Source organism: Salminus brasiliensis, chromosome 1 (assembly GCF_030463535.1).
Source record: "Salminus brasiliensis chromosome 1, fSalBra1.hap2, whole genome shotgun sequence".
Lineage (NCBI taxonomy): Eukaryota > Metazoa > Chordata > Actinopteri > Characiformes > Bryconidae > Salminus > Salminus brasiliensis.
The window spans coordinates 84,378,723-84,522,901 of record NC_132878.1 but is presented as its reverse complement, the minus strand read 5'-3'; the positions used below and the strand labels follow the sequence as shown (position 1 = coordinate 84,522,901).

At 40.1% G+C, this 144,179-nt stretch overlaps 1 protein-coding gene across 1 annotated transcript; it reads left to right on the top strand.

The window, feature by feature from the left end:
- The first annotated feature begins 23,746 nt into the window (after window positions 1–23,746).
- Window positions 23,747–136,299, top strand: ofcc1 (orofacial cleft 1 candidate 1). The gene is made up of 19 exons (XM_072679109.1): window positions 23,747–23,918; window positions 27,989–28,093; window positions 28,824–28,913; window positions 33,742–33,923; window positions 35,760–35,846; window positions 36,885–36,949; window positions 38,130–38,256; window positions 44,411–44,637; window positions 52,797–53,010; window positions 56,327–56,462; window positions 67,615–67,691; window positions 71,754–71,872; window positions 92,652–92,882; window positions 96,439–96,691; window positions 97,894–98,057; window positions 107,527–107,686; window positions 128,046–128,225; window positions 135,806–135,932; window positions 136,051–136,299. Exons 1-19 carry the CDS (start codon window positions 23,747–23,749, stop codon window positions 136,122–136,124), a joined length of 2,790 nt encoding a protein of 929 aa, XP_072535210.1. The 3' UTR covers window positions 136,125–136,299.
- The last annotated feature ends 7,880 nt before the right edge of the window (window positions 136,300–144,179 follow it).

Here is a 144,179-nt window from a genome sequence, read left to right as displayed (position 1 = left end):
CATGACTCAAACTCGAAGAACTGATAGAATACATGGTTCTGTACTTGTTTACATGATCACTGCAACTGGTTTCTAGAACCATTTTTAAGAATCATCTACAAAATGGTTGTTCATTGAGAAAAAGCATACAAATAGGCATTAAACAAGTACTATACAGAACCCTTTTTTATTTTCCTATGTCTGTAGGGAACCATACGTTTTACCAAGAAGATATGCATATTTTAAAGGTTTCTTTCAAGGTTCTGTACCATTTTAAAGGGTCTTCCTAGAAGTTTGGCATTATACATTTTTTTTTCTTATTTGGAAAAAAGGTTATTTACACTCATGCATAAAATGTTACATGTATTCACTAAGGACACATCCCAGGAAAGGTTCTTTAGTTTACCGAATGTAGTTCTACATACTGTAATGTGCACCTTTTGGCACCTTTTGGTTGAAGATTGTCTGTACTGGCCCAATTTACACTAAGAAGTCCAGTCCAAAGAAACATGGTTGAATATCTGTTTTTAAAGAGCATGTTTTTACATTGTTTTTACATTGCATTCTACAGCAGGGCACAAGCGTGTGTATTAAACAGTATCTCATGCGTATGACTTATCTCATGTCTTAATAGTCGTTAATATTTGAAAACTCATTGCTGCAGTTCTATTAAGATAATCATCCTTCCACAGCGAACGCGCTACAATCAATTTACCCCGTCCGCATCAGAAGGTGCAACTGACATTCTCGCAGTTGGTAAAAATATGAGGTTTAATAACAGTCAACTCCTGTGCAACGCTGCAGCTTTCAAACTTGAGTAATCTAGACATGAATAATAAATTAGCCTTCACGTTTATATACTTTTTCCCCCCTTCACCAAGAGCTGTGTTATTTATAGTTCCATCTTTCTTACAGGCTTAAATATATGACAAAATATTTTGACATTTTGATGGCAGAGGGAGCCGAGTGCAGGCCAAATAAACATTTGCCTAATCAATCTCTAGAGTTCGGCATCAGCCGTCGCCTCCTACAGCGTTTCTCTGCTGCCCTATAACAACAACAGCTACTACTCATCCATACCAAGGCCTTCATCCCTGCAGACCTTCTTTCTAGCCTTAAAAGATGCCATTTATTATCTGTGCATATATTTGTAGAGAGTGTTTCATATAGGATTTCTGTGTTGTGAGTGACCTTGAATGTATTAATGCGGCACAGAAATCAATTATGCACACTTTTGTACAGAATATATATATACATATATAAACAAAGCGATGGCCTAATTGAACAGCTGTGAAATGGTAAATGTCACTCCATATGCCGGAGCATTTTAGAGCGCTTCAGAAATGCGGAAGGTATAAAAAAAAAAATTAATCAACTAACGTTGGTGCTACTTCTGGCAATTAGAAGCACGCTGATAATGATATGAGTTTTCAGCTGTTTAGAAAGGGGAAAAAAATCTGTGTGCCTCCAGGCCATGCTTTAATTCCACACTCTATCTATAAACAATAATCACACCAGCAGGCAAAAGTTAAGGGTGTTTTTGTGCTCTTGGTTTGTTGCCCGGTTGCAGTTTGGGGAGCAGTGTGCCCATGCCCCTCCCCCGGTGTTGCCCGTGGCACGATTGACCTTCAGGAGCGCAGAACTAGTGAGCGGTGCAGCTAATGCGTAGCGCTATCGATTAGACCGCAGCTCGGCTAAGCCCACTTGGCCCATGGCCTCTACTCCCACTTCAAACAGGCTGACTGTCTGCACGTTTCTGCACCCTGGGAGCAGGGCGGGACGGCCCAGCGGCCCACGGCCCCACGGCCCCGAGGCTTCACGCTGCCGAGAGACAGCGCTAGCAGGCTAGCGTCGGCAACGCCACAGCGCTGTGGCAGCCTGCAAAAACTCGCTAATGAGTGAATTGCACTCAGACCCCACGCGGCTTTGTTTTAATTGTTCAGATGATACACTCTCATGTGCTGCCGCTTAAATGAGGAAACCCCGACCAAGAGGCACAGCCGGCATTTGGGTTTCGTCTAATTGAGCCACATGCGTTTTGAATGCATTAGCAGTTAGCGTCTGGCTCGGGCGCAGCTCGCGAGCGGCTGAAAGTAGCGATTACAGTAGGCGTTGTCATGTCAAAGGAAAATGTTTAAACGCTTCCAAGTGCTGTATCAGCTGGATTCACTGCACTCGCAAATGCACGGCAGCTTCGAAATCAAACGGAATGAAACGGACATTTTCAGAGGCATCAGAAACGTCTGGCAGCCTCATTACACTGTGATTAATTGTGGTAATAGCGGACAACAAATTCACAACTTCTGCTGCTCTCCTCCATCATTAAATCAAGCAGCTAGAGCTCCCATGTCCAAAGACATTGTTGGGCACCGTGGTTCCACGTTTCACTTCCTTGTAATTAAACCACTCGTGAACTTTAAAGAAGCCCATTATGGGTGTGTGTGTGTGTGTGTGTGTTGTTAACTGTTACAGCAGTTCTGGTAGAGCGCTCTGTAGTTTGTAGTTGATTAGAGCAGGAAATCAGTGGATTGCGAGTTTTTACTCGCAGACTGGCACTGGCTTGGGAGAGGGCCAGAGTGAGTAGACTAAGATGAAGAACATAATTAAGGAAACATATGAAAGCCGGCGCTGGGCTCGTGATTAATTAGCCTCCTGTCGATACTCTCATCAATACCTGATTAACAAATGACACATTGCCCAATGAATGCTATTGATCCCCCAGCATTCTGATGCATTAATGCATTGAAGCTGCTTCGTAAACTGGGAAAGCTGGCAAGGAAAGGAGAGAGAGAGAAAGAGAAGTTACTTCTTACATCTTTATCAATGAGAGGCCCTGAAATATTTGCTTATCTAAATAAATACATCATTTTCATATGAAAACTTTACATCCACAAATGTTTTTTATTTGACTTGTATCTTTTTTTATTATTCTTTGTTCGACCATTTTTTTCCTTTTTTCTCCCAGTTTTGAACTGACCATTAACTCATCTGTTTGTAACATTAACTGTGTTCCTAACTGTGGAAGCTGCCGATGTAGCATTGTCGGGCATCCAACACGCCGGGTCCCCAGCTCCGCCACACTAGCTAATAGGCGCCGTGCCAGCCATTATCGCATCAAGAGTGATGAGGGGAGGAAGCGCCATCTACCCACACAGCCAATTGTGCTCTCTCTGACTCTGGCTGCTGATGGCAAAGCGACATGACTCTTACGACCCCCGGACCACTCTGAGCCCCCTCATTGTTGTCTGTAATTTTATTTACATAATAGCAATAATTATGTAGATGTGGACCATAAAAAAGGCTGTTGGCTCAATCTAATAACTATATCACATGGTAACAAGCAATTTAACAGGGTTTACTGAGTTAAAATCAATATTTTGCAATAAAACAATGCAATGCAAAATAAACAATAAACAGTGATTACAACAATTTATACCCCAAAAACTTCTGAGTCACAAATCTGAAAATATATGCCTTATTCCACTTCTCACGGTGTATAATATTATAGTATTATATTAAAGTATTATATATAGTCATTTAAATACATTGATATTTTCATGCACACCAACAAACCCAGTTACATCAGTCTAGTGTGGTGCACTAAACTGCAACAAAGCAAGTGGGATAAACCCGACCAAGTCTGACACAAAGGTCTTAACACAAAGACATGAGGCCTCCTGTAGCCATAAGACAAAAAAAAAAATCCATAACCTGGCCATTCATAAAACGGTTCCTAGTCACTAAACAAACCCTCACTTCACACCAACTTAAATAAACAACCCCGCTTGGCAGCCATTTTGTCCAACCAGTACTTAACGCCAGCGCCATACTGTATAATTTCAGCCTTAACAAATGACTGCAGAGCGCAGCCAAAATGGGGCTCAATCGGAATTAATGGTGCATGGGCAGCCCGACATCAGTGGGGCGGGTTTAGCCCCATTTTACATTAATGATAGTAATGAACACTTCGATGAGGGATGAGCAGGACTGTCCGCCCGTCTGAGCTTTATGCAGGTTAATTAGGTAAGATAACATCATTAACCACTCTCATGCCTACACACGCAATTAATTGGATAAGCTGAGGCTGGAACGTAGATTCAGGTCTATATTTAATCATCTCACCAATCAAGGACAGTTGTGGAGGAAGAGCTGAAGGACCACAGAAGGAGATGTCTTATTTAGATTCTCTTTACAACCAGCCTATTAAGCCCATAGATCCTGATGGCACACTTTATGATATGGATAATGGAACGGCGGCAAAGCACAATGGCGCTGAAGTGGAGCCGGCACCTTTGAGAAAGACATCATGGGCCGGCGTGTCCCATGGGCTGCTTATTATCATCATGTCCAAGTCATTAGTCAAATGCAAAGCCATGATGAAATGCGGTCAAATAAAGGCATATCAGTCAAAATTGTCTTCATAAGTCAAGGGGAAAAAAATTGTAATCTTGCAACAAGAAATATTCTCTGGGGTCGGTGGGTGAGCGTGGAGTGGTGGTGGTGGGATGAAGATAGTTGGTCAGTGAATAGGAGTGTAGAAATACACAGGTTGTGCAATATGGTATGTGTTATTATCCACAACTATACTAAAAACAAAAAGCATAAAATAACACAAAGGTCAGAACAGAGGTTTTAATATGTCAATTACACATTTTAGATGCATTTTGTCCCAGAACACCTGTATTAAATGTACACACAGTATAAATGGTCCCATATCTCCTATATTAAATAATGCCAAATTATTATTTATTTAAAGTTGTGTATGTGACTTAGGTTAGGCCAAAAATAACCCAGTTATTTTGACTCAAAAGGATAAACTCTAATTGTCTGTTTAAAGAGGGCTCACTTAAAAAAAAAAAAAAGGTAAGTTCTGCTTTTATTGTCTATTTTATGGTGCCGTTTTGGGCTCACATAATCTTATCACAGCTTTTAACAACAACAACCAAAAAAACCCACTTCAGTTATTCCTGAGTCTAGCTGGATAGCGCTGTCCTCTCACTGTGTCCTCTCAGAGCGAAATGCTGTTAGTAAGCAGAAGAGGTTGTAGCCAGGTTAGCTTTTAGCCTTGCTCCCACTCACTTGTCCCAGGTTTGATATTCTCAAGTCTTACTGAAAAAAGACTCCAGTTTGGTAGTCAGCTGAGTCCAGTTTGTTTTCTAGGCAGAGAAGCTTTCTCTAGCTTGGTCATGTGCTGTGTTTGAGCTCCCTAGTTGACTCTAGATCTGGTTTGCTCAGTAGTCCATATTCCCTAACGTAACTAGCACAGTGCTTTCCATTTCAAAAACACGGCCCTCTCCTGTCGTTGCAGTCACATTTTACTGTCTCACCAGCTTTGACTTCGGCAGTAGCTGGGGGTGTAATTTTAGGGGTGTAAATATAAGAAGTCAAGACTGTTTTGTAACAGTTTGGGGGTTTTGGAATTTACCCATTTTACAGCTCTTTTGGTTTTGGTTCTGCTGGATCTTTTGAAAGAAGGATACAGCAGTGTTTAAGGTTCATGGTTTGTCATATTCATGTATACTTGAATATTTCATTATTCAAGTATACCAATGAAAAATACAGTTACAGTATGGTATAGTACACTGTAATACATGGGCCCTCTTTAAATAGGCCCTTTTTATGGTATAGTACACTGTAATACATGGGCCCTCTTTAAATAGGCCCCCTTTATGGTATAGTACACTGTAATACATGGGCCCTCTTTAAATAAACCCCCTTTATGGTATAGTACACTGTAATACATGGGCCCTCTTTAAATAGGCCCCCTTTATGGTATAGTACACTGTAATACATGGGCCCTCTTTAAATAGACCCCCTTTATGGTATAGTACACTGTAATACATGGGCCCTCTTTAAATAGGCCCCCTTTATGGTATAGTACACTGTAATACATGGGCCCTCTTTAAATAGGCCCCCTTTATGGTATAGTACACTGTAATACATGGGCCCTCTTTAAATAGACCCCCTTTAAAAAGTCAATATGAATATATCAGCAAAGTTATTGTTGCTAATATGACCATGCACATGCAGTACAACCTATGTTTACAACATAGTCATGCACAGAGTTTCAGTGATTCAGAGATTTAAATGATCAGGCCTGTTTGTGAACAATGTCCATGAAAAACAGTCTGCTAATATTTTATAAGAGAGTAATCACTCTGTCCCCTACGAAAAGGACATGAATAGCCTAGTTACAGGGCAATCAATAACAAAGCAGCGGGTGAAGCGAGGTAGAGAGACTGAGTGAGTGAATGAATGTGTGTGTGTGTGTGTGTGTGTGTGTGTGTGTGTGTGTGTGTGTGTGTGAGTGTGTGTGTGTGTGCGTGTGTGTGTGTGCGTGTTTTCTTAGGCAGACATTAGCTATGCTCTGTGTCTGGTTGGTGTTGTGAGCAATATGCCACGTTTTACACCTATCCTTCATACCAGCTGTTTGATTCCTCTCGCTGCCTTTGTGTTGAAGTATGTTTTTAACCACACTCCGTAAATATTGTATGAGAAACCTTTGTATGAATTGTCACACTGCATAATGAATGGGTACAAAGCTATATGATGGGTTACCTTGAATGGGACCTCATTACAGTAATTGATGTTGAGAAGAAACAAAGCTCTCTTTGGCACATAAAGTAACTTTCGACGAGGGCAGGCAAGAGGCTCTTTGAGCGGCTGTTCCAATGGCAGGCGAGCTGCATCAATAATAAACGCACCTTTAGAATAGGCCTACACTGGATAGGCCATCTGGTAGACGCATGTCACTGTAATATTATCTGTGTGCTCGAACCGAGAGTCTAACTGACAAGACTTACAACAGACTTACAGCTTCTAATGGCTGTAATGATGGTGAAAACCCACCAGAATGTAATAAAGCAAAATTCAATAATACATAAATAAATAATACATAAATACAAATGAATAGAAATAAAAGATCAAATATCACAGCATTTTTTTGTAGAACTTTGTAGAAATTTTGCACAAATAAAAAAAAAACTAGTGAGTGGGAATCTACGGTTTCCCTGGTTTAATAGACTTTTAAAAAGTAAGGTCAGATATGAGCCACAGCACCAACTGCTGGATAAATGAGCAGCTAGAACCCCCCCCCCACTAATGCTGTGATGCTTCAGTGTTCATAAAGTGCTGTTGGAACATTAAAAATGGTACAAATGGTAAAGAAACTGCAACTGCAAGCGACTGCAATTCATGAACACAAGAATTAGGGGGAGTTTTTTAAAACATATGCAAAGAAGCTTCCAGTATGGCTCAGCTTGACTTCCCATCCTTCAAGACGCATGGAAGCGAAGCTTCGAGACTCTTCTTTGTCCTGGCCTCTTGCTGTTTTCAAACACCAACCACCTAACTGAAGCATTTCACTCTTGCACTTCTGCCCCAGCCATCCATGGCCGGGAGTCCAAGAGAGGATAATTGGCCTTGCTCTCTCTGGGAGGGTAGGATGGCCCAGCCTGTCCCCCATCACTCAACGTGTTGATAGGCATCTGCTATCTGACATAATAGAGTTAGCATAGGGTTCTCCTCCAAGCGTGCTGAATTAGTAGTGCTTTGAAAAGATGCGGTAGCTGGCTTCATGTAACAGGGATCCAGACTGAGTGGTCCTTGAAGCATATGTAGATACTGTAAATACATTGACATTATTATTATTATTATTATTATTAATGTTGTTGTTGTTTTTCACCCTGGTAAGGTCACATGGAAAACTTTTATATTAACAATAATAATAATAATAATAATAATAATAATAATAATAATAATAATACCACTATTACTACTACTAATAATAATATGTTTACATTTTTGGTTGTAAGTAAAGTAAACAAGAAACTAAACTGAGTGGTTTCTGAAGCATTTGGAAATACATTAACATTTATATGAATGATGATGATGATGATGATGATGATGATGATGATGATTCTTCTTCTTCTTCTTCTTCTTCTTCTTCTTCTCTTCTTCTTCTTCTTATTATTGTTGTTCTTGTTATTCACCCTGGTAAGGTCAATTGGAAAGCTTTTATAATTACTTCTATAATTATATATATATATATATATATATATATATATATATATATATATATATATATAATGCATTATATAATATATAATATTTTACTTCTTCACTTGTCTGTATGCCTGTGTCTGTATTTACATGTAATTGGATTACATGACAAAATTACCAAGCTAGCTCACTTTGTAGCATATGGACATACTGTAAATACATATTATAATATATATACAATATTATTATTATTATTATTATTATTATTATTATTATTATTATTGTTGTTGTTGTTGCTGTTGTTGTTTTTCAGCTTGGTAAGTTCACATGGAAAACTTTAATAATAATAAATACTATAAAACTATAATTAAATAAACACTTTTTGAATCTAATTCATTTGCACCTCTTCGCTGGTCTGCTCGCCTGCGTCTGTATTAGCTCTGGGTTGGTCGTGGTTACACGGTGTGTGGTGGTGCTGTCCTCCAGCAGGCCACCGTACTTCTGACCTGCAGAAATGCCACAGTTACTATAAGCGACGGCCGCGCAGTGAGGAGCTGCTGAACTCAGGTAAGCTGGTAAAGCTGCTGCAGGACTCGGCTGTATTTAACAGGTGCCTGTTCTGCTGTCTGCTCTGGTGCTGTGAGTGCACACTGCGCAGAGGAGGCCGCGCTGGGCTTGGTTAATGCGGTTCAGTAGCTGCGTTGTGTTTGTCTGTACAGGCAGGCCATCCGTGTGGGGAGGATAGCAATAGCGTTTAGCTGTCATCTACCTGGGGGGCTATTCCACAGCGGGAGCTGAGGCTCATGAAATGCTGGTTTACTGCTCGTATAGTAGCTAAATATATCAGTGTGCATATTTTATGTACATATTCAAAATCATTTGGTAAAAATAAACAACCAAACAAACAGAGTCTTTATTTAAAATATTGCTATTTTTATTCTCTGCTGTTGTCAGTTATTTTGTTATTGTTGTTTTTATTGCACTGTATTTATGTGGTTATTATTGTTATTTTTGTAATGCTTTGGCAATATTGTAATAAGCTTCTTTGAATCTATAAAGTTTTTATACTCTCAGAATCTGCTCAGATCCAGTAGATAACAGATAAAACAGATTTTTGTCTTTTCGGGAATTGCCTGTTCTGTTTAAACACTTTGTGTAAAGCACATTTACATTTACATTTACGGCATTTAGCTGACGCTCTTATCCAGAGCGACTTACAATGTAACTTGTATTACAGAGGTGGGCCAATGTAGTGTTAGGAGTCTTTCCCAAGGACTCTTATTGGTGTAGTGCAGCATAGTCACCCAGACCGGGAATCGAACCCCAGTCTCCCACATGGTGTTGTTGTAACGCAATGGTAGGTGGTGGTGTTATCTGTTGCGCCACACCAACATTTAGTTGCATGTAGGCATAATAGGAGCTAAACACTAAGCATACCATAGCAGCCACCTAGCAATCATACTTAGCAACACCAACAAACTACCTGGGATAACCTAGGCAACCACCTAGCAACACCATAGCAACCAGTTTTGATACTCTATGAGCACCATTACAACCACTTAGCAACTCTGTCGCAACACACCAACTAATCAACTATTTAAAGATCTTGCAACACTATAGGCAACACTTGGCAATACTCTAACAACTACCTAGAATACTATAGCAACTGCCTAGCAATGCCTTTCCAACCACCAGTGATACTACAGCAAACACTTAACAATCAATTAACAACACCATAGAAACACCAGGAATACCAATATGTATATAACTGTGTAGCAACACCATAGCAGCCACCAAGCAACACCATAGCAACAATTTGGCAACACATAGCAACCATTTGGGATACTGTAGCAAAGACTTATACCAACAGCAATACCAACAGACCACCTGGGCTGAACTGGGCAACCACCTAGCAACACCATAGCAACCACTTTTGATACTCTAGCAACACCATAACAACCACTTAGCAATGCCATAGCAATCACTGTTGCAACACAGCAACTAATCAGCTATTTTCAAACACCTTGCTGTCGCAACCAGTGATGCCATAGCAACCACCTAGCAACCAGTTAACAACACCTTAGAAACTACTAGGAATAATGATGTAACCGTGTAGCAGCACCATAACAGCCACCTAGTAATAACAGCTTCACGCTAGTGACCACATAGCAACAGCCTAGCAACTACCAGGAAGTAGGAACAAGTTAAGCTGCATGACTATTCTGCACTGCCTTCAGGATGTGCAGGTTTCTAGTTATTATGGTTATGGATAGTACTGTAAGTCAAAATAGTAGTAAACTAAGAAGCGACCGATGCTGTGTTTTCTTAAGTTTTAATAACAGGTATAAACAGTGTAAGTGATGCACAGTTTCAGGTAGCAGCGTACAGGTGTCCTGAGTATGCCTTCACACGTGCAACACGTTTCCCTCGCAGCGCGCGTGCGCCGGGGCCTGCTGTCCAACATCCTGCCCTCTCGGGTTTCAGAGCTTCTTCTAGATTAACACTGGCCATGCAAACGATATTAAAAAGGCTCTCATGAGAGCTTTCTGCTCGGAGGGCTGTCCAGGTAAACACTGTGCTCCGGAGATAACGGTTCAGCTGTAGGCCCGGGTCATTTCATTTGGCAACAAGTGGAATTGCTCTCTGTTTGGATGGCTCTGAAATTACATCCTTCATCTCTCTGCAGGAGGATGACAAAGGATGTCAAGCAAACATTTCAGCTTAGGACAATAGCTCGGTAAGAGGACGTTCGTGGAGTCGGACAACAAAACGGAGCGCCCAGGAACCAGGATCAGGAGCTGACTGAACCTGAATGCTGTGGCCATTGATTGGGAAAGAGATAATGAACGTTGGTGAGTGAGTGCGGGGACGGGAGGCTCTCAGTGTGAATACATTAGTATATATGTGTCTGATTTAAGAGGATTTGTGTTCTGGAAAGCTGTGTTAAACATGTTAGACGTGTTGATAGTCTTGGCCAGAGCTGACATGGGGGTCATGTGAGTCAGCTGGTTGCTAGCGTAGGTTAGAGCTCTGAACTCATCGTCAATGATTGTTCAAGCAATCCAAATGGAACATTTTTCTTTAAGGATGTTGGGCCTCATTCACCAATATCTTCCAATCTACCAATATCTGCTTATAATGATGGATCTCATATCCTCAAAAATGGAACAAATGCCAAATAAGAAAACAATGGTCAATGCCAGAATGTTCTTGGAAATTGTTGGTTAAGGAATTCCATCCTAACGCAGCATTATTCAGCATGTTTACCTTGCTGATACTCCCCTGATGTGTAATAGTGAGAATGGAGTCTCTAGCGTTGTAAGGGCTTAGCATGCTGCTAACTGCACTATATCAAAGTCCTTATAGGGAAGTCTGTTCACTTAGCTGCCAGGCAGCTATTTCCAGCCACACATGACCCTGCTCCTATCTGTAGGAATAGGGTGAGACCAAAATACACAAATTTAAAACCATATATTAAAATACTGATAAAATCTCACGAATAGCTTGTAGCATTTGGCTCAATAATGCACAAAATAACGTGACCTTTCAGTATATTTATTGCACAGATCTCCACATTGAGGATGAGGTTTTCCCACTAATGCTACAATATTGTCACCCCCGCGTAAATAGCCAGCTGATTGATTCTTTTTCCTTAAGAATGGGACTTTATCTGTAAACAGACGCCATGCTGAGTGTTACGCAAACTCCTGTTCATATTTTAACCAGTGATCGGTCTCCTTGTTTGTACCGTCTTTGACTATGTAATTGAACAGGACAACGCTTGTGAGAACTGCATAATAATGAGTGTCCAGAAATGCATGTGTAAGATGTGACCTTTAGGGGCAGCTCAAAGTGTGAATTTCACTTCCTGCCTGTGGGGGGAGCCCAGGAGCAAGACATACCGATTCTCGCATAATGCTGCTTTAAGAATGGCTGGTGGTGCTCAGAGTGCTCCAGAAGACTAAGGAGTTGTCACTGGTTCAAATCTTGGGTCCATCTGCAGCCGGAGCCTGAGAGAGCATAATAGGCCTTGCTTTATCTGGGTGGGTAGCTGTCTCTCTCTCTCTCTCTCGCTCTCTCTCTCTCTCTACTCTCATCACCTCAGTGTGATGCTGTCCAGCATGGGTGTCTGCTAGCCAGTGCTTTTCTTCAAGAAGTGTTGGTTACCTGGTGATGTTGCATCGTCAGCAGTTAGAAAAGAGCCGGAGGCTGGTTGCGGATGTGTTGGAGGAGGTATGTGTCAGTCCTTACTCTTCCACAGGATCGGAAGCATTACATGTGATAAAGGGAGAATACTTAACTTAATTTAGGTTAATTGTGCTAATTGGTTAATTGGTTGATCTAAAAACTGGGGAGGAAAATTGGGTAGAAGTTTAGAAGAAAAAAGAAGAACGGTTGGTGAATGCTTGGCCCAGTGTTGGTGTGTTTGTGTATACATGCATGTGCTCATGCTGAGCAGACTCAGCTCCTGAAGACCCTGTGACTCAGCCGATCTTGTGGTTGAGAAGAGCTGGCAATCGTGTTATTCTGAGAACAGCATTTGGCATATAGAATGTAACAGCTTTTACAGCCAATTGTCTGGGCCTCTCGCTGTATTGCGTTTTATGGCCTCTATAAAACATTCATCCTCCCATCTCTATTTGTAAGAAAGAAAACAAATCACCAAATGAGAAACATGAATATAAAAAAGAGGCCCAATAAGATGCACATGTCGAGGAAAGGCTGAAATGTAGCACTTAATCAGATAGTCTGTGAGAGTGTTGAGCACCAGACTGTGTTGGAAAAGCAGGCTGTTCATAGAAAGAGGCAAATAGCTTTTTGAACGAGTTACAGTGTCTGTACGGCACATGCAGGTGTGCAGTAGAGCGATATCCTGCGGTCCTCTGGCTTGGAACCGAGAGGCGGCGGATTGTTTTTGTACCGTTATTGCCTAGAATGTAATCTGAAACAATGAGCAGAATTCAGGCCCACTTGTTACAACACACATTACTCCCCATATATACAAAGCGAGGATTCGGTAGCTTAACATGTCTTACAATCACAACTGGCGGAGCTCTGTTTAGTGTGAAAAGTCTAGCGTTTCACCGTAACTCGCATGGTAGGGGATAATCTTTCACATTTTGCCTGGGGTTTGTTTTGCTGTTTCAGCAGAAACTTGAGGAAGCTCTGTGACTTGCCATTGAGAGAGGAGGTGGGTAAAAAAAAAGGCAATGAATAGTCTTCTATCTCGTGGAAAGGAATAAACGGTGGGGGGAATCGTTAAAGAGAAATCATTCGTTACCTGAGATAACAAATAAACGCGTCTTCCATTGTCATGCATCTAGATGCAGCGCTCAGATAATGCCATCATAAATAGTGAAAGTCATAAAGGGCAATAGGAAGAGCTTACTCAACAGTGCTAGTGTGTTGGTGGAATACATGGTTATGTGGTTTACTGCCCATATCTCATCTCATGTAGAGGGTCTGTTGTGGAGTGTGTAGTTGTTTGTTTTCTCTGCCTGTCTGCATGAATTTTCACGTTTTCTGCAATTGCATCATTCTTTAGGTTTCACTATAAATAAATGATAGCCCTACTACCTTTTTTCTCCTACACTCTTAGATATAAAGGTGCATTAGATGGTGCTTTGGGTGAAGAAGCATCAAATCAGATTAAATAATTAAATTAAATTCTTATAGTTCTTTTTAAAACTGCAGTTTTTACAAACCAGCTTTACAGGAAGCAGTAATCAACATAAAGACAAATCATCACAAATCATAGAAACCTTTGGTGAGCAAGACAAAGGTGATCATGGCCAGGGTATACTCCCTCAGAGCAGGAGGAAGAAACCTTGGGTGTTTATCAATATTAAAGGTTCTTCACACTCACACATCTCTACTACAAACACATCTCTTCATGGAAGCAAGAGAGATTCTTCTATGGCATCCCTCAAGGCACCATTTAAAGCACCTTTATGTTTAAGAGTGTAAAGATGTAGACTAAGGTGGTCTTCTCTGAACAGCAGCGCCAGTGTGAGTCATGCTTAAAGCCTGTCAAGGGTTTCATCATGCTTGGAGGAGAACACTAAGCATCTGGCTCTGGTTTCCCATGCTTTGAACAAGGGTGGACGATATGATGATATGATCAAAGCAATGAATTTTATAGAATAGGATTCTCAGGAGCAGATAAACATGAACCTATTGGCACCATGGCTAATGCCAAGCGTGGGCTCGAGGGGTATAAAAGTGGAGCTGTGTTTTCTGAAGTGATGGTGCTCCATCCAATACTTTTGGGATGAGTTGGGGAGTTGGAGATCAGGTGGGGTGGCGATCATCCAACAACCTGATCTCCCTTAATGTTCTTGTCGCTGAATCTAGTAGAAAGCCTTCCATGGACAGTAGAGACTCCAACAAAAGCAGGATAAACTCATTAGTAAGGCTCTTGATTTTAGAAGAAACAATGAATAGGCAGGCATCCCAAAACTTTGCTCTTTTCGTGAAATTCAAAGCCAGTCAGTCCAATAGCAAGAATATAAAAGTTAAAAAGTGAATAATTCCTCAAGGTTTTGTCAGATTATTTTGTGAAAAGTGGACACACACACATACACACTCAAAAAAAAACATTTTTTATTGTCATTTTCTGTTCATGTTTAAGCTGATCAATTGATAATTTGCGGATTGATTTACATGAATAATCTAATATTAAATGTGATTCATACACATATAATCGTATGTATAATGTATTATATTGTTGTTTTATTGTTATAATATATTATATTATGTTGTATAGCATATATCTATTATTTATATTTATATTTATATTTATATTTATATTTATATTTATATTTATTATTATTATTATTGTATTGCATAGTGAAAACTGTCTGACACTTGTATGGCAGAGTATAAATGCTTCTGTTTTGTTCTTGCCTAGACTGTCCTGATACAGAGCTACACTCATGACTAACTGGGTAACCAGAGAAGGAGAAAGCTGTCCCGCTGCTCTTCCCTGCCAATTAGAGTGAGTTGAGTGTTTGCCTCTGTGTACAAGTTCTACTGAGGAATGACAATAAAACCGCTTGACTAGAACGTGGTGTTTGAACTAGTGGAAACAGAGTTCAGTTCTGTGCAGTAGTGCTGTTGGTCTTACAGGGCGTGGATTTTGAGGTTTTGAGTGATTCAGGCGGCCTTTTTTTGAGTGTGTGATGGCCGAGGCATGATGAGAGAGAAAATTGAGGACGAACATGGTAACTTGCTGCCTTTTCTTTTTTTCTTTTTTTTTCTCTTTCTCCAAGGTCACACAGGTCAGTGGTCTCAGTGAAGAGATCTCACACTCTGAAACAATGGACGGATTTGGCAGTGTAAGTATCCTTTTCCCCTACCGGGGTCAGACGTCTACCTCACAGTTTTCTATTAAGGTAGCGAGGCAGGCTGACCACTGACATTTAGCGTTCAGTATGGTGGCCTGTGAGAGGTCAGCAGGGAGCAGAGTGGACGAGAGGCCTCGGCAGTGCAATGCGATGTTCTTCAGCAGACGAACAAAAAGCCTGTTCAACATCCCTGCGATTTTCCCAGGGTTCGGCGACGGCCCCCGTTTGGCCTGGATTAGATTTTCACTTCTTGGATTTAAACACAAAGGAACATAATATTTATGTGTCTCATTAAACCCCTATGTCTGCTGCCCTGTCTGTAGCGGGAGCGCAGTAGAGAAAAAGAGAGAGACAGAGAGAGACAGAGAGAGACAGAGAGAAAGAAAGAAATAAAGAAGACCGACTGTTTCCGGCTCGTGTTTGTGAACTCTCTGTATTTGAACTTGGTGGCTAGCAGTCCTTTTTTTTCCTGCTTCCAAAAACAAGCATCATATCAAACATGTTTGGCTTATGCAAGCAGAACATGCATTTCTTTATGTGTTATTTTTTATTTTTAATGCAGTTCATAGTGGCGTTTTCTTTAAAGCATAAAAAAAGTTCTCATATTTTTTTTCAAGATTCTGTTTTTGCCTCCTTAATCTGTTAGCATCAAAGGGGCACACATGCATAAATAATTGACTAATTCACTTAAAGGGGCCAGTGTAGATTAATTAAGCCTGAATACTAATTATGTTTTCTTGTCTTCGCCAACTGACGCTGTTGTTGTTCAACATAAAGCTATTAGCTTCATAGCAATTACTTGGGCTGATTTGTGAAAATGCATGTTCTAAAAATATGTTGCGAGAAAAAAAAAAGACTCACAGTAAGCATTTGTTTTCTGCACAAAGAAAGCCAACTCTTTCATCAGCGTATCTGTTGTTACAGTTTTACAACAATAAAATGTGGAGTTAAAAGATTAGAACCTTACTTTATGTTTTTTTTTTCTCCAATTTGTAGTGGTGCTACAACAGAACAGTATCCGTTATGTAGCATGGTTTACCATAAATTCATATATAGCAGCTCCAGACTGATGTTAACCCGAAGTTTCAGGCAGAAAAATATGACGTCATGTAAACTATCAGCTTTGTGCTACATTAGGATAAAGGAAAGTTTGGGTCCTGTACGATTGCCTGCTTTAATTTAATGAAAAGAAGCAACTCTGAAACCTGTTAGCTGTTGACCATAGAGCTAGTTTAGCTTTTAGTAGGCTTTTAAAAATAACGGTGCTACAAAAGGCTCTTTGGGTGATAACATAGAAGAACCATTGTTGTTTCCTTAACCTCTTAAACCTTAGGTTTAATGATTCAGATAGTATTTCAAAGCAAGAATTATTGTATTGTGGAGTCCCACAGGGTTCTATTTTAGGGCCTATGAAACTGATGGAAGTTATGACAGTAATGAAGCTTTACAGGCTTTAAGACGTTCCTCACACTCATGCATCTCTTACAAAATTGATTCTTTTATGGCATCGAAAAAAAACTCCTTTGTAGCACCTTTATTTTTAAGAGTGTATGTGGTTCTCTTAGTAGACCAAAGACAGTGTTGCTCTGACAAACTTGAACTGGTCCCTGTGGACCCATAGACCAAATCTAACCATTCTAAATGTTAGTATTTAGTAAAAATTAGGACAACTGTCCTGTATTTAGCAGCTCGGTCTGTATTAACTAATGTTTTACAAAAAAAAAAAAAAATATATATATATATATATATTAACACGTTCATATTATACACATTTTTGGTGTGTGTTCTTGCATGGAGAACACACACAGTCTGTGCATTAGAAGTGCAGGGGATATGAGCGAGCGAGAAAGAGAGAGAGAGAGAGAGAGAGAGAGAGAGAGCGCGCAAGCTCAGAGCAGGGTTTGTTTACTGCAGCCGGGCTGAGGAAAACAGTCAGACGTAAATGAGAGTTGACGGTTTCATGAAGCACAATTGGTTGATGGCAGATTCAATGTGACTCGTCTGAACTGGGCGCTGATCCGTACAGTATGCAAAATTCACTGTGGAGCTGGTCTATGCCCACCAGCCCTGCGCCCTGTCTGCCCCCCTCCACCCCCACCCAACCCAGGCACCACCACCTCTTTGACTAGAACCCGAACTGAACAAGCCGTAGCTGTGCCCAATTCCTTTTGACAACAATCACATTCTTTTAAAAACTTCATACATTTCACTTGTCACCAGTTGGAGATTATTTATATATATATATATATATATATAAAACAATAAATACATATATTATTAAATAATAATCCCTCTCCTCTCCGGCCTGGTTACGGAGTAGCAGCTTCACATTTGTTCTCATTGAAAGAAAGGGCAGGCTTTTCGCTTTTAAATCCACAGACTGGATGCCTCCGGATGTCAGCTGAATCAAGTCTTTTTTTTTGTTTCTTATCCCCCTCCCTCTTTTTTTTATTTCGTTCAAGGCCCGTTGTAGAGCTTGAGTTAGCATTTGCTTGGCACAAGATCCTAGCCCAACACTAGAATTTTAAATGTATTTGATCTGCATTGGAACGGCGCGTCAAGAAGGATCTGGGCCGCTGTGTTTATAAAGGCGTATGATATTTATAGCGTCGCTACAGTTGCACAGCAGTTTTTTTTTCTCTTTTGCTCAAACAGGGGTTTGGCAGCTAGCCCGAACACTTGAATAATGATCGTTACCTTTTTTGTCATAGCCCAGCTTATTTATTCAGATATCAACCAGCTGTGCGCTTTGTACTTAATCGCTTTCTGTTTTGACAAGTACCATACCTAAGAGGCAACTTCTTGTTTGAGAAAAGGACGCTTATTTGGGCAGTCAAAATAAAAGATTATGTGCAGTTCTCTAAATTAGATTCCGCAGCAAGAATGACCGAAAGCACTTGGGAAGCGGACGCCATACTTTTAAGCTCTGGTTCGCTCTTTTTTTTCTCTCTATTTTCTCTGCAATACAGCTTTTATACATAGCTTTTTATTTTTAGCTGATTCTTCCCCCTCTGGTTACCATGTAAATGAATTGCTTTTTAGGTGGCCCCTATTTTGTTATTTTGGCCCGTTTTGGCTTTTTGTAATCTGTTTGATGGCAGTTGTAATGGGACCTTATGTGAGTCTTACTTATTGAAGAAGTCATTTCTAGTCATTGTTGAAATTTCAGTTTCCTCAAATTTAGCCTTTTGAATGTTCAGCGTGATTACTTTGCAATTTTGCACAGATGCATCCCATTAGACTGGAAAAATATGACGTCTCACACGTAGGACGCATGCACATCAGAATGTCCTAACATTATAATATAATTATTTAAAATGTAGTAAAACACATAGATACATATTTAAAGGAGATGGAAAATATTTCCTTTTTTCACACCTTTTTTTCACCACCAGAAATCACCATCAGCATATGGCGGGAAGATGTCTTAAAGAATTCTGCCCATTTTTGGCCCTTTATGAATCTGTTAATATAAAAGTTATATATTTTTTTAATTTTTTTTTTGAAGATTTGAGAGACATTATCCATTAGCTCATATCCCCCCACCCAACCCCTTTGACTATAATTAAAGTATAATTAAGGGTAGAGAAAAGAAGGAAAAGAGTAATATAATAAAAGAGTAATATAAGTTGCCGTTGCCACACAAAATTCCAAATCTCCAAAATGTCGAGTAACTTTCAGTGGAAAAAAAATAAAATTATATTAAGGCATTTTGGAGAATTCTTGCATTTGGTTTCTCTATTCTGAAATTTGGTTTCTCTATTCTATTCGCCAGAGTTACATTATGTCAGAAAATGAAAAAAGGCAAAAATGAAGAGACAAGGTTTTTGCAGTACAGCAGCAATGTATAACGATGCTGTCCAATATGTTTGCCTATTTGTTTAAGAACATTAAACAAGATTAAGAGCATTTTTGCCCTTCATCCCTTCTATTAACTGCAGTTACCACAGCTTCCATTACGGCATATGTATTTGTTTTATCCTTGCATTTGAAAGCTGTAAATAAGTAATTAATAATGTAAACTGATATTTAAGTTATAGTACATTATCATCAACATAATTGAAGAGAGTGGCTGCCAGAGGAAAGCTAGTAACGTCTTGGCATCAGTAAAAACAAGTATGACACTTGCCGTCCTACAGTCCTTCAACAGCAAACTTTACACAGCACAGCTGAAATGTGCACTGGAATGCGTGTCACCGCTTTTATTTATTTATTTATTTATTCCTTGCTGCTTGACGCTTGCGTCTGGTCTGTGATGAAGCATTTTCTGTCATAATTAAAGTTGATGTCTGCTACTATGTTTTTGCCACCCTCTTCAAAGTGCCTGAGTCTCAAGGGCAAAAACAGTGATTTGAGAACTAAAGGCAGGCTATCCGCCCACATTCAGCTAATTTAGGATTAATTACATCAGTGTAACAGAGACCAGCCCCATCGATGTCTCAGCCTGGGTGTGTGTGTGTGTGTGTGTGTGTGTGCATGACAAAAAAAAATTAAGCAATAGACCCATGTGTGTGACGACCATACAACTGGCTGATTTTAAGATCTGCTAGAAGTCATCCTGGCTGACACTCCCAGTTCATACTTAAAACTGCAAAGGGTTCTACATAAGGTTCTTTAAGAATAACCATAGAAGAACCGCTTTTGGTCCTGTAAAAAATGTTGATCTAGAACCTTTAAAAGGTTTAAAGATGACGTGATGGTTCCCCACCAATTGAAACGTTCATCACACTCACATTGCATTTACAAAAAAATATATATATAATAAAAAATTAAAATGTATATATATATATTATTTCGTAAGCAACCAGAAGTGATTCTTCTATGCCGTCACTCAAAGAACCTTTTATAGCACCTTTATTTTTTTCGAGTGCTGCTGTTGTGGAGGAGCTGCTTTTCATTAGGAAATGGAAAACAGAAAAAAATATAAAAGAGATAAAGACCAGTAGCATTATTAAAAGTACATGATATAAAATTGCTTTTTTCCATCTTAGAAAACTTTTTCATTATTCCTGAATGCTGGAATAATAGATTTTAGTTAAATCATCATTCGCTTATTTCTCAAGTGGTGGTCCAATTATCAGTGGTGTGTTTCCTTTTGGAAATATGTGAAATACGCAGCAGATAGGAAGCGCATTTAAAACAGTGCCACACGGCACCTTAAAAAGAAAGGAAATGAAAAACTTAATTGACACAGTTGATTTTTTTTTTTTTCCTTTTTTTCTGGTCAGCATTGCAAAGCTTCCTGTTGGAGAAATTGATTTGAAGGCAGTTGGGAGAGGAAGAAGAAGAAGAAAAAGAAAAAAAAAAAAAAACGAAAATGGTTTTTAAATAAGTTACAATTAGATAAGCATTAATCTCAGTGGTGCAAATGAATGTCTGGCTTTAGGGCTTGTTGGATGTAAAAACAGATTCGCTAAACTCCTCTCTCCAGATTGGAATGTGTCCTCTCCCCACTTTAATTGCTCTGTCATCTGAAATGAAAAACATCCTCCTCTTACACAGCCTGATTCTTCATTTTTAAAATCATGTTTTATATTGTGTACACGCAAGCAGCCTGCCTCCTGCGCTGGCTGTTTTATCATTCTGATCTGTGCAGTCTAGGGTTTCAGTTACGCATACAATGCAGCAGTGTTGTGTACGGCATTTGACAGATTGTCATTCCTATTATTATTATTCAGTGACTTGCAGCTCCAGACGAAAATAGCACGTGATTTGCTGTAGTTGAATTTGGTTTTTTCTTTTTTGTTATTATTATTGTTTCTCTGGTTACCATGTCAATGCATTGCATTTTAAGTGGTCCTTGTTTTGTTACATGGAGCATTTTGTAATCTGTAATTGATGGAAATGGGAACGAGGCCTTACATGAGGCCGACTTATTGAAACTCTTTACTTTCTAGTCATTGTGTAAATTTAGAACAGCATTTTGTTGTTGAATTTTGGTGAATTGTTGTGGCAATTGTAGAGGCCTTAACGTCCCATTTTGTAAATGGAAATTTTGTATTGGAAGTTTGTACAGCTCCAAGGTTTGGAAGCTCCCAATGCATCCAATCACAAATGCATCTTGTTATTTTTTATGAAACATAAACAGGTTTCACTTAATAATGGACGGCAAATGTATAGGCGCTCACTTTCCATGTTGTACATTGTAAGTTTGATAACTGTAGCTCTAATTATATCCAATCACAGATACGTCCAATCACAAATCTATCCAGCATTAAAGAAAAAAAAAAACAAGTTCTGGTTCTGAAGGTGCTTCCATGTATTTTGTAATGGACGGCAAACGTATAGGCCCAAACCTACATTTTGTACATTGAAGTAGGATAAATTTAGCTCTAATCATGACTGCATCCAGTTACATACATGTCCAATCACTACTGATGGCAATATTATTATATTTGATTAAAATTGCTTAAAGATTAGTTGATCACAGCTGCGTCCAATCACAGATGTGTCCCATTATTTTTTCTGAAATATAAACAGATTTTTTAAATATGTTTTTTAATTTAATAATCACAGGCGAATATATAGGCTCTAACTTTCCATTTTGTTTATTTAAAGCTTAATAACTTTAGTTCCAGTCACAAATACGTCCAATCACAGATGCGTCCAATCACAGATGCATTATTTTTCATGAAATATAAACAGATTTTTATAAACAGTTGCTTTTTTAATTTAATAATCACAGGCAAATATATAGGCCCTAACTTTGCATTTTGTTTATTGAACGTTTGATAACTTTAGCTCCAATCACAGATGCGTCCAGTCACAGATATTTCTTTTTATTTGTAAGTAAATATAAACAGGTTTCGGAGATGCTTTATTTCCGTTAATAATATCTGGCAAATGTGGAGGCCTTAACTTTCATTTTGTACATTGAAAGCCTTTAGCTCCGCTCACAGATGTGTCATATTGGTTTTCATAAAATATCACCATGTGTAGTGATGTGGAGTCCGAGTAATGTGTGGCTTCATGTATTGTGCTCGGGGGTGCATGCTTAACTTAACCAATAACTGCATCCCTCCTGTCACTTAGACAGTAGGGCAGTGTTTGGGTGTTTAAGACATTTGAGCAATATACGAGAAACAGCTATGTAGGTTTTTGCCCTGGAAGAGAACACAACTTTTACTTAGACAAGAAACTTTTGTTCTTCTCATGCTCCCATCTTTTCATATCCTCCCTCTGCGAGTTCAAGTTTCAATAAACAGGAGACGACTCAGATGCTCTCATCTAGGTTTTTTAATTTAGTTGGAAGTCTCTCAGCCTCTTTTCTCTCTTTCTCTCAGTGTGTGTGTTTGTGAGAGTATGTGTGTGTGTGTGTGTGTGTGTGAGAGAGAGAGCTTGGTCTTCATGCTGTGTGCAATGTGTTTGTGTTGATTTGCATATTCATATGCGCGACAAATCTCAGCGTTCTCACGTAGCGCATATGAAAGTGCATACATTTTCCATTTTCCAAGAGAAAATGTTGTTCTTTTTGGTTCGAGGTGGCGGCTTGTAGGAAGGGGGTGGGGTGGGGTGGGTTGGTGGGGGGTGGTGGAGGTGGTGTGGCTTGGGTGTGTGTGTGTGTTGGGGGGGGGGGTTGCAGTTGCAGAGCGAAGTAGTATTTTAATGTGACCTTCATTAGGCATTCATGTCAACTTTTCTTATCTATTTATGATTAAATTTTTTCCACCCCTGTTGTTCAATTAGTGCTTGACCCCTTTAGCAGCGATGTAAATTAAATGACATTTCAGTGTCGTCCCATATTTAAAATACTGCGTTAGTTGCGGATCATAAATGATGATCTTCATTCTGCAACTAATTTATTCATTTAACAATTTCCCTCCAGAAGTTGGAGCAGAAGGCTCTGAAGCAACCTAAGCAGAAGAAATCTAAGTCGGCTGAATTTCTGATGGGTGAGCTCCGTATGATGAGTTATTGCTCATAATTTGTGTAAGGATTAATTAACTAATTACAGACAAATGGCTCTGGGCTAAATTTTGCTCTTGCTTGTCAGGGCGCAATTTGTAATTATTTTAATCATTTCTTCTTCTTCATCTTCTTCTTCTTCTTCTTCTTCTTCTTCTTTTTGAGCTTCTTGAGCTTCTTCTTTTTTATCCTCTTCATTTTTTCCCTCCTTTTTCTCCTTCTTCTGCTCTTTTTTTCACCTCCGCAAGCTCCTCTCCTTCATGATTTGGGTTTAATTTGAACCCAATTGTACTACAACGACATTCTAGGAGGCTGCTCTTGAGTGTTTCGACTGGGGAAGAATCACTAGAAGGAATTTTCTGCTATCATTAAATGTACTTTGGGAGAAATGCACCTCCCTGACCCTCTCTCTCTCTCTCTCTCTCTCTCTCTCAATATCTCTCTCTCTCTCTCTACCCCCAGCAGAAGGAGAAAGGGAGGAAGAGGGGGAGGAGGAGGAGGAGAAGGAGAGGAGAATGATGAAGGGCATTGTAAATCCTGGGTTCCTGAGCGGAGAGGAGGAAGACGAGGAGAGCCGTGGTGGGCAGAGGAAGGAGGAGGGGAGAGAAATAGGAGGTGACAGGCAGGATAGCACCCTCGCCGCTCACCAACAACAAACGGAGCTGGAAGCCCCTGCCAACGCAAGAGGTGAAGCTTCAGTCTTGATTAGACTCAAAACGCAGTGACAGAGACTCACCCTGCCTCCACTTCTAACCTGCACACACACACACACACACACACACACACACACACACCACATTCCACTGCTAGCCTGTCTCAACAAGTAGTTGCATCCATGTTTGGATGTTGCTATAAGTTGGGATGCAGTTCGCAGAAGTGTTTTGTGTGTGTGTGAGCATTTAAAATGTCTGAGAGTGTGCGTATCTCTGTGTGTGTGCATGTGTGTATGTGTTTGTATCTGGAGGTCTATGGGAAAGAGCTAGGCTGTGTTTGAAAGCTGTTTTTGTTGAGCCTTTTGTTACACACACACACACACACACACACACACACACACACACACACAATTTAAAAACATGCTCTTTAATGTCCAGCTTACTTTTTATTGACATGTTACGATCTTGGAAGCCACTGCATGTCCACAAAACTTCTCTTTAAAATGGGAACTTTATAGCAGAAGGAAAAACAGTTTTGAGCTTACTGTAGTAACATGTAGTCTGTACTTTCCAAGTTACTTTAGACTATATTGGGTTATATTGGGTCATTCATCATTATTTATTTACAGTATGTATTATACTATGTCCAACTATGTCCAGACACTCAAGATTAAAAGGTGTAAGTTTTGCATTATTTCCTAATTAAAGGTCATCATTTCAGATTATACAGGCACAGAAAATGAAATGGAGCATTTGAATTGAAATTGATGAAATTTCAACATGCATTTGGGGAAAACTGGAGAAATTGAATGTGAATTTCTGATATTTTTTAAGTATTTTGTTATAAACTCATTATTTGTGCATGTGCCTCAAATTCACCAGAGAGTTGGCTTAACACAAGCTTGAGTGGAAGACATAGGACAAAAAAAATAGACCTTCTTGTACAAAAACCTAAATCTGTTATGAGCCAATATGACATACGTGCTTTTATTTTAAAAGGGATCTAAACTAATTCTGAAACCTGAATATTTGGTGTTTATTTGACTTTTTGTTAATTTTCTTAGCTTTCATTTCTTTCAAATTGATGTTTATTTTCACATTTAAATGGCAAAAAAAAAACTTTTAAACTTTGCAGAAGGCCTGAACTTTCTTATATTGTATTACCAACCTAAAAACAGTGCTTCAACCCGAACATTTTCTTATTTCCTGTAGTTTTCATAACCTTTCTTTTGGTTTCATTTTGTTTCAAAACTTCTAAAATCCTTTTCAGGTAGAAATACACTTTTGAACTAAGTCAGCATCTGTCCTGTTACTGTTGCACCGGGGGATCAGCCATTCATGGTTATTGTATAAAAAAATAATAAACAGTTGGTTGTTTAGTTTGGATTTCTATTTTTTAGTCTACATATGTTCAGGGCAGCTTTTAGAGTAGCAGCTGTAAACAGCAGTTGGCCAAAGTGGGCAAACGTAATTCAATGTAATTTCCACTTGTGAGAATCGAGACAGACTGAGTGCAGTCTCTGTAATAAGTCATTCATGAGAGAGTTTGATGAAAAGGTAATTTTCACATTTTTATGTCTGGTTAAGATGTCTCTGTCAAAGACAACAAAAAATATTAACACAAATAAATAAAAAAGTTCTCTCAGCTGGAAATCAATAGACGCCAAGCAAGTTACTACTATTTCCTCAGTCAGTAATGTGTAACATAAAGTAGGCATGACTGAAGCATGACTTACATAAAGTACTTTATTTCTTTATGTATTATTTTTTTACTTCTCTTTCCCATAGTCAGTTTGATGTAACTGTGATATAAAATTTCACCTTCTGGCTCTGATTTACTGAAGTTTCCATGGTTCCAGTGCACTTTAAAAATAAAGGTGCTACAAATTTTAATCCCATGAATGCCATGTGTGTAATAGAGACGTGTGAGTGTGAGGCATTTTGCACTGGTTTTACATAGTTAAAAGAAAAACCTTATAATCATGTGATATTATGTGACATTGAAATTCTCACACATCTCTGTTACAAACATCATTCTGTACGGAATCAAAGTTGGCTCTTCTGTGGCGTCACTCCAAAAATCATTTGTAGCACCCCAGTTTTTTAAGAGTGTAGAGTATACGTTGATCAACACTCAGCAGCTTCTTTATTGATCATGGTTATGGATACCTTACATACTTAAAGACTTCAAACTGTAGAAGCTGTCAATTTTCCAAGAAGATTTTCTGCTAAATAAGATTTGTATTATTCTTCGTCTTATTAACACCACAGACTGAAGCGAAGAGGAAAAGTTACAGACGAAGATCTTTAAGAGCAGAAGATAGATTTCAGATGGTTGCCAGCTCTGTGTCCACTGAGAAACTGCGGGGGGAAGCAAGCCGAGCAGCGAGTGCTTTTCAGCTGCCGAGCATATTCCCACACTTAAATAATTCAAGCGATTATCAAATACAAGCCCAGATCAAAACTCTGCCTTCTTCTATACATTACTTTAAAAGTAGCACTACTGTAGTCAATCCCTTTGATAAATACTGCATTTTATGTCTTACTGTAACAAAAAAAATACATCACTTTTTAAAAAGAAGCTTAAGATGTCTCCTTTTTTCTGTTACTTTGCTTTATCTCAATCGCTGAGCCTCCCTTCATTGGGTTTACTTCTTACTAACATATTGACCTCATATAAAAAACATATCATACACTTAGTTTTATCTATTCTTCCTCATATAAGGAGCTGCGTGACTCCCTGTTGTGAGCTATTGATGGTGTGCATGGGCGTGAAGGCCAGGGAAAAGTACTGTAACACTGCAGACACTGTAATTGATGCCAATCAGAAATAAGATTCTGACTTACTGATTCAGGACAAATTGTCAAAAGTGGAAAAAGGTACATTTCACAGTAATTGGGAAATTCCACTGAAACTCTCTGCATAATTTACTGGTTAAGATGTAAACAAAGTCATTTAGACTGGTTTAGTGTGAAATGCAGCTGAAGAGTTGAATGGCTCTGAACTTTATTACATAAAATATGACTACACCTATGCTGAATGAGGCCATTTATGGTGGAGAGGCACGTGCAAGGCGTTGTTAGGCAAAATAGTCCTGAAAAGGAAACACTGGTGGGTTTATTTTGGAGAGCATATTACATGATAAATGCTTATATTTACATGTGTTGTGGACTCTAGCCTAAGGTTCTCTACAATGTCCTTTATAGAACTTAGAATTAAACCTAAAGTCAGACTGTGTAGATCCATTAATATACAGGACAAAAGAACTGAGCAACTGTAAGGCAGAATTGATAAAGGTGATAAGGTGAAATTTTGTTACCAGGGTTGATTTGGAAAATGGTAGTGTAAATTTTCAGCAGAAAAAAATTCTGAAGCTTTACTAACGTGTAATTTTTTATGTCATAACCGCATCTGTCGACTCCCCATGAATTAGCCAAAATGAGATTGGAAGAAGTTATGACTGTGTAGTTGCTGGAAAGTCAGAGACCATCCACTTGATTTTAGGTGCAGAAAGCAGCACAACAGGGGTCTTCCTGGTTAATAGAATTCCCCCTCAAGCTGCTGGATTCCTATAAAAGTCTGGAAAGCGGCTTTCATGCCCATAGGTCAGTGATTGCTAATAAGAAGGCGATGGTACACGGAGCTTGCTCACTCTCTCTCTCCCTCTCTTCCTTCTTCTTTCTCGTCTTGCTTGCGTTGGCCGTCGACCCCCAGAGTTAGAGCATTGTCTTTGAAATCCTGGCCTCTTTTGCCTTCTACACGTTTCTCATTAGTTCTTTTGAACACAGGTAACATATGGCAGGTTGTGTTTAAGAGATTGCCTGGGCTGACCTTTCCTGGCATGCTAATTAGGCCCCAGAGCAGCGGTGGGCCCTGGTGGGTTCAACGCTGGGAACAGGGCTGAGCGAGGGCCTTATCAGGTAGCAAGCGCTGCCCAGCCGGCCCGGTGTGGGCTTTCAAAATTAACATTTTCGCTTCATATGCTTCTAATAATCACTAACCTTACCCAACCCACCACCTATCAACCCCCTCCACACTCCCCACTTGCTCGCTCGCTCACTCTCTCTCTTTTCTCTTTTGTCGTCCGTCTGTACTTTCCACAGGAAATGAAGGTGCCCGAAATTACTTTGACCCCTCGGCGGCAGTGCAGGGTGACCCAAGGCGGTGCAGGACGGCTGGGGTTGGAGCGGGAGATGAGCTGGAATTAAGTATGCCATTTCTGCTTGTAATGGGCCGTCTCAGTTCATTAAAGCAGGGTGAGCGAGATCACTCTCGGCCAGTCGCCGCGCTCGGTGGGACGGTCTATGTAAATACTTTTTAACCGATGGCCGACGAGATAGGCCCGTTCCGAGGCCGTCATTGCTGAAGGTCACGTCGCATTGGTCGGTTTCATTTTCAGTCTTTGCCTTCATCGCCTCCTTTAACGTAGTCTAAATGACAGCAGGGAATCTCCTCAGTGTAGCAATAGCTTACCCCCCCCCACCTCCACATTTGCCTATTAAAAGCATGCTCTTGGGATCGAGGTAATATGCATGTTATAATGAAACCTGCCTATTAACAGAAAAGCGATTCCAACTGTATCTTTTTGGACATCACTGTTCTGTAATATCCTTGAATCCCACCAAACAGAATCACCTTTGACAATGATATTCCTTAGGTGGGAGCAGAGCAATGTAAAATTCTGCATATATTTCCTCGCCCTAGACGGCCTAACACAAGGACCTACGTGTATGTTATTATTAGCTTTGAGCTATAATGAATGAATGTAAATTAAGGTCGGGAATTAGTGTCAGTTTGGTGGAAAATCATTGCTGCGGTTTTCATTTTGACTTTGCAGTGCAGGTGACATTGATCGATATTCGACATTGATGTCAAAATGAACAGCAAGGCTGTTTTTTTTATGCAATGGCTCTAAAAGCCATGTGTTTTGTGTCCTAGAATTCATGTGCGAGGATGAGCGTGGTCTGTATGAGAAGCTGTCTCAGATGCTGAATGAAGATGATGCTTCAACCATCATAGATTTGCCTGGTAAGATTTCTTCAGTATTTTATGTACATTTTAAAAATATCTGAGTCATTCTATGAAGTGCAGAAGCATTTCCACATTTCAACATTTTCATCAAAAGCAAACAACCTTTATTAATTATATCATTTTTATTTTTATTTTGTCGTATTCACCATAAAAAGTGATGGGGTGATATGTGACCTGCTAAAATGCCCACATTTCCAGGCCTAGCACACATGCCAATCAATTTGAAATATACCTTTTTAACGCTTTCATATCTGTTTTGCGTGACTGGGTGCTTGCATTAAGCTTGAGGGACCCCATGTTTCCAAATGTTTGTGGACATCCCTTCCAATAAATGCATTCGGCTACTGTAAGTTGCACCCATTGCTGACACTGATGAGCAGATGCACACACAAACAGCTTGTCAAGTCCTTGAAGAGAAGTATTGCCAGGTATGATGCCATGCAGGGCTTGAGGGGTCTAAAGCCCCCCAGCATTGAATGATGGTGCTCCATCCACTACTTTTAGGATAAGTTAAGGAATTATGTATGAGATGGGGCGGTGATCATCCAACATCCTGATCTCACTAACGTTCTAGTTGCTAAAAGCAATCAGATTCTCACAGCAATGCTCACAAATCTAGTGGAAAGCCCTTTCCTGGACAGTAGAGAAAGTTTGTTTTTTAATATCATTGATTTAAGAATATATAATAATTAGTATAAAAAATATACTAATGAAACTTATGAATTATGATTATGATTTAAATAGTTTGTTACTTTTTATAAGTAGTATTTTCTCATATATCATGTTAACATGAACAATTTAGTTAAAAGCTTGAAGCTTTGGAAACACAGTTTGGCATATTGTTCATGATTTATGTATCTCCTCTAACGTTGCAAATGCAAATGGCACCTGTACTGCAAGAAAACATACCTGTTTAAGGTATATCAGTCATGTTTTATTAAATTGCCAATGTGTACTATGATATAAATGAATGCTTGAGATGTGTATCGACCCAGTAAAACTGTATATACATTCATATACAATATTCAAGAATTTGATTTGCCTTACAAAATAGGATTCCTGCTAAAACTAATGCATGATTTATCCTCTCAACACTTTTCTGGCAAGACCTTATTCATTACAGAAATTACCAGGGTAGCCCACCTTTCCAAATCTCATAAAAGCCTCACAAAAGACCTCTCTTTCCTCATCAGGAAGCTGGAGACTGCTCAGGTGGACACACACTGATTACACTGCTGTAATAGGCTTTTCCCCTGTGCTAGAGTCTTTGTTGTCCCTGCCTCAATCCTTGTTCCATTAGCAGGGGGACAGGTTTAAGACTCTCTCCAAAACTGGTGGAGAACTGCCAGACTTTTCACTGTCTTTGTTTTAGTGTGGAAGCCGTTCTTGCAGCGATTGGTCGAGGTGGCGCGTGGCTGTTGTAATTCCTCTGCAGGATCGGGTGGTGGGCTTAGGCCAGTCGGAATGCCTGCCTGCGTGCTTGCGTGCGGTGTTAGCCGACTAGCATTTGGGTTCGATTGTTTGGGATTTTTGCTGGAGTCGTGAGATTAGACACTTGGCTATTGTCTTAGAATGTTCATAAAATCCCACAAAGGCACACTAGTAAAGAGGATACCAGGATTAGCGCTCTCACACAGAAAGAGCAGGAGGAGGCACATCCCCTTCGTCTCCTCTCCACTACCTACCATCCTTCCATCCAGCTGTCGAGGACTTGCGATGACAATAGGCACGAGACAATTGCCTCGGTGCATTCTCTCGCTCCTGCCTCCCACTGCTGTGTGTCTTGGGCTTTTCTCCTCAGTCCTTTACACTTCGGAGACCATTGCAGGCCTTTTTCTTCGCTCTCACGCACTCTTGCTCGCTCTCGCACAAAAGCGTGTTAACAATAAACAAGGCATGCGAAACATCATTAGCTAAATGGACGTCGTCCAGTGTGCAGTGTTTAAGGAGAAATCCCTCTCAGGGGAAGCCGTTTGGTGTTGCCGGATTGGAGCGGGTTCTTTAGGTGGCAGACTGCACACGTCGACGGTACATTGAGACCGGCTTACAAGAAAAGCTGTGAAACCCTATTAGGCCCTAACGCAATTCTTCTTCGAAAGTAATCAGAGTTCTGCTCGCTGTACACATGAGGGATAGTAGTCCCATTATAGACATTAGCTATGAGCCAGCACTTCTTCCGCTGATCAGTCTGACGGGTGTGTGTGTGCATGAGTGTGTGTGTGTCAGGGGGTGTGTGGAAGGGTGCTATTACACTAGACCTTCATTAGCAGGACTGCTAATGGATTAACTGAATGTTTTAATTAAATCTCAAAATGTCTTTATGAGGGTTTGGAGGGAAATGCTCACACCCCCTGCATATGCTTTGCCAGGCCTGACTGGGGTGTATGTTTGTGTATGAGTGTATGTTTATGAGTGTGATGAGGAATGAGGGGATATTTATTGCAGTAGTCATTTTAGATTCCCCAGTTAAAAAGGCATGTTTTTTTGTAATTTTTGGTATAATGTATATTTATTTAAGAATGAATTTATTGACAGTATATAAAAATAACATTAAATGCATCATTACTTTCATACAACCCACATAAATAAATAAAAACAATATAAAGCAGATTTATTGTTAGTTTTGTTGAATATGTGAATGTATAATAAGATGTGTCTCTGAAATAAGATGTGTCTCTAGAAAATCAGCAATGCATAATTGTTGTGATTTAACCAGGGGTGCCCAAACTTTTGCATACAGCTGTGAATACAGTACACATAAATCTTCAACTGGACAGTTTCATATTTTTGCTTCTGTAGTCCGTAAGAATGCTGTTCCTTTATATCCATAGTCATCATATTTAAGGAGGCCATAACTTTTATCCCAGTAGTCATATCCAGTTTCCACCCTGTAGCTGGGATTCCCCCAGCACTGGCAGCATCATGTGATGGGGGAATCCTAGCATGTGCTTCCTTTGACCCTAGTCACATGAAGCCACCAACTGCATCATCTCGAACTTTACTGGGCAGCTGAACACGCTTGGAGGGGAGCAACAACTGCCGGATCTGTTACATCAGCTAACAGTAATGGGGAGAGGCCAGTTATGCTCTCTGGGACTCCCAACCACGTATGAGCTGTGGCATCACCAGGAACTGAACCTTCAAATTGAGCTAATTAGTATAACCTTAAAGAAAGGTCAGTTCCTGTTAGTTTCAGGGCCCATCGGTCTTGACTTTGGTAAGTGAAATGCATGTGCAGTGTGTTTGAGGTAAAGGGCAATCCACTTTTTGGCCCCGAATCCTCCACAGTTTCTTTAATAATATGTTTTGGTTGGACGTGCTGCTAGATTAAGTGGCTTTCGAGCAGTGAAGATGTCTCTATACTTTTCCAGATTTGTCCTGCCAAACCCTCTGATGATATGCTGGTAGCTCTTCCTGCTCTTTCAGCTAAATGGTGGTTGGGGTTATAGTCATGTCAAAAATCAATGTCATATGAACATTTCATATTTGATCTTAATGTGAACAATATTGGGAGATTGAGGTAATATAACTAAACACATACATGTAAGGAAATGTCTTTAGTAAAATTAATGAATAGAAAAGACACCTCTACATTTACGTATTAGAACATATACGTAGTAGAACTAGAAAAATTCTGACATCTCAGTTAAAATGGCACAGCGTAAATGTAGAGGTGTCTTTTCTAATAGTAGAAACTTACAGCTGGAATGCCCTCACACGTGGGATTTCCTACTCGGAAAGTTGGGAGAGCCTCACTAACCCTGAGCATACAATCCAAGGAGGCTACACCATACATCAACAGCAGTAAAAGCATTAGTATTATACATAGCTGCCTGTTCATGTCTTATTAAATCAGCCGTACACACAGTACTGCCTAACTTCTGTCTGTGGATGTGTTTCCATGGTGTTTTTATGCAAAATACTGTATAATGTGTTGTTATCAACTAGTATCGCTAAAAATGCTAACCTGGAGCGTAAAAGGTGGGACAGAGGTAAAACCAAAAAAACCCAGCATTATTACTACTTAAAATACCTAAACTAACAATCAGGTAGAACCACGGCCACATCCAAAGAGCTCTTTGAGGCCTTCAGTATGAAGGTTGTACATGCTTATGAGTCTGGAAAGGGAGTGAAAAAGATCTCAGGACAATTAGAAAACATCCATTTTGCTGTCCTCAGCCTCAGTACAAGTGAAACATCTGCCAGCGTGGCCGAGTCAGGCAAGTTCAGCCCGAGTGCAGACCACAAGATGTGTACAGAAGTCTCCAACTTAAATGTCATGATAGCATCTACAAGTGGCTCTTTCCGCATTTGATGTCAAAGTACAGCATCTACCATCAGAAAGAGACTGTACCAGTTAGATTTTCATGGGAGGTCTGCAAGAAGGAAACCCAAATATAATAATATAAAAATAATAAAACGTCAAGGCAAGACTTGGGATTCATCTGTTTAAAGCACATTGCTCTGGAAGTCCTGGTCTTTTTCCCTTTTAAGTTCTCTGGAAAACTTTGGCCTTGCCCTGATGGTTTTTTCTTTTTTTGAGTTTCCTTAGCAGGCAATTTTCTAATTAGCACTGGTCCTCAGAAATGCAGAAAGTAAGTGTTCCTGCTCTCTGAACATAGCTGTAACCACCAGCAGATTACAGGTGACAGTCTGCTCTTTAATCTCCTAGTCCTGTTTCATTTCAAATTGAGCCTGCTGAAGCACTGGGCTACAATAATAAACACTGTCACTGCCCAGTTAGTTATGTATTCTCTCTCTCTCTCTCTCTCTCTCTCTCTCTCTCTCTCTCTCTCTCTCTCTCTCTCTTTCCCTCTCGTTCTAGGTAGTGTAGTGGAGGAGAGGACAGTGGCTGGAGCTCCCAAGCTCCCCCTGGCTGAATGGAGGGATCGGTTGCGGGAGCAGCTGGTGGAGAGGAGAGAAGAGGTTATCCCCCAGTATGTGGAACAGCTGAGAAAACGAGTACAGGATGACATGATCCCAGTGGGCAGGCCTTCACTGGAACAGGTCAGAGTCACACACACACACACACACACACACACACAGACACACGCACAGTTCTTACAAAATAGGTCCATGTAACCTTCCTGTGTGTGTACCTGATAGCTGAAGTACATAATGTGATTAGAGTGCACTGCAGTTGTCCTGTCCTTAGCCATGTGTTCCCTGCGAATTTAAAAGCACATTATATGGACAAAAGTATTGGGACACCTGCACATTAATCGTTTCTTTTGAAATGAAAGGTATTTAAAAACAAGAGTTTATCCTGCTTTTGTTTGAGTGACTGTGTCTACTGTCCAGTGAGGCTTTTCACTAAATTTTGGAGCATTGCTGTGTGGATTTGATTGCATTCAGCAACAAGAGCATTAGTGAGGGTCAGGATGTCGGATGATCGCCACTCCACAGCCCAATGCTGGGAGGCTTTATGCACCTCCAGCCCATGCCTGGCATCAGGTTCATGTTTAGGTTTAGGTAGAGATCTATTCTATTGTCAGCAATGGGTACAACTTTGCAAAAGTAGCTCATACATTGAGTAGAGGGGGTGTCCACAAACATTTGGAAACACAGTGCAGCTGAAGTGATTAGAGCATGTTTCCTGCAAATTTGAAAGTGTAATGTGCTGAGGAAGCCAGTTATCCATTCACTGAGTTCGTGGAACCTTTACTTATTTCTTCACTGCGACGCAGCAAACTGCAGAGAGCACTTTGTAGAGATGTGGCTCAACACGTGTTGACTCAGCCTCTTTCACTGCTAGTTTGTTCAGTTTTGAACTTGTTGTAAATAGAGATTTGCACGATTATATCGTCTCTAGTTGGGAGCAAAAAACTAGTCAGAGCAGTTTCTGTTGTGGATTCCGGAGCGTTTTCTTTCTTCGAATTTGTGGCCTACATTTTGAGTCTTTCAGAAGGAAATAAAAGCCTTCAGAAAGCGGTGACTTGAACTCTTCCTGTACTTGTATTCTTTCACCCTTCAATAGTTTTGTGACTGTGCGCCACTATTCATTTTTTTTTTTGCCTTTTTGGGTTTGTCAACAGACATTTTGCAGAAAACTGGAGCGTGAAAGACTTGAGCGTGGACTAGCGGGAGGATGTGCTGAAGCTTACAGAAGCAGATTTCTGTAACCCAGCACTTCACTCTTTTGGGTTTAATGTAGTTACATGGGGAGGTATTGTCTGACAACCAAAGGAACATCAAACCGTGTTCAGATACTGAAGTAAAAGACGAAGAAAATAGCCAGCATGCATTTGCTCATAATCTGTCTTGGCAGTGACAAGTGCTGGCGTTAAATAGAGAATGCCCAACTTAAAGTGAGAAATTGATCTATAATAAGATAAAGTAACGGTGGCGCTTGACTCATTGCGTTTCTTGGATAATCGTTTCTCGTCTCTGTGCTTCTGCAAACGAGGGGCTTTATTTGCCTATAAACCTCGCCGCTGTTTCCCGACTGCCGCTGCGCCCACTACCCTTTGAAAGGAGCACATTATGCACCACCACAATCCATAGCTATTTTAAAATGCTGCTGTCTGTTTGGAGACTCACAGCAACAAAAGCTTTTATAATACTTCAACCATGGCGCACCGCTGTCAGTCAGCCACTACAATGCCAGTGAAGAAGGGAGACAAATTTGCTGACTGAATGCTATCCCTCGAAATGTGCATCAAACGAACTCGGCCGTATACGTGCACGTGCGTGCGTGCATATCCCGTGTTGTGTGTCTGTAGGGGACTGGCTCACAACAATCGCCTGGAGATTGTATTACTGCGGATCCGGATCCAGAGCTTGTGCTGTATGTGCCGGCCAGTAAACGTATGGCTTTCATTTTTTTCCCTTTTCTTTTGGCAGGATGATCGTGCAGAGAGAGGGTTGATGGAGGAGAGAGAGTGGGCGAGAAAACGGAGAGTGATGGCTGTCTTAAGAGGGAACGCAAAGGTACCGAAGTGTGCTCAGGAACAAATGGCTATTGAGCTGTCAAATGGATCTGATTTCTGTAGCTCATCGTTTATTTATTTATTTGTCTATCTATGTATTTTAATTGGTTGCTTATTTTAAACACTGCTCTATTCTGGCCTCCACATAGCCTCTAGTCACTCCTACTCACATTGTAATTGTGGTAGATGCTTCAGAATGACGCCAGCACGGATTCTCTAATTTCAACTATCCACCTTTGCTAATATCTTAGTGGTTCGCAGGCGTTAATTAGCCTGGATGCTGGAAACTGTATTAAATAATTGTAAAACACACTGAACTTTTTGAATTAAAGCAAGGATTACTATATATATTTAAATATATTTAAAGATTAAAGATTGCTTAAATATATTTAGGATTGTTCTTTATGTTTTTTTACTTCTTGGAGCTTATCGTATTTAATTTTTTTAAGAATAGACATTAATGTTCAGTGAATACATGTATGTATTAAAGACAATTAATATGTGTGTTATATAACAAGATACAACCAATATAGTCACTATCATGCAAACTCTGTATCTCCATTTTTTCAATTTTTACTTTTTGCCATAATGTGAATCTGCCATTTGTTCTTTACGCTGTGTCAGAATTTCATGAAGAGTAGACTTTCATTAAAATGTAAGATTGAGATATGAGAGATATGAGAGCTTTGCATGACAGCAAATACACAGCATATATATATATATATATATTTTTTTTTTTTTTTTTTTTTTTTTTCTGGAATGACCATAAAACCTACTTAATAGCATTTTAGTTGGTCACTGTTTGATACAATGTAAGTATGTGTATATAAATATATAAATTTTTATTTTATTTATTAAATTTTTATTTACTTTATCATTTTTATTTATATTTTATTAACTGTCAGATTCACATTATGTATATATGCATTTTTCCATAACAGTGCTGAAATGTGTATGTGTTTGTGTGTGTGAGGTGTTCTGATATTTATTTTGTTGCTGATTATTTTTACATTTTTTTCTAATTGTATTGGTCTTCAAGGAGTCCAGATACACAGAGCAGGAAGAGGCTGTATTGCAGGACCGTCTCTACGCTGCTTTCCAGCGGTACGCGCATATCTATGCTAGTTTTCATCTGATGTTTTGTGAAATAATCATCAAATTAATCATTATGTTCTGAACAGCATTTACATTTTGCTGACATTTTTTTGCACGAATGTGTAATATACTCCTAATACACTTCGCAATGCATTGTCTCTTCTGGTGCATTGTGGGTACTTTGCCACAGGGTGTAAAAATCTGTCCGTGTCATTGGACGCAAAAAGAGCATCAATTTTGTTCCATGCACATCAGTCTTTCTCTCTTTCCCTTTCAGCCCCCCCTCCCCTCACTCTCACTCTCTCTCTCTCTCTCTCTCTCTCTCTCTCTCTCTCTCTCTCTCTCTCTCTCTCTCTTTCTCCCTCACACCGCTGTAGGCATGAGTGTGTTTAAAGTTTTTAAGAATTGTTCAGCCCCATCCACACTGACATAATAAAATCAAGAGAATATCCTCAGCGTCGGGGCGGCTGGGCTGTGGGTGTTAGTTGGACACTGTAGCTGTCAGCTAGCTGCAGACGAGGATTTTGTATCCGTGACCTTCTCCGAGCATCCTTGGCCCTGTAAATTCCTCCTCATATTATTGGTGGGTGGCTAATAGACAGGAGAGACTTAGCATGCATTAGCCCAAAGCTACATTGCCCAGATTCCACCAGCAATTGCTGGAGATTCAGCAGGAACTAATGCCAGGCTGACTTTTTATATATATATTTTTTACAACTATATTTTTTTTCTCACTGTTTTGCTGTTTTATGTGTTTTGGCTTACAAATACTACGGCTTTGTCCTTGTTTCTGATGAAATAAAACACCTTAAAAAACACCTTTCCTGTCCTGTTAAACATGGTGCAGGTAGCTATTTTAACACAGTGTTCCTCCTTTTAGAGAAACAGGCAGTGTGCTATTACTGTTTCGAGAAATTAAGAGGTTAGGCGAAGAGACGGGACAAAGGAGGGTTTTATTGCTTTGCCCCAATAAGGCAGGGAGGCCGAACGGTGGAAGGAAAGGGGGGGGGGAAGAGAGAGTGAGAGAAAAGCGTTAGACATAGGGTCTGTTTCAGGTTATTAGATTACATTCGGGGCAATGAGAGGGTGGCTGGTAACAGGATTAGTGGATCTGTTGTTTTTGTGTACAGTGTTGGGGTGTGTGTAATTGTGTGTGTGTGTGTGTGTGTGTGTGTGTGTGCGCTTGCAGGGCAGAGAGACGCTTGCTGAATTCCCTGCATCTGCGTCAGGCTGAAGTCATCGCCCAGTATGGAGAAATCACTGAAGCCATGGTCAACAGTGAGCCATTGGCCATTGAATCTGACCTTCCCTGGCAGGTACACACACACACACACAACCAGATGCACACATGCTTGCAGGGATCATCTCATAAGGGGACCCTAAGGGGAATCAAAGGGGACAGTAAGAGAAAGATGAGAATGTGTGTGTGTTATGTATTTGTTTGTTTGTTTGTTTGTTTGTTTTATGCCATGTTGTTTGTGACATGTTCTTCATTTTACTATGAGAGATGCTCTTGAAGATCCTTCTTGGTCAGCTGAGAGTGTTCAGCAGTTGCTACGTGATGTCACGACCATTAATACAACAATGAAAAGAAAACGCAAAAGCCTTGCATCTCCGAAATGCAAATTTCATGCTGATTGCTAACTTCTTAGCTTTCATTCCAAATCATTTGGGATTCTGTTGGTCCATTTATCGTAAAAAAAAATAACAACTGCTTGATTGAAATTATGTAACTGAGCCCAAAATGAGACTGACCAATCAACGAGCGACGGAGCACCGCTGATTTCCTTTGTTCTTTCTGTGCTGAAATGCGTCCCCATGCATACATGCATGCAAACACACATATATACACACCTACACACATACGTTGTGACCCTTCTATCGTTCTCTTTTTTTCACATTACTGTGCTTTTTTTGCTTCTTCCTCTGCTAGTGGAGGTAGCGTGGTCCCTTAAATAAAAAATAGAAAAATTTAAATAAGTAAATTGAATAAATTGAATGTAGGATGTATGTATGCGAAGGGGACATCAGTATTTATATGTATGTATGTGTGAGAGTGTGGGGGTGTGTGCATGTGTATGGTGCGTGGAGTGAGTGCGTTTGTGAACAGGCGTGTGTGTGTGTGTGTGTTTCGCAGTTTAGGATGCTGCTGTTCTGTCATGGTGCAGGCTTAGAGTTGTAATGATTCCTGTCTCAGGCTGCCATGGTTTAAAAGAGAGAGAGGGAGAGGGAGAGGGAGAGGGAGAGAGAGAGGGTGAGAGAGAGAGATCCGGCTTTGAGGACGGCTGTAAATGCAGTGAGATTGTGGTATAATTCCTCACACTGGCATCTCTGCCCCCAAGTCACCATTCCATTATCTCCCAAATTGCTGTGTTTCAGAGAGATAAAGATTTTTTATGGCTTGCTGACTTGAAACAACCAGCGCAGCCAGAAAAGCAATGGCTAACCTGCCATGCATAGTAATTTCATTGGTAAATGACAAAATCTTTGTTTATATGACATTTCCCAAAATTACTGCGGCAGATGAATCTCAAATATAAAATGTCACATTTGGCATGCAAAACTATGAAAATATATTTCTGTGCAAAATTCATGGAGGCATTTAATTTAGAACGTGTTTAATAACTAAGCTTGCCTGCATCAGTAATCCTGCCTTCGGGTCCCAAAAAGATTGTCATATTTATACACCCCCCCCCCCCCCCCCCTTCGCCTCACCATCACCCCCCCCCCAGTCTGAAGCCAAAAATTTTAAGGGTAAATGTTCATTGTTAATTAAGATTTACTAATTAAAATGAAAATAATTAACGAGAAAGCTTAATCTTGGAATATTAGCCTATACTTAGAAAGAAAAGAAGTTTTTTTATTTATATAAATATATAAATACAAATATATATTTAGAGACAAAGTGTATATATATATATATATATATATATATATATATATATATATATATATATATATATATATATAATTATATATATGGTGTTTCCTGTATATTCAGAGTGCGTCTTGTGATCTGTCACAAAATCTGTGTTTGTGTGTGCCTGAAAAGAGGTTTCGACGAACGACTGCCTCTGTGCCAAAGGAGAGAGAAAGAGAGAGAGAGAGAGAGAGAGAGAGAGAGACTGAAACAGACAGACGGAAGGAAGAAAGCGAGGGATGGAAAGAAAGAAAGAGGAGGAGAATGCAGAATGCTTTGATCTTGTCTGGAGGAGTGTTGCTGTATTCTGGCACTTTAAGCAAACCCTGCCACCTCAGAGCTGGCCTCCCGTCACCTTCCTGGTGCTACCTTCCTAGAAATCTCCTCACTTTGCGTGTGTGTGTGTGTGTGTGTGTGTGTTGAGTGTTTGTATGTATGTGCGCGTCCACCTTTATCATTCCTCCTAATAGCTTGATGCTAACTTGAGTCGCAGGCTCGACAAGGTCGGTACAGGCTATGGCACGCAGGCGCATCATGTGCTGATTTGATTCGCCGTCGTGATGGCGGGGGGGGAGCGGTTGGAGGCTTTGCCCCTTCCGGATGGGATGTGTGGGCTAAAGCGCTTTGCCACCAATTACTGTGCGGAAGCGCTGAGGAAATCACGTTTTGTCGTAGCAGGGAGAGGAGGAAGCTCAGTTGAGGAAGCTCAGTTGAGGGGATTGAGGTACTTTCGGGAGGTTCTGGCAGGGGTTTGAAGAGGTTCAGAACACTCTAAGCACAGTGTGGTTACACACGGATAGACAACCAGTCACCATGGCGTAAAAGCTTACCTTTAAGTTGGGGTCTCTCTTTTTAAACCTCTTTCAGTGTGTTTAGGTCCAAAACGGCCTGCTAATTATTTTCTTTGAATCCAGCCAATGCTACAGTAAAACAGTACTGTTGGTGAGTGTTAGGCACCTTAGCACAGTAACCAATACAGATTGCATTAGAAATTATGCAGGTTATCATAAATACAGTAAAAAGTAAGAGAAAATTCTCATTTTGAGGAACGTAGCTGAGATCTTGTGAGCTAGTTTGAAGAACAAAGCTTGGTTCCAGATTTCTCCTGGGTGTTTTTAGCCAGTGCATAGATTTGTTCAAGTCAGCAGCTCACCTGATTTTACTGATTTACCACACCAGCTGTTGGCTAAATTCTAAGTATTATATGTAAGTATTATTATATTTACATATAAATATTATATATATTACATATAAATATATTTACATAGTATTATTATAAGTATTATTATATTCTAAGTATTAAGTCTGAGTGCCCACTTACACTCTTACACTCACGTACTTCTTTTATTGCATACCAAAAAAAAAAAATCATCAATGAGGCCTCTGCAAAAGCTTCTTGGACATCTTACAGAGTCAATACTTACTAAAACCCCCTTTGGCAGAAATCACAGCTTGCAGCTTTTTGTAGACGGCCCAGGTTTTTCCCAAATCTTCTTTGCAGAAGGCCTCTGGTTTTGAGATGTTCTTGGGTCGTCTTGCAGGCACAGCTTGTTCAGGTCTATCTGCAAATTTTCTGCAATGTTTAGGTCATAGAACTGAGAGGGCCAGTCCAAAAGCTTCAGCTTGTTTCTCTGCAGGTAGTCCGTGGTGGGTTTTGAACAGTATTTGGGGTCATTACCCTGTTGTAGACGCCATCCATTTTTTCAGCTTCAGCCTTATTACGGATGTTTTGATATTTGCATCCAGGATTTGACTCTTACCTCCGTACATGCCATACTGCTAATGCCACTGGCTGCAACGCAACCCCAAATCATGCTATGCTCAACCCCTATTTTCCACAGTTGTCACGGTGCTCTTTTCATGAAATGCTGTTCTTTTTGTGGTTCTGATTGTGGCCAGACAGTTCTGTTTGACTTCATCAGTCCACACCAGTTACCAAAGCTCATCTGGCTTTTAAAATTTGTAGCACCTGAAACCTGGAAAAGCATGCAGGACAATTTGGGGATTACTTCACTTTTTTATCTTCAGGCACTCATTGCATTAGTTGATTTTGCAGTAAGTTTATGTGTATTTCAAGTAGAGTGATTTTACCAGTTTGGTTTTATTCTTGAACTTTTTTAGGATTATGATTGTAAATTATGTCTTTACCTCTGTGTAAAGGTTGATGATGATTGTATTTTATGGCTGATTAGCTACAGAACATATTTGCTCTGTCTCAGTTTAAACAAATATATTTTAAAAAAGTGTAATTTACCCATGGATACCCAAGCATTTACATTTATATAATATAATATAAAACAATATAATATATGTATTTTGTAATGTTACTTGATATTATAGCTAAATCAGTATAAATGAATGAAAATTCTATTTTATAGATTTTAGTTTATCAATGAATGATTTTTGTATAGAAATAGATTAGATAGAGATAGAATAGATTATACTATTAGGAGAATTGCCAAATATCCTAAGCCAAATGATTTTACTGTGATTTTTTGTCCTTTTAAGAAGCTGCTTCGTGGATCATTTGCTCACTTTTGTAGTATTAGTATAGTAGACTGAACAGGTAAAGCTGGACACAACATAGATTAGCATGAGGATAATTTGTTATAACACAATAGATTCATATAAAAAGGAAAAACAACAAAATCAGTATGAGTGCTGATCAACTCAGTGTTTTTTTAATAAGCTCTCTTTTAAATGAGAGACATTTGATACTTGAGCTGCTTGAATCATTCTCTGGAGCCGTATTTGTGAATCAGTCATCCATTGATATTTTATGAAAATCCTACAGCAATTTCAGAAAAACACACCTACTGAAAACCAACACTCAACACTTTTCTCCTCTCTAGTTTTTCCTGACAGCCTTAAATAATTCTCACATGACAAACACACTCCTCCAGACTGTATGAATCATGGTATGTGTCTGCGGGAGTGTGTGTATGAGTATGAGTTAAAGAGAGAGAGATAGTGACTCCGTCTCCCTCCTTCATGTGGAACACCAGTCGCTCTCCTCCAGAAATCGGGCGAGACGCAAGCTCTGGGTCAGCTCTGCACTGATTCTGCTAGAGTGGGCCTTAGAGAGCCATCACCCAGCAGCACACAAGCTCACACACACACACACACGTGCATATGTGTATGTTTGTGTTTTCCCTCCCACATCTATTCCATGGAGGCTTACACCCCTTTCCACAAACACACTTATATTTAACGTCCGCCCACCTAAAGTAATCCCTCACTATTGGTGTCCCCATTTTTCTCTCTCTCCCCCTCAGTTTTCTCTGAATATTGCTTACTGTATCACTCTCCGCATCTTCAAAATAGCACTGCGGTGATGTTTGTGCAAGTGGAGTTGATTTATCATTGTTAAATGATGCGGTTGTATTAATCATATGTTATATTCTCAAGGGTGAGACTGAGTGGAGTGTCTGTAAGAGGAGAAGAAATCAATCTCTCATGTGGTTGCAGGCTGTTAAAGTTGATTTCTCTCTCTCTCTCTCTCTCTCTCTCTCTCTCTCGCTCTCTCTCTCGCGTGCGTGCTCTCAATATATTTTCAGTACGTTCTATGTAAATAGAACACACTTTTGGTGTGTGTTTGTTTTTGTATGTGTGTGTGTGTGTGTGTATGTCATGCAAAAAACGCATATGTTCTTAAGTTTCAACAAAAGTCAATGTAAAAAGATTTTATTCCAAGTCATGTTGGAGGATTTCTATTGGTCCATTCAATGGCATTAATAAAGCCACAAACAATTTTAAGATCAGCAATTCTAGTCTAATTCTATTTATTGGAAAAAGCCAACAAGTTAAATAAATTTAGGGTAAAAATTGTGTTATTCACAGTTAAAATAATTAAAAAACACAACATGAAAAAACATTTAAAATAATTGTATTTCACACACATAAAAGATTTCTTTTATGCCACAGTTTAGGACAGGTTAATGGTGCAAAAAAAAGTAATAAATTAATAAATAAGTATTTTCTCAAATATCAGATTTCACACTACACAAAACATTTTCTTCATATTTCTATTATTTCTTTTGCAAAAAGCTTCTTTACTGCATTTTTTGTCTTTCTCTTTTATTAGTTTCATAGATTTTCTGTTTTAGTCTCTAAATTCCTCTCACTTTGTCTCTCTTGCTCACTGCCTTCCACTATGCGCCCTATGCTCTGTTCACTGTGTAAATTATCCAGAATTTATAGACCAGCAGAAATAAACTCTAATAACACTTTTTTTTCCAAAGTTAAGAACAGTTTTGCCTTTTCCTGTAAAGTCACCATTTTGAATATTGTTATAATAATGTTTTTAATTAGGCATCTGTGAAATTGTCAATCTAGTCCTTCCTTTGTGATCAATATCAGTATGTTTACAGAGCCCAAGAAATGCCCAAAGGGTTTCTCACAATAGCTGCAGTTTAGTTATTCGTTATTATTACATACCGTAATAGTAACATCATCAACAATGATAGCAGTGCTACACACTCGTGGTACACACAAGATTTTCTTCTCGTTCCTGTGTTTATCCCTATGTCTGTCCCTCTCTCTGTTTGTAGGTGGAGTGGGTGCGGACCCCTCAGCCGGTGGAGGTGCATGTGCTGTGTTTGCGTGCCGTGAGGGAGAAGCTCTCCAGCGGTTTGTACTATGTGAGCGTGTCCCTGCACAGTCGGCTGGGCGGCCCTGCGTTGCACTGGACCCAGCTGAAGGGGCAGCGGTGGAGCGGCACCACTGAACCCATGGAGCACAAGGGCCGCTTCTGTGATACTGACCTGCACCTTAACCAGTCTGTCTGTTTGGTGAGAGAACACCATCAAACACATGCTGATGAACATGAATTCACGCCATACAACATGATGGAACACGAATAAAGGGTTTACACACTGGTACTTCTAGACTAGTTTTCTAGTCATGGAAAACACCTGGAAAAAAAGTTTACTGTTAAAATTGACCTGGAAATATTTAATATAAAGTTAAATTAAGCCACCAGCTGAAATCTGGAAAACCTGTAAATTTAGGGAGTATTTGTTAGTTTTAGAAACTCTTGGATAAATCTCAAAATTCTCAAAAAGAGATCCCGCACTGTGAACAAATACATTGCCAACATGTCTCTCCAGAAGTGTTTAAGTATTATAAATGGTCGGTAAGTCACTACTCATTATGCAAATCTTTGTCCCACATGTGCTACTTGTACTTCATGACATTCAACCTAACTTTCTTTCTGTAAAGCTGTTTAAATTAAATTAATCTAATTTAATTAGATTAAAGAAAGAAGAAGAAGAAACTCTCTTCAAAAGTAACACTGTCCATTTTCAATGGCAGCTCTGGAACCAATAAGCTTCACTTAACAAACAAAAAACAAACAAACAAAACAAAAAAAGACAAAATATTTAATATAATTGCATTGCATGCATTTAATATTAATTGCATGATTTGCATTTTTATTTCTAAACAGGTGTTGAATGGTACATCACAGAGGATTTTATTATGATCATTGCATATATACTGGTAAATATAAATGTAATGGAAAATCTCCTGGAAACGTCCTGAAAAGGCTTTTCTGAAATGAGGGTCATAGTAGGGTCAAGTGGACAGAAATGTGACACTATAGGGCCGCTGTTGTGCTGCATTTTAAAATGTACTGCCATGATCAACAGCTCGCATCTCTATAAGTCACAGGAAAATTATTTTTTCCTAAAAAAGTGGCACTACAGACTTGGAAAATGTCCTGGAAAATTTCTCTTTTTCTAATTTTTCTAAACAGGTTGAGAACCCTAAGTTGACAGTAATGGGGACACTATAGCACCACAGTGCTGCATGTTAAGATACACTTTTATGAGCAACAGCTCTTGTGTGCATAGGTCATGGAAATTGTTCTGGGAAAGTCCTGAGAAATTATTCCTGAAGAGTTTTCCAAAAAAGGTGGGAGCCCCAATAGTGTCAAGTGGACAGATACATGGACACTGTAGCACATCTGTTGTGCTGCACTTTAATTTGAACAGCTCATGTGTGTATACATCATGGAAAATGTTCTGGAAAAGCCCTGGATTTTTTTTTATCTATTTTAATCTATTTTATCTATTTACTAATTTAAATCCAGAGACCCCGGATTCATGATCACAGTGACGCTCCTATATTAGGATATAGGCTAATGGCAATTATGCTAATGGAAATTATGTCTGCATTGCCCACATTTCTCTGCTCATTAAACCTATTAAAGTCCACTAACCGCCCCTCCTGCCTCCTCACACCTGTGTTATTTTCCAGAACCTTTTAAATCTGTTTTGGATTGTGGACTGATATATTTACAGCATCCATGTCAGTGAATGGAGATGTTTGAGGATGCAGCAAGGCCTCCGTTTTACATATGAGAGAGAGGTTGAGAGTGCAGAAGAGGGAGAAAGAGTGAGAAAGAGAGAGATGATGACAAGTCTTTCAGGATACAGATGTGTGATGAGAAATACAAAACACACACTTCATCTGAAAGTAATTCTGACAACGAGGGGTTTCCATTTAACGCCCCTCTCGTCTGCAGAGAGAGGGGTGGGGAGCAGCGAGTGAGGGGAAAAGCCTTTGAAGTGAAATCCAAAGCTGAAATTTGCTAAATGCCTGCCTTGAAAACAAACAGCAGTTATCTGTCACAGTCTATCACGACCGCTGATTTGCTGTCGAAGCAGCAGTATGTTCAGGATTCAGCCACGGGTCGTTGCTGGAGCTGTGAAATAGAAGAGATGAGGTCATGAACACTTCTGTTAAACAGTACTGCTTGTGTAAAACCGAGAACATAGAGAACCAACGCTGTCCCTTAAGGACCACCAAACTTAAACATGGGGTTGGTGTGCCTGTGAGTTGAGATGTCCTTCTGAAAGTTCTTTCCCTTCCAAATGATGTACCCTAAGCTAGGGGGTCTATATTTGTAATATACCTTTTTCTGGGGGTCCTGATTTGTAATGTACTTTCTTCTGGGGATCCAGATTTATACCTGACAGCATTTAAGAAGACTTTTGAAAGTTCTCCTTTCAGACCAGAGCCAAAATGTTAATGGAGAAAGTCACATTATGACGTACCTTCACCTGGGGGTCCAACTTTGTGTAATACCTTCTTCTGGGGTTCTGGATTTGAGACATACTTTCTTCTGGGGTCCATATTTGTGATCTACCTTCTTCTGGGGGGCAGAATTGAGATATGCCTTCATCTAGGGGGCCGGTTTTGAGACATACGTTCACATGGGGCCAGATTTGTGATATACCTTATTCTGGGGGTCTAGATTTAAGATATATCTTTTTCTGGAGGTCCAGAATTGAGATATATCTTCATCTAGGGGGACGGATTCAATACATGTTTTCATCTGGGGGTCCAGATTTTAAACATACCTTCATCTGGGGGTCCAGATTTTAAACATACCTTCATCTGGGGGTCTAGATTTGTGAATTACCTTCATCTGGGGTCCAGAGTTCTGCCCCAACTTGAAATATGTTGAAATACATAGATATAGACCAAAAATCCTGACCCTTAAAAGTCTTTAGAAATACTATTCTAATATATTAAAAACACATTAATGAACTATTGGAATTACATAGTTTCAAAATTGGTCCACATTACTTGGACCAAAATATTTGATTCATTTAAAAACTTAAAGAATTTAAGTACCATTCTAAAACATTTAACACAGTACTTTTGACCCATATCGCCTAGCTGTTCATACTGCTTCATTTGACGTGTCAGAGCCTTCTCTGAATGTCCTTAAGCCAACTGCCAACATTTATAATGGTGGTGTGTGTAGGAGAATGTTGGGTCAGTTTAGTCTGAGCTTAAGGGGGTTAAAAGACGTTGTATTAGAATGTAGTGGAGGAGCCTGAGAGAAATCCAATATGAATAAAACAGCAACTTCTCAAACATGACATTTCATCCCTGAATGTAAATCAAACCTGAGCTTTATCATTCATTTATATAAGGGCAAAGCGTTTTATTGGACTGGGGATGAAAGCGTCTGCTTATAGAATTATGTAAACTCTGACAGACAGACTGCTGACAAAATATGTAAAAAATAATATATATATATATATATATTTACTGAGCACTTTATTAGGATGACCTGTATATCTAGTCACTCATGCAATTGTTTAATCAGACAATTGTGTAGCAGCAGTGCAATAAGTAAAATAATGCAGATACATCAGTAGCTTCAGGTAATGTTCGCATGAACCATCAGAATGAGGAAACATGATCTCTGTTAATTTCAGATTGTTGGCGCAGACAGACTAGTTTGAGAATTTTTGAGAACTGCTGATCTATTGGGAATTTCAGCACAGTAACAGTCTCTAGATGTAACTAAGAATGGGTGGTCATCAGAGAATGGCCTACATGGACTAGTTGGACCCACTCAGCAGCTCAGATTGCACAACATGTCTAACCCTTAAGTGAATGACCATACTTTTCTTTGTACACTTTTGGCCCATTAATACCAATCGATCATCGCTTGAATGCCACAGGCTATTTGAGTATGATGGCCTTCTGGGTCATCGGATCTAAATCCAACAGAACCTCTCTGGGATCTGGCAGGACATAAGATTTGCAGCCTGAGCATGCCACTGAAACATCTGCAGGGATTGCATGATGCAGTCACGTTATCATGGACCAGAATCCGAAAAAATGTCATCTTGTGGAATCCATGCCATGAAGACTGTTTTGAGAGTGAATGGAGGTCCTACCCAAAACCATGTCTGCCAAAAAAAATCTGAAGGTGTCTTTAACACTAAGAATTACATTTACAATTTTTGGCATTTGTGCTGATGCTCTTATCCACAGCGATTTACAATTGCATCGTCTTACACAGGTAGGCGAATATAGCGTTGGGAGTCTTGCCCAAGGACTCTAAGAATTAGACAGTACTCCTCTCTCTGCTTTGGCTGGAGAATACTTAGCGCTCCATTGAGAGCACTCCCTCCATCCTATTAGCATCTCCCATCCATCCTCCAGCTCTTCATTACTGCCAGTCCTGCTGCTGCTGCTGCTTTTTTGGTCGCCTTGTTTTGCTGCTGTTTTGTTTTGGAGAATTTGATCAGATTTGCCTGTGATTGGCTGGAGTGCCCACGTTAGCTCTCTCCCTCTCTTTTTGGTGCTTTCGGAGAGGAAATGAGGAATTAGCAATAGTAGGTGGAATGTGGAAGCTTATCATATTTTTTTCTCCCTTTTCTCTCCCTGATTCTTTCTTTCTTTCAGTGGCGCATTTCTCGTTGGTGTGGAGGGAAGCACTGTGCGGAGATTTGATCTGTCTTCCGGATTTGTGTGTGGAGGCACATGACTGTCTGTCCCCACAATCTGGAGCGTTTACTTTAAGTGGGATGCACAAGCCTCAATAGTCCAGGCAAAGCTGGGGATGATAAGCGAATCTTGGGCTGCGTTGCCAGCTGTGATTGTTTCTCTCAGAGTTCTGTAGGCCCCTCATCTCTCTTGCCATTGTTCCGGAACCTCCACGGCTCTTCTGTCCTCTCAGCTAAATCTTTTAATTGATTTTCTTTAGAGACGGAAAGAGACAGGCTCAAGTGAAGTAGGCCTACGTAAGTGTCTGGGTTTGTGGGATTTTCCCCTCCCACCCCCCACCCCCTGATCTATCCCTCACCCCTCCACCCCTTGCCCCACATCTTCTAGAGTTTGCACTGAAAACACAAGTCTGTTTTGAATGAAACGTGATCGTTCTAATGGTTTAATAGCCGGTTCCCTCCAAAGCTGGGGTGTACTGATTTGCAGCATGTGGTTGGTTCTAGGCATCTCATGTGAGAAACTCCTCTAGCTTAGAGAAGCTCTTTATTCCTCTTTAATTTTGTGGAGATTGCGCTGATCTGAAACTCAGTTTTGGTGCTAGGTTTAAAATAATGCCAAATTATGGACTGGATATCAGCAAATTGTGATTCATTTCTAGAACACATCTGGCCTAGAGTAATGCATGTAACGAAAAGCAAAGTAGGTCATGTAAAAAAGGACACTCTTAAAAACAAAGGTGCTTTAAATGGTTCTTTTAGTGATGCCATAGAATTACTAGAAGAACCAGCTTTCATAAAGAATTTATGTCATTTCTGTAAGAGATATGTGAGTGAGCAGAACCCCTAAGTTGGTGAACAGTGAAATCAAGTGAACATCAAGTAAAAATTCTCCAGACTTTTAAAGGGTTCTTCACACTCACACATCTCAAATACTACAAATATGGTTCTTAATAAAACCAAGAGTGGGACTTTACTAAACCTGTTTTTCTGTTGTGTAGGCTTAGACTTTTTTGGTCCCACATTATAAATGTCTGTAATAATTGTGTAATTAAACATTAATATTAACACATAAATGTATTCATCTTCATCATTTTTGAGATATAACTAATATACCTTCACCTGGGAGGCCAGATTTGAGACGTACGTTTATTTGGGGGTCCAGATTTGTGATATATCTTCTTCTGGGATCCAGATCTGTGAGTTTTGCCCCAACCTAACTTGTAATAATCATGTTCCAAATATGGTTCTTTATGGAACCAAAAGTGGGTCTTTTCTAAGCTTTAGCCTTTTTTAGTAAGATAGTTTTGGGTCCCAAATTTGGGTTTATAATAATTGTGTAGTTAAACATTAATATCAACATATAAATTTAATTATGCTCATTGTATTACACTTATTTAAGCACATAAAAGAGAATATGCTCATACAGCTATTGAGATTGATACACTTGTAACTGCACAAGCTGTTCTGCAGTACCACCAGTAGTTACGTTGTTATTGTATGGATTGTGAATGTGTAACTACACAGTTATTACAGATATTTAATGTAAAGTGGTACCTGTTTTTTTTCAAGCCAGGTTCTTCAGTCCAAAATAGCGCAGTGTTCATCTTAGTAGCTTTTAAAGAAAAAAAAAAACCAGCAATAATAATCCTCTGTCTTATTCTCTCTGTTCCTTTCCCTATTTTCTCCCTGATATTTATAGCACGTTGCTTATTCTTTCAGTAAATTAGGCATATGAAATACGTTCTTCCCCTCTTCCAATATGCATAATGTGGGAGATTATGGAATAAATTTGAGGCCTGAGTCAGAGGATGGCTGCTGTTTTTCAGGTGCGAGGAAGCAGTGGCTGGGGAGGGGAAACACGTGATGAATGTGATAAAACAAGTCTCTTCCATTTGCCATTCCGACTAATAGAGGGATGAAATATTCCCCGGCATGATTGATGAAGTGCTGAGCTCCTCTCTGTCACTTCATTTTTTAACGCCGCGACGCAGGTCTGTCTTCCCACTCCTTCAGTAAATAGGAATCCATGTTTGTTAAGCGTGTGAACCCTCAGCATGGCTGTCAGCTCGTGTGCATGTTACACATGCTACAATAAATCATGGCTAAATCCTCCTGAATTTCCTCTTAAATATGAGTTGTTGTTTTTTTTTTCTGGCATGTGCTCGTGTTTTCACCCCGGCATGTGCCGCCGAACATTACGGTTATGCAGCGTAAATTCTTGTGATCTCCACACCTTGGCCCCTCTCCCTAGCACAGAAAAGCATGATGGAAACAAGAACGAGCCATCTTCCTGATACTGTTTTTAAACCTAAATATTTTCCAACATGATTTGGCACAGTTCGATGGCATGTTTACACCCTCTGAACATTAATAAGATCGACACTAGAACAGTAAACAATTCAGTTCAGTTTTATGCAGTTTTATTTGCATTTTTAATTTCTTTGTAATATTGTCACAGAGCAGCCTTAAATATAAAAAGGAACGTGATGAAGAAACGGCAAGAAAAAACACGATAGTGTGGAGATGATTTCTGCTTAAGAGGTTCTACAGATTTTTCAATTCAAGGGTTCACTTACTTTTTCTGGTCTGCACTGTGGATGTTTACTCCTTGTGCTCAGTAAGAGACATGAACACTACAACTACTTGTGTGTTAGTTTAGTTAGACTGTGTTTGTCTATAATTGCCACTTATAATGATTAGAGTGCATTTTATTACTAATCGATGCGAAAATCCATGTACTTACATATTTGTTAGTCAATCATATTTGTTATTCAAAGTCTGTAACCAATTTCATTCATCTGAAAGTTGATTTAGAGTTTGTCCCTGCAAGCTTTTTGTTTAATAAATAAAAACTTGTAGAATTGCACAAATTATATAAAAATAAATATATAAATAATAAATGGGCTGTCCAATAACTTATTTTTTGTGTGCTGGGAATAGACAATATAACACTTTATTAAATCTGAAGAAAATTGCAGTGTCACATTACTGTACAAAAGTTACAGAAGAGCTATCAACAACAAATAAAAGTAAGCAGGGCCGATGTGAAGATATGAAGTATGTACTAGATGTGTGTGCATACATTAATCGGGGGGGATACAGAAGAGCTATTACCCATAGGTCATAAAAGTGAATAAGAGAACATGTAAATATATATGGAATATATAATGAGCTCTACACATGCTTGAGCAGCCATGGTGGATATTGCACTATTAAGACAGTCATGTGATTGAATCAGGACTTTTCATGATCCAGCATTTTGGTCAGCATTCAGCATCCAGCTATTTGGTGTCTCACTTAAGCTTTTCTAATGTGTTTTCATATACAGTTGAAAGAATAAGTTAGTGAACCATTGGAATGATCTGGAATTCTGTATTTATGCCTAATAAAATGTGGTCTGACAAACATAATATGCCCAGACTCATAACACAACAAACTGTTGCACTGTTCATGTCTTTTATTGAGCACATTGAGCAAACTTCTGTAGTGTAGGCTAGAAAAAGTAAGTGAATCTCTGTTTTAATGACTTCCCTATCTGTGAAGAATGTTACAATAAAGAGTTACTTTCTCTCTCTTTCTCTCTCTCTCTCTCTCTCTCTCTCTCTCTCGCTCTCTCTCTCTCTCTCTTTCAGGTACTGCCTGCATCATTTTACGTTCTGCCCTCCACTGTTTTGGTGTTCAGGCTACTGAGCATGTCCAGTGAGCAGAATCCTGTGAGCGGCGTGGTGGCCTGGGGGGCGTTCCCCGTGTGCGACTGTTCTCTGGACCTCATCCAGGGGAGTTTCCGCACCCCCCTGCTCTGGGGTCACCCCAACCCAAGCCTCGACCAATTCAGTAAAATAGAGCAGCTTCTATCCACTGACCTGGACAATTGGCTCTGCAACCTGTACTTTCAGGTACCTTTTTTTTTGCATGATCAGTTAATGAGCTAGACAGTGTGACATGTAGCATTTATTTATTATAGCCAGTACATTAAAACCTTTATCTCATTACAGTTGCACCTGTCATGGGGTGGGATATACATATTAGGGAGAAAGTGAACAGTCAGTTCATGTGTTGGAAGCTGGAAAATGGTCAAGTGTAACAATGAGACATCAGGGTCAGAGCATCTACAAAACATCAGGTCGCTCTTGTAGGCCACAAAGGATAGCATCAATCAAGCTTAGGGTCCCATTACCCTGACGGCAGTTTTTTTGGTTATCCTTTCTTGGACCACTTTTGGTGAGTACTAAACAAAAGTATCCCAGGAAAACAATCAAAGAACCATTGGGACACCTGCTCATTCATTATTTCTTCCAAAATCAAGTCCTACTTTTGTTGGAGTAGCTGTCGCTACTGTCCAGAGAAAGCTAGATTTTGGAGCACTGCTGTGACGGTTTGATTGCATTCAGTAACAAGAGCATTAGTGAGGTCAGGATGTTGGATGGTCACCACCCCACCCCACCTCATCCTCAACTCTCCAACTCCTTCCAGAAGTACTAGATTGAGCACCACCATTCCAGAGAACACAGTTCCTTTGCTCCACAGCTCAATACTTGGGCGCTTTATATCCCTCTAACCCACACCTGGTATTAGGCATGGTGCCAATAGGGTCATGTTTATCTGCTCTAGGCACTGCTATTCTATTGGCAGTTTCTACTCTACTTGACAAACGGTGTGTCTGTGTGTGTGTGCATTTGCACATCTGTGTCAGCAATGGCTGTAACCTAAAGTAGCTGAATGCATTCATTAGAAGTGGTGTCCACAAACATTTGGACACATAGCGTATGCAGGAGTGTATGGTACGCCAGGAACGGGGTGTGTTGCCACAAACTACCATATGAGTCACTGTGAAAAAGCTTAGCGTAATTTAAAAAACTAAACTTTTAGGCCACCATAGTCCCCTCTTGTGAGCTGCATGGAGAATAAGAGATTCTGGCCTGGGGTGTGTGTGCGCGTATGTGTGTGTGCGTTTGTCCGCATGTGTGTGTGTATGTATGTAAATGGCTTTTGCAAGGAAATTGAAAATTGGAGCCAGATTGTAAACAAACCGCATCTTTACTAAACATATCCGGATGCATTTGAGGAAATGCATTGATCCTGTTACTCAACAGCTTAATTGAATTAAGAGACAGAACAATGGCTTCTCTCAGAGCACGCTTGGATCTGCTTATCCTGCCTTTATACACCGCTAATGAATGATGGATTAATATCACTAATACACTATTAAAGGATAATGGAAGTGAAGTCACTGTAACAAATTAGGCAGTAGAACATCCTGGGACTGGAACCTGATGAAACTGGAAACATGCTGGAAGAAGGCTGTAGATTATGTTGTGCAAGCTCTCTGTGTGATAACAATCTTCCGTGTGCTTAGTGGTCCTCAGTTCTTTTTTATAACCTTCAAAAGGGCTTTATCAGCAAAACCACATAGTGCTACAGCAAAAACGTGTGTAATATAACGTCATAATATAACTAAAATAAATGTAGCTCCCTTTAATGTATTACTGTTCTTTTTAATACCTGCAGAGGTAAAGCTTTATGACATATCGTCATACATGCCATAAATGTCATATAGTTATACTGTATTTGTAGGTATGTTATGATTGCTTGTAAAAATCATGGATACAAATGCCAGGGACAGACGAATCCATGTTTTTATCTTTCACAATGTTCACTATGTCGGATTCATGGAGACTGGCAGCGCTCCACGTTTGACGCCGACCAATCCTCGTTCATGTCCTTGTGAGAGTTAATAGGTTGTTGGGAAGGAGGGTCAAGAAACTGTCAGTCATGGTTTTGGAATGCTGTGTGTGATGCTGGCGGTTTTGTTTCGAAAAATGAAAAATAATGAAAGGCTGCCTGTCCTTCAAAGAGGATAACGTCAATGTCATTACATAAATGTAACACCAGGTTCCTGGTAAACAGTGTGTAAGGACATCAGGTCGCATGGAGGAGGAATTATTGGTATAGGGTATTGTTGCCAGAGCTTTGCGGAACCTTTCCTCAGTTTCACTGTTCCGCTTGACAGCTGTAGCAGCAGCATCCCTCTTTTCCTTCACCACGTTTACATATGTGCACCAGAGAGCGCTTTGTTCTCTCTTTTATGTGTTTGTCACTATACTCGGTTGTAATTTTTTTTTCAGACAATGTATTAATGCGGTCTATTCTAGAAATAGGCTTAATCCCTGTTTAGGAATCCAAAAACTGTGGTTACATTTAAAAAAAAGTTGAAATCTTCATTAGTTCCACATGGCTTTACAATATTGACTACTTAAAGAATATTTAAAGGCCTGTATGTTATTATTAGTTAAATCCATTTTTAGATTAAGTCTCACTTTCAGTAAATGGCAGTATACTTTGTATTAATGCTGTGTATTTTAGGAATACCTGTTTAGGAATCAGTGTTTTTATGTTTCAGCAAGAGAACATGAAAGGAAGTGAACATCACAGCTGTGAAGAACCTTGAGAGTTGTGTGTTATCACTAAGCTCCAGATTTCATATGGAAAATGACTTAATACTGTTCATTTCTTTCACCAAAAATTTGTTGTACAACAAATGAGTTAATGGTAACAATTCAAAAACACCTCAGCCAACTAAGTGGAGGTAGTTAAGGTACCTTCTTAAGCCTTGAACGCAGTCCAATATAACTGCTGATACTGTAAAGCTCAACCTTGAGACCTTGTCTTAGGTTTACAACAACTGTGGTTAGCCCAGCCTTTTGGAATGATACAGATTTGGTGTGAAAAAGCAGTGCTGTTATCACAAATATCAGTACAGTTTGAATGCCTCTCAACCAATCAGATTGTGAGGTTGGAAGTAACTGTTGTATAAATATTTATAATCCTTTAACCTCCAGGTATAATATTGAGTTATTATGCCAAATGCAGGAAACTACTGTCAAGTATTTGGTAACCATTTGGTTTAGCATAACGTGTGGAGTCCAATAGGGTTATATTTTAGGACCACTGAAACTGACAGTACTGTAGTCATGAGAGTGAAAAACCGAAGTGTGGGATTGCCTTTACTTATTAATTAAATCTAAATGAATTCATTCCTTATGTTTATCTTTCCCAGATTTAGTATTCTAGGATACTTAAAGGCCTGTCATATTGTGTTATTGGTAGCTAATCTGTTTTCAGGCTTTTAAAGTAGTCACCGACTTTACTGCTGTGTGTATATATACAGTATTAGCATAGTTCTTCAATGTCTTTCTCTTTTGCTCTGTGTAGGTTAGGACACTCCCGCGAGGTGTCCCACTGGTTCCGGAGTGCACTGTCACCCTGCAGATTCCCCCTGGTCTCCAGCCGAGTTCCAGTGAAGGGACCCCTCCTGATGTGGCCGCCTCTGCCTGTTCCTCCCTGCCAGGTAGAGCCCCTGCCCCCCTGCATGGGGAGAAATGCCAGCGAATGTCATGCACCTCCTGCAAAAAACAAACACACACACTGTAGCAGAGTGGCAGGTGCCAGGCTGGATCATTCATGCACAGAAAATAAATTATGCTCCTCTGTTTAGCCTCCTCCAAGTCCCCTGAGAAAACGCTGGTAAGAAGCATTTTATACCCCCAGCAGACACTGTTTAGTCTCATTTTTCACAGAATCTCACTGAAAGACACTCAAGTGTTTCCAGTTGTAGCCCTGGTGTGCCCCTCTGTAATCTGTACAGTTTAGAATTCAATTCCACTTAATTCTGATTCAGTTAGGTATAATTATCTTGTCCGTCATGGCTGGGCGTGAGCAATATAGCAAAAATAAGATGATTCACTTGTAGTGGACTGATTCTGGAATTGTGGGTTCATGCTGATATCCATGATTCTCCGTGGACAAATTTGCTGATTAAAATGCAGATGGTGATACATAAACATTTATAAAATACAGAAACTGAGAGTAAATCCAAGCTAAAAAAGGTAACACTTATTTGTTTTACAGTTACAAATTAGGTCAAATGAATAAACTTTTACCGCAGTAGTCCATCATCATCTAAACGTTCTTCTATCCTCCCTTCTAATAGGACCTCATTCAGCCTCATCCAGCGCCATTAATTTATGTTTTGTTTAGTTGGTTAGTGTTTGGCTGTTTGTTTGGGGAACAGCAGATGAGTGTGCGCTGCCTCATGCCAAGTTTAAAGAGCAGAAGCATGTTGCGTGTGTTCTGAAAGGGTCTAAGGGAATGATTTGGACATGGGATGGAGGGACTCGGAGGTCTTGCCGCACGCAAGTATTAGCTAACACATCAGCAGCTGCTGACTTGGAAAAGATGAGGAGAAACAGCTAGTCTGTGTTTTTTAAGTTGTTTATTACTTTAGCAAGTTGTAGTCACTCTATAATGGTGTGCTGAGTTTTGCAATCCTGCTGTGTTCTCTAGACTTTTCCTGTGCTATCGTGATATTAATCTTTTATCATTTTGGACTTAATCTTTTATCATGTGGCATGTTTTGGGGCATCAAATTGATTATGTTAGGAATCATTAGTATATGGACAGCTGTTGTAATTCCAGGATTCAATGCAATTCAGTTAAATTTCATTCAGTTGAGTTCAATTCAGTTTCGTTTCGTTCTGTTCAACTCAGCTCAGCTCAACTCAACTCAACTTAGCTAATGCATACTATTTAGTTTGTATTTTTTTATCAACATATCTTCTACAGAGACACACTTCTGCACATTCTGGAGCGTGCTTACTGTTTTATTTTTATTTTAATTTACAAAAAAATGACACGTTAAATACATTGTTTGTTTTTTTTTTAACATAGGGACACACTGAACGTTTGTGCTGTAATACATATTATATTTTATTGAAGATTCCTTTATGTATTCACTTGTGTTCACTTAGAAATTTTACAAAATGTGTGTTCTCAGTTAGTCCCGCTATTTATACAGATTTAGTCTTAGTCTGATATGATTTTTGTTAAATTAAAAAAATGTTTTTGATTGATTTCAGAAAACCCCAAGAAACAGAAGACCTGAGCACTATGTGGACATACCTTCTGACACAGAGCACACACACACACCGCTTGCCTAGTCTCTTTAGAGAAGTAATGCCAGTAATATAGGACTCTCTGGAGCAGATACACATGAACCTATTGGCACCATGCCTAATGCCAGGCGTGGGCTAGAGGGGCATAAAGGCCTCCAGCATTGAGCTGTGGAGCAGTGGAGCTGTGTTCTCTAGAATGATGGGGCTCCATTCAGTACTTTTGGGATGAGATGGGGAGTTCAGGATGAGGTGGGGTTCAGTAATTCTCTTGTTCTCTTGCTCCTGAATCTAGTAGAAATTCGTCCCTGGACAGTAGAGACAGTTGCTCCAACAACAGCATGATTTGTTTGACCTTTTTTTAATACTTTTGATTGTGGAAGAAACAGTGAATGAGCAGGTGTCCCGATACTTTTGTCCATATAGTGTCTGTTCTACACTCATTGTATCCCAGAAAAAAAGAAACAGTTTAAAGAAATCACTGAAAGCCCAGTGTTGCTAAGACATTCATGTTCATGATGAGTGTCTGTAAACTTCTGTCCACAGCTGTATTTATGAAGTAAGGAAAGAAATTGTCTCTCTCTGGGTAGGATGGTCCTCTGTCTCTGGTGTTACTAGCATAATGCTAGCCTGGGTCATCACCTATTAGCTGGTGTAAAAATGGGAGGTTTGGCTATCCGGTGACATTCGAAAAGATGCATTGACTTAGCTTCATGTGTGTTGGAGCACATGGAAGCACATGCTAGCCTTCACCCTCTCAGGAAGACCAGGACCTCAGTTTCAGTCAATATTATTGGTCATTCGTTGGGCCTTGGTCAAGACATGTGCGAATAACGGCAAATTACAGCAGCCCCCGCATTATCTGTGCTTTCTTTAGCTTCATCCCCCAAACCTGCACCCTAAAATCTTTCCTCTTTCTCTGAAGTCATGGCTTTGGGCGAATCACATGCAGGCTCTTTTAGTATTGATCTAGCAGAAAAGCACATCACCCTGATAATAATATAGCGCTCTTTTTTTGTGCAGCACTCATCTTTATTTAACAGAGTGGAGTGTAAAAAAAAAAGTTTCTGGGGTGCTTCGCTTTAAACATCGCACAGGCTTTTTAATTACAAATGAGTTGTGACAGGTCTGCTGGGTAGCAACCTGTCCCATTTTAAGCATGATGCCGGCTGACAGCTCGGCGCTGATCTTCCGAGCGCCGAAACATGTGGAAGAAATTGGTCTTTTACATTTCACAGCTTGTCACTTCCTTTCTGCCGCGAACTATGACCTCCCACCGTGCTCCTAACAGCCCAGTGGGGGAAGTGTCCTCCTCACACCAAGACACTCTGGGAGATTTATATTCCGCGTCCCGCCGCAGAAGCCAGGGAGAGGAAGAAAGGAAAGAAAAGAACAGAGCAGAGGAAGAAGAAAAGGAGGAAAATAAAGAGACCAGGTGCTCTAGGAGGAAATGGGGAGAGGGGGGAGGAGGTGGGCAGGTGAGGATCTAGTGGGATAGGTGAACTGTGGGTGAAACTGGAATGGCGGATCAAAGGGTGTCCCTCTCGGGGCGTCAGGGTGTTTCTGGGGTAAACGGAGCTGACGTTAGCGCGCTATTTGCATATGGATCAGTCAGGGTTGCATTGCTGTACTTACGATGTTCAGATGGAGGGGTCCCTTCAAGGCCGCGCTGCGTAGTGGACCGACAGCTTCAAACTACTATCCGATGAAAATCACATTCAGCGTGGAAATGTGGGCAGGAGGATATCCTTCAAGCTTGGTCCTCACACTTTTACAGAATTCACGCGTTTCCTCTCTTCCCGTCATCATTCCGGAAGGGAATTGTAATGCCACTTGGCTAGCTTTTCATTATTATGTTTAGCTAACGTTTATCTAGAAATCTAACTGTTATCACATGACATCACATCACTTCTTACAGCCGGACTCATGACCCGACCCGGGGGTGTGTGTGGGGGGGTAATTTAAAAAGTGTTCGATGAAAAAAAAAGGTTCTTAGATTTGCTTAAGAAAACAAATTAAGATTATTTTTTTACTCGTCTTAGACAGGAATTACTAAAATGATTGTTAAATGAAAAAGATTTAAAGTGGAGATTGTTCTTAAAATACTGTTTGTTCTCTACATAACATCACTGTAGCGCTAAAATCTTAAATCTCTGTTTTTCACATTTCAGCACTGTTTGAATCAGAAAGTTTTCATTTTCATTCTACTAACATCCCATGCATGCATGAATTGACCAATAGGAATGCTCCAAAATTACTTGGTACAAAATCCTTTTACACTGACTTTCATTGAAAGTTATTTGCTTCTAATTTTCTTCTTAATTCCTTAGATTTCCTTCTCTTACAAAGTTGCTATTGTGGAGATACAAGGTTGGTACATGGCAGTGACCAAGAAGGATTTATCTCTTATCACTCTTATCACTTCTACTTATTTATATAAATAAAAATGCTCAACTTTTTTTTCCTTTGCCTTGCACAGATTTCACTGAATGATGGAAAAGTAAAATTTTGAAAAGCTGTGAAATGCAGGATAAAAGACAATGTTACGTACGGCTACATAAAAATAAACTCTCTTAAAGTCTCTTAAAATCGGAAAAAAATAATAAAGACATCTTAAGATTCTTTCTTTTTTTTTTTTGGAAAGCTATGTAAAATTGCAAATAGAATTAAATGAAAGTTCAGAGCGTGCACCTTCGATAGGATGTTTTGACGAGCTATTTATTTATTCGGTCCCTGTTCGCACTGGGGCGGCTAAGCGTTGATCTAAGCATTGTCACCAATCAAGATAACTGATCAAATATGCTGAATGATAATAATTCAGAGGACAGTTGCATCCTGTTAGCAGCAGTTACTTTAACCGTTTGTTGAGCAGTGCTCTCGTCTCATTTTTTTACAGTATAAGCAAATGTGTGCTTTGTTCTTTAGTTAATCACACGACCGAATCACACAGGCTTTTTAGATTTTGAACTGGGGCAAGGGTAAAGGGACCTTCACTGTCATCTACTGGAAAATTTTCACACACGCTGCGTTTTGACAGGCAGTCTGCAGATCCTTAGGCTTCGATATAATTAACGTCCTATTTTTTTAAACAACTTTTAACAGTACACAATAAAGTTCTAGACAAGACGCTTCAACCTAGTTCTTAGCGTTTATGGTTTGCCCAGGCTCTACAGCCTTGAAAATAGAGGCCCTACAGAAGGTACTTTGGGCAATGCCATAGAAAGACCACTGCTGGATTAATAAAGAGGCCTGTTTGGAACAGAGATATACTGTATGAGAATCAAGAACCAACTGAAAGCTAGAGGAAGCTTCTCTTGATGTAAAGTTGACCAATTTTAACAGCTTCTCTTACGCATCTCTATTACAAACATGGTTCTTTATGGAACCAGAAGAGGTCCTTCTGTAGTATCACCTAAGACTCTTTTGTAGAGCCTATATTTTTTAAGAGATTTTCAGGATATTCCCTACCAGGCAAATTTTTGTTCAAATTCATGCAGGCATGTCACTGAAGAGGGTGAACGGCTGATCTTATTTTCCTTCATTTAAAGAAACTGAAAATCTTGAGTACTGTGTTGGGCTGTAACATATGAGCTGGCTGCCGGCGTTGTGGTTTAACTGGCCTCTGACATTAGCTGAATGATGTGGTTACACTAGGTTTGTTTGAATCCAAATGACTAATTTAATTAGGTCTTCTTGCTGTGATTGCCCTCAGTATATCACTGACTGCATGAAGTGGGTTGGAGCTTTTGGAGCCCAAGTTTGCCCTTTTTTTTTCCCAGCCATTCCAAAATGAGTGCATGAGGGGCGGACTAATAGCCCCTTAAGCACAATGACGATTTCTAGGATTTCTCATGGAATATCTCATGGCTTTACAAACTCTGACCCTTGGGGTAGGGTCGGCCTGGTCATCACAGCCTATGATCGCCCTTTTTTGATAGCGCGGGATCCTTACCTCCAATTAATTTATTACTGCCGCAGACCTCATATGGATGCTTTAACCTTTTGATAAGGCTGAGTATGTTTACGTAGATGAGAAAACAAAGCCGGGTGCAGAAAGCCAGACCGAGGAGGGCAAACGTACCCAAAGGCTGCTTAGCTCCAGCAAAAAGAAAACAAACTGCTCGGAAGTGACAAGCTTCTCAGGATGCAAATTTCTTAACATGATATCATTGGATTAATGCAGATTCTACTTCCCCCTTTGCTCTGTGACTTTGACATCAAACACAAACTTTTGGAAACAAGTCCTCAACAGCTGTATTGTAGCCTGTATGAAGTGAAGTTTGTGAGCTAATTTGCTAAATTGTGAATCATGCTCAAAGTAAACCCTGTGATTTTTTTTTTTAATTAGAGGGATTATCAGAAAATGACTGAGAAAGTACTGAGAAATGTCTGTATATAATGCTGGATTTTATAAAATAGCAATGCTTCTGTGGTCAGAACAATATAACAATCAGGTGCAAGTGTTGGGACACAGACAGTGAAAAGGCAGACTTTCAGCAGTTTTTAATTACAGGCAATTTTAAACATTTTTGTGTTTTCATGATATGTCACTGTTATGTTAAATACACGTGAAAATGAAAGAGGAAGTATGACTCAAGTGTCCAACACATCATTAATCAGTCATCTTCCAGACTGCAGGTTCTGTCCACTGTTTGATGAGTGCCTTGCAATTAAGGTGAGCATATTTGCTCCACAGAACTCTCAAAAAGCTTGTTGTGGGACAATACCAGTAACTGCAGGTATGATAACTGATATCTGCTTGTGCATTTCAGTGAGAAAGGTAAATAGTTCCTCACAAATTGACTCCTATTCTGGGGTAATAAGGTGACAGGAATCTCGGTGGCCTACCTCATCAGTTCCCCTCTTGCACGACCACTGTAAGGACTACCAGCTCTGATGAGTAAATCCCCCCCCCGACTCTTCAATAACCTTTTGAGTTGTGTGGAGTGTTCTGAGTTGTGTGGAGTGTTCTTTTGTGTTCATGGTGGCCAGGAACACTGCTTAAGCGGGGACTGGACCTTCCAGGCAGGTGTCTTTATACCATAGTCAATTGAGACACATTCACTTCACTTAAGTGATATCCTTTTCACTAATTGAGGGACTACAAGCACCAATTGCCTGGACCTGTATTACATTGACCATGGTTAAGTTTTTAAAAGCATAGGGGAAAATGTTCAAGGGGAGGATGGGAATACTGTTTATAGGCACTGCAGTTGTCTGTAGCAAGCAATTCAGTTTTATTCAGAATGACTCGGAATGACATGGAGAGCTAGCACTAGTTAGCTGGTGAAAAAGCAGTCATTTTGTTTTTGTTCAAGAGTCAAAAGCTCAAGAGGTTGAAAACTATAGTCTAGATGGATAACACTACCATGATTTAAAACGTAAAGCTAGCTAGTATGTTCTCAAGATAGGCGTTTGTGTGTGTGATTGACACAATTAATAAATATAAAGAATCACATGACCGTATACTAACCCAAGCAACAAATCTGCCACATGTAAATGAAGTGATTAAGTTATGTGTAGACAAAATTACATTACATGTCATAATGAATGATACCATTACTTCTAAATATTTTCAAATATGCTCATTTATTGAGCTTGGTTTTGAGTTTGTTACAGTGCTTTACACCTAGTGGACACACATTGTGTAATTAAAAGACATCATCGTGTTAAAATTTAATCATATGAACTGTGCTGCCTTGTTTTAACACCTCTGTTTTAACAGTGTGGGTTTGCAAGCTTTGATCTCATCAAATGCAATAATATATTCAGAGAATATCAAATGTTGAATTGAATAAGTGCACAGGCAGGTCCTTATTTGACTGAATGCAGGAAATCAGCAATTTGCTGACATTCAGTCCGCGGCAAACTCTGAAACTAGCGGCAGGGCAATTAGGAGACTAGGTGAGCAGCGAGGTCTTGGCAAGTCACCTCTCACTACCAGTTAGATGCCGCCCAGCCTGAGGCCTTGCTCACCACACACACAAAAACACACGCACACAGTCGGCGGTGGGAAAGCCATGGATAACAAGGAGCCATTGTTGGCCCTGAGAGACCACGGGTTGGGGCTACACTGCTCCAAGTTCATGGACGTAGCCTATAGCTGTCAACGCGGTGCTAATTCTGGCCCCGACACCATGCGAGCATCGGGCAGGACTGAGCGCAATTAAAGCCGAAACTGCAGTGCTGGGCCGACTGCGCTGTGAAGGCGAAGGCTGGGAGAAGGCACTGCTTACAGGGGTTATAGTCTCTGGATGGAGAACAGAGGTGCAGGTCAGCCTTCGGTCCGCTGCAGGGGGGTTGCGGTGGACTTGAACAGGCAAAAAGCTGCAGATTAGCTTACTGTTTGCACCCTGGACAAACCTAAGGCTAATGTCTTTTTTTGTTTTGTGTTTGTAGGTTTTGCCAGTCATTGGTGCATTTTTGCATTGCTTTTTTATGAATGAAGGATTAGGAGGAGTCAATTATTGTTTATATATTAATGTTGATTTGAAAGTCGACGGGCCACATGTTTGGAAGTAGCACTAATCTTGTTGGAAATGCATGCACTAATGGAACTTTGAAACAAAAGGATCTGACTGAACTTAACCATCTTCCTAATTCTTAACTTATTTATCTTTTAATAATTGTTCGTTAAATTTCTTCATCTGTGCCAACGTTCATATACGTTGATATCTGATTGAATGTAGGTTGTGATGCTGGGTGACCAAAATTCAAAGTCAGGACAAAAAGTCTTTCACATCTTTCGTACCAATTTAATACCCATATTTACTCACAATGTTTGATAATCAAAATTCAAGGTCTGTCAAATGTTAGATCTTGGTGTCAACCCAGTATTGGTTTTTGATGGATATCTGACTTTGATTACCAGCCAAAATTCAATATCTGTCTAAAACTGGATCTTGATGTCAACCCAGCATTGGTTTTTGAAGTATATTCGACTTTGGTTTCCAACCAGAATTTAGCATCTGTCCAACATCGGAGGTTTATGTCAATTCCCATTGCCATCTAAAATTCATATTTGTTGATATCTGATTGAATGTAGGTTGTGATGTCGGATGATAAAAATTCAGAGTAAGGACAACAAATCTTTCATACCTTTCGTTCAAATGTAATACCCATATTTACTGACGGTAAAACGTATGATAATCAAAATTCAACATCTGTTAAGAGGTTGGTGTCATACTAACATTATGCCATGTGATGTCAACTTGATTTTCATTTTCAATTAATTGTATAAATTCAGCATTTTCCGAAGGTTCCGTCATCATTTTTCATGGTAAATTGACACCCAGTGCCTGCTGGGTAACTATATATCAATAATTACTACCAGTACTTACTTACAGGTGTTCCTTAAAGCCTGATGTACTGAATCAGGTGTGTTCAGTTAAGGCCAAGATAAAAAAATCATAAATGTAAGGATCTGTTGAATAATAATAACAATTATTATTATTATTATTATTATTATTCTTTTACTTTTGCTCAAATTAATGGTCAGTAAACATGTAATGTCAAAATTCGTCTGGCCTTTGTAAGTGTATCTCATATCCTCTTAACCGTTTATCGTATGACCAAAAGCCGCCTACTGTTCTATTCTTCAAAATGACGTCTTCTGTATCTGAAGGTGGGGGTGATTGCGTGTAGCGTGCATTTGTAATTCTGGCAGGCTCTCTCCATGTCTTCTCTCCTATCCATTACTCAGCCTTATACCTTGGGGATGTAACTATGTTGTCAGAGCTAATTAATACATTGTCTTCCTCCGAAGTTTTTTAATGAACAACACATTTGACAATACAGTCTACAGGAGGTCTAAAAATTGAAAGAGAAATAGTCTATTAACTGTACGGGTGCAGTTCAATGAACTGGCGGAAGCAACCATGTAAAGAAATTATTAGAAAAATGTTTAGTGCCTCACGCACTAGTGTGCTTTGCTGCATGAGAAGAGAAATACTGGGCCGGCCTCATATAACACAGAGGTTTTTAAATAAACTTTTTTTTTTTTCCCTTTTTTAAATGACTCGGCATGGGTCATTAACTGTGTCCTGTCTCTTCTCCAGCAGAGAACCAGAGAATGCACTGCTGCAACCTCGGCAAAGGCTGAATTTGTATTCCTTTTTTTTTCCCTTTTCCTTTCCTTTTTTGACTGTTTGCCCTTCAAGAGCAGAGGATATGAATGGTTTCCACCCGCCGCACGCAGTACCTCCGAGCATGTCACCAGATTGAAGGAAGATAGCGCACATGTGACAGTTAAATCACAGAAAAGAAAAAGGGAAAAAAAGAAGAAAGTGATTATGCAATCCCTATAATGAAAAGAAAACACATATTCCTGCCTCTAAGACAGGGCAGATTTAACGCTATTACCTCGTAACTGTAGGCGGCCCGAGTGTTTACCAGCAAAAAGCGGTAATTAAAAACTACATCTGGGCTGGAATGAAATCTGATGTCAGTTTCTAAAAAGGGGAAAGAAGAGATGTCAGCTCCCCTGCAAGGCTGAGAACCACTGCTATTAAAGCCCCTTTTAGCCTTCAGAAGCCTTCCTGATATGTTGCCTATATTTAAAAGTTATTATTACTGATATATTTAATCCTGCAGCAAGAGAAAAATTATATCATCTGGGAAGTTTCCATATTTATTATATAGATGGGACTGGCGGAGGGGAAGAAGGAAAGGGGGAGGAGGAGGGGGGGGCAATGAAAAAAAAGTTTCTCATGGTGAAATTTTTACATGTATCAAGCTAAGGTTTACTTAATTGGAACCTCCAGGCAACGCAGGAACCCTTTTTTAAATTCTGTGAATGTTAATATGCTAAATAATGCAAAGCTCCTGCACTTCAAGCATGAGACACACATCTGGCAGCTTACCATTTAAATTACAGATGCAAAAAAAGGAAAAGAAGGAAGGAGAGAGAGCGAGAGAGCGAGAGAGCGCGAGAGAGAGAGAGAGAGAGAGAGAGAGAGAGAGAGAGAGAGAAAGAGAGAGAGAGCGAGAGAGAGAAAACACTTCAAAAGTAATTTTCCAAAGGAAAGAAGAATGGCGAAATGTATTACAACTAAATTTAATTTCTTTTTCGATTTTTCATCATGTCTAATTGTGTGCATTGGAACGATGGGGGGAAAAAGGAAAGGTTGGGTGCAGAGATGAGGGAGGTGGTGGTGGTTGGGGGGGGGGGTGTATGCGTGTGAGGAAGGAAGGAGAGAAAGTTTCATCACTCATAGTCTCGCCTTCATGGCTTTGTTGTCTGTGTGAACTCTCTAGACAGTAGAGTGCAACACGTTTACCTGCGTCTTGCTGGAGTTACATCAGTTTACAGCACAGCTATAGGGGGAACAGTAGTTCTGTATATTTTACAGTGTTTTTTTTTTATAACACAACAAGGTATTAAGGTGTTATGTAATTTTATTTACTGTACATTTACGCTTGCATAACGCTGTGTCAGGCCATGCGATATTAAAAAACAGTTTTCGTAGAGTTTCAGGACATTTTTAATTGTTCAAAAGCAACAAATAACTTTTTTCTTTCTTTCTTTCTTTTTTTTTTTTTTTTTTTTTACAGGTAAGTGTCCTCCTGTTGGAGCCTTCCCCATCCCGGAGCAGTCGTCAGAGCAAGCCAAACCTGGATCACACGTCAAGGTGCGGTGCATTTTCTTCTTTTTTTTTTTTTTGGCCAAGCCCTCCTCCTCCTCCTCCTCCTCCTCCTCCTCCTCCACCTCCACCTCCTCCTCGCTCGCCGACTCTCTCCTCCCTATTATCAGAGATTTGTCAAAATACATTTCACACTAACAGGTACTTGCGCTGCCTTCAAAGCCGCCTGTGATGTGCTCAACAAGCCAAAACAGCGCCGATTTGGTGAGCTCAGCAACGACGGCCTCTCTGAACACACCCTTTCCCCCCGCCGTCCGCGCAGCTTAAGCTAAATGAATCAAAGTGCTGGCACCGCCCGGCCCGCTTTTGAAGTGGTAATTGCACAATGGCTTCTCCCGGCTGACCTGCCGTTACAAATGCCTCCCATAGCAGGGCCTAGCGCTGACGCTAATGTTGTTGTTGTTGCTGTTGTTGTTGTGGGAGCGGAGGGGGGCTTTATCGTGTCAGCCGTTTCCCCACCTCCACTCGTATCTGCTGCAGTGTTAATGAGGCTCATCATGGCATGGCCTTTTGAGTGTCAGTGTTGCATGTGGTGAGTTCTTCACATTCAAAGAGGTAGAATATTAGAAGGTGTCTGGTTGAAGTGAATTTAGTATGTGTGTGTATATATATATATATATATATATATATATATATATATATATATATATATATATATATATATATATGTGTGTGTGTGTGTGTGTGTATAAAACATGTGTCTCTAAAATGGCAACTTTACAGGAGAAGGTAAAAACCCTTTCAATGAACGTCAATGTAAACAGACTTTATCCCAAGTCATTTTGGAGGAGTTCTATTGGTCCATTATTATTAAACTTCCAGTTAGGTCAAAAAGTGACAATAATGAAGAGAAGTTTTTTACAATACATTGCTATAAATATTAGTAGTACTTCAATAGCAACATATTGTACCTATAATATAAAATACTCATAACAACTCTAAGGTCCCTTAGAGATTAAGTAAAGTATTACTCTGGGAAATCTTAGCTTTATGGGAAAATAGACTGAATTTTTTTTTTTTGCAAATGCTAGAAATTAAGTGGATTCTACCCCCCCATATCTCTCTCTCTGTGTCTCTCTCTCTTCCCCTCTTCTCTCTTCTCTCTCTTTTTCAGCCTTGGGCTGCAGTTTTAGGCTTCCCTCGTCATCAAATGTCAGCTAGTTTCAGCCAGTTGTCTAATGATGAAGTGTGTTGATCTCGAACCTGCCCGGACCTGGAGGCCAGGGATCAGGTTCCAGCCTCTGGACCTGTGCTGCAGCCTAATTAAAATATATTTTCTCTAGGCCACAGCTTTCCCCAGAGGCAGGAAAGAAATCAAATTCGAAAATCTCCTCTTAAGATATTGCATTCAAATTATTGTCCGACTCACTGGAGAACATGGAGGTTTATATCACCCTGTTTTCCCTTTTTCCCTTTTTTTTTTTTTTTTTTTTTTTTAAACGTCCCTCCTTTCCACTCTTCTCTTCCACTCCTCTTCTTCTTTATTGTTGTCATCTCTCATCAGCTTGCCCAGCGTTTCCCGAGTCAGTGCTGTTCTTTGCTGTTCACTGTAGGATGCTAAATATTTTTGCAAAACTCCACCGTGCTGCGTGTCAGTGTGTTCGCGTGCCGCTGATTCTTTTCTCAGGTTGGGAAACAGATAAAGTAAGCATTCAGACGTGTGTATGTGTGTCTCATTAGCATGAAGAGCTGTGCCGCATCGTGCTCTTGTAGCGACGGGCCTAAGCCCACCCAGAGGCACAGCGCTCTCCACAGGACGACGGAATGCGAGCTGTTAGCAGGTTGGCAGCTTAGCAAATAATATCAGCACTCAGAGTAGCTCTTAGTGATGTTTAAAAAGCCTGCTTCACTAACTCCACCTTACTGCAGCTACAGTTACTGCTCATCGGCTACGTCAGCTTGAAGCTTGTTTCTTTAGTTCTGCACTGAAGCTACAAGGCTAAACCTATGCCTTATCACTAAGTCATGACATAGTCCTCTTAAATCACATCATCGTAAAAAACAGACATGCTTATGTGATTTGGACAGAGTATGTAAACAGTTATGTGTACAGACACAGTTATCTATATAAAAATGGACCGCTTTACGGAGTATAACAGAGTATAAACAACAGTACTTTTTTTAAAACCTGCATTTCGTCTGTTTTATTAGAAATAAGGATGCCAGTAGGAATAAGTATATCATAATAAATAAGTGCCAGAACCACATGAACAATTCTGCTGATGGACTGATGGACGCTTGCATTACTTTCACTCCAATACTAAAGAAGTCAGAAACTCAGCCTTTAATTTGGCCTAATAGCCCTAATACCCTTTCATTTGTTGAGGTGGGGCAGAAGAAAATCTACCCCAATATAAAATAATTTATAAGACAAATGATAAGTGTTAGACTTTCAGGTTAGGTTTACAGTTATCTCTTATTTGTATTAAATGTAAAAACTGTAAATCAAGCTGCAGCTTTCTATACCCCTAACACCATTTACCTTAAAGTGTTAAAGTATCATTTTACCTACCGTGGTTTCTCCTGCTCCTGATTTTGGCTGGGCCAAGCCCCCGGAAATGACATCACATCCACACAGCTTTAAACATTTAAACAACCACCGACTTCCCAAAGGTTGATTAAACAATAAATTGTGTTCAGTAAAGCACAGATACATGAACATACTATACTCAGGATCAGGCTTAAGTGTCTAGCTTTGCCCATTGTCCCGCTTTACCAGTGTTCACACTGTTTATTACTTTGCAAGCTTTGTTATCATTTATTTATTTGTGTTTATCAGAAAACAACCAGCAATAATAACCAGGTTTTTGTAACTGAAACTCAGAATGATTTTATCCGGAATTCATCATTCATTCAAGTAAAAGGGCTGAAAGATTAGTGTCTCCTGACTTAGCATAGGTTACTATGTAGTATTGGGTTTGCCAAACTGATGCTTATCTCGATGTTGCATTTTCTCATTTTTTGAGACTGACAGCTTTTGAACTGAACTTTCTGTCCCTTGTTTTGATTTTGGAATTTCCGTTGTATATAAAAACACAAATATTTGGAGATTTCTTCGAAAAAAAAATGCAGTATCTTTCAGAATGTTTTCAGTCAGGTGTGTTGCATCATGACTTTCCAGGAGTAGCACTGGAGAACATGGTTTGAACCTGATGTACGTGTTCTTTTGGAGTAGTGTCCCAACATTGGTACCTATTCATCAACCATTCTTAAGAAGAAATTTCTTCTTACAACCCACTGACGCCGTTTTCACAAAGATTGTTGCATTCAGCAGTGTTTTCTTATTTGGAATGTGTTCAGTTTACGAGGACAGTGGAATCAGATTTTCATTATCAGAGCAGAGCTGTGAACGATTCTGACATTTTAACTCGTTTTCAAGAACAAATTTATATTTAATTCTTTCTAAAGAAGTTGGTATGAGGCTCAGTGTTTTGCAGTAAAATAGGGGGTTAGGTGGAAGTTCTCAGGTGGACACAAAGAGATTGAGAACTAATAACAAAAAAGATACCACTAATGGGTCTTTGAGTAAGAACCACTTTTGGGTTTATAAAGAACCTTGTTTGTAAGGTTCTTCACTCTCGCACATCTCAAATACAATCTTTATTGAACCAGAAGTGATGCTGCTATAGCATCACTCAAAGGACCATAGGTGGCACCTTTGCTGTTATTACACTGGGCCTTTTGAAGCACCTTTATATTTAACAGTTTCACAACAGTAAACTAAAGCTATACCAATTTTAGAACATTAAAATAAAGTTCCAACAACTAATGCTTTAAGAAAGCAGAGGCCTAGTGCACACTTAACCCCTCAAACTTTCTTTCTTCCTCTTCTTTCTGTCTTCCCCTGCTCTTCACCTCAACTTTGATTCCATGTTGTGTGTAATCTGAATGTCATTTGGCTCTGCTGTTGATCAGTGTGTGTGTGTGTGTCTGTAGGATGATCGCAGGATGAACTGTCGCGCTGTCACTGCATTTCCCCCGATAATTCAGGGGGCAAACGCTCCCCGCTCTGATTGCGACTGACGTGCTCGTGTGTGTCTCTCCGATTAGGGCGGTAAACAGAGGGAGCCAATCAGCAAGATAACCAGCCCAAGTGGCTGCGAGAGAGAAAGAGAGATAGGGACGAGTCTCACCACAGAGCAGCTTCAGCACTTCTCCTTCTCCACACAGTGAGTCCATGAGTTTGTTTTTGTACGTTTTGAGGACAGAAATGTTCTGACCTTGTGGAACAAGCAGAGAAGAATACGAGGAAGCTGCCATTTCTGTCAGGAGCAAAAATGATCGTTAGTTTGTATCGTACATATTTCAGAATTTTTGTACAAAATATTTTGATCTTTTTTGGGTTTTGAGATTACGTTTAGGGTTAGATTTAACTGTTCTGATCAACCCAAGTAATAGTAATAAAACAAATGTATAAAATATAATTTAGATTATAATAACTCATACGGTGCAAATCTTAGGTGATTTATTCAATATTTCAGGAATTCTATGGACAAAATGTTCAATTATTAAATGCTAGATAACACACTGTCAGAACCTATTTTTATCTCAATTTTCCATATATATATTTTTAATATGATGAATTCTAAATACTAATTAAATAATTATTTCAAAATATGATTTTACATATTAGACATATGATACACATTTTTCTGCGACCACATTTGTTTAATGTTAACAAAAAAAAAGAAAACATTGATTCTAACTTTTGAGTGGTAGTGTTTGTAAAAATAACATTAGGAACCTATGTATGAACCCAAGTCCTGACATTGTATAAAAACAAACCAGTGTGTGTGTGTGTGTGTGTGTGTGTGTGTGTGTGTGTGTGTGTGTGTGACAGAGAGAGAGAGGGCGAGAGTGTGTTTTGATACAACTTTCTTGCCCTTAGGTGATAAGTGTGATAGCCAGATGTCATAGAATGTATCCAAAAGAGATGCTAATGCCGTTAGCTCCTTTTTTAAGCTCCAATCTTTCAAAAATGTTGTTCTTTTGACTCTTCAAGAATCTCCCCAGCACTGCAGGTCGGTCCAAGTGTGCCCATTTGCATGCGTTTACCTGTTCAATTTCATTTCATGCCTGGTTTCTCAATTTCTACGAAGTGAAATGTTGCTTTTCTGTCAGCGCCAATGTGTGTGTTTTTATTGAAGGGACCTGGAAATACTGACATTGACAACACATAAAACCTCCCAGTGTGGATAATTGCTTTTTTTTCTTCTTTCTTTCTTTCCCTGGCGATGTAGAGTGCAAAAGAAGCCTTCGCAAATAAATGTTTTCTGCCTTTTATTGTGTCTCACAGCATTTGATATTAATGAGAAAACAGGAGCGAAAACACACCAAGACAAACACCACAGCCAAACAAATCTCATAAACGGCCTCAGCCAAATTGCCTTTCGTAAAAAAAAAAAAACAGTCTCCTATATTTCCAATGCACGAGCCGCAAGTGAGGGGAAAGTGGGTTGCCTTCGTGCAGGTTCTGGTGGGTTGGGGTGGGTGGTGGAATTTGAGGTATGTGTTTTCATTTCGATTTTACTGTGCTCATATGATTGCGCGTTCCTCTGGACGAAAAATAAAAGAGCTTTTTTATTTCTAAGACTCGAAGCTTGTTGTTCGCCTAATTTCAGTGAATGGGTCATTTGTAGCTGCTGGACTTGAGTTAAACGTGATGAGGGGCTCTGCAGTAAGTGAGTAGCTATTGAAAGGAAATAAAATGATTACAGGTGCGGAACGTGTGGACCACACATACAGCAGAGACTGGAGGCAAATACAACAGTGCAGAAACGGTTCACGGCTCTGCCTGCTTTTACAAACACACTCAGAAAACGGCCTGGTAGGATTGCAGACTGGACTGTTTGCCAACATACAGAAAGTCTTTGGAGAGATCGAACTGTGAAGCATTATTTTACCATTTCTTTTCATCTCTTGACAAAATATGATAAAAATAACTGTGTTGCTGCTGTTTATGTGTGCTCTTTTTGAAGACAAGTACAATTGATCTACCTTTGATGTTGCATGACTGGATATTTTGAAGAAACCCTTTGTTTAGGCTTTCTCTCACACAGATCGCATATACACACATTATATTTGTAATGGGTGCCGATTCTATGGGGTGTGTTTTGACTTGTTTGGACTTTACAAGATGTGTGCTTGTGTCCAAAAATCATTTTAATTGCATTTTAATTGCAAATGTACCATAGGATGCTTATATTTAGTAGTTATGTTGTCCACTGATGTAGACATAGTGTGACTTATATGACCTATTCACAACCCTGTATTTTTCCTCAGAATGAAGCATGCTGTTTTGCTTTGATGGAGAAGTAAAGAAGTAAAGCTTTGCTTTTATTGACGGGTTACGGCACTGTGATGGCTCACGGGAGCCATGTAGCATAGCATAGCATAGTTTTATCGCTATGACAAAAACATTCATTTATTTTTGTAATTATTGCAGTCTTAGCGGATAGTGTTGCTCAGTGTGAGGTGTTCGGTTAGCTGAATAAATCATAGCTGGGTTAGCTTTTAGCGTAGCATCCGCTCACTTCACTGGGTTTAATTTCTAACACAGTGCTTTTCTTTCTGATGTGGGGCAGTTAGGTGGTCAGCTGAGGTAGTCGAAATAGTTTGAGGTTCATAGTAAGTCACGTCCACGTACTGACCTCTCTTTATTCAACTTTATTCACGTCCTTCTAACATGTCCTCTTAATGTCAAAAAATAAATGGTCTTAAATAGTTCTGGTTAAACAATGTATTGTGAACTTAATGTAAAAAAATGAAAACAAAAGTCTTAAATAATATAAATGTTTCAGTGTAGGTGGGCAGGTAGGAGATTTTTCTCTTTTGTGTTTGGTTGCTTTTTGCAAATTAGCTCCTATTTCTCATCTGTTTTCTTTAGAGATCTGTTTTGATGTTTTTAAAACGAATGGATGGTATTATATTCATTAATATACCATAATAATATAACAAATTCTAGCAGTTCCCAGTTTCTCTAATATGCTCTAATACAACTCTGGAGATTGCTACAATGTACAAAACTGAGGGGTCAGTATTGGTCTTAAATCCAAGTGCCGTCCAAATATGCTACTGCTACTCTACTGTTCTAGATAGGTAACTGGTCAGCATGTTCTCAGTTGCACAAATGAGTGTTCTGTTTATCAAAACGTCTGCAAGCTCTCTTGTTCACTGACAAGAGTTGACCAAATAAATTTTAAGGCACTTTAAAGTTTCTTCTACAGTCCTTTATTATGCGTTTAGGGTTGCCAGATTGGGTAGGACCCCTAGTTTAGCATTTAGTGCAAATTGGTATGAAAATAATTATCAGTGGTATTTTCTTATTTAAAAAGAAAACAAAAGAAATCCAATCTTTAATTATTCAATTTAAGTAATTGAATAATAATAGAATAAAATATTAGAATGTTCAGTATAATATTCCAAAAAACAATTGAAAATGATTTGTAGACCTTATAGGAGTGTGAAACCCCAAATTTCTCATAACTGAGAGTTTTTTTCTTACACTGAAGGTGATACAGCACAAAATAAGCCAGTAACCGGTGGGATTCATACCTATATCGATAAATGGGTTTTGCTGTTCCTCTTTGATCCCTCTGTTCCTTCATTCTCCTCTCTTTTCCTCTCCTCTCCTCTCCACATCCATGTGCTTTTGAGCTGTTATGCAGAATTTCACTCTCATTCTGATGATTGAGGGATATTACTGCCATCTAGAGAATCACTGGAGACCAGACTCGGAAATGGTTGTGCTTGCTTCAGCCCTGTGTGCGGCGTCTCTGCGAGCTGACTGTAAAGGCTGCATGCGCTCTGTACAAACGAGTCGAACCTGAGCACATAGGGACAGAGCCTCATTCATTAGCTTTTAAAAACTAATGAAACAGCAAGTGATTTTCAGGCCTTTAAGCTGTAGGCCTCACACATATAACTAGCCTGCATACCTCACATGTAAGTAGTCCCTGTATCATTTCTTATAGTAACTGAATGAGATGAAAAGCTGAATAATTAGCCTGCAGTTCAGAAGATTAGACTGATAAGAAGCTTCTTGCTTTCGACCGATCGGTAGGAAGGCCTGATCGCAGCCAGAAGTGTTTGCTGAAATAATTTGACTTTAGGGAAAGCGCCTCGCGTCCACCTCTCACGTCGTTCGAGCCGAACGAAAAGTAGGCCGAAAAAAGAACAAAGAACAACTCATCCATCAAACGGCTCCCGAGACCACAAAGTCCAACTTTTCAAGTCAGTCTCCCACCGCATGAAGAACCCATCCCAAAACTGCACCTAGCACAAAGCAGCAGTTAGCGAAAGCTCCTGGCGCTCACTTAAAAGACATTGAACGCTGCCTATTGCTCCAAGAGAGGATCGCACCAACACTGCTTTATATTTGAAGTTTATCTTTATGGGGCAGAGCCGGCCTCTCTCTCTCTGTCTCTCTCTCTTTCTCTCTCTCTCTCGCTCTCACCCTAGCTTTGAGCTTCATTATCCTCCTCTCATTTTTTATCCTCGCTCGGATTTACATATCAAAAAGTGAGCTGTTGGTTGCTAACCTCAAATGCGACTTTGCCGAAACATCCGTGCTGGGATAATATCCGTAAACCATAAATTACAATTTCAAAGAACAAACACAATGCTCCGAAGTGCAAGTATTGACAATCGCAATCAATGGAGAGAGAAATGAAAAAAAGAGCAGGAAAAAGGGAAAAGGGTGGGGAAAAAAGAAAAGAAAAAAAAAAAACATGGCAGAAATGATGTTACGGGCCGCTCCCTTACGGTTGTCTGTTTGAAGAGAACATGAAAGCTGCGTTATGACCTTACACCTTACTTGAAGTGTGTATGTGTGTACGTGTGTGCGTGTGTGTGCGGAAGAGAGTGCGGTCTTAGCCACCTTCATCACAGCCGTAGCTGAAGAAATCAAAGCAAAGGGGCTCCGGTGCTGCTTATCGTGCCAAGTGAAGGTCCAGTACTTTGCTGGCTCCTCATTAGATACACTCTCCTTTTGCTGTTTAATGCAGCTGAAAATGTGTCGATTCCTTCTGCTTTGTTAATCGGGCCTGTGATGCAGGAAAAGGTTTGGCCATTAGGAACGTTGGGGTGAAGTGAATTTTGCACGAACGTGAACGTGAACATGCTCATGAGCCGTGGGGTGTCCACAGTGTGGCCTTCTTGTGATTCGGAGGCAGGCTGAGCAGGAGATGAAACGGTATTGTTTATTCTGCGGTCTTCATCGTTGCACAGTGTCTTACCTTTTGCAATTGATTAGAGAGTTTTTCAGGAAAACAAGGACCTTCAGTGTTTTGTATTCATGTGGAGAACTGACGGAAGTGGATCACTATCTAATAGATATAGCTATGAATGCTGCTATCGTAACAGAACCAGTGATGGGATTGTATGGTATGTATTCGGGATTGCTAAATGTTTAGAATGGGGAATTGTCATGTTAGTGTTGCTATTTTTAGTTTTATATGGTTTCATAGTATAACAGATCATCAGTGTCATAATAAGACATTGTAGCTCTGAAATGGCAACTACATACACAATGGAAATGTAATCTTTTATTTGCATATTATCAGTAATTCCTGATAATTTAACAGTAATTTCAGACCATTTTACTGATGCGAATGTCATGAAATATTTAAACAAAGAAAGGGTAAGCTGGAACCCCTTACACTTTGTGATTTTTATGACATCCTAAGGATTACTAATCTGTAACTACAATGTATTTTGTTCCTTGGTTATAACAGTGGGGGAAAAAGACAGAAACCACTCTGATTTTGAGGAGTTTAAGAAGTTTTAAAAATAGAGGTTTCAATATAACATGTATACATACAATATACACGTATAACTGTTTATAGTTGATATAATAAGTCCGTAATTATGTCTATAAAAAAATAAGTTTTCTTTAAAATGTTAAGAAAGAGTTCTCAGCACTCTTAACAAATAAAGGTGCTACAAAGGGTTCTTTCAAACAATGTCATTGAAGAACCATTTTTGGTTTCTTAAAGAGTCACTTCTGTAAAATTAAAAGGACCTTTGAAGGATTTAAAAAAGTCAAAGGTTAAATATAAAAATCTAATGGATCTAAGAGGTCCAGTGGACTAAGCAGATCACTAAGATGGTTGCTGGTTCAAATCCCAGGTATGCTGCTTGCCATCAGCAACCAAAGTCAGGGAGAGCACAATTGGCCGTGCTCCATCGGGGTAGGTTAATAGCCCTTCCTCCCAACATCAGTCCTAGTGGGCTGCTGGTCAGCACGGGCGTGTGTTAGCTGTTGTATCGAAGCTGGGGATCCGGTGCTTTCTTCAGAACGCACTGGCTGCCTAGCGATGTTGCATCAGCAGCTGTTCGAAAAGAGGTGGTAGTTGGTTTCACATGTGTCGGAGGAAACATGTGCTAGTCTTCATCCTCCTATTGTTGGAGGCATTGCATTGTGTAATTGACCTTCTATATATATATATATATATATATATATATATATATATATATATATTAAATTGTTCTTTATGGAACCAAAAATAATGTTTTTTCTAGTTTCGGCAGACTGCTCCTGCAAAAATTATGTGGGTCGACATGAGCCCGAGCTGAGCCTGACCGCATCAGTGTTCCTGTATGCGTGTCTGCTTGTATGTTTGCGGGTATGCGGTGGTGCTTGTGCACATGCGCGCCTATGTGTGTCCATCTCTCCCACTCACCCCCTCTTTAGACATGTTTGTTCCTTAATTAATGTGCGTTGGCTGCATTGTTAGCCTGCCAACTAAATGTTTTTTCCCTCTTTTTTCTCGTTTTGGGGAAACCTGCTTTAATCAAACTCAGACTCACATAACAATTATATCTAATTAGCCCAATTATCAAGACTCTAATTACACTGAAATATACCCCCTAAATCTCATATCAATTATATCTGTGACTTTTCCTGTTATAAAAAGGGAAAAAAGGAGACGATAAGACTTGATGGAGGGGCCCTTGTTGCCTCCAGAGAACAAGCGATGTTGCCACTATCTTCACACTCATTCTCTCTTCTTTTCTCTCTCTCTCTCTCTTTCCTCTCGCTCTGCTAAAAGAAAGCCGCCTGATATATTAAGACACGTGCTCCACTTATTACTCTTTTAAAGAGGCTACACTAATTCTCCCCTTCTGTATGAAAATGACACCTTGTTTTCACACATCCATTTTTAAATACAGATTGCCTTTACCTTTTAGAATAATTCACTCGTTTCTGAGATGGGCTTTCTCTTTAATGCACCTCCTGCATTCAAACAGGGCACGTGTTTTATTGCAGTGGGTTAGAGTTGATGAATGTTTTTGATTAGGCTCAACACACGTGTCAACCACCCTGAACACGGCAGTGATCCATTTCTCAAGTATTTTTTGGTGCATTTGAAACAGCTACCTTCATGAATCTGTGCTCTGTGGGAAGGTTTGAACAGACGTGGGCCCACATCTATTATTTGATATCTGTAGAAATCTGTACCTTAATTGAAAGTGGTTAGGTGCACAGTGACCTATTTTTAATCTTGATCAGTGTGCGCACACACACACACACATATTTATATATATATAGACATTTGTTGATCTTAAGTTTTATTGTTAACAGTTTCTGTCTTATAACTACAGTTCTTCAGATTTAGGTCAGTGTGGAATCACAGCCACATAAATGTACCCTACAAGGTAATGGATCTGACTGTTGTGGTAACTAGGTAATGCTGTGCCGAATTCAGCATGGTAAATATCTCCTTCCTATATGGTTTAATTTTTATTTATTGGTATTTTTGTTCATGTTTCCTAGGTAAAAGCCAGTCAAAATCCATATATTAAACTAATTCATATTGATGTCTCACTCAGTGCCTGCTTGTGTGCCAAATTGAAGGAAATTTAAGACTGTGAAAGGTGGCAAATGGCTCATAAAACTGAGCTAAAAACACTGCAGTGTCACATTTCTCATAAACAGAAAAACAGGTCTGTAATGCGAAGGTCTGTAATGAATGAGAACTTAAAAAACCCAGATGCGATTTATTCACAATACATCTGGTAGTATTATATATAAATATATTGTTAAATATAATGCATAGCTGTGTCGCAAAGTCTTAAACTTAAAAACGTAACATTTTAATGGACGTCAGTGTAAAAATATGTTATTCCAAGTCATTTTGGAGCATTTCTATTGGTCCAGTTTTCATAAAATTGTCACACGATGTAAAGAAAACTGTCAGATTCAAAATAAAAGTGAAAAATAACAAAAATTGAGTGACAGTGAGGAGTAGTATTTTTTATTTATTTGATTTTTTTACTTTTTTCTGGACACATTAAGCAACATGAAGATGTTTCCAATTAAGTTTAGGTGTGGACAAGGTCTTAGAGGCTCTGTTGACATTGGTAATTAGTCTAAGGTAATCTTTGGGAACGTACCCCTCTGCCATGTGTCTGAAACACGGATTCTAATGCTGGAGGTGCTCTTTCTGACAGCCGGTCTCCACTATTAGAACCCATATACCTCCTTGAGTGTCAAAGGGTAATCAATGCTGATTTAATGCATGGGGTAGTTGGGGTAGTTGGGACTAGAGTGGTCTAGAGTCACCTCAGGCTTTTCAAGGCCTTTTCCTGTTTTAAAGAGGCAGGAAGAGGAGAGCAGAGCAAACCTGGGAACTCTGGCCTCTGGGCACCAAAACTGGTCTCACACACTAACACACACGCACACACACAGGCACTGGTTTCCCCTTTGCCAGCATAGATGCCCTTTGACTTTGTTAAAATCAGTATTGTCAGATTTGACAGGCTTGCGGTCATAGTGCTACGTCCAGGCCATCATGGGGGGGGGTGGTTGATTTTGTGTGTGTGTGTGTGTGTGTGTGTGTGTGTGTATACGTGTGTGTGAATGTAAGCGTTTTCCCACAGCCTCTGTGTGCAATTCCTGTGGGATAATCAGGTGCTCAGTGCAATGCTAGGTCATGGTTGCTCCAAAAAAAAAAGAAAAACAGACTTGTTTGGCCTCTTTTCTCCTGCCTCGTAGACTCCCGTAACATGACACACTAATCGCGAGAGATCTTACCCGTGATAAACAGTTAGATAATGTTAATAGTGTTTCCTCCCAATTCCTCTGTATATAAACAGACATATTTCAGCTATGTTTTCACTGCAGTCACTTGCAAGAAAAAAAAATGATGGACACGCTGTATTTATGCGATGTGGTTCCAGCACAAACACGCAGTACACTTTTTAAGTCATGCTTCCTCACTTGTGTAAATAAATGAGTTTGATTTGCCCCCGAGAACGGCAGCCGCAGTAGACCTTCCTCGTGGATAACTGACAGGCCCTAACAGGCCATTTGATCTACTGTTTGAAATATCTGTGAAGCCAAGTATGACATAACTGCCATTAAACTGAAGCTGTTTTTAGTCATTTGCTTTAGTTTTCTCAAGCCCTCAGTGCTACACTCATGTTTTGCAGAAAAAAAAAAAAAAAAAAAAACACACTTTCATTCATGCTTGAATGGGTAGTGGACTGACAGCGTGTGTATTTGTCAAACAGTACAAAAAGTCTTGGGACTGAACTTGATTTCTAAGCGAAGGTTCATACGACATCAGAAAGTTAACAGGAAGCTTGATTTCCCAGTATTGCGTTTCTGGCCTCATAACAGCTTAAGAACTAATTTAATGAAATTACTTTACTGTTATTATATTAACTGACTGCAAAACAGCCCCAATTCCCTAATCCGCCCACATCCACCGTCCTTCATCTTATTTTACCTTTATTTGTATTTATTTATTGAATTAAGTACATAATAATTTGACTTATGTCATATTATTATTGCAACTATTCTGACACATTTGATTTGCAAATGCATCCTTCTCGCCTTTACTCCTCTGTGTATTGTTCATACTGATAGATATGACTACAGCTCAGCCGCCCATTTAGGTCCGAGGCAGTTTAATATACTTTACACTGTAGAAGTTTACTCAGAAAAAAGTTAAGAAACATTTGCTTCAAAGTAAAGTAGTCTACTTTTTAAGTAGATAAAACTACATTAAAAGACAAAAGTATTGGGACACCTGCTCATTCATTGTCCAGGGAAAACTTTCTACTAGATTTTGGAGCATGGCTGTATGAATTGCATTTAGCAAATTTTATACAATTCAGTGACTAGAGCGTTAGTGAGGTCAGGACCTCATCTCCAACTTCCCGAATTATCCCCAAAATATTGATAGGAATAGGCTCCATCATCATTCCAGAGAACGCTATATATATAAATATGTATATAAAACTCTTGTTATAGTAAATTTGAGTACTCTGTCAGTTAAGAAGACTTAAATCTTTAAGTTATCCATTCAAAAGTTTTTAGAGACATGATATCTTCAAGTTATTTGTCAAATTCAGAGCATATCTCAGCCCAGAAAGTACACGCATGGCATGGCGAGGTCATCCTTCCGCTGACTGTTCTTGAAGCTTCTAGGTTCAAGAACAGTGAAGAAAAGCTATGTCCAGTAATTACTGTTGGGATCCAAGTTGTGACGTGGGGTACATCCTCAGAGTCATCCTCAAAGTCCTAACAGCACTTAAAAAAAGGGGAAATGGCATTACACATATCCACTATGACACACAGTGTCATTGTTGCAAAGCACCAAAAGCTGTTTAAGTACTACTAGCCCCCGCTTGTGGAGAATCTTAGGCCTGCTAAGTTAGTAACATTCAAGATCCTTGGGAATTTACCATTTCCAGCTCTACAGGGACTGCACAGCTAAAATGAAGGTGCTTCAAAAGGTTCTTTCAACAGTGCCATAGAAGAACCATTTTTAGTTCAATAAAGTGATGCAAATGTGAAGCTGTACATCAGTAAAGAACATTTGCATCTTCTTTAAACCTTAAAACCTTTAAAAACCTTATAGAAATGTTTCTGTATGCAGTGTATAAGAGTGTAGTTGTGGAGAGGAGGGAACCAAACTCACTTGTTTCCTTGTTTATGTTTATGTGTTCAAGTTCTAGTCTTAGTTTTCAGTTCCAGTGTCCCAGACAACATTTTCTTAACAAAGTCAGTAATTAGATGTAAGTCAGGCCATGAAAAGCATTTACCTGTCCATGTTGGATACTGTTCATGCACTGCAGGATTCATTGGAGTAAAACAGCTGTTTAATACGTCGACTTTTAGTTTTAGACTATAGTTTTACCATGAAAAAATAAATCGGATGAAACTTTGAATTGTGGCAATGGCAAAAGGAGAGGAACCAATCAAGCCATTTGCAGTTAGAACAGTGTAGAATAATTCAATAGAAAACTTGATAAGTTATGTCCTAGACTCCACTCTTGCTCTTTTTGGTGAGCTTTATCTGGATGATAGGATCCCATCAGCTTCTGCTGTCTGATATTTAGACTGCTCTTCTCTCTCCTGACTGTTCTTCTACCATCAGGTTATGCTTCTCTGTGTGGGTTTGACTGGTACTACATTGCCTTTGGTGTAGTTATCTCCCTCCGCGTCCTCTGAGACCATTCCTACTCACATCCTTGCACTCTTACAAACAAAGGTTTCTAAATGGTTATTGACTGGGATGTCTAGTTTTAGTAAAAAAAATAAAAAAAAATAATAATAAAACAAACCTTTTAAAAGTAAAGCTTTTGCTCTAGAGCCTGTGAATTAGTATCAGTTGATGAACAGATTTTGGCAGCTTTAATGATGAGGATTTTGGTGCTTCTCCAGATATCAGTGGACTAGCAGGACTAGCAAAGTTCTGTTTAACCCTTCAGATAGCTACACCCCCCACCACCAGACCAATAAACCCTGGCATCTATGTATTCCTGCTTTTGAATTTAACGCCAGAAAACACGCAAGCGTATATTTGATGATGACTTGTTTCCTTTACTTAATCAAGCTACTGATGAAACCCAGCGCTCGCACGCTGGGAGCCGTCCAGCATCCAGCCCGTTAAAGGTCAGAATGAGGCTTTTTTTTTTAGTGGTTCTGGAGAGCAACCTGCTTGTAACACAGTATTTTAGTTCTCAGCATGGACCCCAGGTGCGTGAAGATAGTGATGTTTCCACTGGGTTTACGAAGCTCAGTGGATCCGGCCGTTTCCACGTTATAATTCCCGCGGAGAGACACAGTCGGCACATAAACGACCACATGTTGCATGGCCTTTTAATCGGCTACCATTGCGCGCCTTCACCACTGGCCTCAGCGAGTGTGTGAGCAGGGTAAGAAGCCAAAAACACTGGAAGGAAGAAGCTGTGCTTGCGTGTGTTCGCAGCGGCATTCCGCACACACATTTCCCTGCCCGTCCAAACCCACACTGGCACTCCCTTGCTTTTATAGAGACCCCAGCACTTGCCTCATAAGTAAGAACCTCAGTGTGTTAACCAAAAAAAAGGAACAGTTAGCTATTAGTCAAACAAGGCCTGCTAATTTTCGTACTCTGGGTTAGCTTAGATTGCTGCAGCTCTCATCTCTCCTTCTCTCAGCTGCAAATAATTCGAGTAATTTGGCAGTGGCTGAAGTCTTGTTGTAATTATCAGATTATTCCAATGCTGCCGCTGAGTCAGAGAGTAATAATTGGCTTTTACTGCCCCCCAACTCCCATCTCACTCCCTTTTTCTCAATGAAATAAGTTTATGTGCTTCTTTACTGTGCCAGCACTATGGAAACATGCGTGCTTGTAAAGGGGCTGGATGTTAAGATGTTTGCAGGCCTGGAAAACATGCGAAATAAAAATAAAAAAAAAAAGATAAAAACAAGTAAATTTGATTTAATATAAAATTCTTGGAGTATGTATGAGTGAGTCAGGGTTCTTCTCATACAACCAAAACAAATGATAGTCACGTCAGTTGATTATCGTCAACCTCCCACGTTAGCATAGTAAATTCAAAGAGCATCAGAGGGCGCTGCGAATTAGCTACACCCTGGGTCACTAATGCTTAAAACTTTATACGTGCTCTGAGAGAACTGTGCGAATGGGGATGCTTAAATCTGAATATTAAATTATTAAGCATTTTCATCACATCCTGCTTTTAATGAGACTTCCAAGGGAGTGGAAGGCTTCATTCCAGCTCTTCTTTATGCTTTTTTGTGTGTGTAGAACATTGTGTACGTTATGCCTAATGCACTGTTTAAAGGTTCCAAGGAATGCATTTATTCAATATTTTAAGTTGTATGTAGAAATAGCAAATATGTGACTGTTGATAGGGGTGGAAAAACCTATTTACCACCCTGTTATTTTACCTCAAAATGAAACATGCTGATTTTCCTTTTACAGAGGGCTCATAAAAAAATTGCAAAAAAAGGCTAGGCTCTGCTTTCATTGGCTCGTGTACAACAAGCTCACAGAAGACACATATGATAGCATAGTTAAAAACACTATTCCTCTAACCAGAAAACCTCCTCTTGTCCTCTTATTGTGTCCTCTCAGCGAGATGTTCTACTAGCAAGCTATAAAGATTGTTGCCAGGTTAGCTACAGCTACACGTGGAAGATAGTATGCCGGTGCTGTCCCTTCTTGCATGTTCGGCTCAGTTTGTTTTAGGGGGACGGGCAATGGAGAGAAGAGATGGTAGATGCTAGCGTTGGCTGGTGGGAGCTTTGGTGGATCCCCTGTTTGCTCCCCTTCTGCAGACATTGGCTCAGGGAAAACTTCGGTCTCCAGGCCTGGTTCACACCCTGTATTCACCTAACTTGCAGAGTTTGGAAGCAACATCCTGCTCTTCAGTATCAACAACATCATATTCTCCTGGCGTCGCTTTTTACTGTTTCCGAACTTGAACTAGGGCATATTCATAACTCTTCAAGCCAAGACTGTTATGTAACAGTTTGGGGGTTTTAAAATTGGCCTGTTTTAAAGCTCTGTTTTGGCTGAAAGAGGAGACTGCTGTGTTTCAGGTGCACGGCTTGTCACTTCCATGTACCACTCTCTGAAATACAATTAGACATTCTAGGGGTCCTTTAGCTATTCCAACGTCTACTGGAATATTCTATACAGGCTACCATGAGTTGGTCTAATTTGTTGATAGATTTAGGCAAGTTGAATGGGTTGAGTTCAGAATTGTGCTTTCATTTCTAGAGGAAGTATCAGAACACTTAAAGTGGCCTAATTTATTTATTTATTATATTATATTTATTATTATTTATTTAATAATTCATTTTTTCATGATCTGTTTTGTTATCCCATCCACACACATGCCGTGCCATGCAGTTCAGTGTTGCTCAGGGTCACACCATTAGACTGTGTGACTATGCGTGTCTGTTTTCTGTTTTGGTTTCTTTGTGGTGATCAAACTTTTTCCATGATGATAGGAAAACAAGAGCATTTATGATGTTATGGGGACATGTGGCTGGTCTTGAGCAGCTCTTCCTTTTTTATTTTTCACCAAATACAACTTTTATTTGAAAAACAAAACTTAGGGCTATGGGCTATGTCCAAAAGTGTGGACACCCCGGGGCAAATTACATCATTTGTTTAAAAACATACATTTTCCACAGTATATTAATGAGCTTTGCATTACCTTTACCTTGAAAAGTCATTATGACATGTATAAAAGTTTGGATACCTTGTGTAGTAGGTAACAACACTACCTTTGCTGTGGCAGACTAGAGTTTTATTCCCTGGCTGGGCAAGCACACCACTCTACACCTATAAGACTTCTAACACTACACTCACCTACCTGTGTAACATGATTCACATGCAAGTTGGTCTTTATAAGGGCTTCAGCCAGATGCCATAAATGTAATGGAAATGCAGTAACACCCCATTTTGAGCTGCTTGCAAGAGCTTTTATTGATAATAATTAAAGCTCTTATTATATTTTATTATTATTATCATTATTATTATTATTATTATTATTATTATTATTTATTATTTATTATAACAACAACATGTCTTTATTGCTGGGGACAGATCACAGGGTTATCCATGTCACAGTGACCCTTAAGGGCCTTGCTCAAGGACCCAGCAAATGGACCCAGATATTTGAACCCACAACCCTGTCACCAATAATCCAGCACTCTAACCACTGAAGCTCCACTTGTCCCCCATAGACAGCTAGGGATCTACGATATGCTTGGGCCGTATTGCATGCTGTGTATCAATACAGAAGCTTCTGTGTAATGTAAAAAGACATACATACACACAGAGGACAAGGTAAAGACACTAACAGACTAATATATATAATATATACAGTCATGCCCGAAAGTATTCATACCCCTGGCAAAGTTTGACTTAAATTTACTTTTATTTAACCAGAAGTTATATTTTTGCCTTGAAACGACACAGGCATCTCCCAGGAGATAACACGATGATGTACAAGAGGCATCATTGTGGGAAAAAGTATTTCTCAGCTTTTATACACATTTGAACAAAAAGTGGCATGTCCAAAATTATTCATACCCTTTGAAAACTGTCACAGTATATGGGAAAATCCAAAGTTCTATACCATTCCAAATAGTCCAAGCTGTTTTAAAGCATCCTAATTACCCTGATTCATTGGGAACAGCTGTTTTAATCAACTCAACAGGAGAAAAACAGCAGCTCTCTGCAGTTGGTTTGTGGACAGTCATGGCTAAGACAAAGGAGCTCACTAAGGACCTGCGGCTGTGCATTGTGGCCGCTCACAAGTCAGGAAAGGGCTATAAAGCCATATCAAAATTTTTTCAAGTTCCAGTGGCTACAGTGCAAAGTATTATTAAAAAATACAAGAAGTTCCGCACTGTGGAAAATCTCAGAAGATGTGGTCGGAAGCCAAAAGTGACACCTGTGCTGGCCAGGAGAATAGTGAGAGAGGTGAAGAAAAATCCAAGGATCACCACCAAGGCCATCCTGGTGAATCTGGACTCTGCTGGTGGCGACATCTCAAGGCAGACAGTTCAACGGACACTGCACACTGCTGGGTTCCACGGACGCAGGCCAAGGAGGACACCACTTCTCCAGAAAAGGCACACAAAAGCCCGCTTGACCTTTGCAAATGCTCATCTGGACAAAGAAGAAGACTTCTGGTGTTCTGTTTTATGGTCAGATGAAACAAAAATTGAATTGTTTGGCCACAATGATGTGTGCACCATTTGGCGTGAAAAAGGAGAAGCCTTCAACCCTAAGAACACCATCCCCACTGTCAAACATGGTGGTGGGAACCTAATGTTTTGGGGGTGTTTTTCAGCCAATGGACCAGGGAACTTGATCGCAGTAAATGGCACCATGAAAAAAGAGCAATACATCAAGATTCTCAACAACAACATCAGGCAGTCTGCAGAGAAACTTGGCCTTGGGAACCGGTGGACATTTCAGCACGACAACGACCCAAAACACACAGCCAAAGTGGTGAAGAAATGGTTAGCAGACAAAAACATTAATGTTTTGCAGTGGCCCAGCCAGAGTCCTGACTTGAATCCAATTGAGAATCTGTGGAGGGAGCTAAAGATCAGGGTGATGGCAAGGAGACCCTCGAACCTCAAAGAGTTGGAGCTCATCACTAAAGATGAATGGGCAAAAATACCAGTGGAGACATGCAAAAAGCTGGTCAGCAATTACAGGAAGCGTTTGATTGCTGTAATAGCCAATAAAGGCTTTTCTATTAATTATTGAGAAGGGTATGAATAATTTTGGACATGCCACTTTTTGTTCAAATGTGTATAAAAGCTGAGAAATATTTTTTCCCACAATGATGCCTCTTGTACATCATTGTGTTATCTCCTGGGAGATGCCTGTGTCATTTCCAGGCAAAAATATAATTTCTGGTTAAATAAAAGTAAATTTAAGTCAAACTTTGACAGGGGTATGAACATGACTGTATGTATATATAAATGTGCCTTCAGGTGTGTGTGTGTGTGTGTGTGTGTGTGTGTGTGCATGGACATATACAGTATCTGCGGGGGGAAAAAACGTGGGAAATGCTCTGAATGAAAAGTTGCACTGTTTCTTTCCTCAATGTGACGAGCGCTACGCTTAAGAATAAAGCAGTGTCAGTGTGCTGCTCCCTCTTCACTTCAAAGCTGCCGTGCACAGAAGCAGCGTGAATAAATCGTCGGGAAAAGAGCTCTGAAGTAAGAAGCTCGCTCGTACTGCGACGCACTGAAGAAGGCTTGCTCTGATATTGCTAATCTTCCAGTTTACACTATCAATCATCAAAATGCACAACTCTTCCCACCTATCTCACACTCGTGCGCTCGCCAGCTGACGTGCTGGATAAATGGGCCTGCTTCAACCCAGTTCCCGTCAAGAAGCAAGAGACAGGCTGGCTCAGTTATACATGGAGTGTTAAATCACTCTGCTCTTGTAATGGTAGTTTGTGAGGAACTTGCTACTTTGAAGATATAAACCCTTAAATCTCATAGAGAGCGTTCTGCTGTTGTGCTGAAAGCCACAGTGCTAATTTGTGTTTCATGTGCAGTGCTGCAACAACAGGGCCTGGTGAGCTTCGGCTTATAGTGTGGTTTGGTTCCTCTCCCAGATCTAAGGAAATGAGATTACAGTAGCTTTTGCATTTCTTCATTATTGGACTTGTTGTGGTGAGCGGTTAGAGTTTTGTTGTTTGTCCATGAAAGTAAGTTTGGCAGGTTGGGTTCTTAGAGACATTTCCACTCTACATAATGTGTATCATAGTATTTTGTTTTTGGGGGTTGTGGACATAAATACACTTGAAAAACAATAGTGTTGCATTTAAATTAGCCTATTAAAACTTATGAGTACAGTGATTATTGAAAAAAACATTAACAATTTTTTTAACAATAATGGCAAAAGGGATATGTAGTTACTATATACCAGTTTTATTAAACTAAAAAACTGATATAATTGGTCTAAAGTTGCTTTATGTTTTTATGTTTTTATGCTTTATGTTTTTTTGGCATGCAATTGCTCAGAACAGTGTATTGTATTATTATATCAGTCAATGCCTTAATGGAAGTTAAAACCTTCTTAACTTTAATATAAAAAGTATTTTAAAATAAAGAGCATTTATACATTATGTCAAAAAGTTTTGTTTTTTTCCTGCAACAATATGCACATAATAAAGTAAACATTATAAAAAGACAAAATTGGAACTATACTTATTTAAGGGTGTCAAATGAGAGTTCCAAATGCAGAAATGAATAAAATGGCAAATTCATTTTTTTTTTTAAAGTGGCAAATTAAGATGCATGTTGTTTTCTTTTTTCCTACAAAAATGTGCAAAAATTGTGCAGTTAACATTTATAAAATGTACAAGACAGAACTTCTACCTATAAAAAACAGTATTGATGGTTACAAATGCAGTATACAGTACATTCATTCTATTATACAATAAAATGTAGTACAATGAGACAATATTGTCAATTTCTCCTCTATATTTGCACACTGTTAAGCACTCTGACCCTCAAGTCTGAACCACAGTATTGACAGGCTTTCAAAACGCAGCACTAGCTTTAAAAAAGTAAAGATAATGTTTGTTTAAATTGGCGGTGGATTAAGCACAATACTGCAATATTGAAAAAGACAATATAAAAAGCTACTTTGGTTAAAGTAGATGGCAATAGATATGTTTTGTGTTGGTTTTTGGCAATTTTTACCTTATTGAAACTTTCAGAAGTCACTGCTCTCTTTCACATTTTTGAATATGCAAAGCAAAGAAAAATCTATTCTCTGATGGAGGGAAAAATGTGGGTTTGGTACATTCACCAAACAATGCCTATGGCCTGAATCAAGGGGGGAGTAAAAAAAGGTGACAGCAAATAACTTAATCCTCCAAATAAAGGATAAGTCCGGTGTTTAAGTGGGCCCAGATTTAGAGCCTTAACCAAAGGCGCAAATAGTTCCCAGGATTTCCCCCAAGGGCATCAGTGCACAAATCAGCTTTAAAGGCTGAAGCCTTGGCTCACTGGCACCTGGCCCATCCATGCCAAGCCCAGCCACTGATGCATGTTCTTGCTCGCTGTTCTTTATTCGAGATTTAGAGAGCGTCACTCTTATGCTCTCATTATAGAATACATGCACACACACATACAACAATCTCACTTTGGCAAAACAATAGAGGGAAAGGTTGCCAAACGATTCTTTTTTACTGTTGAGTTTTCCCAACATCACTGGGATTGTCGCTACATCCATTTTGTGTCATGCCACCGGTTTGTCTTCAATGGTCATGTAGATTTATTGTCTTACATTTCACTACAGCACCGCTTTGAAGGTGTCGTTACAGTGAGTGGTGCAGTAAGCAACAAATTTACTTTTACATCACTTTTGTAATTAAAAGCATTAAAAAAGCATTGAAAGCATTAAAGCTGGAGAAGCAGAGTAAGGGGATGCCATACCCAGACAAACTTTTATTGTAATGCTCTCATTGTTGCCTCCAATCTTGTACTTGGATATTACCTACTATCTTGTTTACAGTAAAAGTGAATAGTGAATGAATGGTGAATAATGTGAATATTACCAAAACTAAGCCATAAGGCCCACAGACAATTCATGGGTGCAGTTTACATTTTGACCAAAAGACTGTGATGAACAATTCCTAACATCAAAGCTAAGCTGACTCTAATCATTTCAACTTATGTTTAGCATTGCAGCCTTCAACTACATTTAATTTTCCTTCAATTAAAGTATATAACAAAATATAAAATATAATATATTACAACTTTAGGCTTTAATGATAACCACACAGTCCTATAATAGTCCTAAAGGAAACATTGTTCCATCCATCTAAGTAAATAAGTGATAGTATATCATCATCATGAAACAAACCAACGTCTGGTATATTCCTACAATAAACCATATATAGTTTATCTCCCTTTTACAAATCAGTGGAGCATCACAATGATTACATTGATGAAAATTGATCAAACTGAACCAAAAATAGCAGTGACATTATCATATTTACAAGGATATAGCATATCATCCACCGATACGCTGTGATCCACTACTGTTTACAAATATGGTTATGTTTAACGTATCATGAGATCAAATACTGTGGTTATGGGATGTGGACCCACTGCATACCCTTTTGTTCCTGATAGCCCTGCCTCATTAAATGTAGGTATAGCAATAAAAGCGGGTTCGGTGGCGATGAAGGATTTCACATCCTTTTACGGCGTCTCTCTTGAAGGGCCCTTATGCGCAGACAGCTAAAAATATTCCAGTTCATGCATCATCAATATCTTCATTACGACAGCGATGGAAGTCATCTTTTATTTGCCGCTCTGGCGTGATGCCTGTTGACAGCCAGCCATCTTGCGTGCGTCTGTGACACACTGGCTTTTTGTCTGCTGCCTGCTTTTGACTTTCTGCAGACGCACGGAAAAGTCAAAAGCTGCCGTTGCCTTTGGAGATAAGATGCCAGTCTCAGACAGGTTTCTCTCACCTACACTCTGTATCACTTTTGTATCAGTAAGAGATATCGAGAAATAATAGAGATATATGCTTGTACAGGCAACACTGGATAGAAAGAACCTGGAGTATCTCAATGTAGAATTATGAGGGGTGGCAGTTTTACAATGAAGTGTGGAAACATGTGAGCATATTGTGTAACTATATGTATTTGAATGTATTTGCACTAAATGACTGCTCCGTGCCTCACTGCTGAAAGCATTTGATTGCATTCAGCCATAAAAACATCAATGAGGTTGTAGATAGATGTTCTGGATTGCAACTGCCACTCCAGTTCATCACAAATGTAGACTATTCAGTGGTGTTTTAGCACTCTAGAGAATTACAATCCCAGTGCACCACAGCCTAATATTAAGGGGGCCTTTACACACCTCTAGCCGACACTTGGCACTGGGCATTGGGCATGGTGACCTTGATAGGCTGAAGCCTTAGCAATGCTTTGCTACAGATTGTACAAGCTAAATGAAGCTTGTGAAGGAGTGTCTGTATATACCTTTAGATATATTGTATGTACTTATCGTGTCTATAAGTCCTTACTTTGTAGGGAAACCAAAGAAAATCAGGCCTTTGTTACATGGCCTAACTGGAAACCCATGTAGGCTACATGGTGGAGTTTTAACCTTGTCTGTTTTGTTCACAGGTCTGAGCGAGCTGCTCGGCGCGGGGCAGCGTGTTGTGGTCCAGCAGCGCGTTTGCGGATGGTCAGGCGTTTGCTCCCAGGAGAACTTGGACTCTCATGCTGTCCGCGGCCTCACTTCAGACAGCTCGCTGTCCTCCTCATCCTCATCTTCCTTACCTGGTTTCCCCGCCTCTACCTACACTACTGCAGTCAGTGGCTCTACCTCCACACTCTCAACATACCTGTCAACAGGTGAACTGCCAGGGCCCACAGTTCAGTTCTTCGCAATTTACACATTAGTTTCATGGTACTTTTTGCATAGTTCATAGTGTATACAGAATAAGACACACAATGGAAGCATCCTACTGGAAACCTCAAACATGGACCTGTTCAAAACCCCCAAAACTGTTGTGTAACAGTCCTGGCACATGATATTTATGCCCGTACAGCAGGGCCAAGCGTTCGCATTTGCGTTTGCATGCTGGCGGTGAATACGTTTTTGGTCTAAGGATTAGCTTTCATTATTATTCATTTTTTTATTCAATTTATTATTCAATTATTCATTATTTGCTATGAAAATATGAGGAATAACTATGAGTGCATCTCATTTAGTAGCCTAAGTACAGGAGTGACTGTAACCTTAATGTTAGAGAACAGGGCTTGGGACGAGAAGTTTGCTGGTTCGATCCCCTGGACCAGCAGGAAATGAGGACTGTAGGAGTGAGGGGATTGCTCTTTCTCTTCATTGTTGTTCACACCTTGAAGTCTCCCTAACCCCTAACCACTTCCTGAGCACCGAGGTAGCTGGTCCTGTTCTCTGTTCTAGGTGTGTGTTCTTACTGCCTCTATTCTCAACATTGGTTAAAATCTGATATCAAGTGTGTTTTCTATCCCAAAATTTAAGAGAGTGGGGGACTGAAAAGTAGGTCCACATACGGACCCTTTAAGTTTAGGTTGCTATCTGACGACACACACACAAACAGAGTGAAATCTATTTAAAATATACTGCCTGTACACAGTCATTTGCATACACCCTGCAAAAATCGAAAGAGCAGATAAAATGCCCTGCATGTCTGCGGTGAATCCACCTTCCTCCTCCTTTCCAAACTTTTAATGACCCCACGTGGGGGCAGTGCATTGATTTCAACATCCAATCGTGATGTCCCTTAAGTCTGCATTATTTGGAAAGAATTTATCATGCCTGATTGTGTCAACAGGGCTTCATCATAAAAGCCGAAGTTAGATGCCCTGGTTGTGTTGTGTGCATGTGGTGTTGATTTAATTTATCGCCTAGGAGAGGCTTGCTGAATGCGCTTACACGCCAGCTTTCACCCTGGCCAAACGGACGCGGGCATTAAATCATGGAAAAGAGACTGACAGAACATGAGAAAAATGCAGCACAGCATCGAGGGATAAGTGGACGGACGAATGGACGGACGGATGGACGCAGAGAGGGAGGGAGCGAAGAAAAGAAGGAGGGATGGAGGGGGATAAAAACCAGCAAAAAACAGCGAGGGGTCAGTGGCAGATGACAAGTTCCACATGTCCATCCCATCATCTCCTTCCAGCGCTTCTCCACAGGGCTAGAGTGACCACGGTGGCGGTCAGAGATCAACTGCAAACTGACAGCACACACACACATACACATACACAGAAAGGCACCAACACGTTCACACACCCTGCAGTCATTAGTGGCCTCTCCCTCCCTCTGCCCCACACATATTTTGCTGCCCCCAGCATGCTTGCAAAATACGCACCATCTCCAAAAAATATCCACTCCTGCCTCTTACCACGCCAGCTCTGAGGGCTAACATACACACCGAACCTCTGCACTGTAGATACCACCACACTGCTGGCATGTGCAAAACGTGCATCCTCCCTGTCTGCGCTGTGTGAATGTTGTTAATAATGTTAATTAATGTTATTAATTGTTATTCATTAATGCTCCATTTCTTATGATATAATAATTAAAACCACACACAAACACACAGTGAAATGCTGTATAATATGATATACAATATGCAATATATGGACAGACGTTTTGGGACACCTGCTCCTTCATTGTATAAAAGAGTTTATCTTGCTTTTGTTGGAGTAACTGTCTCTACTGTCCAGGGAAGGCTTTCTGGACTTCGGAGCATTGCTGTGTGGATGTGATTGCATTCAGGGACAAGAGTATTAGTGAGGTCAAGATGTTAAATGATCGCAACCCCACCTCATCCCCAACTCCCCAACTTATCCCAAAAGTATTGGATGGTGCACCATCATCCTTGTAGAGAACACAGTTTCACTGCTCCACAGCTCAATGCTGGGGGGCTTTATACCGCTCTAGCCCATGTCTGGCATGAGGCATGGTGCCAATAGGTTCATGTTTATCTGCTCCAGAGAATCCTATTCTACAGGCAGCACTTCTCTACAAGGACTAGAGAAGCTGTGTGTATGTGCATTTGCACATATATGTTAGCAATGAGTGCAACTTACAGTACCTGAATGCATGCATTAGAAGGGGTGTCCACAGACAACATTAGGACAAATAGGGTTGGTTTCCCATACAGGGATTAAGCCTAGTCCTGTACCTGTAATCCCTGTCTGGGAAACTGACCCACCTCCTAGGCCTCTAATTTATTTTGTCAAGATATGTTTTTAATTACTCCAAAAAGAGCAGAAGAAACTCTTCCTAATACCCTTGATGTTTGGAAGAAACAATGAATGAGCAGGTGTCTCAATAGCTTTGTCCATATAGTATATTTTAACAATAAACAATATAGAATCATCTATGTAAAGGGAGTGCTATAAACATTAGAATAGCAGAACACCAGCAGAGTTTACAGCCTTGGAGAGTGTTCATGCAGTGATGTGCACACCCTTCATCATCAAGATATACATTTTCTACAAGTCATCTAGTGAGACTGGAGCTTTGTTGGATGCATGAGAGTGGTCACTCTGAGGAAGTCCAATGGGCTGTCACAGGTGTAATGGGGAGTGGTGTAGTTTCGCTCACATGAGCTAAAGGGAATTAATGAACAGAGAGACTGAGAGATCTGTTCTGCAGATGCTAAATTAGCAGATCTTAGAGGCCATCACTTAGGTATCATATCGAGTTTTACTGTTTTTTTTTGTTTTGTTTTTTTATTACAGATATCACTGATTTCTGGATTATGGATTTTGCTTATACTGCTGCATATCATTGTTGTCAGGCCAGAAAAAAAAGAAAAGAAAACAATGGCATTTCTCGATTACACATTTGACTGATTTCTGGATTATGGATTTTTGCTTAAATTGCTGAATATTGTTGCTGTCACGCAAAAATACTTACAGAAGACCTATTATTTTGTGTATTTCTATAGGTCCATTTATTGTGAAATTTAGACACTACTACATTCACATTGTCAAAAAGTGAAAAATGGCAAAAAGTAAAAAGTGATAATATGCTGTAAATTATTATATTTTATTATAGTTATTAATAAGAATTGAGAAGCGCACTTAAAAAGTAATGTGTTGAATTCACTTTAATTGAATGTGTACATCAATTTTACATTAAGGAAACATATCACATCAGCAGTTACTTGCTTGCTTCTGATAATATTATTATTGATTGGTAATTTTGATAATGTAATGTAACACATGTAATGTGGGAATGTGTAGTGTGATGTTCATTAGGTAGATTACTTTTTTTAGTCTTACTCAGTGTGTATAGTTTGCGGACATATAGTATATGTCCAAATTGGTAGAAATGCGTTAATATACAAATATAGCCTCAAGAGACAGTAACAAGCATCTCTCTCTGTCTTTCTTTCTCTCTCCCCAGATTTCAGTTCCATGCCCACACAGTGGATCTGGTGTATCAGAGCTCTCTGCTGCGCACCCTGGAGGAGACGCTGCTGGTGCTGCTGGGGCCCTTGACCTTGAACGCAGCTACGTTTTTGCTGCTTCTGATCAGATGGGTCTGTCAGCTAGCGTTTGGCTCAACGCCCTCCTTCCTGTCAAAGCTGATCATGGCTGTGGCAGCGTGGACAGTGCTGGACCCCCTGGCGGTCTTCGCTGTGGACGCGGTCCTGGGGGTAAGTCACTTAAAATAACGTGGACACTTCGCCACTGTAAATAGAAGTTTGCATTATTGTGGCAAAGTCACTTTAGGAATAAAACATGAAAATGCGGAGAGAAAGGGGGTCTTCGTTGTCGGCAGCATGGAAGAAAACTACAGAACTACAGTATTAATAACCAGATTATTAATGAGTTACCTTTAAAGCTAATTAAACATTGTTATTCATGAGTTAAAATGAGTGAGCACAAAGGTTACCATTAATACATCACACATACATTAAATTCAACCAACCCTCCAACTTGACCCTGTCCCAAGACGTCTCACTGTTCTGCATATATCAACAGCTTTAAACATATGAAGCTGATGAAGTGATAGAATGCAACTTAAGGGGGATGTGGTGTTTTTTGATCATTTTAGTCAGTTTTCTGAGACAAGCAGCCCATCACCTCTAGACTCTGTTAGTTAAAGGAAAGGGTTGCAATGTGAACTAGGCCTTGTGAAAGTAACTGTTCCTGTGCCAGTGTCTGCAAAAGCGAGGCAGCTAAATCTAGGAAGCAAGCTAGGCCAGACCATGCCCTCCCTTTGGAGGTCACCACAAATTCGTATGCAGCTTTAAACACTTCTGTTTAAGTCCACCACCACTACTGGTCTACATGTACCTGCATCTACATCGATCATTGGTCAAGCTGCTTCCAGCCACAGCCTAAAAATGCCTAAACTCTAATGTAAATAAACACAAATCAGTTGATTATACATACACACTGCCACGGTCCTACAACTAAGATCTGCTTGAAGTCCCCAGTCACAGCATCCTAATCACGACAGACATCTGTGTGTCCCCAGTGTCCTCTTTTTGAAAACCAAGATATGATTACCCTAGTAAACTGGACTAGCAGCACTATTCAATAATCTTTTTATTGGGTACTTTTAAAATGGTCAAAAAACAAAGCTATGCTATGGTATGTGGCTCCTTGATCCATTGCAATTTTTTTTATGAACCCACCGTAAAGAACCACCCTCATTCTAAGCATAAAGATAAATGAGATATTCATTACATACAGGACAAGCATCCCAAGCATATCTCACAGTTTACAAAGTGGTTTTAATCTTATGGCTGATTGGCATAGGTGGCTACATTAATGACTATATTATATGTGTGTTGGTTGTGAGTTCACAGCAGTTCAGTAAAGTTTGCTATCTTTCTCACTGTTTTTCCAGCGTCTGTCCTACAGTGCGGAAAATCCAGTGGCTGACGCTGCCAAGCTTTACTGGCACTTCCATCGAACAGAACAGTCGGGTACAGCGGGCATTATCATCATACTTTTCCTCTACACTGTCCTCTTCATCCTGTCCTTCACCGTGCTGTATGTGTACCTGCTCAGGTGAGTGTGAATCTGTCTAGTCAAGAAGATAAAGGGAAGCATAAATGGGAAGTTTGATTATAGCAGTCTTATTAAGTAACAGTATATGGAAAGGCTGCATGATATCATTTGATAATTGTAATCACATCATCAGCCTTTGCAATCACATGATCCTAAAATATACACTTGGCTGATATTTATTCAGAGTGACTAGAATCATGTTCTACAGGTTGGAGAATGTAGAATTATAAGTTTTGTCCAGGGACTGTTACTGGTCTGCTTGCCTGGCTGAGGAATCAAACCCAGGTCTGCCACAGGGATGGTGGTGATGTTGTCTACTAAATGACACCAACCAGTTGCCTGGCTGGGGATTCGAACCCAGGTCTGCCACAGGAATGGTGGTGATGTTGTCTACTAAATGACACCAACCAGTTGCCTGGCTGGGGATTCGAACCCAGGTCTGCCACAGGGGTGATGGTGTTGTTACAGTTGTAAATCTTTTTTATCTACTTTCGTATTCTGATCTGGCTGAATCTTTCAGGACCAGACACAAAGTCTCCCTCTCTCCCTCTCTCTCATTCTCTTTCTCTTTCTCCCTCTGTACTTCCCTGTCAACTTGAGAGTTTTTTTTTTGTTTTTTTTTCCTGACCTTCCTGGTGGCTGCAAAGTGTCACAGCGCGCCAGGCCAGGCAGTGTCGAGTCTTCCCCATGATCAGAGACTTCGGCTGGGTATTTTTGGCCACAGGACCCTTGAGGGATATCCTGCCAATGAAGTGAAACACTGGCGTCCTGTCCATGAGCTCATAAGCATCATAAATAGGCCTTATCGAGACCTTTTCTTCTGGTGCCAGTGTCTGACTGCCCTGTGTTGATGTAATGCACTTTGATTTAATAGTCTCATGAGATTACTGATGAGCGAAGGGACAGCCTGAAAAATGACATTAAGCTGATGAAATGAAATCACCTTCTCTGGGGTTAGTTAGTTAGTTGGTTTGTGTGTGTGTGTGTATGGGTATGTTTGTATGAGTGTGTGACTGTGCAGGTGTACAGTATACTGTACTTCTTTGAGGGACTGTAGTCACTGTAAAGAAGCTGTAACAGTAACACTGTTGTCTTTTTACTGTAAGCCAAAGCTGTAAGGTTGCAGGTACCTCATAATTAGTGTTCCTTAGATATGCATGCAATAAAAATACTTTCTTTAAATTAAATAAGATGATTGAAATGTGTTGTCCACACTGATATAACAGGGATAGAATAATGATAAAAAATGTTAGCAGCCATTTAATTATCTACACATATGTTTTTTCGTAGCAAAAGGTTATTTATGTCTGTTTTCTGACATAGTTTCTGAGCATAAAGTAGGTATACAAGGCACAGTTTTGGCAAACCAAAGAGTCTGACATCTTGTTTGCTCAACATAGCCAAAAACAGACTATTGCTTATGTGTGACATATCTGCTCAAAACAGTGTAACAACACGGTAAACAGAGGCTCTGTTATTTATGTTGGCTTTATACAAAATACATTCATTAAACCTGTATAATCTGTTTTGTTTAACATGGTCATCGTCATGTAGGGCACAGTGTAGTAGCCAGAAATAATAACTTAAATAATGCATTAACTAACCATTATCAGTCTTGGATAAATTCTGATGAACAAATGATTTGTCCATGACTGATAATGGTTAATTAAATATGTATTGATGAGATCTGAAGTGTTTCCATTAGGTCTAATACCAATTCCTGGACACTGTTACTGGCACCAACATTTCTTAGCAGAAACTCTCTTATGAATGTAGTTACATGTTGTGGTATATAAATATATTAATATAAAGTCACTGAACATTGTCCAGTAATCACAAATATACTGAATTTTAAGTGATAATGATACATGTACTAAACAAATGGGAGAAATATGACTTATAAGTTATAAATTAAATTGAAATTTATTTGTATTACTATTGTTTTATGTTTCTTGGGTGCCAATTAATGCTTCATGGAAAGTCTCTGTGACTTTTGCCGTGCCAGTGTGCGTGGACGAGTAACTCTCATAAGGCAGCTAAAGCTGGGATGAGAACATATATCCTTACTAGGCTGAAAACACAACCAACTCATGTTTATCATCTCTTATCATCAACATTCACTTCCTTGAATACAAATTCCTTGAATACAAATGACTATAGACATGTTTATGGTCAAGAACAATGTGAAAGAAAGCCAAACCCCAGAATTCTAGGCTAAAAGCTAACCTAGCTACAGTCTAGCTAACTGCATACCTCGCAGAGCCAACACAGAGATAACAGTAACACTATTTGCTTACTTACACTCTTTGGAAAAACTACAAAAACAAATTACATTGTTCTTGTTACTGGGTAAAAAACAAAGCTATGCTATGTTACATGGCTTCTGTAAGTCATTGTGGTGATATGAACCAGCCAGTCAGAGCAGAGATCATTTTTCACACCCAACATCCGATGGGGAAAAAAATAGGAAAGTTTTATTGAGGTCATGACACAATTATTGGCACCACAATGAAAGTCTTTTGAATTTACACAAATTTGACACACAGTTCATCCATCAACATAAAGAAAAAAATTATATTACACAAATAAATTTATATAAAAAGCCGCTGACCTTCATAAATTAGGCCTTGGCTATAGGAGGAAAGCTTGTGAGGCAAAACTTTCTCCAAGCATCAGAGTTGGACACTGGTTGCATCCTGGGGTTTTGGAGTCTCCAAAACTACAATTAGACACAACCACAATGGCATGAAGCACTGGGTTTGGTCTAAAAGGAATCAAGGTCATGCTGAGGAAAACACCAGTGTGGGGGGAAATGTGGCAGGAGGAAGTGTGGCGGTGAATATGTGATCCTGTGGCTTGTTTTTCACTTTAAGGGCCCTGTGATAGTAGTGAGAATACATAACATGATGGACAAACACCAGGAGACTTTAGGTCCAGATTTGGATGTCTTTGTAAGAAGGCCGAGACTGGATAGTGGTTGTACATTCTGGCACCACAATGAAGGCATGACTTTAGATTCATACAATTGTAGTTTCCTACCAAACCTGTTAACTGACCACAGAATCAAGCTTTTGCAGCATCCCTAGTCTTTTGGCCTAATTCCTGCAGAAGATATGGGGCGAATTGAAGAGGATGGTAAACATAACTGCTGTATAAATGAAACCAAACAACCCAGTGCAGCAGAGGAATGAAATAATGTTCAAAGATATGGTCAGTGTCACATGAAGACCTTGTAACTCCAAAATGGCAACTTTACAGTAAAGGACAAAAAGAGTGTTACTTGTTAGTACTCACCCCCTGTCACACATGATTCTCCCAACACTGTAAGAGACAACACATGCCTCCTTCTACACATGCACAACCAGTCACCACCTCTATTCGAACTTACCAATGCGATGTCACCTGGTAATCAACATGCTTGGAGGAGTGCCTAGCTCTGATGCACCTCCTAGCAGACACCCATGTTGGCCAACATTGCACTATAATGGAGAGTGGGAGCCATCTACCCACCCGGAGAGAGCTTGGCCAATTGTGCTCTTTCAGGCTCTGGCTGCTGATGGCAGACAACATGGCCCGGGAATCAAACCAACTATCCTCAGGTCATAGTGGCAGCACCTTAGTCTGATGGACCGCTTAAACAACTGCCAAATTATGTCAAAAAATGAAAAACGAAATGGGAGATAGAATGTTTTTGCATGACAGCGAATAAATTCATCATTGTTCTGTTCATATATGCACAGTAACAGGTCTGGAGAGATTTCGTATGGAGGAATAGCCTGATATCTTCTTCTGCAGTCAGCATTATAAAGAGACACACTCCTGTTATAATGGCAGTTAGAGGGTGTTTTATTATTATTATTATTATTATTATTATATTATACATTTTCTTATGGACTTTCTTATGGATGTTACATTGTCAGCCTACAATCAAAGCTGAAAAACATCAGGCCTTTCAAAGCCTTTCTTCACTCATCTTCTCTGTAAGTGCCAGTAATTTTGGAGAGCACTGCGGAGTGTTCAAAAATAGAGCTGACAAGCTAAATTAACCAGTGCAAATATGGGAGAACGTTCTTGAGACCTTCCTATAATCACACGCTGGTACAGCATTTGGGTTTGTTGGAAAATGTTAGGTTGGTGTGCTCTGGGTTTCAGAAAGCTCATAATTTTTTCCACTGTCTGTCCTTGTTTTCTCTAAAGTCCTCAGTACACAGCAAAGAGTACACAGCATTGCACTAATCCTAACTTTACATTAATCACAAAGAGAAAGGGCTTCTGTCCTCTGTCAGAACAATTGAATCTGTCTCTATCTCTTAAAGATAAAGCTGGCAAGTCGCAGCGAGTGGCTGGAGCCCGTTCCGGGTGAAGGGACTTGCAGGCTAAGCGGGTGTGAGGCAAGGCTGGGGGTGGGGGCGGGGCTGGACTGGGGGCGGGCTCTAAATGTAGGCCAGCGGCCTGTGCAGGGCCCAGCCTGGTTTGTGATTTTGCCCAATCCTATTGGCTGCCAGGAGAGAGACAGACACAACGGCTGACCTATTTCTAAAATACCGCCTGGGGCTGCATGTATAGATAGAATGAACCACTATCCATTTTTTAATTACATTTTAGCAGGCCCTGATTCACTCCCTAGAAAAAAAATACACATATTTTTTGTGATTATTTTTCCATAAAATACACTCTTGTATTCAGTGTGATATGGAATACTCAAAATTACTGGTACTAAGCAGTTTTAGTTGCCTGCTCTGTTTAAAAAGGGCTATGCATTGTACTGCACATACTGTAGCTCCATGTAACCCCGGCTGTGACTATGTGTACTAAATGGGTACTGGCATGCAAATGTTTGTGCACCCTGGTCAGCATATCTGTTGCTGTGAATACCTATGTGAGTAAAGATGAACTGATCTCCAAAAGGCATAAACAAGACATGAAGTATTACATTGTTTGTACACTTTTAGAATAGTACAAAAAAACAAAACAAAAAAAAAACAAAACCATGCAAATATTTGGCACCCCACGAAATATAAGCTGATAGGTATCTTTTGCCAAGGTCTCACATTCATTACTAATAAAATCATGCAAATTTAAAAGCTTTATAATAACGTTTCTGATGCTCTGAGCATCTTTTGAGCAGTCACCTAGTACACTACAAATAATTATTTATAATAATTATAATTTTAACTATAAACATTTATATAACTCTAACTATTTAACTATAATTGTAAGTGCATTTCTTGAGGAAAACGCGGCATGGTCACACAGCTAAAGTGGATTCCACTTCTAGGCAGTTACTAGGCTATTGCTATATGGTTCTTGGTGGTTTCCATGTTGTTGCTAAGTGGTTGCTAGGGTGTTTCTAAGTGGTTCCTGTGGTTTCCCAGGTAGTTGCTATGGTGTTGCTAAGTGGTTGCTAGGTGGTTTCTATGGTTTCTTAGGTGGTTGCTATGAGGTTGCTAAGCGGTTAGTAGGTGGTTGCTGCTGTATCCCTGATGGTAACTATAGTGTCTCAGGTATTTGTCTCAGGTGTTACTGGTGTATTTGTATCATTGTGATATGAGAGGGGTGCCAAAACAGTTGCACCCTTTTCATTCATACAGGGAAAAATGTGCTTTATGCAGAAACCATGTGTCAGATCAAAAAGCTGGATACAATCCCAAATCAGACTGAACAATCTGGAATTGGAAGATATCACGAAAGCTAAAAGCTTTTTTTCTGGTAGTTTAGAAGCTTTCAAAGAAACATGAAGAGGAAGAGGAAACAAGTCCTGTGGACTGATGATGTTATAGTAGAGCTTTTGGCCACAATGGGCAACGGTATGTTTGGAGTCATAAGGGGGCAACATTTCCTGAAAAGAACACCTCTCCAACTGTTAAACATGGGGTTGGATTGATAATGCTTTCAACTTTGGTGTTGCAGCCAGTGGCATGTGGAACATGAGGGAAGAATTAAATCAAATGATCAAATTATTGAAATATCAATCAATCATAAAAGCAAACATCACACCATCTATAAAATGTTGGGGCAGTGGTGGCTCAGCGGTTAGAGCGCCGGGATATCCATAACAGGGTTGTGGGTTCGATTCCCGGGCTTGGCAAGCTGCCACTGTTGGGCCCTTGAGCAAGGCCCTTTACCCTCTCTGCTCCCCGGGCGCTGGAGTTGGCTGCCCACCGCTCTGGGTGTGTGTGTGTACTCACTGCCCCTAACACGTGTGTGTGTGTGAGTGTGTGTTCACTACCAGATGGGTTAAATGCGGAGGACACATTTCACTGTACAGTCCACACTGTACAGTGACGAATACGTGCACCTTTAAAATAAGGATCTCTTCAGATTTTATTTATTTTATTTTATTTAAAGATTTTCTGACTGTAAGAATTTTGACTGCTGGCCAAAACAGTATGTGTAAGAGTCATTTGAAGTTTGTGTAAATCTGATGACTTACTGAGGTTAAATACTTGGGCAATAAAATGCAGTACAATGTATCTAACCTCAGTCAGACAGAACGAGCAGCTAAGACTTTTGCTTTTAATAAGTGCTGTAGAAATAAAACGTACCACTAGTTACTTACATACTACAACTCTGTTATAAGAGGTAGGCCTTTATCAGAGTCCGCCTTTAACAAGAATTTCAAACCATTGCATGAGTGAAGCTGCAGGTTACCCTGTGCATTTCAGTACAGCATATTACATGCTCTTTACATATATTACTATACCATCAATAACTAGTTCATTTCAAACAGGTTACAATTAGCAGGTATATATTGGCAGATTTTTCTGAACCATTTTACATTATGTTTGAATTGAACAGACCTAGCATCTATGTGTGTGTATATAGTATAGTATGTATATACACATTTATATTTCTATGATAATGCCATTGATCTTTGACTTTTCTTTAGCTTCTCAGATGTCTGTGAATCATGTCTAAAGATAGCAGTGAGAAGTGAAAAGACTCATCTTCGATCCGCTCTATAAAGCTCAGGCCTGTCAGTGGACGGCATCCAGCTATGTTTGAGTGGCAAGTGTGAGTTATTCAGATGAGTTGAGGTCATGTTTTGCATACGATACCCAAGCAGACATCACTCGATGCTTTTCCCCCGTTGGGACGGGGAGCTCTTCTCTACACAAAGCTCTCGCATGGTGCGAGTCTTTGTGTCATGTAAGCTTTATTTGAGTCCTGATTACCCTTTGACTGCAGCAAATCCCTTTGTCGAGGTCGGAGGTCAGAGAGTTTTGACGAGAAGCCAAGTTTTTTTGTTTTTTTGTTTTGTATTGTACGGCTGGTTGATTCATGAGTTAGAGAAGGAGATGTCTGATGCACTGCCACCTTGAGACTCCAATCAATAGCTGTTTCAGCCGGCCTGTGTTACTGAAACTCAACAAAGCGTGTGTTTTCTTCATGTCTTGTCTTGAAGACATCCTTAAAGTTGAGTTCTAAATTTACTGCAGGTACCAGACAAGTTAACTAATAAGCCGAAGATGCCTTTTGAGCGCATGGATTGCATCCTTACTTGGTTTGTTGTCTAGGACCGCAGTAATTGAGAAGGTCAGTTAGTTGCCTGCAGTATAGATACTAGAAAAAGTTGACACACTTAAAAACTGTACAGTAATCTACAGTGCTCATAAACTGCAGTTTGACTTCTGTTAATTTAATTGTTTCACACACAGGCGGCGTTCAGTAGTGCTAAGATAAAATGAGAGGAAACCACAAAAGTCATAATGGTATAATTAGTCCCTTAATTGAAAAGATAATAGTTGAATATTTATTGTAGTGCAAAAAAAGTTGCACAACAGTCCTGTCATATAATGATGTATATAGAGAGACCAAATGCTGAAAAATACATCACTCTTTGCATCTACAATTGGCCCTTTATGGAACTTGGCTAGAAAGAGACCATTACAGAAAATGTGTGCCTGGAGTTTATCAGAAGATTTGCTGGTCAGGTGACACAAAAATGTAGCATTTTTAGCACAAATCTAATACTTCCTGTTCCACAAGAAACAAAAGTGAAACATGGGGGTGGCAGCATCATGTTGTCAGTATACTTTTTACTTTTCTTCGATTCAGTGCCATCCCAATTGCATACCCATCATAATTGTGCACGTTTGGCAGGTTAGTACACAAAATATTTAAATATGAATCTGTTTTGTACTAATAAGACATGATGGTTGTTATGCCAATGTATGTCGTTCTCCTGCCTGCATTGCCTCTGTACTTGCATCATTGTCTGCCTTTTTTTCAGATGTGAGTAGCTCATCCCTTTCCATTTTATATTGCATTATGGGACAGTAATGTTCATCAAAACCACACCATGGATTTTTGGGCATACTGAACTTTGAGACTTTTATCTCTACTATGTACTACATACTCACAAATCTTTAGTATTGGTTAGTATTGGTAATTAGTACACAATTGGGATACACAGAGTATCTTGTTAAAACCAAAATCTTCCAATGTGAGTAGCGCATCTCTTTCCATTTTACCTTGCATTGTGGGACAATAACATCCATCGAAACCACACTCAAAAGCCAACCGGTTCTGAGTATGTATTGTGGATATTTGAGTGTACTCAACTTTGGCACTTGTATCTATGCTACATACTACATACACAAAAAATAGATAGTATTAGTAAATAGTATGCAGTTAGGTCACACCCTGAGCATCTTGTTAAAACTTTTTAAGTTTCCCAAAAGATTAGTTTCCAGTGTGAGTAGCTCATCCCTTTCCATTTACATTGCATCAAAACCACATTGTGAATTTTTGAGTATACTCAACTTTGACACTTTTTTTCTATATTACATACTACATACTCAAAACCTAGTTAGTATTACTAATTAGTGCACAATTTGGACACACCCTGAGCATCTTGTTAAAAGCAATGTCCATCAAAAAACTCTAAGTATGTAGCTAGGATATTTGAGTATACTCAACTTTGACACTTTTATCTATGTTATAAACTACATACATAAAAAAATACATAGTATTGGTTATAAGTGTGCAGTTTGGAATGCACCCTGGGCATCTCAAAACTAAAAGATGGTTGAATGGTGCAAAATACAAGGAGATACTTTGCCACTATTATATCTAATATAGTATTGGTGTGCAGTTTTTAGCTTCCTCTACTGTGTAAATAGTGTCTCTACATTTGTGAACTGATGGTACTTTAAATCAATCATTTTGAGATTCAATGATGCATTCAATTGTTTTCTTTCGTAAGTGAATCGACTCCTCATGAGGCCCGAGATTTACACCCTTGAAAACCCATCCGTGCTCTGTTGTAACCTGCCAAAACCTGCCAAAACACAATGTGCAAGATGCTCTTTTATAAAGAGCTTTTTGGAACATTGTAGAGGACATTGTGATACATTGTGGAGCTGTAATAGATTAGGCAGGTGCTTACCATTTAACGGCTAAATTAAGAGTAAGTGTATAATTAGTACTTATAAACCTTAACTGTTTATAACAACTCTCTTTCCAGACTCCATAATGATGGCAGAATGCTAGACGTGTACCATCGCCTCCACAGTCCAGAGGGTGTGTTTTTTATTCCACACGATCTCGAAGTGTCCAATCAGGAGCTCAGCTACATTGTGAAGAAGGCGGAGCAATGGAGAGGCTTCAACGGAGAACGTCGAAAGGTGCGTGCTGATCAGATTCAGGCCTAGGCCTTTGTCTGCTTCGTTGGGATCTGTTTTACTCTTATCTTTGTACGGTTAGCGTGCGTGTCAGGAAGGCTGGTCTGGGTTTATCCACTGCTTTTGTAAAATGACTGCAAAGTGTCCTAGCGCTCGTCTTAAGCTCTGAGCGCTTTGTTGGATTAATGTTTGATTTTGAAAGTCTAGCCAAATGGCCTGATATTAATCCATTAGATTGCCTCTGCTAAATCTCCAGATTGCTGCCTGATAGCTCATGACATGCCTACTAGAATATGCTAGGAAGAAAGTCATTGATGGAGCTTGCCAAATTTGACTTTTTCTTTTTTTATATAATTGGGTTTTGAACACAGTCCCGATGCTGGATATTACAGTGAGTTTCTTAGAGCAGAAATGACATTTGAACAAATTCTGTTTGCCTTTGTTACTAATATCGTGCAACGTAGCAGGTGATGAAGCTCATGAAGAAGAGCAATAAAAAAGGAGATTAAAAGAGATGAGGAGAAGATCTTCACTGAATAAAAAGAAATTCTACATCATTCAACTCCTTTAGTTACATTTCAGAAAGCTACAAATTCATCTCAGAGGTCTTTAGTTTCAGTTTAATTAGTAGGAGATAATTACCCAAACAGGATCTCAGCTAGCAATTGATTAGCCTATGGAAACCAATTTCCAAAGATTTCACAGCAGAAGGATCATTCGTCTTTCTTGAAGACTCGTGTGGAGATCCCATGTCAACGTCACCACTGTAATGAGCAAACTTTGCAGCTGCACAAAAATTCTTCCTTACGTTTCCTTTCTTTTTCTTTTCTTGGATTTCTCCAAGCCTCTAGTCAGTGTGATGAACATTAGGGCCTAACACTGGTATCCGAGGTAAGCCCTAATTGGATTCATTTATCGGGTGAACATTGGAATGCCTCGTCCGTGGAGACTTTCATTTAGCCAATAGCCTCTCACATCTTCCCTCTCCCCACCACAGCCTTCAGTCGCTGTACAGTTCTCCTCTGGAATTACAACAATCACTGCTTTCCTCATATTGCCCCTAATTTGCCTTTATTGAACTGATAAAATGATAACGCATTAAACACATTTGCCAGCATGATGAAAATTTAGGGTTATTGCATTTCACTATTTTTAACATTATTCAGCCGGGCGATTTTTCATTTAAATAAGACATTATTTCATAATTATTATAGCAATTTCTCCGTGCAAAAAAGGGTCACTTTCCTAACTCAGCAAAGGCATATCCCTATTAAACTAATTTGCCTACATGCAAATTTTTTGTCATTTTTACCTCATTAACTATTTATCATCACCGTGGAAGGAAAAAAAAAGTGTGCGCGGAGGGGAGGGAGCAGCGAGACAAAGCTGAAACTAATATTTTGCAACTCTAATGATTTTTTGCATCCTTAATTAGATAGGAGAAGGTTGATATGATTAGGTCAGGATGTAGTAGTTTTCATTAAAAATACATTTCAGAAACTGTATTCCAAACGTGCCCTCGCAATTAAATAATGAATCCAACGCGTTCCTTATTATGGACCCAATTAATATAGGAGAGAGAGGCACAATTTTAATAACAAGGGGCCATGAGGCTTTCATTAGCAAAGAAAAGGGGAAGGAAGGAGAAACTGAACAAAACAATACTCGTACATGTACAGGAACGGAGCTACAGGACACTTTAAAAGTTTGCTGGGTTTCAAAGTGAATTTGTCAACAGATTTTTTACCATAAATCCTTTTTATTTAGTGAAATTGACTGTTTAGATTGACTTTAGGTTTACCTAAAGAAACAAGCTATCAGCCATAACATTAAACCACTGACAGATGGAGCGACTAAGGGGGGGGGGGGGGGGGGGGTTCTACATATTAGGCAGCAGCTGAACAGTCAGTTCCTGAAGTTGATGTTTTAAAAGACGGACAAATGGGCAAGCATAAGAATCTAAGACTCTTTGACAAGACAACTGGGTCAGAACATCTCCAGAACATCAGTCAAGTCTTGCGGGGTGTTCCCAGTATGCAGTGTTTAGTACCTTCCAAAAGTGCTCCAAGGAAGGACAACCAGTGAACAGACGACAGGGTAATGGGTGCCCAAGACTTACTGATCCTTATGGAGGTCCCACCTCACAACTTACAGGTCTTATAGGACCTGCTGCTAACATCTTAGTGCATAATACCACAGGACACCTTCGCAGGTCTCCATGCCTCAACAGGTCAGAGATGCTTGGCAGCACATGGAGGCTGATCAGTGGATATTATAAGCAGAACACAACACTGATCTGCTAGATTGTGAAATGTCATACTAGAGCAGTTGGCATCAGATAAACTATCATTATTAATTCATGGAGGTCATAACTCCCTCTAACGTCTGTTCACTGAGTGTTCTAGAGGCAGTTAACGCGGTGAGCGGTGATTAATGTGAGTGACTGAGTGAAATCCTGCTCAGAAGAACATTTTTGGAAGTTTTCTGTTTGCTTAAATGATGAATAGCACTGGAAAGATTAGTTGAATTAAAGTGGGTAAAACTTTAGTAAAACATTACTAATCCTGTTAAGGCATTATTCAAACACATTTTACAGGATGACGATGATGGCATGTTCAACAGTATGGAGCAGTGGAGTCAAATTACAGTCCTGCAGGTCTCAACCACTGCACCATTTAGCATTACCCCTGTTCTAACATGTCTGGTTTAATTGAATGTTTCATTTTCTGAGGAACTGAATAGAGTGTGCTGGTTTAAGGGAGGCACTAAGCTGTGCATTGTGCTTAGCAGGAGTTTACCTCTGGCTCAGAGAATCTACCAAACTCTTTAATAGATCATGAATACTCAACAAATGAGTTGAACCACATTTGATAGAACAGAGCTTGAAGCTGTGAAGCTGTCAATGATTTTCATTAAAAAAATATGATCTAACGATTTAAGTGAAAAGTAGAAACCTGATTTTTTTAACATTTGGTTTGTCCCCAATAATGTTTAATGATGGAGTGCATGGGAGAGTTAGCCTAATCATAAAAGGCTCTGACGAGTAGATCAGACCCAACTGAGAGTTGTCTGAACACTTGCTTCAGTGGAAGAGATATAACAAAATAAAGATTTTAGATTTTACAAAGACCCTAATATGGTCAATTTCTGAGATTTGCATATGTTTTTGAGATATTTGAATATTAAAGCAGAATCTTGAATACTTCTTTTTCTTATTTATTAGTGTTAGCATTAAAATGATAATTTTTTATAATAATTTTATTTATAATGTTCAAAAATCTGAACCATTATGGTGTTAATTTGCAGCTTTGAATCATAAAAATGCTCCTATTTTTAGCATTCTCTCCACCATCTAGACCCACGCTATATGTTTCAGTGAGAGAGAGCTAGAAATGAAGAAGCACATATTTCTGTGGAGGCCCTTTACCTACTAGAACACTGCACAGGGAATAGCAATGACTTTAAACTCCCACATCACCTGAGGTCAACCCCTTTAACCACCTGGCAACGTGGAGTGGAATTTTATTGGAGTAGTTATGCCGTACAGATAAACAACAAACAGGATGCCTAATGACCTAATAGTAGTAAAGTGTTAATGCTAGTTGTTTCCCCGGAGCATTAAAACAATAAAAAGAGAAAGATCCACAAATGGCCTGCTGTTATTATCATTGAACGTGTAATTTTCACAGAGTGATCATAAAACATAATCTGATTTTTTACTCTTTAATTAACTTTATAATATGGCTCAGATTCTTCCGGGCCATGTGATCAACGTTATTGCTCCTAGTTTCAGATATTGCACTGTCCTATTAACTTCTGACTGCCGAATAAGATGGCACACATGAAATGCTGGGGTGCAGCACTGTGTTTTAGTAGGTCTTTGGTATTTAAATCAAACTAAAACACACTTCAAATGTATTATTTTATTTATTTATTGCTAATTCATTTACCTTTCAGTGTCCTTGACGCGTGCCCTTTACTCTGTCTACTTCTGAGTGTTGATGCGGCGCAGTGTAAGCCTCAGCAAGAAGCAGTGATGGAGAGAATGAGGGAGAGACAAGAAAAAAAAATCATAGCGTGTGTATAATGAGGGCATTAATTATGCATAGGCATTGGTGCAGATGGACCTCATTAATTGTCTGCCGTCACCTTCTTGATTACTGTACCTGGGAGGGAGGTACTAATGCCTGCCGCGTTCGAGCAGGTAACACAAACTGTTTTGTCACCGCCTGGCTGACAGTGACGGAGCGACCGGGCGGCAGAGCTCTAATCTTCGCCGTAATTCACCAGAAACTTCGCGGTGACATTGATTGCGCTAATGGCTGCTGATAGCCCCCGAGTTGTTTTTGCAACCAGAAATCGCATCAAGATTTGAGCACAGCCGCGCCGTTTGTCTCCTTGCCTCTCCTTAATGTGTTTCCACGGGCAGAATTTAGGGAACACCCAAGGTGCTTTGCAAAACAACGGATTGGAGCGGTGGGGAGGAAAGGAGAGTTGCGGGAGGAGGAGGATGGGGGTGAGGGGGTTGGTGTCACGTGGAGCAGAGTGCAGATTGGAGAGCTAATGACGAGCAGACAGTGTTGGTTTTTCTTCATCTCTCTCTCTCCCGCTCTCTCTCTCTCCTACTCTCTCTCTCTCTCTTATATATTATTAAGGGAGTGATAGGTGAGACCTTTCCTCTGATCTGTGGCCTCAATCTCGCACTTGCTGCACAGATAACAACACTCATAAACCACTGCGTTTACAACTCATTACCCTGTGCTTCAACATACTAGCCTACAGACACTATTAGGAAATTATGAAAAGCTGACCGATGCGAGCATCGCCTTGCAAAGTCCGTTATTACTTTAGAAATCCTATATAAATATATATCATCACTGTCCTGCAAAAACTGGGTATCTCCGTTTTTGGCGATTTTCACTTGTGTGGCATCATTTGAGTCACTTGTTATTTACAGTGCATTAGAATGCATCAGAAAGTTGGAATGAAGCCATAAATCAATGAAGTGGTGATTTTGAATCATGTACTCACTGAACCTGACTGATATAAATAGTTTTTAAATCTAAGTTTTAAATCTAAGCTGATATTTCACCTTAAAATAGTGCTGCAGTTGCATTTCATGTAAGGTGAAACAGACAATTCCAGTAAGATGTTGGAGAATAACTCCAGCCTCGTTGGTGCAGCTGTGCTTGTGGAAATGTTCCCAAAAACAAGAGAAAGACATCACAGGAGAGTAAATCTGATGTCACATAGGCCAAGTTCAACCCAACCCGCTCAACCCAAATCCAGTAGAAGAAAACTTATGGAAAAATCTCCCCACAGAAAAGCCCATAATTTTTCTTTTGATCATTTTTTATTGCCAGTACTGAGTAAATTCATCACAACAACAATAGATAATAGTTAGAAGAGAAATGAGCAGACAGGGGTTTTAGGCTAGTGTTGCTTTTTTAAAAGTGTTTGACAGTGTGAAAACAGCAGGCTAACATACATTTGGATCCTCTCTACATCCAGCACAGAGACTAATACGCTTTAATTTCAGCGTCCCTTTCAGCAATAGAACCCTGAAATATACTAGGCAGTTTAACAGTGCTGCAGTAAACTGCACTGTATATTTTTATTGTTCTTATATCCATTTTGGAATCTGACAATTTTAGACTTTCAGCTACTTTAAAGTTTATATTTTGGAGATACATATTTTTTTCATGACAGGGACAGACAATATTTACATATACAATTATTATTAGAATGTCATTATTATAAAAGGAATAACATTCTATATCAACAGATTGAAGTTTATTTCAGTCAGTTTCTGCAACTATCAAAACTTTAAAGCATGTTTTTTTTTTTCTATTACCAAAATAGGACTGTACAGATAGAAACCAATACAATAAGCACAAGTATGGTGTTCATTTATTAAGTTTAGATTCTGTACTTCTGCCAAATTTCCTTTCAGATAGTTCACTGGTTTCAGTCAGCTAGAAGTCAAAAGTCATTAATATAATCACCCAGAATTATTGCAAGTTCTAAGAGTTCCTCTACAACCACTTTTATGGACCTGGTTGATAGTGCTCCAGCACCACTCACTGGATCCATTAGTTCTATAAAAGCCATTTACCAAATCTCACCTGCTGAGTAACAGTCCATGAGCAACAATGGGAGTGGGCCTTCCTGAAAGCAAACCCAAAACAGGAACACAAACACAGGGGTGAGCAAGGAGTGGGCGGGAGGGACTGCCCTGATTTGGTGAGGGTCACGGGGAGGCACCTGCAGTCCCTCCCCGTGTCCTCTTCCAAGACCCTTCCACCAGCCTGTTTGCTTGCATTAGGGCTGAGAGCTGCTTCTTCAATTACAGGAGGCTATTAGTGGACAGTACTGGCGAGGGCTGGCTGGCAAGCCTGGGGCTACGGCAGCACAGGCTGGGGCATGGAGCCCTCACGCACAGCTCAATATGAGATGTGACTGGGGAAGGGACAGGCCTGCCGTGGAGAAAAGGTCATTTTTTTTCTGGGCAGCAATGTGTGAAAGTACTGAAGCCACACAATGGTTAAGGAAGTGGTGGTGGGGGGGTTAAGAGGGAAAATAGACTGGGGGAGGTGAAAGTGAAGGCAGAGAGAAGGAAAAAGAAAGTAGAGAAAGAAAGAGGGACAGGAAGCCCCCTCTACATCAAACACTATATCCCTGTCTAGATATGTTAGGGCTCTGGAGGCCATGTTGCCATCGCAGGCCTTCCTTCTGACTTATTTGCAATGGGATTTATTTTGATGCCAAGATAGAATGGCCATGAATTAGTAAATTGAAAATTTACATGGCTTGAATTATTGATTCAGTGAATATATAGTTTTGTTGTTGTTTTAAATATAAACTTTATTCATTAATAACTGTAAGAATGGCAACGTGTATTTAGTCAAGGGCATTAAAAAAGAGGTTATACTATTATTGTTTAAATAACTGTCTTCAGGGCAGGCTTTCTACTAGATTTTGGAGCTCTGCTGTAAGGATTATAGTAGACGAGAGCGTCAGTGAAGTCAGGATGTTGGATGGTCATCACCCCACCTTGTCCCAAACTCCCCAGCACATCCCAAAAGTATTGGATGGAGCACCATTATTCCAGAGAACACTGTATCACTGCTCCACAGCTCAATGCTTGGGGGCTTTATACCCCTTTAGCCCACGCCTGACATAAGGCATGGTTCCAATAGGTTCATGTGTATCTACAGGGACTAGACTAGAAGCTGTGTGTATTAGCAATGGGTGTAACTTGAAGTAGCTGAATGAAGAGGTGTCCACAAACATATGGAAGCTTTACATGTCCATATATGTCTTTACCTATGTGTCGATCTATCAGTCTATACTAGGAAACACAAATTTTACATGTGAATTTCTCACGGCACACCTGATGAGATATTTTTTGCTACTCATTGAGATTTGCATATATTATATTTTCGCATTTTTTGCAACTAATTTTTGTACCTCATGGAGAGGATATTGTGGTCCTACTGTGGAACAGAGTTAACAGGCTGGAGAGAAAAAAAAGAAAAAGGGAAGAGCTTTTGATTTGAAAACAGGCCAGGCCAGGCCCGCTGTTTCCATGACATATCTGGGCTTCATTCTGCAGACGTATCAGAGATGGACTTTTCTTTTAATTTCGTCCTAATATGTTGCTTGCCAAGTCAGCTGTCAAAACAAATGCAGCTGGAAGCTGCAAAATTGAGTCCACATGTTAACTCGTATAGATCCTAAACCCCCTCCTCCTTTCATAATGTAGAACAGAGGGAACAAATTGGGCTGTCGACAGACGATGGAACATTCTTTAGAGACACGCTGGGCAAATGGGATTTTTAAGGAAGAGGGGTGCTCCCCCACCACCCTCCGCTCCCTTTTATTCAGCACAGAGTACAGTGAGCTAGAAACCACTAATGGTGTTAGAGCTGACTAATGGTGTTAACCCAGAAGATGTTATTCAACATGATAACAGACTGTAGCTGTATTCATTGTGATTACTGCTGGGATTGTTCTTTAACACCTTTGGATCAGGGTTTCCTTCAGAGAAGCAGAGAAGCTGCAGTTCTGATAAACATGCTCATGCTCATTTAAAATGGTGGCCTTTTTTTCTTTCTTGTACACGTTGACCTTGGCTTTTCTTGATGGCCCAGGGCTACTGAAGACTACTGATTATGCCTCATCCACACTGTATGGAGCGAAGCTTCACCCTCACTTTAGACGAGCCCCTAATCTTTGATCAGTCACATGGCTTTATGAGGAGCACAAAGCAGAGGGGGATGCTCTCTTATCCTAGTAGGTACATTTTCCTTCCAGACTGTGCTGTGATAGTTTGCTATTTTATCACCCGAACGTGGGAGTTAAGGGGAGATATTATAAAATCTACAAAGAAACCATACAAATAAATGAATTATAATAAAGTGGAGAATTCCATTCTATATGAACCCCCTATATCTATAGACTATAGAAATGACACTTAGAAATGATTAATGACACTCAGTATCATATTGTGAGTGCTTTATATTTATATATAAGATTTGTCATAGTGATTGATTTTATGTTCTTTTAACACTGTTAACTAGAGGACTGTTACATTACACACAAATCAATATGCATATATTTGCATATTCATATTGCCAGAACTGAATATTAATATGGTGATGTTATTATAATGAGTTCTATGTACAGGGCCACTATATGCCTTATACAGTAAAGAGCCGCAGAAGATGTCCTACATAATGTTTTTTCATGTCTTTTAGATTGTGGGTAAGATCTGTAGATATACATACATAGAAGAACCACTATTGGTTCCATAAAGAACCATTTTTTGCAAGGTGATACGTGTGAAGATAGTAAGTCAGTCAATGTAAAGGTTCTTTAACAATTTAAAGGATCTTCTCCCTTAAGAATGTTTCTTTTCTGGAACCACAAGTGGTTCTTCTATAGTACTGCTCAATGAATCCTTTCTAGCACCTTTATTCGTGAGAGTGTAGGTGAAGTGTTTGTCTGAGTCCTCCCCATATTAGCAATTGAGTGTGTGCAAAGCCTTCTCACAAAGTGTGTGTAAATAACCTTGATTTTAAAGCATTTAGCCCTCAGCCTCTCTAAACAAACAAACCTTCGAGAAAGTATCTCTCCCAGGCATCGCTGGTCCATGTTGCCGAGTGGAGAATCACTTTACGGAGCTCTTTATGGATTAAATCGACTTTTTTAAGCATTTATAAAAGCAGATTAGTAATAGGGAATTATGCAGATGCGTAGTTGAGATAATCCTCAAGTGAGATGCTATCTCTCGCGCTTTCTCGCTCTCTCACTCTCTCACTTTCACTCTCTCATCTTTCTCAGTTCAAAGTCTGAAGTCTGTCCTTGTACAGTATTTACATTCTGAATAGCCATAGCAGGGCCTGGATTATCCATGCTTTTTTGCTGGTGTTTATTATTAATAAACAGGAGATGGCAGCTGCTATGTGGGGTTTTTAGCTATGCAGTATACTGTTTATTTTTGTAGACTGCTAAATGTCATACATAGTAAGAAACCATATAAGAAAGTCTTTGTGAGTCTTTGACTGAAACAGCAAACATGTCTTAGCTGATTTTACCTACTTGATTTTTTTGTTGAACCATCACTTTTAATGGCACCATTTATAACCCTGCACAGTAGAATAGTGCTCCCTTACTACATCCAGTATACTGCTAGGGCCTTTCCAGTACATGGGTTGCCACTTATATCTGCTGATCTATCGGATTTCCCCTCAATGTACTGGATTTTCATGGGGTAGAAGTGCTGTTCTTTCATACAGAGCACCAGTGCTATGTCTGTTTTTTGAAGGAAAAGCGATGAGGCAGAGGCTGTGTTGGTACAGATCGGTTGCCTGTCGCATTCACGTGTTCACCAGACCAGATGCACAGCCAGTGCAGAGCCAAACGTCTCTGAGACTAATTGAATCAACAGCCCTCTCTCCTTCTGCAAGTCTATAATTATAGCCTATCTATTTCCATTCTAATGGCTGGCAATGCCTAGGTTATCCATGCGTAGGGCCGGGCTCTGATTAGGGTGGAGCTGAGCCTTCTGCATGATAATGCTAGTTTATCATACAATGTCTACAAGTGTAACAATGCAGTGTGACACAGTGCATCGCAATGCACATTAGTCTATGTGTGTGTGTGTGTTGGGGAAATGGACAATATCTACTGCATTCTATTAGTCATGCCATCTAATATACTGCAGTTGGTCACAATAACATGGATGTATCATTTACATTACTGCTTTAAAAAAATCATGAATCCAATGTTATAAACTGAATCAGGAATATTCAGAATCCTATGGTTACTCCCCTAGTAGAGGGTCTTAGTTCTCCAGGAAATCACCTGAAATCAGTGTTCATCCAAAATGTAAGCATGGATTGTAAGAGAATAATGCTATTGGAGGCCGAAATGTGCATGAAACACAGGGACATGCACACAAACACTCCCATTCCCAGGCAGTAAGTCAGCTGTGTGTTGTAGCTCAGCAGAGACAGAGTGACTATCTGCTGAGCACTCGGCCACTGCAGGGTCACTCAGCCCTGCACCGCATGCCTGGGGGGCACTGCAAGTGTGCGTGTTTGTATCTGTGTGTGTGTGTGCATCCGGACTTGTGTGCATGAACTGAGAAACGAAATTCTTGAGATTGTCTGAGAGATTGTCAGTAAGACGGAACATGTGAGGATGTGTGTTCAGAGGGCTGCACGTTTGGGAGTGTGTTTTTGGGGTCTGGATACTGTTATGCATGACTGCATGCTGTGGGTTCAGGCCAGTCTTTGTGTGTGTTATCATTTTTATCTCTAGACTAGAGGTCCTACCAATAAATCGGCAGGGAAATGATATCTGCTGATAGTGGGTTCTCATGTACAGGCCGTATACACCTGACATTAACATGTGTTTTTCCGGATTTCACTCAACCACATGGAAAGCCAGGTGGTAAACATGCCCAGGACGCATTGTGATCAGATTACCATCGGATCACTCAAACCACATTTGGCGGTGGTCAGATTTGGAGGACTCATTGGGACCACATAATGGAAAGCTTTTTTTTTTTTTTGCATGTCCGGATGGAGTTAGCAGAAATGCATTTGTCGAAAAAAAACATGGTTATTATTACTGTTACAGAGACTGGTTTCTTGGTCTACCTCTGTCTCAGCCAGGGGCAGCCATGGCCCAAAGGTTAGGGAAGTGAGATTGGACCTGGGGGTTCACTAGTTCGATCCCCTGGACCGGCAGGCAGTGGGGTTGGGGAAGGGAACGAAAAGCTGCTAACCACTCCGTAATCGTATTGCTGTGCAATGGCTGTAAAGTGTGTTTCAAATTCTAAAATGTCCATTCTTGTGCGTATGTGTGTGTTTGTGTGTGCACAAGTATGTGTTTATTTACCAGTAGATGATTGAACACAGCTGGCAGTATAACAGAGTGTGTTTAAACAGGCCATAACATTTTCTAATAGAGCCAGGAATTTGAGAATCATCTGTTTCTCCACATTGTTGAACCAACCATCATTCTCCTAGAGCTGGACCACCCTGGTGAGAAGCCAATGGTTACAGGAAGTAAAGCGGAAATTCTTTGATGAAAATGTATTGATGTTCTTTTTATACAGGAATGTAAAACAAGGACCTCGTCAGGACACATTTTAGTGAAAAGTGTTAAAGGAATCTGGCCAAACTAGAAACTACATCCCAGATAACCCAGGTGCTTTTAACCACTAAGCCTTCGCTGCCCACGTAGTCATTGCCTTTACCAAAGAACCATAGGAGGACCTTTCTTGACCATGACAACAAATAAGACCTCAAACACATCCCCAAGAGACACACTCCAAACAAACTCTACAACAGTGATGATATAACTAATATTCTTGTAATTTAATACAGTATTATGAGTTATAAAAAGACTCAGATCTGCAAATGTCAAAACTTACAGCTCCTTAAAATCAGTCCGGGTCCCAATTTCTACTTACTGGTCCGGCCCTGCTCTGCATGTGATTTGTACACAGTTGTCCGAAGTATGACCCCAAACTGGCTTCCACTGGCCCCTGCTGGCTCTGGCCAGCCTTCCATCAGCTGCTTTAGATGGATGACCCGCTCTATCATATCAAACTGTACCACACCTGCCATGTGCCACTACCACATAAATAACCCAGGCTGTCTGCCCCACACACTCTCACACACACACACACGCAGACTCACACACACACTCACTCACACATGCACGCACACACAGACTCATTCAAATGCACCTGTCAGTGTGATGAAGCACTCGCCCGCAGGGAAGCATTGTTTACATTTTCACTCCACTCTTCGCAAAAGTGAGATTCTAATTATTTTTCCCCACTGTAAATTAAAGCCAAGCGGGACAGAACCGCGAGCCCAGAGGATCCGGCTACTGCAACGGCATTGCTCTCCCTCGCTCCCCCCCCCCCCCTCTCTCTCTCTCTCTCTACAGTAACAGGGTGGTAGGCGGGTGGGTTGTACTGAACACGAAGGTCAGCAGCTTTTTTGTCTTGATGAAAGAGATGAAAAAAGCACGAGAGAGGTGGGTGAGAGAGGGAGCGAAAGGCATAGGTGAGGAACTTTTGCACAGTTCACTCACTTACACACACACATACACACGCAAGCGTGCACATACGCTTACACACGAGCTCAACTTGCTCATTACATGCAAGTCTAGAGATATTCAGCCGAGTGGAATACATTATTCCTCACATTTCATACATAATAATGTGCCAAAATTGCATTGCGTTATTTGTCATCCCGATGACTAGAGAAAGAGAGAGAGAGAGAGAGAAAGGAGGGAGGGAGAGATTTAATTAGCCCAGAGAGCATGCAGACGGAAGGTAAAATTAGGCTAAAAGGGAGATCCGCAGATGAGTAGGCTCTGTAATGATGCCACTATCTTATTTAGATCGCTCAGAGTGGGATGATGCAAAGCTGCACGGCTGGGCTTCACTTAGGCCCCGAGAATCCGCTCTCTCTCTCCCTGCAGGATGACTGAGGGCTCTCTCTCGCTCCCTCTCTGTTTGACAGTCTATCGCTCATTCACTCTCTTTATTTTATTTGTTTCCTATGTCTTACATGTCCTTACATCTCTCTCTCTATCTCTTCTACCCTCTGTCTCACCCCCACTCTCTCTCTCTCTGTCTATAGCTGGGTTTCCATTCAGTTTCTGTAGAAAAACAGTGAAATATGCTATGCAAACAAACTTTAGATGACATAGGATATTGTGATTAGACTGAGGATATAGAGATTAGACTGGGTTTGTGCTGCCGTTCGTAGTCTTTTTTTATGGTTGTGTTGTCGTTTGCAGTTCAGAGACACAGGACAGGACAAGCAGTGCTCCACCTAACGAGAGCTGAAATCTACGTCCCACCCCGACATTGTTCACTGTACATCTGGGAGCATAAACCCACCAGACAGTTTTGGGAGAGCAGTGCAGAGCCAGTTTTCAGACCAGCTTTGGATTCGGAATTTCAGAATGTCGAAAGCAACCTTTGAAAAGCTGTGTGGTGATCGGACCATCCAGGGGGCCAGCCTTTTCTCCAGTCACCGGCCACCTGTGTCAACTATAAGAGAAGCATGTGACCATGCCATCAGCATGTAATGGCTTGATACGGCATCGTTTGATCCAAAAAACTCTTTCCCATCACTCTTGTTTGCGTTATGGCTTTAGAGATGTTCTAACTTTTCCACCTTGGCCTAGTGTAAAAATCCTATACGGATTATCTCTCATTTAGTCTTTCTTCTGCCTACCTTTCTCAATATTTTGAGAGAAGTCTCAAAATGTCTTGCATGTCCTCCTTTCTCCCTTTTCTTTTTGTGTCTCTCATCCCTTAACCTGCTTTCTTTCTTTCTTTTCCCTTCCTCTCTCTCTAGCTGCCATTCACTCTTTAATTTCCTTTTCTCCCTCTTCTCTCTTCTCTCTCTCTCTCTCTTTACTTTTCCCTTTTCTCTCTACCTCCCTTACTGTGTAATTCTCCTCTCATTCTATCTTTCTTACATTTCCCTCTTTCTCCTCTCCTCTCTTCCTTTTCCATGTTCTCTCTCTCTACCCTCACTGTTCAGTTCTCATTTTCTCATTCTTTCTGTCTTATGCACTCTTCTCACATTGTCAATAATTTCACCTTCTCTCTCTCTCTCTCTCTCTCTCTCTCTCTTGATCTTTCTTTTCTCTTTTCTACATGTCTTTCTTTCTTCCTTTGTTATGCCTCTCTCTGTTTCACACACAGACTTCCTCTTTCTCTCTCTGTCTCTCTCTCTCCCACTCTGTGTGTGCGTGAGTGTTTATGGCCTTGATAGCAAAGGTCAGGGTTTTCAGCGTTCTCTGATAGTTGACATTATTAAAAAGTGAATTTAGAAGATTACAAACCAGTTTCCTGTAGCCGAACAGCAGTAATAAAGAGAGGCTATCACACTGGACCACTGTACCGCACCAGTTATAGGTGGCAGCTTATTTCTCTCTCTCTCTCTCTCTCTCTCTCTCTTTTTTCCTGTGTGATGACTGACTGCTCTTTTATTTGGAGCTCTGTACTTTCATTGGTTTAAAAATCACGTTTATATAACTCTGCGTTTCTGGAGTCTTTCTCGCCGCTGTCTGTTTCCCTCTTTGCTGCCGTTACGGCATATTTTATGAGGCACCCTGATTTCATATGACCCTCCACCAGCACAATTACGACTCCATTACCATGCGCCTTCTCTTTTAGCTCGCGCATTAGGAATGTATCGAACACAGGAGACACTTACACTTCAGTGCGACGCTTATCAAATTTTGTATATCCATTTTTACAAATCTGGAGACGCGTAATCTCATTTGGCTGGGAGCAGGCGCAGGCTCATTTCGAGAAGAGTTGTGCGCGCTGCTACCGTTTTTATTCGCCACTTCCTGGATCCCCGGCCGGCCCCCGCCGCATTTGCCGTAACGTCTGCGAAATGCAGAATTTATGTCGGGGCTGGGAGACATGGTTTGATGTTTATAGACCTCAAAGAAGCAGCCACTGTCTCTCCTGATGCAAATAAAGAGACTGATATGGGGCTCTATCAGATCCCGGTGTACAGACGTCCACAATAAATCGAGGCTAGATTGGTTGGAATTAGGTTAGCTCACTTGAATGCTATCTGCTTAACCCACAGATGGGCTCTCTGAGAACACCCAGGCATTGAGTCTAAATCAGTCACTTAGCGCCACCGCAGGGACAATGGCGGAGGGAACGCTCCGCCTCGCACATGCACACGTACATGCACACAGACACACACACACGCACACACAAGCGCGAGCCGAGCCAGGCTAACACCCAGCGATGCTCCTCATTACGTTTTTATAAATGATTCAATGGGAGAGCCATGATGCAACATGTGAAAAACTCACTCAAAAGGGAGCGTTTGAGCAGTACCGTGCTGTTTGTGTATGAGTGTGTTGCGTTTCTGTGGTTTTTCTGACAGCAAAATTATACATGCAGATTAGCACTACCAAAACTCAATGGAGAGCAGCAAGTGAGATTTGACTGAAACGACAGAGACTTCCCTTTTCCCAGCGTTCCCGCATGGTTACAGAGAGTTGAGCAGGTATTGCATAATGTACAATGAAAGGCCTCGAATGCCAGATGGTTTCTATGAAATTGCATACAGTATAATAGCAGATCACAAGAGTGGATCTCCATGCCGTGTGCGCAGGAAGGGACCACACAGGGTCCTAATGCGTACGCTACACTGCCGGGGCCAGAATTTCAGGACCAGCTTAACCACGCCATGGTAAATGATGGGGAAAGGGGAGTGTTTCTAATTTACTTGGTAATTTCTTTCTGATGGCTTTAGAAGTCTCCTCTGACGGTGCACAATAAGAGCGTTCTCTCCGGGCTGTCTGTATTTAAGAAGTGTCTAATTACGTACGGTAATGACTCTCATGCTCCTAGCCGTGGCGGCCCATGTTTAGGCAACGCGCTTGCTTAAGTAGCTGGAGTAACTGTGACATGGGTGCGCTGCGAAATGAAAGCTGTATGAAAGCTGTTTCAGCCTGACCCTGCAACCCTCCCCCCACCACCACCACCACCACCTTCCTCTTGCTGTTTTACAGAGGACTTGTAATTACTGAGCCAATTAAGGGGTCACCTTGAGTGTATAAACTCCAAGTACAGCCCCTGAAAAACTTCCTGCCGCCTTTCACCCAAACTGAACCTGCAAGGGGGAGACGGTAGAACTCCAGTAAAGCCAAGTCAATTTGGAGGCCTGAGAGAGAGAGAGAGAGAGAGAGAGAGAGAGAGAGAGAGAGAGAGAGAGAGAGAGAGAGAGAGAGAGAGAAGAAGAGTGGCAGAAGGGAAGGAGAGGGGGGGGGGAACACAGGAAAACAGGAAGGAGACGGATGGTATGAGAGAGAGAGAGAGGGAGAGAGAGACAGTGACTCATGAACTAACTGGGTCCTTGCCCTGCACTAAGCTAAATTCAGGCCTGCCCTGGCCTGTTTGCTTCCTCCTCTGTCACTGAGACAGGCCCCCTGAATCTGTTCCCTCTCCACTTTGCAGTGTTGGGATCAGACTGATATGAGGAATTTGAGGGGGGAAATGAAAGAGTCTGATCCAGGTTTTCATTAAAAAAAAAGGTTATTAAAAAAGAAATGTTCTACAAACAAGGCATTTTCTTTCAACAGTGCCCATGTGTGTTTTCTTTAGTTTGTTTAATGTTCTTTATGGAAGCAAAAGTGGTTCTTCTGTGGCATCAGAACCCTCTAAACCACCTTTAGTGCCTTTTGAAATCAACATTTTTAGGTTGGTAAAGATATTTAAAAATGTCAAGACATGTCAAACTCCCTTAGAAGTGGGAATTAAGTCTCTGACTCCAGAGGGTCATGGGGATACCGCAAACCATCCATCTATTAGCTGTTGTGCTTTCCACGTTAGGTAGTGTGCTGGCTACCTAGCGATGCTTCATCAGTGGCAGTTTGAAAAGAGGCAGTGGCTGGCTCAGTATTGGGGACATTGCTAGTGATAGGGAGAGTTCACATGAGCAAGGATTGGGCAATTGCCCTTCCAAATTCAGTAGAAAATGGGTTAAAATTAGAAATACATGATGAGAAGTAATTTAATCTTGAAATAACCTTTAAACAATCACAATAATCCACCACTCATCCCCCTAATAAAAGTGATTCCTGCAAAGACTCCTGCTAAAATAAAGTCATACTGTTCTTTACACAGCCACATTAACATACCATAGCATCCACCTAGCCACACCATTGCCACCACCTGGTATACCATAGCAACTGCCTAGCAACCTAGGTTACCATAGCAAATTGCAACACAATAGCAACCAGCTAGCAACACCATAGAAATCTCATGGAATACCATAGCAACCACATACATAGCAACAACCTAGCAACTGCCTGTAAGTGGGATCCACTTAAGCTCTGCAACCACTATGCCATCCTTCAGGAAATGCTCTTTTCTAGTTTCTAGTATTCCCCTTGTCAACCACGGAAGAATGGGTTTCTCTTTTGAGTCTTGCTTCTTCTCAAGGTCTCTTCCTCTCGCTGCCACCATTACCATGCTGACTTGTGTCTGGAACCTGGTAAACGCTGCTTTGCAATAACGTCTGTTGTTAAAAAGCTGTATAAATAACAGGTACTGGTCATGATCAGTGAAATTTTGTCAATTAAAAAGGCTTCAGTAGAGGCATCAGATAAGAAAAAGTGAGATTCCTCCATCTCTAAACAGAGCCCTGTTGCTGAACACGGACCGCTGCGACTGCCCAATGAATACATTCTGTATGTAGAACAGAAAATGGACTCCTACACATATTTTATGCATTGCTGGGCAAGTGAATTGTTTTTATGTAAATCTGTAGCTATGCGTGAGTCCATATGCATGCGCAGCACCTGCATTTGAGCTTAGCATGAGTGTGCATGATGGAGGCCGACACTAGGTCATGTGTAAGCCAGCTCGACTGGGTGAGAGGCACCATGATCTTCACACACCGATGCCTCTGAGTTCCATGACCTATATAACATGTTACACGCTTGGCTTGTTCCCTGTGCTCCTATATTTGAGCAGGATGGCATGTCACAGGTTCAGCCTGTGCTGTGTGGCTCACGTAAACACCACCACCACCAGGTCTCAGTGCATGCAGATCAGTGTCATCCAACATGATACCTGCCCAGGCCTATAAAGGAAAGGTGTCTGTATGTACGGAGATAGTAAGGAGTCTGTGGAGCAATAGTTAATGGCATGATTAGGTCATGAGAAGGAACAGAACACAGACGAAACCCTTCTAGAAAACGTACCACTATATGAAAAGACATATTGGGACATCTGCTCATTCATTGTTTCTCCTGAACTGAAGGGTTTAAAAAAATGTATCCTCCTTTTGTTGGGAAAACAGAAAAACTGCAAGATTTTGGAGCATTGGTCTGAGGATTGAGTGTTAGTGAGGTCACAATGTTGAATGATCACCACCCCATCTCATCCCCAACTCCTCATCTCATCCCAGAGTGCACAGTTCCACTGCTCCACAGCTCAATGTTGGGGTGGGGGGGGCATTATACCCCTCTAGCCCACGCATGGCATTAGGCATGGTGCCAACTGGTTCATGTTTATCTGCTACAGAAAATCCAATTCTATTGGCAATACTTTTCTACAGGGACTAGACAGGATGTGTGTGTGTGTGTGTGTGTGTGTGTGTGTGTGTGTGTGTATGTATGCACATCTGTGTTAGCAATGGATGGATTCGTTAGAAGGGGTATCCACATACATTTGGATGTATATATTTTTTTTGTTTTAAAAACAAGATTAATTTATTTGTACATTCCCGTTTTCCAAATGACTGATGATAGATGATATTATTTAATTACTATTGGGGTTTTTTTTGGCAACATGTAAAACACAAGGTACACAAGAGGACACTCTAAATATGAGGATGCTATAAACGCTGTCTGAATCCACATTTAAGGTGTTGGCTTCCATTCCCTCTCTGGCATGTTAGGTCCATTTAATCATTTGACATGGGAGGGTCTGAGATCAGTACTAATAAAAGGCTATCAGGTGATAGCATATAATTTATTTCTTTTAATGCTCTTTTAAGGATTGGATTAAAGAGGCTTTTCTCTGAGGCTGCCTGTGTGCTTCGTGGCACGACAGGGGTCAGAACTCAGTGAGTAATCTGGCAACCCGATCCCCTGCATTCTTACCTCGGCGGGCTGGGATCATCATCAGTAAGGCTAAAGAACAGTGGTAAATTACAGAGGATTACTGTCAGCTAGTTTGGGATTTGATTCATCTCAAAAAGCACTGAACTGTGGTCGCAGGTAGGGCAAGGTAATTGCGTTGAAGTGAGCATTTGTGCAGGTATGCGGCACTAAGCCCTTCTCACCTCCGCCCTTTGTTTTGTGTGTATACCTACCACTATGCACGCAGTATGGATGCACACACTCACCGTTTCGGCTATTGCTTTCATCTAGACTCGGTTTCCCGTAAGCAAGCAAATGCCTAGACAACAAAGCAATCTAGAATCAGGGTCAACAATCTTTCTCTCCTTTGTTTCCTTTCTTTTTATATCTCTGTTTTGGACCCAACAATTTATGACCCGGACAGAATTTCTCGAATATTTGTTGCGTTGGTCTATTTGAAATGGAATTTGGGTTCCTGGCCTGTCCCACTGAATAGATTATGGCCTGTAAACATCTCATCTACACTTAAAAAAACAAACAAACTGGGGTTCAAATGGTTTGATGCCATAAAAGAAGTACATTTAGTTTCATGAAAAATACTGGGCCTCTTTCACCAATTTCCTTATTTCTTTTCTTACGAAAGTTCCTACAAAAAAATCTATGTTAGATTCTTGATGTGTTTTTAAACCACAGAATTGTTCACAGCTCTGCTCTTATAATAATTGATCCCGCTGTACAAATTCCAAATAAAAAGACATTAGTAACAAAGAGATATTTACATGAAGTGAAGGTCCCTGGCATACTGGAGATCCACAAGGCTAGCATGACAGTAGTGCAGTACTATGTAAAATTCAAGTAGTAATTTTGGATAGCTGATCATCTGTCTATTTAATTTTGTTTCGTGATGTTCAGATGTTCAGACTACACTAAGTATGACTTTGCAGTGACAGCACTTTACTTAGCCAGTGGTGGTCAGATCTGGACAATGTTTGGATGCAGAACATATGGGTCAGATTGGGCCAGACTTAGAAATAATATTAGTAAGTTAAGCTCTATCTTTATCACTTCCTCCCTCTTCTTCTCATCACCATCTCTCTCAGTGCTGTCAATCTTCTACTGTTTGATCATTGTTGTGCCTTTAGGGTTAGTTCTAATAACCTGGGGGAGGGTGGGGGTATGCATCTCTTACTAGGTGGCAGTGTATGACTACATCTGGACGGAGGAGGAGCCTACAGGGTCTGAACCCCCCGGGGCCCTGCCCAACCCAGCGGGAGAGACCAGCACCCACGTGTCTGTCTATACGCTGTACTTGAGTGGCGTGCGCCGCCGCTACAGACACTTCCTCAGGCAGCCCAATGGAGCCATTGTAGAGGTGGGCCTGCACTCTTTCCACTGAAGTATAATGTGTCTTCTTTTCACATACACACCATGCTTCTCTGCTTCATTGGTTCCTGGTGTCAGTCCTAGGAACCACTAGCTCTGCTTTGATTAGCTTTGATTAGGTTTTTCTGATCAAGAGATGCTACAGCAGGAAAAAACAAGCTTTCTAAAGCAGTAAAAATCAGAATGGTGCTACAAAGGGTACTTTGAGCGATGCTATAGAAAAGGGGTGGGCAGTTCTGGTCCTGGAGGGACAGATTTCGCTGCTTAAGCACATATCTCCTGTTAATTTTCAGGTTTAGTAGATGTGTTAAAGCAGGAAAATCAGCAAACTGTGTTGGACTCTGGCATCCGTTGCCCACCCCTGCCATAGTTTTCATGAAAGAGAGTGTAAAGAACCACAAAATAGTTAAAGAACGTTTATATCCACTTCTTTAAACCTTGAGAGCTTTTTTATGGAACCAAAAAATGGTTCTTCTATGGCAAAGAACCCTTTGTAGCACACAGAGTAGGGTACTACTACACAGTGTAAATGTACAGTTACCCAAGGCATGGCATTGGAATGCATTGCGGTCAAGATGAAGAACATGCAGAACATGCTTCAGGACCTGGATTGTAAAGTGATGACTGATCCTCCACTCTCTCCCCATTGCTGTTCTTCCTTCTTTGTCGACCTTAGCATCTCCAGCATGCTTCATAAGGCATGGTCGGCTCTCTGTGTGGATCAGGGAAAAGAGGTATTAAGGGTCAGAACCAAACTAAAGGGCAGAGATAATAAATAGCTTGCCAGAGGACGAGAATCCAATAGGAGTGGCCAATAGGCTCCAATAGGCTTGAATTTAGTCTTACCTTTCTTCTGTATCTCCTCTACAGGAAAGAAAAAGAAATGCCTATACTCTGTCGATACAGGTCTTAGTGAAAAAAGAAAACACTTAAAATGCACATGCGTGCAGGCGCGCTCACACACACACACACACACACACACATACATTCACCAGGACTATCTGGCCTGGGGCGGTGCCGTCACTCAGATCAAAGAGAGCTAAGTGAAGAGCTAAGCATTATTGTGTTCCTCACCCCCAGCCCCAGCGCTAACTCCCCTCTCTTTGGGTTTTAGCTATGAACTCATAGCAGCGCTGCGTTCTCCCCAACGCCCCACGTTCTGGGTACGTTTTGCACCGAGCTACACATTACTTCACTCAGCCGAGCAGCACTGAGCAGACTGCTGGCCAGATTGCTGTCTAATTAAATGTACCACCGATTCCACTCGGTAACAACTGCAAGCATATGAATTAACTCCCATCCCCCCGAGAACAACCTGGATCAGCCCAACAAAATTAATATTTTAAAACTTCCGTGTCAAAAGCAGCAGATTTATGCCGGGTGTGTCAACAGCTTGCTCGCAGGGACTGCACTCAGCTAATGGTGGATCCCGAGCCTGCTTTTGACTGATGAGAAGGATGCTAACACATGGCATATCTATCATTCTGGGAGATGCTCTGCTGAAGTAACGCAAACACACGTAGAATACAGAAAGACATGAAGAGATCCTAAAAATAATCAGTTTTGGCATGCAGAGTTTTAGAATGAGGATTTCTAGGTCATAACTTGATATTATGGTCTAGAAAAAGCCTTGGAGGTACAAACCAAATTGCAATTGAAATTATTCAATCCTCATTGCAAAATTAGGTTTATTAGCACAATTTACAAGCTTACAACTGTTTGCAATAAACCAATCAAACAAGACCAATTCAAACATCATGGCTTCTGTGTGGAAGCTGAAGCTTGAGCATCATTGGACCATCCAACAGGACAATGACCTTAAACATATCTCAGAACCAATCAAGGCTTGGTTTCAGAAGAAATCCTGGAAGATCTTGAAGTTCCCGTGATAGTCGCCAGACTGGAACCCCACAGAAAATCTTTGGTGGGATTTAAGGAAGACGATTGCAGCATGTAAACACAAGAATATTACTGAACTGGAGGCCACTGAGGTGCTGAGGGCTGGGCTAAGATTCCTTCAGGAACGCTGTCAGAAGCTGGTGTCTGGCTGTGCATCACGTCTGCAGCGGGTCATAACAGCAAAAGGGTGCTCTACTAAGTGCTAAAGATGGTTGAACAATTCTGAGCCTGCAGTCGTCATTAAAAAATATGTTGAATTTGGAGAAAGCACTTGTTATGTTAGCTGTGTTGAGCTATTTAAATTGGTGTTGTTTGATTGGTTATTACAAACAGCTTAAAGTTTGTCACTTTTGCTAATAAGCCTAATTTAAAGTTGAATAATTCCTATTGCAACTGTATGTAGTACATCACACAAGCAGAAAGAATCAAAGAGCCATATAGTAGAGAAGTTAAAGTGGTCTATGAACCATGCAAAGGCTTAAATTAGGGGATATATTACCAGTATAAACTCCAGAAGTGGTCCTTCTGCTTGGGTTCATTTTGCCCTCAGATGTGCATATCCTATTCACACCTTTTCTTCAGTGAAACAGCTACTATTGGTTCCATGAGGAACCATGTTGAGTGTGAAGAACCTTTTAAAAGATAAAGAACCAAGTTCTTCCCACTCACACATTTCAACCTTACAGCCAGGTTCTTCATGAGACCTAGAGTGGTTCTTCTATGACATCGCTCTAAGAACCTTTTGTAGCACTTTTTAAAAATTTTTTATTAAAATATTTATTATTTTTAAGAGTGTACTCATATCATCATTATCCTAAGCACTAAAGCAGAGCCAATTAACCAGTGCTTCTCAGTCCCAGTCCTGGGGCCCACCAAACCGCACAGTCTAGAGTACACGATTCCACCCCTGAAGTGCTTCTAATTAGCTGATGAGTTGAATCAGGTGTGTTACAGCAGGGGAAAACAGAAACCCATGCAGAGCAATGTGTTCTCAAGAATGGCATTGAGAACCACTATTCTGAACACATCAGAGGCACTGTGTTGGTCCCCACTGAGGCTCAGCACCACCATTTGTCCTGCGGAGCTGCAGTGTTCACTCCATGTGTGATCCACTGCATTTCTGCCCGGATCAGCAGACGGACGTGTCACATGGGATCTGGAACATGTAACGACTGCATCCACCTACCGGACGACATTCCGCTTGAGAGGCACTGATGGCATCAGCAGACTGGCACAACTTGGAACCCACACATGGAAATTCAGTTTAATTAATAAACAATTTTAAAAATGATTTTTTCCCTGACTTATCCTACATGTTTGTGTTGTAATGTAGGCCATTTTTATTATCATGGGTAGCCATGAGTCATGGGTGTGTAGATGTACTCTTTACTGGACATATGTCAGACAGGAGATTTAAAATGATAAGTAATAAACTGTTATTAGTTCATATTAGTCTGTTTCTAAAGATAACTGCACTGGATATCAGATGTAAGCCACAAACAGACTAATGTGATATCAGGTAAACTTAGACAGGCTGTAAATGAAATGTAAATGTGTGAACTAGGTCATTTGCTGTTAGCATAATGTGTAAGCCTAGCTTACTAGCATGTTAACTAACGCTAGGTAAAATAAACAATAGCAAAAAACGCTTGTAAATAAGACTTGTAAATAGGGTTGGTCTGTTTTTTATACAGCCATACAGCCTTGGATTAGGAGAGAGGAGCTGGTTAGCCTTAGCTCAGTTAACAGGATAACAATCTAATCACCACAGAACAAATTCAAATCTGGCTGACTGAAAGCTCACCTATAAATGTTTAGACAGTAATGACAATAATGTTTTTTGCAGGACATCAAGTATCAGACAGCCGAGTAGCTGCTCTATTGACTTACATTTAAGTCTGTTTACTCGGCGGCCATCTTTGCAACGTTGTCAGACAGTTATTTCCAGTCATCTGAGACCAGGCTTCTATTTCTATGACTGGGGGGAGACAAAATATTCAAAACTGATGGTCAAATTACTGTTATAAAACATGTTTTGAAATATGTCAAGCTAAACTAAGCTTCACAAGCAAGCTCAATCTAAATCCACCAGCATCACCAAAAGCAAGGAAGTTAGCTAACCTGTCTGTCTCTCTGCCTGCCTGCCGTCTAACCCTCCATTTGTCCGTCTGTTTGTTCCTTTGCCCATTTGTCCATATATATATATATATATATATATATATATATATATATATACATATATCACCCGTCCATTTCTTTACCCCTTTTCCTTTATTTCTATGTCCATTCTTTTAACCAGCCATGCTAGCATTGTGTAGGTGTGTTCCCTGGCCTTTTCTACCCGTTTCATTCCTCTTACTGGTGTGTGCTGTTAAGTTCTGCCATGTTTGCTGGATGTTTAACATAGAACTGAATTTTTACTCTGAATTTCCTGGGATTTAAACTACGTCCTGTAGCATCCATAGTTAGGAAGTTGTTAGCCAAGTTCAGCAGCAAACTCTCCTCCATACACTGCTTGTCCTCGGACGTCAGTGTTAAAGGCCGATAAAACAGTATTGTAAAGCTGATTTTAAGCACACGGCAGTTAGAAAATGAGCTTCCTCAGCAGACGGACTGAACGTGTGCTGGATGCAAGACATTATTTAGTGATTTTCAGCCTACCTTTATTACTCTACAAGTAACGTTAAACTCAAACTCAAACTGTTTCAACACCAAGCCGTTATTTAAGCAGATGTTTACCACTTTCTGAATGGCTCCGGAACTGCACTTTATAACGGCTCCGATGCAAACAGCCCTCCTATAACCGCCCGGCTTTTGCAGCTTCATCTGCACAAACAAGATGGCGCCGGACATAAACGGACGTTTTATGGGCAGCGTGTGCGTGCTGTTTCCTTGCGGGCTCCCACTTAAAGCGTGCGCGGCCTAAGCGAACGTGGCCCTGGCCAACTGCGCCTCGTGTTTCTCCTACCCATATGCCGAGCGGAGCATATGCAGAGCCTGGCGCCGCTTCTGGAAAAGGCCCATTAAAAATGCACAACTAAAGCTCCGACAGCTTGAGTATTACCTCCACACGAATTATTTATTATGCAGAGGGGAAACAAAACGGTGACGACCATGCAGCACGCGCCGAGTGCGGACACTTTTGTTCCCCTCCTGTGTTTTTATCACTTACACTCTTCAGCTTGTAGACTTCTCTGAACGTGGCCGAATGATGGATTGGCTGAATGGAAAGAGCTGAATGATGTGCTGCTGAGCAGTAGGTCCAGCTTAATCCTTAGAAGTTTTGGAGTTTGGGAATTGGCCCATCGTACAGCTCTTTTACTTATATGGGTTTTGCTTTTGAAAGAGGTCACAACAGTGTTTGAGGTTTACAGTTTATCACTTCCGTGTAGTGAGCTCTCTTTATTCAGCTATGGGAAGATAAATACAGTTTGACAGTCTAACATAACCTTATATGTGCAATTTTTCAAACGTTATGTTTTTCAAATTCAGTATTTGAGATGTAAACAGTCATTTAAAGCGGTAATTGAGTAATATAAAATAATAATAATTAAAAAAAAACTAAGAAACATTAGGTTCTGACTCTTAACACTGTGGTGATTGGAGGCAGAGATTATAAACTATAACAAATTCCTGCAAATAACACAAACATAATAATTTTACTGATCAAAATGACCAGGCACCCCACATGTGTTCTCTGAACTTTTAGATATTTTTATATAAACTGGATAATGTACTTATAATGCATGCATTATATGTTAGGCCCATCAAAATGATAAAGGAATTAAGCAGCACATTTGTTACCAACCGAGAGTAACATCTTTATATGTATATACAACTCTTCACACATTAGGTCTTTGTCACCACCACTGTGGCAATTACATTTAAATAAATATTCAATGTATAATGTATAGCCAAACACTAATAAATCTACACCTCTAAGCATTAAACAAAGGCTTTCCTCCTTTTTAGAAGACTTTACGCTCATAAGATCCCCCATTAGGAAGCAAAGCTCTCAAATCCTTAACATACTTTCTGACAGACCTCGTTCTAAGAACCACTATGCTTGATTTGATTGAATTATCTTGAATAGGCAAATTAGTTCTGACTGTGTCATTGTGCACAAGTGTAACCCAAGGCTCGGACTGCGTATGGAGGTGAGTCCATGCCGCCAGCCATTGAGGCGAGCGTGGGGCTGTGGCGTTTAATGCGAGTTCCTCATTGGGATATTATGGTATTACTCTATCAATTTCACCATTAACCACACTCGCTCTCTCCCCCTGTCTCTCATATTGTTGACTCACCCCTCTACACAGCCACGTGAAGCTCGTCACCCAGTGCACCCTGACCCAAATCGACTTCGGGAATATGAAAAAGTTAACCTTTAAGAAAGGACCTCGGAGCTACGTAAATTGACAAACTGCATTAATCCTCTCATCCCGGCCTGGCTTCTCGTAATTACTGCTGCACGTGTTTGATGACTGCTGTGGAGGGGCTGGCTGGGCTCTTCTTGCCACACAGTTAAAGCAGTAGTTCAGAAATGCAATAATGTATGCACTGATTTATCCCAAACAGGCCTTCTCTTGTGTTGTTGTGTACGGCAGGATGTCCTTATCTGTATGTGTTGCATGTTCTCTTGCTTCTCACGAGCTGCGAGGCATATATGCAGGGAGACGTTGGGTATAGGTATAGTGTAGTTTGCGCTGCTCAAAAGTCACTTTTTTTGTTGTTTCCCATTTATTTATTTTATTGGTTCCTTATAAATGTCTGTATAACTTTAGTATTTATTATAGCAGCATTTATTTCATGTATTTATTTAGGTCTATTTGTCTCGTTTATATTGTTTCAACCAGAGGTTCTCAAGATTTCGACCCCATTCCTACTCCAGATCCAGCACCCTTTAGCAACATCATAGCAACCATGTGGGATACCATAGCAATCACCTAGCAACCCCATGTCGATCCCATAGCGACCATTTAGCAACACCATAACAAACACCTGGGATATCATAGACCTTTGTCTAATCATCTTTATACCTAGAAATCAAACAAACCTGTTTGTTTGTTAGTTTTTTTTTTTTTTTGTTACTGAGCTTTTAAGAGTGATATATGTAAATCACCTCTGTTTTGGTTGGCTGCCCTCTAAAGGTATAAGGGTTCTTTGAGCAATGCCATAAAATAAAAATCCATAAAGAACCATTTTTATAAAAGAGACTTTAAAGAACAATTAAATTGTTATGAAGCTTTACATTAATTTCTCCAATACTTTAAAAGGTTCTTCACACATACGGATGGAACCAAAAATGGCATTACTCAAGTGACCCTTTCTAACACCTTTATTTTGAACTGCAGGCTGAAACAATTCCTACTTTAGCATAAATGGACAGGGCTATACTGCTATAGGCTAAAACTAAAACAATGAATTTGAAATGGATTGCGTTTTGAACTTGCTTTTATATATGGACTCTATATATGGAGACTGAGGCTTGAAGACTAGGTTTGGAAAATGTAATTGTTTATACATGCTTAAAAAGGTAAAGATATGGGGTCTTTCACATAATATGGAAATGTCTGTTATACCATGAAACCATAGGATGCTGATTTGAATGTGAAAAATGTATTTTCCTGATTTGCCTTTGAGTTTTACCAATTCCACTGCGTTTTTTACCAGGTGATCGGAGACTTGGACAGTACAGAGGCTCATCATGGTGAGAAAATGGCACAGGAGGAAGCTGTGGACAGGATGAAGGGCCCAACCCACACTGTCCGAGAAAGGAAGAGAAAGAAGCCTGCATGGCGTGAGTTCTGTGCTGTGTTGATCTACTATCACAGTATTAGATATCCTGAAGGGTTGAAACTGATATTTGTGTTTATTGGACTTATTGTGGCTCTGCACATTTTTTGCATGTGTTTCAGGATCTAACAGGGTGGGTCCTGTTGGGGGAAGTGACACTGAACCCAGTACAACATTGAAGGACCACAACCACTGACCTTGCATGCTTTTATGGTGACAAACAATCTTGGACCGTGAGAATATTGACAGAATTGCTTTGGGAAAGAAGAAGGATCAGCAGGAGTGATCTCTTTCCTAACAGTGTCTGCGACTGAAGCTGACAGCTCTTCTGCTCTTAATGTCAAGGGTTCTTAGGACGTAACCAGTGTATCAGTAGTGGTAATAATAATAATAATAATAATAATAATAATAAAAACTGGTTTTCTCCCACCCACCAAAAACATGTGGTGGGTGAATTGGCAATGCTAAATTGCTCCCAAGGTGTGAGTGAGTAAATGGGTGTTATGCGGTACATGCGATGCGATGCACTGGCATCCTGTCCAGGTGGTATTCCTGTTTCGCAGCCAGTGGTTCTTGCTAGGCTCCGAACTCATGAATTAAAGAAAGTAAGTGCATTAACTAAACACGATGCACAATTATATAACACCTTCTAACTGTACTCGATTACTGTTAGAGCAGCTTAAACACCGCATTTCATAAATGTGGTAAATGTAAGGGCATTTAGGTGAGGTGACCAGGCTTTTGGTTGTGTCTTATGATATGACAGTGTTAGCTTGCATGTGTCGATATTAATATTCCCACTGTTTGCTGACACGTATGGCAGATTTAGAGAATGTATTTGAGTGCAATAGTAGCATTATTGTTGTTAAAAATGCAGTTAATTTCTCCAGTGCTTAGGCCAAGAGTGCCTTATATGTGTTACATGACCCGTCTATAGACTGAAGAGAAGAATTGTAAATATACATATACAATGTTTGTGGATACCACATCTAGTGAATACATTATGCTGCTTTAAGTTGCACCCATTGCTGACACCGATGTGCAAATGCGCACACACACACACACATACACACAGCTTTGCAGTTCCTGTAGAAGAATAGGGCTCTGGATATTTTTTTAATAATGATAATAAATATATTAGTTACATTAGTTATTAATATATTACATATGTTAATATAGAATATGTACATCAGCCAGTATCACATATCTGCATTTTGAACGTTAACATCTGAACTGATCACTTTAACTTGAGCCCAAGTTACTCTGATACACTGAACTGTGTTTTCTAAAAAGGCAATAAAGCCATTTTACCTTTTACATCTAAAACATGTCTCACATGTCAGTCCATCACACCCAGACTTCCACAGCTCTTTCAACATTTAGCTTTCATGTGGGCAGCCTAACTCAGAAGTACAGACATTAAAAAGCAAAAAAAAAGGACGCACACAGTCTGATACAGACATACGTATGAGGCATACACCTCGGTGCCATCCGTTACCCAGTAAACAATGTAAAGTAATGTAAATGATTCCATCAGGAAATAAATGCTGGTCGTTACGTCCTCAACGCTGCCTCCACATCGTGAGAAATGAGGATCCTAAAAGTCACTTATCAGCGGCCAGTGATAAAATATCAATATTGGGAGCCCATTAGGCAGGATAATATTCCTGCTGCCTTGATTTGTATTGAGTATGTGTCTGCTGGCTGGTGCTTTGATGAAATGAACTGGCCCACAAATCAGGCCTTAATGGGAACCTACTTATACATACGGCTTAATTAAAGGTTGTGGGCTTATTAACATGTGTCTGTAGCCGCGGCAGGCCAGAGATGGGGAGCTGCTCTCGTGTCGGGCTCAGGTTGTAAAGATTTTATAGATAACCTATCATTATTAAAGCCCATTGCTTAATATCGGATCTTAATAACCTGTCATTTTCATTGATGATGATTCTCTTTATGGGTGGCCATTATGGCGTGTTGAGGGGGGAAGGGGTGAGGTGGTCTGGGACTGCTGTCCCCTCTGCAATCATTACACTAGTTTGGTCAAGGAAGCTTCTCTCTTTCCTGTGTCTTGTGCTGCTATATGACGAATATGAGCCGAGACTAGCAGTATATTATAAAGTACAGTTATTTATGTTAACGGACAGTTTTATACAGTTGGACTGTGGGCAGTGATGCTATGCTTTTTATGCAGTATGTGTGCTCGGCTCAAATCAAAGCCATGACCTTGGCGTTGCTAGTGCTCAAGCAGTTCAGTTATAGGACTGAGGCTCATCAAATCAGGCATTCACGGATTAAACTTGCAGTCCACCTGTCCGTCTTTCCGTCTCTCTAGCTTTGTTCCTTTTCATTCTTCTTCTATGTCTTTCTTTTTTCTGCCTCTTGCCCTCCCCGACTTCCTCAGCCAGTCCCCTATACACTGCTACAAAGGGTTATTTAAGTCGTGGCATAAAAGATACACATAAAGAACCAATATAGGTTTACCAATATAATATATATGATGACAGGCCTGTCACCATAATTACATTACAGACTTATCATAGAGTATACAAACATGCTGACGTCAATATTGCCAACTGGTGTTTTCACAGAGCAGATTGCAACAGGTTCGAACTGACATGCATGTCGACACACAAAGTAACTGACAACATTTTTGCATGATATTGTGGAACTAAAGTGTTGGATTTTACAGCACATTCTGTTAGAAAATATCAGAATGTGTCGTAATTCTGTCGTTTTTTTTCCACATTTGACTCAAAGCACTGTAAATTGTGTAAAATTAACGATCCTCTTACTCACTAACACAGGGAAGCAGAGTGCAGACTGAGAGTACATCACACAGCCTAATACAGCAAGCCTCAGAACTTGCAGAGTTCTAGCAAACACCACTAACAGCACAAAAGGCAGTCAGCCTATCTTTATATGACAACCGCTTTTCTTTGCTGATCTGAAAAATGTATGTTTTACTTATGTAGGATATTTAATATAATATTCTAATTCCACTGTCTGAATATTTTTATTGAATGTTGTGTTTGAAAGGTGTTATACAAATAAACTCACCTTGCCTTGCCTTAATTATGAATTATCAATTATTTAAGACATTGTTTAAAAAAAAACATTGTTTATTCATTGATCATTATAGATCATTAATCGATCATTACAGGGCTAGTGAAGCAATTTATAGATTCTTCGCTCATACATCTCAGACATTGCAGACATGATTCTTTAAGGACCCAAAAATGGTTCTTCTATGGCAGATTAAAGCACCTCTCTCTTTTTTTTAAGAGTATATTAATTAAGAAGAGCACCATGGTGATAACAAAATGTGCCTGTTAGACCTATGCTGGGCTAACCATTTCTGAGTTCCACCTTGACCTTGTTTTTACAGACTTTTCATATGTTATTCATATGTTCATATGTGTTATTTTCAGTCGGATCTCCTGAAGAAATTCTGTAATTGCATAATTACTGTTTCTAATGAACGGTTACAAGGCTGAGAATATACAGAGGTTGTAAATAGACTTTTATCCATATATGTAAATATATCTTTGAACTGCATTTAAAATGTACCTACATGACACCAAACAGCTTTAAAAACCCCTGAAGTCACACGTGTGTGTGTGTGTGTGTGTGTGTGTGTGTGTGTGTGTGTGTGTGTGTGTGTTTTTCATCTTTTTTTTCTCAGTGTTATGCAGTGATGACTCCATTCAGTTTGACAGTACATCACCCTCGGTTCAATCAACCCCCTAATGAAGACTAATTACGCTCGGGGGAGGAAAGGGGAAATGATTGTCACCCATCACGTTTTGATATTCTTAGAGCTTCAAGTCAATACGTTTTATTGACATTAATTTTGTCCTTAACGAACGCGATTAATGCAGTTTTTCTTCTCGGAAGCGGTTTCATGTCACAGGCCTGCTTTTTAATAGTATTTGCTATTCTGCTGTCAAGGCTAACTCTTCGTGCAAGTAGCTTCAAACATCAAACAGCTATGATTGATTTTCTGTCTTTCACAATGGCTTTATTGATGTGCATGCAATTGGATGTTCCTACAGAAAAAGTAACTTCTTCGTCTTCTTCTTGTTCTTCTTCATTTCCTCAGGCTCCCATCTGTCAGTCTTACTGCTGTTGGCAAACAAAACTCAGCCTCCTTTCCTCACCTTTGTGTGAGCTTTTCTCTTTTCCTTCTTCTCTTTTGCTCAGAGAGAAACCCCCCTTCCAACATAAGGACAGAGGTGTTCCAAAGGTTCAAATATTTGATTGCTAATGACAAACACTATTTCACAGCGATTTAAATTTCAAATCGATTCCTGCGAGCAGTTATTTCTGGAAAAAAAAGAGATGCCCCTGGGTCTATATGTTCCACAACTGCTGATTTCAGTTAAAAGAAAAGACTTTCTGCCGAGCAATCATGTGCAAACTGCAACTTTTTGAAGTGCTTGCTCGCATCTGCATAGTCCAAAACCTAGGGATGCTGCTAGTTAGAGGGTAAAAGAGGAATAAAAGAGAAAGAGCAGAAGGAGAAAAAACATAAAAAGAAATAACACTTTGTCTAATTCTATATTTATGTACCCCTCAGCCTGTGGTATTCCTGTAAAGTAGTTTTTGCAGAGAGGTTTTGGAGCGTGTGCGGGTGTGTGTATGTGTGTGATACAGGCATCTCTGCAGGCTGTATTACAGGGATCCGACTGCATTTGAATTAAGCTATATAAAACGCCTTACGTGCAAAACAAACATAGACTTTACTGCTGGGAACTGTTTGCTCTGTCCGTGTGAGAGGAGTTCATGCTGGAACAAACTGACTAAATGAACTGGAGTTCACCTTCTGAAGAACTTTACATTACATTACATGACTTCAGATGACCAAATTAGGTAATATTTTAATCATTTGAACAAGGTTAAAATTACATGAATTACCATATTCATTAAATATATGTTGCAAAGTCATAGCAGAACCTTTCAGCTCAGTTCATACAGCTGTTTACTCTGTTTAAAAACAGCAGCTGATATATGGACATTATAAGCTGAATAGACCAGTAGAATGGTTCCAAATTTATTTTTTGGTTAAAGGACCCATATGCAAAATTGAACGCTCCTTGCTTTTGAAAAAATAGCTAAAAATTAAAAAACTTTATGCAGTTTATCACTGTAAAATGTCCCAAATATAATGTTCACTTCTCAGTCTGTGCCTTTATTAAACACACGTTTCAAATGTCATAAAAAAAAGCATTTCCATAGATCTACTCAGCAGTTTAGCCCCGCCCATTCATATTTAATGCTGCGTTCACATGTTAGACAGAAGATCTTACTTCCCACTTGTGAGGTAAGAATTTGTGGGGCAGGCTATAGATTACAGGGTTGTGGATATGATACCCAGGCTCTTGAGCCCTTCAGCCTGGCCTGCTCCCTGGGCGTCAAAACGGTGGCTGCCCACCACTCCGGACACGTATGTTCACTGTCACGGTCAAGTCAAGTCAAGTCAGATTTATTTGTATAGCGCTTTTTACAACTGTTGTCGTCACAAAGCAGCTTTACATAAATAGTAATTAATAAAAGACAGAGACAAAGAAAAAAGAAGAAATAACGTAAGACACGATGACACTGCGTGTGTTTATTATGGGTGAAAGGCTGACACAAAGGTTAAATATGGTTGTCTTGTCATGAAATTTCGACCATGTCACATTAAAGTACTTTGCTGTCAGAGCGACAAAAAAAATGGCGGCTAATGTAATGTTAATAACTTGCAAGGCACTAGCAGAGTACTCAGTTTGCTATGGATACAACGATAAATAGCACTGTTCTATAGCAAATTAAATTATGTAGATTACAGATTCAAATAACATGCACAAGCAACCATTAACAGCAGCGGCACTGTTCAAAATAAAGCCTTATCATCCAATACTGACTCTGTCTTCTCCACCTTCTTCTTTGTGGACACCCCTGTGAAGGAATGCATTCAGCTACTGTTGGTTGCACCCATTGCTAGATGTGTATATATGCACATATACAGCTTGCCCAGTCCCTGTGTTAGTACTGTCAATAGACTAGGAATCTCTGGAATGAGGGCGCCATTCAATACTTTTGGAATGGATTAAGTGGAGAGTTGGTGATGAGGTTGGTTGATGAGGTGGAGTGGTGGTCATCATCCAACATCCTAACTTAACGAATGCTTCTTGCTACTGTATACAATCAAATCCTCACAGCAATGTTCCAGAATCTTTCAGAACAAAAGCAGGATAAACTCTTTCTTAATACCCTGGATTTCAGAAAAAAACAACAAACAAGCAGGTGTCCCAATACTTTTGTCCATATAGTGTACCTATTGCATGGTAATTATCTACAAACAAATCGCAAATGCCCCCCATTCCTAGACTTGATCTTGATTGGGTCTTTAAGGGTCTTGTCTACAACACTCATACACTGAACACACTCTTAAAAATAAAAGTGCTTCAAATAGCTGTTTGAGCGACACCATCAAATAACCACGTTTGGTTCTATAAAAAACTGTGTGATTTAAATGTTTGGTTTTTTAATATAGAGGGTGGCACAGTCAGCTGTCCTACTCAAAACATTTGCAAAAAAAAAAAAAAAATAGAATATAAAAAAATATGCAAATAATTTCACAACATGAAACCTTGTAATGAGTAGGAAAGGTTTTCATCATATTTCATTAAACAGAGGTCAACGCTTAAAGCAGCCAGCTGGGCTTGTGTTTTCCACCATCTCTCTCTCTCTCTCTCTCTCTCTCTCTCTCTCTCTCTCTCTCTCTCTCTCTCACTCACTCATTCTATCTCTCTCTCTCTCTCTCTCTCTCTCTCTCTCTCTCTCTCTCTCTATCTCTCTCTCTCATCATTTGTCTGCAAATTAAACAGAACAACAGCCTGGCACAGGAAGGCGAGGGCAGAGGCCGATTCTGCCCCACCACCCATACAAACACATAGATGCTGGTCACGTAAGACCACATGCTCCTCTGCATTTGAATAAACAGAACGTAGGTGCATCCCTTCTAGTATGTTACAAAAAAACAAAAAGAAACACAACAACCTAAAAACTGGACCTACTGGGGTTCTGTCCTGGGCCTACGTGTCCCTCTAAAAGCCACTCTTTACTTCGTGTGTTCTGTCTCCATTTGCTGGCAGCCACTCCACTCACTCTGATCATTAGGTAAAGCCATCTTTTCTTCAAATAATCCTGCGTTCGAATGCTAAAAATGTAATGAACTTCACGCTTCATTGGTTCTGACATTGCTTAATTAATGGGTGCATTTAAAGTACATAGGCCCTGGTAATTGATTTATATGCATGATTTGCACATACAGCTGTTGGTTCCTGTAGGAAAGTCATCACTCAAAGTGTGCTCGTTTTACTGATGGGCTAGGTGCAGAGAGACACCGCCGGCCCGTACATCACCGCTCGCTTCCCCCGGCTGGGTTTAGAGACATTTTTGCTAAGGAATGCTAAAGAATGCTAAAGCAACGGTGGGATTCAAACATTTGATGTTGAATCTTAAAATAAATAAAAAAGGGGACTGTGAGGGCTTTTTTCCAAAGTTTCCGTTTGTGTCTGTTCAGGGAGCCCATGATGGTTTTAATATCATGATATTATATTTCTGATTATTACCCTATTGTTGAAGCCATTCTCCTTTCAACATCAACTTTTTTAAAGATGAAATCCAGGATTCACTGCTATTTTGAAAATATTCTCTGCTTTTAAAATATTGGCAATGTCACCGGCTGCAAAACAACCCCAAAACATGATAGATCCAGCCCGATGATACACAGTTGGCAAGGTGTTCTTTTCATGAAATGCAGTTCCTTTTTTCTCCAAACATTCCATTGTGATTGTGGCCAGAGTATTTTATTAATTAATTAATCAATAAATTAATTAATTTATTTACTTACTTAACACAGTCACCTATGTAACTTTTGAAAATTGAAATTAAGCAATCAAATGTGATTGAAGTGTAGACTTCCATGTTAAAGTCAAGGGTTTAATAAAAATCTTATATTAATCATTTAGGAATTATAACCATTTTAACTCCCTTTTCTTTTCATAGGCTCAAAATTAATTGTCTGAATTCTGGAAACACAGGCATCACGAAATGCTGAGTTGACATGCTTTGCGTTTTGTTTCATTGGCAGTTATATATGCTCAAGACCTAATAGTGCCTCCACCATGTTTGACAAATGATGATATGGATCATGAACCCTTCTTTTTCTTTTCAAATTATCTCACATAAATAAACTTCTCAAATA

Excerpts from the sequence above, each read along its gene's own strand:
- ofcc1 (XM_072679109.1), top strand. The coding sequence starts at position 23,747 with ATGATGAAGGGCATTGTAAATCCTGGGTTCCTGAGCGGAGAGGAGGAA. Across the intron at positions 23,919-27,988 it reads AGCCCCTGCCAACGCAAGAG|GAAATGAAGGTGCCCGAAAT; the intron begins GTGAAGCTTCAG and ends TACTTTCCACAG. Across the intron at positions 33,924-35,759 it reads GCAGGCCTTCACTGGAACAG|GATGATCGTGCAGAGAGAGG; the intron begins GTCAGAGTCACA and ends TTCTTTTGGCAG.